Source organism: Nelumbo lutea, chromosome 5 (genome assembly GCF_056320005.1).
Source record: "Nelumbo lutea isolate HS-2025 chromosome 5, American lotus-T2T, whole genome shotgun sequence".
In the NCBI taxonomy this organism is placed as follows: Eukaryota; Viridiplantae; Streptophyta; class Magnoliopsida; order Proteales; family Nelumbonaceae; genus Nelumbo; species Nelumbo lutea.
The window spans coordinates 14,636,765-14,739,946 of NC_142688.1; the positions used below are offsets into that span (position 1 = coordinate 14,636,765).

At 39.6% G+C, this 103,182-nt stretch overlaps 6 protein-coding genes and 1 long non-coding RNA gene across 9 annotated transcripts; 2 read left to right on the forward strand and 5 right to left on the reverse strand.

The window, feature by feature from the left end:
• The first annotated feature begins 14,497 nt into the window (after positions 1-14,497).
• On the forward strand, positions 14,498-17,954 carry LOC148850515 (uncharacterized). The gene is made up of 2 exons (XM_088943807.1): positions 14,498-17,246; positions 17,391-17,954. The coding sequence occupies exons 1-2, from the start codon at positions 14,666-14,668 to the stop codon at positions 17,750-17,752; spliced, it is 2,943 nt and encodes a 980-aa protein (XP_088799933.1). The 5' UTR covers positions 14,498-14,665; the 3' UTR covers positions 17,753-17,954.
• A 1,448-nt stretch (positions 17,955-19,402) lies between these two features.
• On the reverse strand, positions 19,403-32,913 carry LOC148850516 (14-3-3 protein 7-like). Its single transcript, XM_088943809.1, has 7 exons — positions 32,478-32,913; positions 26,209-26,515; positions 25,609-25,696; positions 25,409-25,518; positions 25,000-25,148; positions 20,231-20,268; positions 19,403-19,634 (listed from the first exon to the last, which is right to left on the reverse strand). The coding sequence occupies exons 1-7, from the start codon at positions 32,542-32,544 to the stop codon at positions 19,629-19,631; spliced, it is 765 nt and encodes a 254-aa protein (XP_088799935.1). The 5' UTR covers positions 32,545-32,913; the 3' UTR covers positions 19,403-19,628.
• A 1,782-nt stretch (positions 32,914-34,695) lies between these two features.
• On the reverse strand, positions 34,696-39,956 carry LOC148850517 (metacaspase-1-like). Its single transcript, XM_088943808.1, has 5 exons — positions 39,329-39,956; positions 36,965-37,295; positions 36,679-36,799; positions 35,938-36,138; positions 34,696-34,870 (listed from the first exon to the last, which is right to left on the reverse strand). The coding sequence occupies exons 1-5, from the start codon at positions 39,765-39,767 to the stop codon at positions 34,811-34,813; spliced, it is 1,152 nt and encodes a 383-aa protein (XP_088799934.1). The 5' UTR covers positions 39,768-39,956; the 3' UTR covers positions 34,696-34,810.
• Positions 39,957-43,180: 3,224 nt separating this feature from the next.
• LOC148850518 (uncharacterized) lies at positions 43,181-44,874 on the reverse strand. Its single transcript, XR_016099512.1, has 2 exons — positions 43,509-44,874; positions 43,181-43,407 (listed from the first exon to the last, which is right to left on the reverse strand). It is a non-coding gene; the product is annotated as an uncharacterized LOC148850518 (long non-coding RNA).
• Positions 44,875-46,447: 1,573 nt separating this feature from the next.
• Positions 46,448-53,281, reverse strand: LOC148850519 (5'-adenylylsulfate reductase-like 4). Its single transcript, XM_088944976.1, has 4 exons — positions 52,633-53,281; positions 48,017-48,204; positions 47,766-47,890; positions 46,448-47,166 (listed from the first exon to the last, which is right to left on the reverse strand). The coding sequence occupies exons 1-4, from the start codon at positions 52,837-52,839 to the stop codon at positions 46,712-46,714; spliced, it is 975 nt and encodes a 324-aa protein (XP_088801102.1). The 5' UTR covers positions 52,840-53,281; the 3' UTR covers positions 46,448-46,711.
• Positions 53,282-63,073: 9,792 nt separating this feature from the next.
• On the reverse strand, positions 63,074-71,756 carry LOC148850520 (uncharacterized). Its single transcript, XM_088947889.1, has 4 exons — positions 70,536-71,756; positions 68,728-68,869; positions 66,182-68,653; positions 63,074-63,679 (listed from the first exon to the last, which is right to left on the reverse strand). Exons 1-4 carry the CDS (start codon positions 71,447-71,449, stop codon positions 63,290-63,292), a joined length of 3,918 nt encoding a protein of 1,305 aa, XP_088804015.1. The 5' UTR covers positions 71,450-71,756; the 3' UTR covers positions 63,074-63,289.
• Positions 71,757-97,601: 25,845 nt separating this feature from the next.
• On the forward strand, positions 97,602-101,170 carry LOC148850521 (uncharacterized). 3 transcript variants are annotated; one of them, XM_088946890.1, is made up of 5 exons: positions 97,602-98,058; positions 98,272-98,736; positions 98,832-100,104; positions 100,211-100,357; positions 100,456-101,170. In XM_088946890.1, the coding sequence occupies exons 2-5, from the start codon at positions 98,680-98,682 to the stop codon at positions 100,968-100,970; spliced, it is 1,992 nt and encodes a 663-aa protein (XP_088803016.1). In that variant the 5' UTR covers positions 97,602-98,058; positions 98,272-98,679; the 3' UTR covers positions 100,971-101,170. The 3 variants fall into 3 exon arrangements, with proteins under 3 accessions (XP_088803016.1, XP_088803017.1, XP_088803018.1); XM_088946891.1 differs by having other exon boundaries at positions 97,874-98,012; XM_088946892.1 differs by lacking the exon at positions 97,602-98,058 and adding an exon at positions 98,062-98,181.
• Positions 101,171-103,182: the final 2,012 nt, after the last annotated feature.

Consider the following 103,182-nt stretch of genomic DNA (forward strand, 5'->3'; position numbering starts at 1 on the left):
GACCTCTACAATCAATGATCAACGAGTGAATGCACCATCGTGGATAAAAAGATTATAAGGGTGCAAATAAGTTGGATCAAATCTGAATTCGATCCGATAAGAATTGGATTCAGATATCTCATTAAGATTGTTTTTACTACAATTCAAATCGAATCGGATATATCCTCTACCAAATATAATTCGATCCATTTATAGCCCTAAATGATTCCACCAATGAATCTTTTAATTTAATTATGCAACCGTACTTTAATAATGTGGAAGATTCCACACTAGACCTCCGATCAGGTATGGGACTCCGACTTAGTTGACATGATGATTGGCATAGATATTATGAGTAGAACTGTAGATGAATAGATTGGTACATGTAGTTTGTATTGAAATTTTGAGATGCTTGTATAATGTTTGCTTAGCATGATATCTTCCCCTCTGTCACTCTGCTGATAAGAGAGAATCGCTGTCACTAGGGTTAGGGAGGACCATTTTATATTTTCTACATTTGCTGCGACTGTGGTGCCAACATTTCCTTACAACCCTTTCATAAAACACGTACGGATAATTTAAGAAGAGGGAGTTAAAACTTAAAAGTAGATCACGAATGACGTGATGTATTCAAATTTATTTCTATTGGTGAGCTGTTCATGAAAAGGTGTCATAAATCGAGAGGGACGTGCTTCAGATGTGAAGTCGTTACAAAGGAGACCACGGTTGCAGCAGATGTATCCTCCGATTTGTAAATTTATAAACCTTGGAATAAAAAGTGGTTAAAACTTAAACAAAGGACAAGATGAAATTAACAAAGACACACAATAAGCAGGGCGGTTGAGAAAATGTCAAACTGATTTGTCAGTTCTTACATTTTGCTTTGTATATATATTTTTTTAAATGCAATTTGACATTTTTCTCTTTTGCTTTTCATATTTTTTATTTTAGTTTATTTTTTGGGAGAGCAAAAGAGGGGATTTGATAAAGGCATATAGGATCTTGGGCGGGGGGAAATAAAAGGGATCAGCAAGTCGCTACAGTTCGTGATCATTTTTGTATTTGTGGAATCTGAAGCAATTATCTTGGTTGTTGGAAAGTGCTTTTGCCTTGCTCTAAGAAATAAAAAAAGACTACCTAATTTCGTAAGACATCATAAAAAGAGTATATTTTATATATAATGAAATTGAAACTCGTCTTTCTTCCTCAATTTTCCATCTTTTTCTTTTTTTTCTCCTCAAATGCTATCACGGCTTTTATTTGAGGTTCAACAACCCATGGCTCCTGTTGGTATAAAAAATAAATCAAGAGTAAATGGGTCAAATTAAAAGGATCCAATCATTGAAGGGTTAAGAATGGCTTAAAATCAATAAATATAAATCTTATTCACAACTTTTTCAGTGCAAAATCAATGAATATAAATAAATAAAAAAAAAGCAGAACAAGAAGATATTTTTATAATGTAAGGTCAAGAAGGAAACAATAATTTATGAAGATTGGCAATATTTTCTGGAAAAATTAAAGTGTATTAATACATGCATCCAACAAGAGGGACCCATTTGATGTTGTATTTTTGGCAATATTCATCTGCGATTTTTTATTTTTGAGCACAGACAAACAAAAGTGATATTAAATATGACAAATAATGTAGCCGATAAGTCTATGGTCGTGGTCATCACAAAACTGGAATAGAAGTCACTCCTAATCCATCTCAAACGACAACTGAAATTCAACGTATATGGGATAAAGCACCATCCGTTGTGCTTTCAGCGAAATATGTAATTGTTTTCCTTCAAAGCATTTGATGAGATCGAATATGATACCCAAAAATATGACTATGATACCGGAAAGACATGAAATCGAAAAAAAAAAATTATAACCAAATAAATTGAATATCGCTAAAAGTGATAATTAATTAGGATAGATTTTCATCAAAATTTATAGGGGGTTTTGATTGGTTAAACCCTTTTTTTCAATGTTATGTCTTTTTGCATCATAGATTTTAATTTCATGAAAGTGATAAACCGGGGGAGGGGGTGTTCTCATTGGTTCTATTATCATATCCTTCCGACATCATAAAAAATTGCCATACACATGCAGCTAAGTTGCCTAATAAACCTTATCTAGAAGTGTTATTCGAATTAAAAAAAAACGAAAAACAAAGTGTTATTTGAATTGAAGATTTTACAGTTCAGTCTTTCAGGCTGGGCCTATTGACAAAAAATAAAACAACAATTGCACCCTTGACCTTAACAGAAAACCTTATAGATTATTATAGATGATGACAAAAAAAAAAAAAGGAGAGAGACAGAGAGGAGCATTCGACTTAAGTTGATGTTGATGGTGATCTATTTAGACGTGAAGACTGAACAACTAAGGGATCATTCATGGGGCATGATTGGGGTTTAAAAGAATCATTTTACATGTAATGCATGTTTGATGAATAGAAAGGGAATGTCTCACAACAAGGTGAACCATTTTATTACCACTTTTTGGATTGAACTTCAAACACCAGTGGGGGAATCTTGAAATGTAAGTCTTGTGATCAACAAGTATAGTGTTCGGGTGATGGTCGAGTTGGCCAATGATGCCACGTGGCAATTTTACGGTTGCTCTTCTTTTTAGGCCACGTTGATGCCACATGTAATGGAAAAGTATGACTAAGAATGAGCGTCCTGTATGGACAATGAAGCAAAATTTGTCAGGGAAGAGGAAACTTCCCAAAGACATCGGTGGACGCCCTCATCTCGACAACCCTGATATCCCTATCCATCTACAACATGTACGCTCTACTATAAATAAGTATTCTCCTCTCAAGGTAAAGGACTTTTTTAGCGTCACTCTTTGATTACCTCTTTGCACTATCTCTTCAGTCGGACAAGCGCTATTTCAACTTGCTTAGCCCGACCACATCCTTCTCAATCCTATTGACTTGAACGTTAGAGCACATTCCTGGGGAACAACTCCTTGGGCCTCTGACCTTTCCGTGCACTAAAAGAAACCATGCCTAATAACACATCTAACCGCTTTGGAGCTCATTCCCCATTTCAGGGATCCTGCTCACTCCACAGCTCCCCACCTCAAGAGCCCCAACATCAAGTAGCAATTGACCCCACATAGTTCCAAATCATGGAGCAGAAGGTAGATCTTATCCTAACCATGATGGAGACACTAGAGCAACTGCCACACGCCCCCTAAGCCACTCGCCCTACCATGCAGGCACCTACTATATCTGATCCTCGCACTGAGGACCCCTAAAGGCGCCATGCTAATAGGCACAGAGACCAATCCAACCACGAACAGTTGCAACCATCCAAAAAGTTTGACTCCCCATCCCGACCTTGTGCGCTCGATGCCCATAGTAGATCCCATCACTCCGCTCGAGTACCGGCGAAAGAATGGCTTGGCCCAAGTTTGCACCAGTCGTCGAACTCGATAGCCGAATCTAGCTCTGTCCGAGATTGGCCTACAATCCCGAAAGGGGAAAATCTGCGAATGTGATCCCAGCCGACAAAGACCCTGAAGTCAGAGAACTAAGAGAGCAACTAGATGAACTAGAACACAACAAAGCAGATAGAAGCACAACTCCTCCGACAACCCAACCATCAGAGCAACACCACAACCAGTCCGCAAAGGAACCCATCTTCGTCTAGGAGATTGTTGACGAGCTTTCCCCAGCTGGTTGGCGACCCCACAATTTGAGAAATACAATGGAGCCTTAGACCCCAATGATCACATTGAGGTGTTCAAGGCGATCATGATGCTACATGGCTCCTCCGAGGGTCTCATGTGCAAGGCCTTTGTCGCTAGGACATGGTACACCTCCCTTCTACCGTGGTCCATGTCCTCTTGGGGAGCAGTTGGAGATAGTTCCTGGTGTAGTTTACATCCAACCAAAAGAACTAGAAGACGTTAGCAAACCTAACTCTAGACCAGTTAGTAGCTGTGACAACCATCATGAGCAAGTTGTGCTCCTCAATGTTCAGCTTCTCACTGCAAAAGAACCCACCGCCCAACCTGACCGTGATCATGAAACATGCATAGAAGTACATGAGCACCGAGGAAGCCCAAGCGCTACGAAGGAGCGAAGAGAACCAAAATGATTGAAAGTGGAAGGACCATGATGAGCGCAAATCAGACAAAGACAGCAAGAGACAAGACCGCCGACCTGATCCTAGGCTGAGGATCCCATCACCGATGTATAGAAACTTTACTCCCTTGAACGCGCAATGGGCCGAAATATTGATGCAGGTCCACGACCGTAGCTTCGTCAGGTGGCCCAAAAAGATGAAGTCCCAGAACAATAAAAGGAATCGAGACAAGTATTGTGATTTTCATCGAGATCATGACCACGGGACTGGAAGTTGCCACAATCTACGCCACCACTTGGAGGACCTAGTCCGGTATGGATATCTTGACAGGTTCATAGACATCAAAGAGCACAAGCCAAAGGGAGAAGAGCGCCGCATTGACGCACTACCAACCCGAGCACCCCCAGCCAGAGTTATCATTGTCATCTCAGGCAGGATGGCCTCTGGAAAGAGCAGCTTGGCCTGCAAGGCCATTGCTAGATTGCATCAGGTAAAAGATAGGGAACCAAAGAGACATAACAGGATGCTCCCATCACATTCACCAACGATGATCTCGGGGGAGTTTAGACACCGTAGACAATGCCCTTGTGATAACCGTTGAGATCGCTAACTTTGAGGTCCGATGCATACTGGTGGACATAGAGAGCTCGGTCGACATCCTCTTTGAAGAAGCCTTTAAATACCTCAACATTGGCCATGAAGTTCCCAATACCATACGGAGTAGGCATAGCCCATAGAAACCAAAGAACTACGAGGCAATGTTACTTGACGGCCTGCGGAGGGAGACCACCACCACTGAAGTGCTACCACAAAAAAACATGGACCTGAGAGATGAGCTGTGAACATAGCGCGGCTAGTCCATGGAAGACCTCATCCAGGTAACCCTCTTTGACAATAACCCCGATAAGATGGTCCAAGTAGGACCTCTCTTAAAAGGCCACCTTTTAGATGCCATTGTGCACTCCTTAGAGACAACGTTGATGTGTTCGTCTGGTTAGTAGCAGACATGCTGGGGATCAACCCCAAGGTCATCACCCACCGATTAAATACCGACCCGCACTACCGACTTGTGAGGCAGAAGAAGAGGAATTTTTCCTAAAAAATGTGGCAAGTGATCAGTGAAGAAGTACAAAAACTGCTCGACACCGGCTTCATCCAAGAAGTGACATACCCTTATTAGCTGATGAATGTGGTGATGGTAAAAAAGGCCAATAGAAAGTGGAGGATTTGCATAAATTTCATTGACCTGAACAAGGCCTGCCTGAAAGACAGTTTCCCCCTATCGATGATCGACCAACTCGTCAACACAATGGTAGGGCACAAACTCCTAAGTTTCATAGACACCTTCTCAGATTATAATTGGATCCAGATGCATCCAAATGACCATGAGAATACCACCTTTATCACTGACCAATGACTATACTACTACAAGGTGATGCCATTTGGCCTAAAGAATGCTAACGCCACTTATCAGAGGCTGGTGAATCACATCTTCAAGGAACAACTCGGTCGAAACGTGGAAGCCTATGTGGATGACATGCTAGTGAAGAGCAAGAAATCCGAACAACACTTGGCCAATCTAAAGGAAGTCTTTGGCACCCTCAGGAAATACTAGATGAAGCTAAACCCGATGAAATGTGCCTTTGGCATTGGCTCCAGCAAGTTCCTAGGCTTTATGGTCACATAGAGGGGAACTGAGGCAAATCTAGAAAAGATCCAAGCCATCCTAGACCGCAGTCACCACGAACATACAAAGAAGTACAACACCTCTCTGGATGGGTAGTTGCATTGAGCAGATTCATGTCAAAATATGTGGACCGGTGCCTGATGTTCTTCAAAGCACTAAAAAAGGTAAAGGACTTCTAGTGGATCGAGGAGTGCGAATGGTCCTTCCAAGAATTGAAGCGCTACCTAAGCTCGCCACCCCTATTCACGAAACCAAGCCTAGGAGATCAACTCCTGCTCTACCTGTCCACCAGTGACAAAGTGGTCAGCTTGGTCCTAGTAAAGGAGGAAGGCCAGATCCAAAGGCCGACCTACTACACCAGTAAGGTCCTCATGGGCATAGAGACACAATACTCAAGAGAAGGTAGCCCTGGCCCTCGTCACCTCGATGAGGAAGACCAGGCCATACTTTCAAGCACATAGCATCCAAGTACTCACCAACCAACCTCAAGTACGTCCTGCATAGGCCGGAAACATCTGGATGCCTAATTAAATGGACCGTAGAATTGAGCGAGTTCGACATTAACTACGCACCTCGGCTCGCCATCAAAGCCCAAGCCCTAGCTGACTTCCTGACCGAGTGCATATTATCAGCACAAAATCCAGCCAAGGTCCCACTAGCCTAGACTCTCCATGTAGATGAGTCGTTCAACCGGCAAGGCAGTGACATTGGGTTCATCCTCCTCGGCCCAAACGACACCACCCTGAAGCATGCCCTAAGGTTCGAGTTCAAGATGTCTAACAATGAAGTGGAGTATGAATCCCTGATAGCTAGACTTCAACTCACCCTAGACATCAGAGTGAGGCATGTCGAAGCCTTCAACGACTCCCAATTGGTGGTCAATCAGGTCATTGGTCAGTTCAAAGCAAGAGAGATCACCATGGCAAGTTACCTGTAGAAAGTGCAACGACTCATCAGACAACTCAAGCGCTTCACCATATAGCAAATCCTTAGAGTCGAGAACAACTAGGCCGACGCACTATCAAAGCTTGCCAGCTCACCTTCTACCAAACTTAGCACCATAGTCAGAATGGACACTAGCACAACCCAACATTTCAGAAGCAGCCCTGATAATTCTCCTAGTCCAACAAGAGCTATTGTGGATGGATCCCATCATGTAGTACCTCTAGGACACACCCTCTCAGTAGATTGAACTGAAGAGAGAAGGCTCGCCCATAGGTCGGCCCGATAGTTTCTCATTGGGGGCTAGATCTACCGCTGGTCACACACTCTCCCCTACCTGAGGTGTCTCCCTCCAACAGAGGATGACTAAGTCCTCAGGGAGATACACAAGGGTATTTGCAGAGACCACCCCGACGCACGAACCCTGGCGTACAAGGCACTCCGGCAGGGCTACTTCTGGTCCATCATGAAGCAAGATGCAACCCAGCTCGTCTGAAGATGTGACTGCTGCCAGTGGCACTCAAATCTCCACCATCAGCCAGCGACTCCCCTCACTTCCATTCCTAGTTCGTGGCCTTTTGCCCAATAGGGAATGGACATCCTTAGAGCATTCCCCACCGCCCACCATAACTGGATAGAAGAAGTATATCCTCGTCGTAGTGGATTACTTCACAAAATGGGTAGAGGTTGAGCCCTTGATGCGCATCACTACACAGAGCACCCAAGGCTTTGTATGGAGAAATATCATCTTCCGTTTCGGCATTCCTTGAATCCCCATCACCGATAAGGGCTCCTAGTTCATCGATAGGAAATTTGAAGCCTTCTGTGCAGAACTCAAGATAGATCACCGGACCACGGCCATTCATCGATCGCATAGCAATGGACAAACCGAGGTGACCAACCTAACCTTGCTCCATGGTCTAAAGACTAGACTCAACAAGGCCAAGGGCAGGTGGGTCAAGGAACTACCAAGCATCCTCTAGGCCTACAGAACTACACTGCACACACCTACCAGAGAAATCTCATTCAACCTATCATTCAGAGCCAAGATGATGATCCCTGTGGAGATCAGGTCCCTACTCTTCAGACCGAGCTCTACAATGATGAAACTAACATTGAGGATCTCCGTGCAGAGCTCGACCTAGTAGAAAAAACCCGCAATCAAGCACACATTAGGACGGTAGCACAACAACAAAGGATGGCCAAGTACTATAACTCCAAAGTTCAGACAAGGGAATTCAAGATAGGAGACCTCATCCTCCATAAAGTCATAGTGCATGAGCTAGGGGAAGGAAAGCTCGGACCCAACTCGGAGGGACCATATAGAGTGACTAGAGTCCTCGGCCCGAGCACCTATAAACTAGAAGATCTCGGCAAGAAGCCAGTGTTGAGGAGCTAGAACACTAGGAATCTACAGATGTACTACCAATAATTAAAGACAAGCACCAACTATACACCAAGTTCAAGAAATAAAGTCCCCATTTTTGTGTTTAGTAGACTAGTATGCATTGCACACACTTGCCCAGCCGAACTCTAATAGCTAGGGACTTCGAAACACGTCACCGCACACACTAGCTCACACATACCAGCCATGTTGAGCCAATCTAGCATGACTAATAGACCTGGTCAACCTAAAACGGCCGAGGCCCAAAGCCAAATAGGCCCCACAGGCCACGACAAGAACGACACCCTTGTTGACTATAGAAGAGGGTGGCATCTGAACTCTACGGAATAGCCCAACCCAAAGCCAGGACAGAGCTGGTCGAGCACCACGGCCACCCCCCTAAGGAGCGTAGGCTCCATCAAGCCGAATGCCACCAAGCTCCCCCAACTACGACAAGGACTCATAAACACTCCGACCAAGCAAGACTCGAAGTGGGTCACTCCTAACAAAGATCCCTTAAAACTTGGCCGACGACATGGTCCGCCGAACTCCAAGGTAACAAAAAAAGGGAGAGTGAATAGTGCACAACGAGAAAACTGCTCAACAAAGAGAATCTCCATTAACGAAAAGGCAGTACAATTATAAGCTCGGCATATCGAGTTGCATACAACAACAAAAAACACCAAAAAGAGGGAACGTCACTCTAGGCCCAGAGGATGCTTGGCAATTCCTCGACCCACCTGCCCTTGGATCAAGAGTTCTTTACTTTTTAACAGACTTTGAAATGAGAATCCCATTCCCAATGTGGGAGCCTGGAATGGCCATTCCCCCATGTAGGAGAATCCCATTCTGCCTAGAATGGGAATCAAAATCCCATTCCAACCAAATCAATAATTTGAATTGGAATGGACCATTATAATTCCCATCACCATTATAGACTCTAATCACACTACAGTGCCAGCATGAAAAGGACCTTCTTTTTTTTTAACCCTTACCAACTAGCCAGTTGGCACCTTGCGTTGCATGAGAGGCAATTGACACCATCAAAGTTATAAATTGAGAAGTCCAGCAGTGGGTCTGTTCCCATGTAAATTCCCACCAGACTCTTCAATCACCTGGGGTGTATACTTTCATGTCTCAGTCCTTCGGAGCCAAGCAATCCACATTAGAAATGCGGGCATGAATTGCAATGTGCCAACCAGCTGATTAATAAGGTTGGGGGATCGGCTTACAAAAAATGGATCCAACGCAACAACTCGCATGAATAGATCATATATCGCGCCTTCCATAGGTTCCACGGGAGTGTAATGCACCTGACCAGAGAAATGCTAATTACGGGTAAGGTCGAGTAGGGCATTGGCCTGACTGGCCCAGCCCAGCTTAAGGCCCAGTTCAGTCAACCCCACCTGTTGAAACTAGGATTGGACTTAGACCAAAATATAGCCTTGATATTGAGTTCAAGCTGGATTCGAATCAATCTTGGGTCAATCCAAAGCCTGAGACGAGTATACATGTATTGCACTTCCTCTAATTGAGATGAAAGATATAACTGATCTCAACCTTTGGTAAGGTGTAGATCTAGCATTTGGCTCAGAATCACTTTTCTCTAACATAATTTCGTCCTAGTTTTAACTTTCAGGTTTTGATTATGGGTGATGTGACTATTAATGTTATCGATTCTTGAAGAAAGCATTTTTCAATTGGCCGTAACATTATTATTGTATTTGTAATTTAGGCAATGCGTGAAAGGAGTATAAATACAAATATGTACAATACATTGTACTATATATTTGTAGTTGTACTCTTTCCAAACTCAGCCTTACGGTATAAATACAAATTTGTAGAGTGTAAAATCTTATATTTTGCATTATTTTGTATGTATTTGCATTGTACATATTTGTATTTGTATTTTTTTCAAACTGAGTCTTAGACTCAATTTAGGAGAAGTATAAATACAAATGTGTAGAACGTAAAACTTTGTATTCTGTATTATTTTATATGTATTTGTACTGTATATTTGTATTTGTATTCCTTCCAACCTGAGACTTTGCTCAATTTGAAAGGAGTACAAATATAAATATATAGAGTGCAAAACTATATATTTTGTATATATTTGTACTGTACATATTTGCATTTGTACTTCTCACAAACTGAGCTTTGAAAGTAGTACAAATACAAATATGTATGATATAAGTACATACAAAATATGAGGTTTTGCATTCTACATATTTGTATTTGTACTCTTTCCAAACTAAGCCTTTGAGTAAACTGGCATAAACAATTACCATAAAGTTATTTAGACAGCCCAAAACACATTATCCCAACCCAAACGATCATCGGATAGAGCTTTTTTCATCAGTTGTTCTAAGATGACATTTTTCATACAAATAACACCCAAAGGCCAATTTTATTCAACAGTGAAAACGTGAAATCTCGGGTTGGTCTAAATTAGCATGTTGCATTGTTCGATTTGGGCTTTAGGTTGGCCCCATTCAAATTTTGATAAAATTCCAGTTCGAACCTGCTCAAATTGCACCCTTGAAATTCAATTCAGTGACAATCCGATCCAGTCCAATGTGAGTTCATTATAAATAGACCAGGTCCAATCCAATCCAATGAATGTTTTGGACCAATTTGAACTGATCCAAGTCAATGTCTGGACCATCCAATCTGTTCAAATTCATTTTGATTTAAATTGATTTCAACCCAAACCCGGCCCATTGATACATATATTATTATCTTATATCAATGGACCAGATATTGGCTTAATCCAACCCAATCTAATATAAATTTGTTATGGATGGACCAGTACCAATCCAATCTAATAAATATTTTGGACCAGATTGGTCCAATCCAATATATCTTGTTGGTCCGTCTAATCCATTTAAATTGATTTTGGACTGGACAGGGTCCAATCCAAAACCGGTCCATCGACACCTTTAGTCTAACTGATAACTTTCTATGCTTTAATTGATATGTATGCTAAATGGGGGCAACTTGGATTGTTTGAGAGTTCAAATTGGCTTCCCCGCAGAGGACACCCGATATGCATCCACAGCATATTCCAACCGTACACCGGGAACATCTCCCCATGGCAAGTACCGGAAATGTTTTCAAAACACACTAAAATTTGCTGTGCGACACGTGGGGTGCGCTGTGTGGGGAACCAATGGGAATTTATCATACAGGGCTTGGGTGATCCACACCTTCCAAAGCCCACATTCTGCATATATATCAATAATTCCTTTCCAATATGGATTGGGCAAGGATTTGGTTTAATGTGCCTGACTCAAAGCACAACTGCCTAAAAATTGAGGGTTTGTGTTTTTCTACTTTAACAAAAGATGAATCTTATCCAAATGCGACTTTGATTGGCCGAGTTTTGACCATTGTGGTACATCTAGAAAAGAGCATTGGTCCAGACTCAAGCCCAAGGTCAGATAGGGTTGAGCCTGGGCTTAAAGTGGCCCTATGCTATGTTTGGTTTGAAGGAAAAAATAGGGGAAAAAAAAAGGAAATTTAAGTTTGTAAAGGTTTCTTTAATTTTCCTTTTCTTTCCTTACTTTTTCCTTCAAATCAAATATAGCCTAAGAGTTTGGGTTATGCTTGGACTTACCTTGGCCCAGACCAGACGCCTAAGGTCTCGTCCACTTATAGAAATCTATATGTATGGTATATGTTTTATAAACTAGTCAAGCGTCCCCCTGCCCGTCCCCGACCCTACAAAAAAAAAATAAATAAATAAATAAAAGAAAAGAAAAAAAAAAACAAAACACAAGTAATGGCAAGTGGCAAAAATTTCTATTGAATTCTCATATGCAAACACAGAGCCTCCTTCGTCAAGCCGGCCAAGGTCGTCCTTTATTGCTTTTTTTGCAATTTCGTCCAATTAACAAACAACATTATCTTTCTTAGAACACTTGATTGGTGGAATCCGGATCTACTGCCAACAAAACATATTGCAACATGATCTGACATTGTACATCTCACCAAGAGATTGGAACCCACAATAAAAAATGTGATATTTTTAAATGTTAAATAATATATTTAAAAAATATGAAACTATAAAATAAAAAAATGGTAAATTTCTTAAAATACACCTATAGTTTAAGAAATTGGCCAACTCTACCCTTACTATTTACATATTACCTTAAATAACCTTTAAATTTTATGACAATTGTTTAAAATCTCATTAATTTTTCGTCACACTTTATTCACTTGTGACATCATATGATTGGTATATATTTTAAAATTTCAAAAATACCCTTTTATTGTTTTACTCCATCTCAGTCTTTATATCCGACTCCAACTCCCTCTCCATCCCCGTATCTGACTCTATCTCAGTCTCAATCTTAGTCTTTGTCTTTGTTTCTATGATGTTATTTAATTGTATCCGTTTAATCTTTGATAGGGTGGGCAAGACATCTAATGAATCAGTATCCTTGAAAATCAGATTTGACTGAGGTCGAGGAGGATTGGTAAAGGCATGATATCGTGCCGTTCCAAGGAAACCCTTTGGAGAAATCGCCTATAGACTTGTGCAACGTGCAGCCGCTGTTGCAGTAGTAAGGCGTCCACTCATTTTCCTAGCTTCAGTCAGCCATGCAATCAAAGAGCAACCCTGGAGCAGCTCCAGTTTTCCTCTCCTCTCCTTTCCTCTAGTTGTTGTTCGTTACCTATTAATCTTGTTCTCCTTTTTTCTTTCAGATAAGTACGTGGCTTGACTGGCTTCCACCATTACAATCCTTCTTCCCTCATTGTTCTTCCATGGAAGAAAAACCCTCTCCAGACATTACAAAAACAATAAAAAGTTGTGGAATAATAGGTCAAAATCGATTTTTTTTTAATCTGGGTTTTGTCATTGAGAATGAAAAAAAAAAAAAAACGCATATAACCTGAATCAAATCTTTGTTGCAAACAGAATCACTGTTTAGTCTAGTCACAAAGCAGTTGGGTTTTATTTTGAAAATTTGAAGAATATTCAAGGGATATTTTGTTTTTTACTGTTAGTATTTTATGGTAATATTAATTATCATAAAACTTAAAGATAATTTAAGACAATAGATAAACAATAAGGATAGAATTAGTCAATTTCCTAAATCATAAGGATGATTTAAAAAATTTAATTCACTGGAATAGTCAAACACATCAGTTAGCTCTTAAAAAATGGAAGGAAATGGAAGGATTCTTTCCGTTCAATATTTTTGGTTTCAACTTCAACCCCCTAGAGTCAAGGTGCCTTTCCCCTTCATGCAAGAAAAGTAATTTATTAGATATCCAATCACATGGGGTTGAATTGCGGTGGAGCAAAATGAAAAAAAAATAATAATAATAATATAATGAGCTGATAGCAATTTGAATTGGGATCTGCACTCCTCACATTATATCATGAATTTAGAAATATATCTCATAAATAATAACATACAATGTAAGGATTAAATCCGAATTATATTCTAAGTAATTCAACAAAGGACCCATTCAGAGGGATTGTGAATATCTTTAAAAACATACAAGAACAAAAATGTTTCGAATGCATGATTTTTGTGAGGATGAAATCGGAGTTGGGGTCAAACACGCGGGAAGACATGTAAATGACAAGTAGAACAATAATAATTAGTAAATACCAATCGGACAAAGAGAAGGTGAAGACAGGTGAGGTGAGGTGAGGTAAGGGACTAAGAGATGCAACAACGATCCCCTTTGAGCTTTGAATGAAACATCCAAATCAGCTTGACGGACTAATTCATCCACCCCTGATACTAACGGATGTTTAATTATTGTATAGTCCAAATCGTACTGGGTTGATATGGATTTATATTAGAAACTGCTTGTGGCCTAGTGGGGTAAGTTAACGCTGTATATATATGAGACTAGCCACGCTCGTATCTAATTAAACGTGTTACGACTTATGCGTTTGGATTGTCCCCATTCATCGATCATCTACGGATCTAATTAATGTCCCTGAGCGCAGCTGGCTCTCCTCTCCTCTCCTCTCGGTTGTCTCTATTATGTCTGCATCTTCCGGGTATTATTGTAATAATTTAGGATCACTGTGAACAGGTAAGAATAAGAATCCTTTCCTGATCACTTTTGACGGATTCAAAAAACAAGGACAACTTGAAAGAGATATATTGTTATTGAATTGAATAAAGACTGAAAAGATGACGTGCTTGACCTCCCATTGGCCATTGCGAATGCGTTACCAACTATTTTACACGTCTCCCTTCTCTCCTTCCAAGCTCCAATCTTATAGGGATTAGTGTTCAAAAATTTTCAGGAATTTGCTATTTAGAAACTTACTGGTTCCTGGGTGTGCCTGCCGCCTGTGTTACTTTCCTTCTCCTTTTGTGGGCCTTGTTTGGTTGCCCAGAAATTTGTCACAAAAAAGAAAAAAAGACAACAATGGGAAAAGAAGGGATTGATTGTCCATATTTCCACTTTCCACCACACATAATAGAATTACAATTTCCACCAGGCACCAACCAAACACCATCCAATGTCACACGTTTAACAAATTAAATAAGGGTATATATATTATCTTCAAATGCTAATGACAATAGCAGAAGCAGCAAAAGCAAAATCATGGCCGACTCTGATAAATATGTTTCCCTTGTATTGTTAGTTTTTGCCTGGTTTCTGTTACGTTCATGCAGTGCTCAAGAACCACCAAGCTCAGAAGCCGATGCTCTCCTTAGATGGAAAGCCAGTCTTCAGAGCCAAACAGTGCTACAATCATGGACGACCACTGCAACACGACCCAATGCTACCACATCTCCAAATCCATGCAACTGGACTGGAATAGCTTGCAACAAGGCCGGAAATGTAACTGAGATAAACCTATCCAAGGCAGCTTTACAAGGTAAGCTTGACAACTTTGATTTCTCTTCCTTTCCAAATCTTCTCCGTCTTGATCTCAGTGAGAACCAACTCAGCGGTACCATCCCAACCCACATTGGTAAACTTACCAGACTCACCTACCTTGATCTCTCTGTCAATCAGCTTTCTGGTGTTCTTCCTCTGTCGCTGGCCAATCTCAGTAACCTCTCCGAGCTCTACCTTTCCAATAACGCCCTAACCGGTGAGCTACACCCACATCTGTTCTCTAACTGGACAAGACTAACCAACCTTGATCTCCAATACAATAATCTCACTGGGAGAATACCCAGGGAGATTACCCTCCTCACAAGTCTCAGAGAGCTAGTCCTCATGAGTAATCAGATATCTGGTTCAATCCCATCAGAAATAGGAGATGTCGAGAACTTGGAGAAACTGCTTTTACGAGGGAACAACCTTATAGGCACTATCCCTCCGTCTTTGGGCAATTTGACCAAGCTAACCCACTTGTTCCTTGATCTGAATCATCTCTCTGGATCAATCCCTCCCACCATAGGCACTTGGAGAAGTTTAACTGATTTGCGCCTTTGCAGAAATCGATTATCTGGGGTAGTACCTCAAGAAATAGGAAACCTTTCCTTGTTGACTGTTTTCCACATGAATTACGACAACTTCTCTGGCCACTTACCACAACAACTCTGCAAAAATGGTTTGCTTGTGAATTTCACTGCAGCAGGCAACAATTTCACAGGCCCCATACCAGAGGGCTTGAGAAACTGCCCAACCTTGTATAGATTCCGGCTCGAAGGAAACCAACTCACAGGAAGTATAGACCGCGACCTAGGAGTGTATCCAAACCTTGATTATATTGATCTGAGCAACAATAAGTTGAATGGGGAGCTCTCACCGAGTTGGGGAAGGTGCCGGAACCTGACTGCAGTAAAACTTGCCGGAAACAATATTCAGGGTACTATACCGGTTGAGTTTGGCCAGTTAACTAAACTGGGAGTACTTGACCTCTCCTCAAACCAACTTGTTGGAGAGATACCGAAGCAAGTGGTACGACTGTCTTCTCTGATTAGGCTAAGCTTGAAAGATAACCATCTTTCTGGCCAGATACCATTTGAAACTGGAGAACTATCCAATCTAAATTTTTTGGACATGTCGATGAACATGTTAAGTGGACCAATCCCAGAGCAAATAGGAGACTGCTCCAGATTGCAGCATTTGAGCTTGAGCAAGAACCTTTTTAATGGAGCCATCCCATATACGATAGGGAATCTTGTAGAGCTGCAGGAGATACTGGATCTCAGTGAAAATTCGCTTACTGGAGAGATACCATCACAGTTCAAAAAGCTGACCAAGTTAATGAACTTGAATCTCTCCCACAATATGCTCACAGGTGTCATTCCCTTTTCATTGAGTGAGATGGCCAGCTTGACGTCGATCGACTTATCCTACAATGATTTGGAGGGTCCTCTGCCAAACAGTAGAGCCTTTCAACAATCTCCACCAGCAGCATTTGCTAACAACAGAGGTTTATGTTGTGAATCCTGTGGCTTGCAAGCATGCAACCTATCTTCTACAGAAGAAGGTGACAGAAGAACCAACTTCAAATTCGTAATTGTTATTGTTGCCTCCTGCTCCGTGGCACTGTTTTTTCTAGTTCTATTCATCGGGTCTGGTTTTTGCCAGAAAATTTCAAAAAGTGAGAAGACAGGAGCATTTGCTGCAGGAAATGGACATATATTTTCTGTATGGAATTACGATGGGAGGATAATGTACGAAGACATCATTCGAGCCACAGAGGGCTTCGACAACAAGTATTGTATAGGGATTGGAAGATCAGGAAAAGTGTATAAAGCACAGCTCTCTAATGACCATGTACTGGCCATAAAGAAACTTTCTTCTGAAGAGTCGGAGCTTGAAAATGTGAAAAGTTTCAGGAATGAAATGCAGGTGTTGACAGAAACACGACATCGAAACATTGTGAAGCTTTATGGGTTTTGTTGTCACTTAGACCACACATTTCTGGTTTATGAGTACATGGAAAATGGAAGCTTATCAAATATCCTAAGCAGTGACAATAGCGCAAAGAAGCTAGATTGGATTAAGAGGATTAAAATTGTTGCAGGTGTTGCCCAGGCTTTATCTTACATGCATCATGACTGCAAGCCACCGATAGTTCATCGAGACATTTCAAGCAAAAATGTTCTTTTGAACACACAGCTTGAGGCTTGTGTTTCTGATTTTGGCACTGCGAAGTTTTTGAAGCCCGACTCCTCCAATTGGACCACAGTTGCAGGAACATACGGATACATTGCCCCAGGTAGAGACATTAATTGTTTATTAACACCCAGCATTATATATGAATCGACACATTTTGCTTTGATCATCAGAACTTTTGGGTTCAACAACAGAGCTTCTTTTGTTGATATCTGAATGCTTATATATATCTTTTTTCTTGCCACAGAGCTTGCTTACACGATGGTCGTAACTGAGAAATGTGATGTGTATAGCTTTGGAGTTCTGGTGCTGGAAGTGATAATGGGAAAGCACCCAGGAGAACTCATTTCTTCTTTATCATCAAGTGATGAAGATATAGTGCTGAAGCATGTGATGGATCCACGTCTCTCACCTCCCACAATTCCACAGGTTTCAAAAGCACTTGCATCCATCATGATGTTAGCTCTGGCATGCTTGAATGCTGATCCACAATCTCGACTCACCATGCGACACACGGCTCAGGAACTACTTGGTCATGACCTGAGTTTTACCAAGCTCTCCGGCTCAACTGATGTTGGGTCACCTTCACATGGCTCTCGATATCTCTGATGATGTTGATTATCATTTCCACGATATGAACAAATTGCTGTGTAGAGCTTATTATGTCGTAGATCTCTGATCAATTAATGGGCATGCTTGAAAAATGTCCATTGCAAAACGAGGTTATTACAATTTTAGAATAGGATTGATCTTACAAGAGGAGAGAAGATTCCTAACACAACCAGATATTAGAAAATAATTGTCTTGAGCTCTTACTGTTATTATAGATCTATAAATTCCATATCTTAAACACATTCCATACATTTGTTCATGGGATCGGTTGGTCGCTAAGCATCCCTTCATTTGAGGAGAGTCAGGACCTGCTGGTTATTTATGAGCAGAGCAGGGTTCAATGTTGGATCCCCAATGGGAGTGCACCATCCATGCAAATACAGGCTCTAGACTCCTACGAGGACACTCTTAAGAGGAGATGAAGTTCACCCCCTTTTTTCATCCACACGTACCAATTTGTCCACAATTCCTCTAACATGATTAACTTTGCCCGCAATGATGGGTGGGCTAAATGGCATGGAACAAACGAACCAATGTCAAGAAATAAAGAAAAATGAATTGGGAGGGAAGATGCGTGGGAGGAGACAGTAGAGATGGTTAAAAATGAGAAGCAATGGGTCTAATTGCTAACAAATTTGAAATGGCGTTAATGAAAAATCACAGCTGGATGGTGAATAGTAAAGTGTTTGAGGGTATCAATCGGAATGACATACAGAGAGGTTGGACAGCCCTTCTGTCAACCTCTCCTTTTCACCCGCAGCCTCTCTTGAAAATCACCCCAACACCCAACACAAGGAATGTGTTTGGTATAGCTTCCTTTTATTCACTCAAAGTTTGTATTTGATTTATTTGCAAAACAAAAAAAAAACAATAATGAAACTGTTTATCGACAATTGGGCACTACTAAGCGCCATTAGACACCACATCAGCAAAACAGTGAATAAATGCATACTTATTGGGGAAAGAATTAAAATGAAACTTCCCCGAATGATAGGCATGCACATAAATCAAGGCCTGCTTTTGCAAGTCTCTATGCCTATAGATCAACATGATGGGCTAAATGCTAAAGTGGCACCTATGTGGAAGGGTTTATTAAATAAATGCCCACGATTGCAAACACCCTCAAGATTGTGAGCTCATTCTGAATTTTGATGGCAGCTTTAAGAGGTCTGCAGAGAACAGCCCAAATGCTGAAATAAGAGGTTTGATCCAAAGAGTGAATGGAGATGTGACTTGGGCCTTTAGTAGCCCTTCAAAGGTGGCTGATGCATCTGAAGCAGAGGCTAGGGCCCTCCTAAAAAGCCTCAGAATTGCCAAATCTCATCAGTTCTGTTTCCTTGCAGTCAAAGGAGATTCGATGAATGTTATAAGCTGGGCTTCAGGACAGACTTTGGACCTGTGAAAACTGTCTCATTTGCTGTTAGAAATCAGGGAGCTGGCCTCTTACTTACAATGCAGCTTCAAATGAATTTCTAGAGAATTAAACCATGTGGCTAATAACCTAGCTAAATCTGGGCTGGGAAGGGATTTTGTATAGTGATCATACTTTGGGCTTTGCCTTTTTTTTTTTTTTTTTGACAAGGCTTTGTACATCCCTCCCCCTTTTTTGATCTTAATGAAATGAATCACCCAAACACAAAAACAAAATTTAATTATAAGATTCCAACCTCCCCCTTATATAATAACCTCTTTAGATAAATCAAAATAAAGTAAACTGTATATAAATATCCAGTGTTTAACAAAAAGTAATGCACGCTAGCATCAATGCTATATCAGTAAATACAAGCCAACAACCACCACTAGTCTCGGTGCTACAATGGGTACTTCCCCGATGAAATCAGTCAAACAAGGATCACTCGCACCTATCATGCGACTATTTCTGCAAAATTCATGCACATATATATATAATTAAGAAAAAAATATATAAAGGGAAAATCTATAGGAAAAAAGAGAGTATAGAAGTATAGAAGGAAACCAGTGGCAGAAGGCCACATGGATAGACCAGCTGTACACTCAATAAATGTCGTACATGGTGTGGACTGTTGCACTGACCATTCGATGGGGATGGCCAAATGCATGTACCAACAATGAAAAAGTTATTTACTGTAAAGAATCAAATCTATGGACTTTGGCCTGACCAATTGCACAAGAATATCTTTTAACAGTCCAATGTGATCATTCTAGCCCTAGGTTGGAAATATCAAGTGGTGGGCCAATCCTCTGCATTTGCACAATGCATCAAAATCTTGGCAAGGACCATTTTTTCCCCATTCCTTAATTGGCGGCTTTTACCAATACCATGTCAAATTTGTTTCTAAGGTTAGCTAGCTGTTCTTCATAGTAAAAGTCTAAAAGAAGTCAAGGTGTAAGATCGCAAAATACCCAGTTAAGGTCCCAAAAGTATCGTGAAAACCCAAACATTAAAGAAAATGAAGTAGAATTATCAACCAACCCTCATCACAGACGATTCCTTACCTCTGCTGCTTCAGGTTCAACACTTTTGGACTGCTCCCCTGCAAATTCAAATTGACAGCAGCATTTGCATAACAAAGGCATATTAGTCACTGAATGGGTGAGACATAGAAGTGGCAGAACAGTCACAAATTCATCATATGAACTTGAAAGGTAGTAACTACAGAAAGGAAATTAAATAGTTGGAAAGGAACAATTCTCACAACACCAGCTTTCTATTTGAAAGAACCAGTAGATAGAGAAACAATTTCTGGTAGCCTAATATTTGTAAGGCAGTTGTAATAAATTTGCAGAAAATATCTTAAAAATAATTCACCAGGTTCAACTGTTCAAGTGACCTTTTTCTACGCTTTTTTCTTGTTTTAAAACTTTTCCTGTCAACATGGATAGTACTAGATTCACAGGTAAGTTATCATTAAAGCATAATTTTCTCAGGCACAGCACTGTCTTACTTCCACCCAAGGATCTCCAGTGTGTACTGTAATGGTTCTATGAAACTGGAAAAGAATTTCCTCTTGTGTAACTTCTGATTACATTTATAATTTGTTCAATTCTGTTCATTATAGTGTCTGGGGACCTCTCCAGATGATTCGAAGCAGATTAGTGTATTATGCATGTCTCTATAAATTATAATCCAAGTAAACAGTTGAGAGAGGACCTCTGACAAAAGTTGGATGCAAATTAAAGCTTTATTTTTCAATTCCCCTTCAATTTCTTTTAGGTTATTTTTGTTATCCTCTCTCTCTCTCTCTCTCTCTCCATTGACTAAAGAGGGTCATTTTTCACTTCTGCTTTGTTTTATTTTTCTTTCATTTTCTCAGTACCTTTTAACTCTTTCTAATACTATACATGAGATTGGGAATCCCCATATATGAAAACAAGGAAAAGTAGGCCAAAATGGTTTGGGTATACACAGAGAAGACTACCGGCAGTACTACGAAATGAAGGAGCTAGAATCACTGAGGGCAGACCAAAAAGGTAGGGATGGCAATTTTACCCACAAACCGGGTCCCCGATCCAACCCGCCCCGAACGGGGTGGATTTTCCCCAGTCACAAATGCATGCAGGTCGGGTTCGGGGAATTTTTTTTGCCCCGGACCGGAGACAGGGCGGGGATGGGGTCTGCCTATAAATCCCCAAACCCACCCTGACCCCGGTTGTAATTTACAACTATACCCTTATATATAATATATATATATATATATAGTGTATTAAACTATTAGGGTACGTTCAGTTTCAGTGTTTGTGTTTCACTGTTCAACTTCTTCGCTCGCAGAAGGCAGAAGCCGCAGAACCGCAGTTCGCAGTCGCACAACCACCGACCACCGGGCGACGCCGCCACCGTAGTAATTTACAACTATACACTTATATATATAATATATATAGTGTATTAAACTATTAGGGTACGTTCAGTTTCAGTGTTTGTGTTTCACTGTTCAACTTCTTCGCTCGCAGAAGGCAGAAGCCGCAGAACTGCAGTTCGCAGTCGCACAACCACCGACCACCGATCGCTGTAGCACAGAGTTGTGGCTCAGTCTGCAAGCGACCATTGTTTTCAGTTCAGTGACTTCAGTCTTCGATTGCAAACTGAGAAACTGAGAAGTATCGTTCATCTGCCAAACGCCGGGCGCCGCTGCCACCGTAGAACCGCTGACTGCTGGGCGCCGACCACCCTAGCACAGAACAAAGCAGTTTTTATTTTGAAAACAGCTCTCACTGGTAGTTTTCCTTCATGACTTCTGTTGCTTCTTCTGTTGAAAAGTTTCCCTCTAAATGTGAATCTATTAAGAAGTGTAGAACTCCTCTTTGCAGGGATGGAGTAGTTGCTTGTTTGGTCATTGTTTCAGAAACAAGTGTTTATATGCTGAGGGTTCAATTGGGTTTCTTTTTTCTCTTTTTATGTTTGTCTTTCGTGGTCTTTCTCTTCTCTTAGGGGAGAGAATGGAAGTCTGTGTCTGTGTTGAATCTATTCATCTATTCGACCATTCAGTAATATCACCAAAGGCCGAGGAAGGATGGAGTCGACGGACAAACAAAGAAGACTGAGAGAAGTGCAGTTTAGGGTCTTCAGACTTCACAGAGGTAGAGAGAGAGAGGGAGAGAGAGAGAGAGAGAGAGAGATGAGAGAGTGATGAATACAGTAAAAGTGCAGTAAAACTGGTTGCGGGGTGCGTACATGTCGGGGATTCCCCATCCCCGACTCAGACTTCACAGAGGTAGAGAGAGAGAGGGAGAGAGAAAGAGAGAGAGAGAGAGAGAGAGAGGAGAGTGAGTGAGAGAGTGATGAATACAGTAAAAGTGCAGTAAAACTGGTTGCAGGGTGCGTACATGTCGGGGATTCCCCATCCCTGATGGGGCCGGGGATGGGGGTTGAATCTTCACCCCGATACCAGGGATGGGGCAGGGACGGGTGCGGGGAAGGGGAGTGTGTGCCCCGCCCCATACCTGCCCCGTTGCCATTCCTACAAAAAGGACATGGGTTGTAGTGAGAAATGATTTAAGGGCCTGCAATTTAACAATGGATATGGTAGTAAATAGGACAGAAAGGATTCATGTAGCCAAACCCATATAATTGGGACAAGGCTTTGGATGACAATGATGATGATGATGATATGGAGATTCAGAATGTTCTATCCAACCCAAGATATTCACTGATTTTTGGTGATTTCAAGCCCAAGTCGCATCTCTTATAACTTGGTCGGCAGTCAATCCAACTAGGAATCAGATGATTTCCGATCCAGATCACAAGTCTTTAAAAACTACATTTTGGGTAAATCATCAACCACCAGCATAAACATGACAGATGCATTTATTAATCCAGATGATATCAAACTCAACTTTGATGGTTGCAGTCTCAGGAACCCAGGAGCCTCAGGAATTGGGCGTGTAGTTAGGGATCATAAATGGGAACATTCTACTCAGTTGTTTGGGTCTTATTGAGGTTCGGAACTCACTAAGGGCTGAATGAAAACGTTGATCCAAGGTCTGTAATTGATGAAGTTGAAAGAAATGAAAGATGTGGAGATTGAAGGCTACTGTCAAACTATAATTCAGTGGATGAGAAAACAGGATAAGATTCCCTGTAAGTTCAGACTTGGGTATTTATCACTACATATGCTGCAGCCTGCAGGGGCATTAGTGTCTTTTTGTTCTTTTTATTGTACTGTCGCCCTACTATAAATACTAATGGAGATGCCACAAGCCTATCTTTTTGGCCCTCATTCTCTCTTCTCCCTCTTCTCTTCCCTCTTCTCTCCCTCTTCTCTATTTCTTCTTTATTGCTGTCATCGTTAATATGGTGTCAGAACATGTTTTGACGGCTTGAGAACAGATTGATACTCTATTTCTCCCTTTTCCCTTGCTCTTTTGGACCAAAAAACAAGTGAAAGAAATTAGTTTGATCTGAGACACTTGTAGGAGTCTTTGCTCTGTTCTTTCTCTTGGTTGTGTGTCAAGAAAATCCAGAAACTAGGTGATCGAATGCTATGAAGGAGATTAGAAACCCTTTTGTGGATCATATGATCCTGTTGTAATGAGGAAGGTGTCCTCAGTAGGTCTGGTATGACCTGTTTGTGTAGTGACAGTTGTGGACTGGTACTGTGAAGCAATCATGGGGCTTGATTTGGTAGTGTTGTGCTTGTCCAGATCAGTTATTGGAAGGTGTGTGATTGTTTCCCTTGAGAATCTAGTACTTCGACTCCTTGGGAAGGACCGGAAGGTGCTGTTTAGGGGTACAGCATTATTCCTCTGAGAAATCTACTTTGAACTGAAGTGGTGGGGTTGCTTAGGCCTTAGGGTCCTGTTACAATGGTTTCTGATGACAGTTTTGCTTTGGGTGCAAATTCTGGACAAGGAAGATTGAATAGTGCTTAGATAATATGAATTTCCCCATGACTATTACACCTCTTGTTAGAAGAAATTATTTGCATGGTCCAAGGAAATGTTGTACATCATGGCTAGGGGCAAAATTAATTACATCAATGAAACAGAAAAAAAAACCAAAGACTGTCACTGTGTAACATGACAAATGGAATCAGGAGAATTTCTTTATGTGGGCAGATACAGCCCGTGATATTTGGGAACAGGAGAAGCCCACATACTCTGAATAGAGGCACTATGCTAGGATCTATCAGTTGCAAGTAGAGTCCTCTACATGCAAGCAGGGAGAACGTAGTCCATCTGCTTACCATTCTCCTCTCTCTTCCATTTGGAAGGAACTTGACCACTATCAGAGCATTGAATGGGAGAGTGATAAGGATGCTAAAGCCTATAAGCCCCTAATCTCTCAATAGAGTGTGTTTGCATTTTTTACTTGGGATGAATCCAGTGTATGAACCTATCAAAGTCCAGATCTTGCATAGTAGGCACCTTCCTTCTATCAATGAAGTGTACGTTTTGATACAATCTGAGGAAAGCATGAGTGCAATGAATACTTCTAATGGGGAGCAAATAGCTTTGGCTGCAAGGGGTGTTATGAATACTACTACTGTCACTATTCAGTCATTTCACCTAAGTAACACTTCTAGTCGATTATGCTTACAGGAGATTCTTTTCCTCCTTGACTTCTTCTCTATGTCTCTATCCTAGAATTGTCATCTCAATGTACAATCAAAACCATTATTAAAATACTGAAGTAAAATACCCTTTCAAATATGAAAAAAGCACAGAGGTAAAAGAACTCAAAACCTTACAGTTGCTCTTGTTCCTAGAACTGTGGATATAGCTGATTCAACACAAAATGAAACAAAAGATGAGTAATTCTATTCATTCACCTCCTTCCTCTGGCAAGTCTGAAGTCCATAATGTGAGGTTATCCCTAAGGAGCTGCATTATAAGGGTGCTATCCTTGTAGGATTCCTCACTGAGGTTATCAAGTTCTGCAATTGCCTCATCAAATGCTTGTTTTGCCAGATAGCATGCCCTGTATTACAATAGAAGCAGTGTCAATATATATAAAAAATTGGAAACTTTAAAGCATAAAAAAAAATATGATGAGTTCCATGATTGGACTTTGAAGGACGATCTTGTGAACTAATGAAATATTTGTTAGCAAAGAAAATTAGAGAATGAGAATGCTGAAAAGTAAAAGAAATCAAATGCAAAGCCAAGACATTGCACAACTGAATAAGAACCAAACATCAAGAAGACAAGAACAATAAAATTAGATGGAAGGCAATGTACCTCTCAGAGGAATTCAATATCTCATAGTAAAAGACAGAGAAGTTCAAGGCCAGGCCAAGCCTAATTGGATGAGTTGGTGGCAGATCTGTTGCAGCAATATTAGTGGCAGCCTGCATCATTGCAAGGAACAGAATTACCAAAGAAATTAATATGAATGTGTTGGAGATAAAGCCCGCAAAACAGTGACAAGCTGACCAGACCTGGTAAGCCTTGAGTGACTGATCTGCAGCCTCCTTACGATCAACCCCAGTTTTAAATTCAGCTAGGTACCGGTAGTAGTCTCCCTTCCTGGCAATGAAAAAGTTGATAGATCATATCAATATAGGAACAAAATGTGAAAACCAAGTAAAGTTCAAAATAAGAAAATCTCTGAAAGGAAAATTCATCCTTACAAGTTCCTATCAAAGGAATAGTATTAGACCCGCTGGGTCTGGGTGATATCCACATAAGACTATCTCACCCATGTGAAGCATCATCACAGACCATCAAAAAAGGTACAGAATAGTTTCACTGAAAATATATCTGGACTGAAATGTTGTATGCTTTAAATTAGGGCAATCATTTTTTACCCCAAAATTCTCATTGGTAGGTAGGACCTGAACAAAAGGAAGTCTTGTCTCAATGTATTACATGCACAACACTGATGTATGATGCTTTATTATTTTACTATTCCCCATTCTGTCACAAAACCAACTAATCCTCATTTCAAGTTGTTTCATCATGTATAACCTATTGTATATGCCAATGATGCAATACTAAGCCAAAATCTCGAAAGAAAAATAAAAAGTAAAAAATCTTACATCTTATCGTAGAAGACAATCGATTCTCCTGCAAAGGAGGATCGGAGGAGATGGTCATCAATGATGGTCAAGATGTCATTAGAGATCCTTGAAAGCTCATCTTCAACCTTGTGCCTGTAATCCCTTATCCTCTTCACATTCTGCTCATTCCCCCTAGACTCCTCCTTCTGTTCAATGGAAGACAATATCCTCCATGATGCCCTCCTTGCCCCAATCACATTCTTATACCCAACAGAAACCAGATTCCTCTCCTCTACTGTCAGTTCCACATCCAACCTAGCAACCTGCTTCATTGATTCAACCATCTCTGCAATGAAAGGGATAAAGAGAGAGAAGGCATTGGCATCAAAAATAATTACAGAGTCCCTATTAAATACAATCAGGAAGTACACAGAACCAAATGATAGATCCCTATCATATTTGTTATTCTAGTCATTCTATTCAAGAATAAAATTAAAAATTGAGGAAGATCAGGAATTCCCGTTCTAGACACAAATGAGAAAAAAAAAAAGCTGACCATCATCATTTGTTACATATAAAGTTATGAGAAAAAAAGATAAGACATGGAAAACTGATAATGAAAATTTTCCAATTGCACTCTTGCAAACAGTGAAACCATAAGGACCATAACAAGATTGTAATTCTTCAAAACCACAGATGTGGCATATATCCCTGCACTTTCTTTTCATGTGTGCTAATTATAATAACAGAAAAGAAATTAAGCATTTACTACTTTTTGTTGCCATGCATGTTTACAAAACATGAATTATGTCATTTATAAATGGTGTTTTGGTGAGTAACATGATTTATATAAGAATATAAGATTGACACTTTTGCCAAATCAACAACTTAGTATAATAGTGGAAGAAAATTTCACCGATGAAGCAACTCCAGTGGCTTCTCATTGGTTATCCTTTTGTTGTCCCACCATACAGAATAATGGAATAGTGGAGAAATGCACACGTGCTGAGAGAGAGAAACAGTCTCTCCCTCCAGGTTAGTCTGATAGGCTTGTTCATATTGTGGAGTGTGGATGTCCTATTGGCAGGACTAGTCATCCAGGTTAGCTCCTCTTCCTTTACACCTTGTTCTCTTATTCTCTCTTGATTATCTAATAAAATTCTGATATATTAGTGATCAAATATATAATGGTATAAGCACAAAACATGCATGCACATATGAAATTGTACAAGAATGTTGAGATCTTCAATGGATGACCCAATTTCAAAGTTCTTTTCTGACAAAATCCTCACTTGAATCAGAGTGGTCTTGATCCATGGGGTCTAGTGTTCAGTAGGCAATACTCACATAAATAGCTAATTCCATTCCCTTCATGCTTATATAGCTTAAATGGTGTTCAGATGAAATATTCCTGCTTTGCCACCAGCTTCTAAAGGTCGTTTATTTTGCTCGACACTATATATAGTAGTGGAACATAGTCCACTAATGAAATTTTGGTGCTTTGTCACCAACTCTAACTTGGGAGTTGGGATTTATTCATCATCTGCCTTCTCTAGCTGATCTCTGTGATATTTGCATCTATGGTAAAATTCCTGCCTCATATAGAAGTCAACAATCTATCAGAAAATTGGTTTTAATTTTTAAAGGAATTATTCAACCTGTGTTCCTAAGCTGTTCAGTTAAACTTCAAAATCTAAAATGAGGAGTAATCACACATGATGTTCTTCTCAGATCTTTCAGATCCAGGTATTCCTTTCTCTAAAAACTGATTGCTGGTCCCAGTGGATTCCCCCAAAACTGAATGTAGATCTAAACTCAAACAGGTTAGTTCTAAAAATGAAGCGAGCAGAGGAGGCCCAAGAAGAAACTAATATGGATATCCTAATCTGGCAATTGGCAGTAAGCTCATGCTGGCCCCTGTTTTCATTTTGAGCTTATAACCATCTTTCATAGGCCCTATACAATGACTGTTAATTGTTGATTCAGATTGACAACATAGACAAATTTGACAGAATGATGAAAAGGGTGCCATGATGGGCTAGAGGTTGTACCTGTAGCAATAGTGCCAGCATTTGTGGTGCTAAATCCTATGAAGTAGCATCATATTGACCAGAACTAAATCATTATTTATCCTGGTTTTCCTTGATCATTAATAAATCAAAGGAGGCTCTTTAGGTAACTATATAGAGAACTAACATTGTTTTGTTAGGTTTTGTGGGCCAAGTGATTTTGGTCCTTGTTTTGTGTCCATCTTTCGTTTTGTGGGCCTCTACATGTCTCTGTGGGCTCCCATTGTGCTGTATATATATATAACTTTTAAGAGTTGTAGATTCACTAAGACCATGTAACGGGGTGTTTTTTTAGGGCAAGGCCATGTAATGTTTGTACTTTGTACCCCAAGAATTTGTTTAGACATAAGCAAATTTCGAGAATGGAATATTCACCAAGGTGGAGGAAGTCAAACTAAGGTGCTTATTCATCAGCTAGATGATCAATTTATAAGCTGTTTATGTCTAGCTTCTTTAAGATCAAATATAGAGTTATCACAATAGAAGTTATTTATATAGTGAGTTCAACCATACTATCTGCTCGGATAACATGGAGTAAGTATACAAACATCTGTAATCGATTTATTTTATTTTTCTTATGTTTGATTTTATTTCATCTTTTCCCCAAGTGGCCAAGGTTGAAGAATTCAAAATTAATCGATTTATTTTATTTTTCTTATGTTTGATTTTATTTCATCTTTTCCCCAAGTGGCCAAGGTTGAAGAATTCAAAATTTCCTATAGATTAAGCAAAAAAAGCCTGGCATATTCAAACACATAAACAGATATACTTAGTATTAGGAAAATTTACTGGTGTACAATTGCCCAAGCAGTGTTATGGTGTATTTGGGAAGAAAGAAACAACCGCCTCTTTGAAAACAAAACCGGATCCATTGAAGATTTACTCTCTCACATTACTTTTCAGGGCAATCTTTGGGTCTCCATTTCAGCAGAATTCACAGGCTTATATCTGAATGATTTACAAAGAAATTTGGGGGAAATCCTCTTCTCTTCACCAAGACATTCTAACAGGGCAAACACTATTCCCGCAAGACTGTTATCAGAGATAACTTTAAACTTTGATGGCAGTGCTTTGGGAAACTCCGGAGTTGCTGGAATTGGTGGAGTTTTTAGAGTGAGGAGAGCATCATGTGGGCATGTAGTGGCCCAATCAGAGTGGCTGATTCTTCAAAAGCAGAAATCATGGTTGCACTCACAGTTCTTCAAATTGCTAAAGAGAAGGGCTGGTCTGCTCTAACCATTAAAGGAGACTCAGCAAATACAATAAGATTGTTAGGGGAGAAAGAGGGAGGCCCTTGGAGACTAAATCATTACTTGGCTGAAGCCAGAGATACTCTGAACACCATGACTGTAAACTTAATCTGGATTCCCAGAGAATTAAATACTATTGCTGATGGTTTAGTTAAATCAGGTACCCTTAGGGAAGTCATGTACAGTGAAAGAAATCTGCCCCTGTAATTTACTCTTGTTGGTTCAGCTGTATCATGTATATTTCCTCATGTACCTGCCTTCTTTTCTAATATAATCAGTTAACTTTTTTCTCAAAAAAATATACTTAATAGTAATGCCTTAGACGATCATATGGGAAAAAAATTGGTGGAAAGGTTCGAAAAAAGACTGGTGTCATGGAAAAAGAACTACCTCTCTCTTGGTGGGAAAATTACTCTTATTAAGGCCACGCTTGCTAATTTACCTATCTTTTTCCTATCGGTGTTTAAAATCCCAGTAAAGGTTGCTAATAGATTGGAGAAGTTAATGAGAGATTTCCTGTGGGAACCGGGAGAGAAAAAGAGGGATCATAGAGTGAGCTGGGAGATAGTTTGTAGGAGTAAGACTAGTGGTGGTTTGGGGCTTGAAAATATTAGGAGAAGGAATATGACTTTGTTGGGAAAGTGGTTGTGGAGACTCCCCTTGGAGAAGGAGAAGCTTTGGGCTAGAATAGTGGCAAGTATTCATGGGTTGGAGCATAATGGATGGGGCGCTGGAATCAGAGCTAGGACCACAAGCAATTCTCCTTGGAAAGCCATTCATGCCCTGCTACCAGTTTTCTGCCCTAATATCATGTATGATTTGAATTTCGATAACTCCATAAAATTTTGGGAACAAACCTGGGTGGGGAGTGCCCCTCTAAAGGATCAGTTTCCTTTTTTGTTTGCTCTTTCTGATTTGAAAAATGAGTCAATCTCGTCTTTTACCACCCCGTCCTCTTCCATTTCTGGGATTGGGTGGAACTTGGGTCTAAGAAAGGATTTGAGAGACTCAGACTTGACACTATTTTGAGCCTTATTGCAATTCTTGATAACGTTGTCTTAGACCCCACTAGGGCGGATTCTAGAATTTGGACACCTTCCCAATGGCATTTTTTCTTGTGCTTCTTTCTTCAAAGTCTTAAGTCAGTCCACCAGTCCTACCTTCCTTGCTTTTCCTGTTGATGAGGTTTGGTGCGAGAAATACCTCATAGGGTTGGTAGTTTTTGTTGGAAAGCCTATCTGGAAAGAATCAACACTGGTGATTTACTCCAAAAGAAGAGACTCAATACTTGTTTGTCACCTCAGTGGTGTGTCCTTTGTAAAGCGGATGGGAAGACTGGTTTTCACCTACTGGTGTCTTGCCATTTTGCAAGATTAATTTGGGAATGGGCTTTGTCCCTTTTTGGTTGCAATTGGAACCCCCCATCAGACTTGCAAGGCCTTTTTTCCCCTTCTTTTTTCAAGTGGCAGATAAAAAGGGGAAGGACAATGTGGAGAGGACTAAGGGCTGCAGTGTGTTGGACACTTTGAGAGGAAAGAAACTCCAGGATATTCTCAGAAGCTCAGAGAGGAGCAGCAGATCTGAGGGCTATCATTCAAATTAGGGCGGTACAGTGGCTGAAATCTTTGGAGCTTTTCATAGATTACACAGTGGATGACTTGTTGAGGAAGTGGGGTGAAATTGCAAGTTACACACAAACTAAGTCAGTAATGTGTGTGGCTTGGACCCCTCCATCTAGTGGTTTCGTGAAACTAAACTTTGATGGGTATAGCAGGGGAAATCCGGGACAATCAGGGATTGGGGGTGTTTTTAGGGATGAAAATGGGGTCATTTCTGCCATGTTCTCAGGCCCAATTGGAGTGGGTGACTCCCTTAGAGCTGAGATCTTTGTAGTTATGGAAGGAGTCCAAAAAGCTAAAGAGTTGGACATCAGGAAACTCTTAATTGAAGGGGATTCAGAGGTGGTGATAGGGTGGCTGCTTAAAAATCACATTGGTTTATGGAAATACAATAATGAGATGAGGAAATTCAAGTGGCTGGTGCGGGAGATGGAAGTTAAGATACGTTGGGTTAAAAGATCGGCTAATTCCCCAACTGACGGTTTAGCTAAACAAGGGGTAGAAAGGGACTCACTTTTTTGGGCCAAGCTGTAAATGTAGTGTGTTTTCTTTCTTTCTTTTCTTTTTCTTTTTTTTCCTCTTCTTGAGGTTCTTTGTTGCTCTTGGAAGATAAGCGTGTTTGTCTTCCTTTTGTAAATCTTCTATTGATGAATTAATGAAAGTGTTATTGATAAAAAAAAATCATACTGGAAAATTAAAAAGCAAATGATATTAATTCAGCTCCCTGCCACTGCCAGAAAAACCAATGTTAAATTAAAATAAAAGGCACCCGTTATCGTGGTTCAACAGAGCGGAGCAAAACCAATCAAATAAAACTAAAAACTTAAAACAGAGCATACCCACGCCATACTTACAGCAACAAATATAATAGAACCAAACTCATGAGCGTTATTCTTAAATTAGTAAAAAAAAATGAAAACATGAGAAAGATAGAGAGGCGGAGAGCAACTTAGACGTCATCACTATTATTATTATTATTAAATTATCTTCATAAAAAAGAGAATAAAACAAAAACACATGTTAGCAATATTATTCTCAATCTGTCAAACAATAACCCCAAACTAGAACTAGCCCAGTTGATAGTTTTAAACTAAATAAATAAATCGTATATCTTATTCTTTTAAACTAAAAAAAAAAAATACAGTCAGCGAACAAATAGCAAGAAACTTCATATGTGTAATTCTGTATTCCATTACCTCCATATTAAAAAAAAAAAAAAAGAAGAATAAAAAACTATACAAGTATAAACAACAAAAACTGGGGATATTTAAGAAACAATAATAAAGAAATCCAACGCCCATGCTACCATTACAGAAGATGATGATGATGAAGAAGAAGAAGAAGAAGAAGAAGAAGGGTTAAAGATATACCATCATATCTCTCGGCTTGTTCTGCAAGCCTCGCCATGTAGACATGCCTTTCTCTCTCCCTCTCCATTTTCGCGCCTCTCTCTCTCTCTCTGCAAACTGCTTCCAATCCAAGTACACTATTGACTTGTACATGCAAATGACTGAAGCTGCCGTTAAATATGTATTGAGATGGAGAGAACTTTGGAATGTCTGATCCGTTTGATCGTCTTATGAAAGAATGTAAGCCGTAGATTATGGTTCAAGCAGAAATTGTCCCTTGGATTCTATTCTGGGGTCTGGGCAGATTGGGGGGTGAGGTGTGGCCGGCTCTTCTGGAATGATTGGAATTTCTGTGAATCTCTGTAAGAAACAGACTGGCCAACAACCAACCCTGGCTTTTTCGGTTTTTCCTCCTTCACTGTCCCCGTTTCTACACAGAACGACTACCGGAGTATCCGGGTCCCACGGAAGCTACATGGAAAGTTTCTATTTTTTTTTTCAACACAAATTTAAAATTCCAAAAATGTTTTTGCTCTATCCAAAATTCAAAAATTAATTAAGAATATTTTTGTATATTTAAACCCGCAGTAAAATACAGACCGGATCAGCTATCCACAAAGCCACTACCCATACGACAAATATGAGCAGATCTTAGCACATTAAATTATAAGAGGAGTGTTTAAAATTAATGAGTTCAAGGAGAACTTTTGATTAATCAAAACTCTTTTAATATCATATCTTTCTTTCAGGTAGTATAATTTTTTTCAAAAGTAAAAAGATGAAAAGATATTTAGGCTTTGAACTCTTTTATTTATTAGATTTAAATATTAAAATATTTGGACAAGTAATGCTATAAAAATACTTTGATTCAACTTTTGTTTTTAACTTTTATGGCCTTAAATCTAAGGCAAGTATATATATATATATATATTATTCGGGCAGTGTTTTGATAGAAAACCTAGGTCCAAGCTTACAATTTTGCAATTCAAGATGGGCTAGAAATTTCAACATACATATCAAGCATTTTATAAGAAGTAGCCAATTCTAAAGGTCTTTGGCTGATTAATTGCAATGGAGATTTAGATTGACTCCCGCCTTCACCGGAGGTTTGGGAGTTATGGGTATTGGGGGACAGGTTACCCCCATACATTTTGAATCTCCTTCAATCTGTATCTTCTGTTTGTTGTTTCCCTTTTGCCAATAGGACACAATCCCTACAATGTTTATCCACACTTTGTTTGCTCAATCAAATTTGATGAAAAAAAAAAAAAAAAAGAAGCAGTGTTTAGAAAATCGGACCAGATTGACCGGTTGACCTAGGACCCTGACCGCTTTGATTACACTCTAATAATCAAATTTGTTCAAAACCCAGTGAATACTGGTGAACAGCCTGCATTTTTTTTCTTGTTTTTTTTAATACCTATAGAGAGTCTACATTTACAAGTGTTTCATCGATCACGCCTCCATATTCACAAGGACTCCAAAGTGACAATCTGTCAACCTCAGCTATTGGATCATTGATTTCAATGGTAGCTCGATCGTATGTTATGTCCAAAAGGTTTTCCGCTGTTTGTTAAATCAAATGTCGCTAACTGCAACTTCAATTAATATTTAAGAACTCAAAAATGAAATCACCTCTTTGAATTCCTTTTATTCGCTTTGCATCACTTTCAGTCAATATACATCGCCATTAGTTGCAGTAAATGAATTTGCACTGTTGCAAAATTATGATAGAACAAATTATTTAGATGCAAATTCTGATTTATCTTTGTTTTAAATTTTAATTTACTTTATTTGATTGCAGTAATAAGACTTTGAAACAGAATGAACTAAAACCTAAAACAAAATTAAGCTAAAATTTGCATTTTTTTCCAGTTGCACTCTCATGTATTTGTACTAGTGCAAATAAGATTATACTGCAACCAAACACAGCCTAATGATTAAATTATCGGAATGATATATTTCGAGCATATCGTATTGGCTCCGAAGATCACTGAGACATGAAATAATAGGAGTTTGGGGGTTTTGAATGTTTTAGATCGTAGAAGGCATCATCAGTAGTCTGTGTTTCAATAATCAAGTCAGAAAAAAAAAAAAAAAGTATAAGCATCAAGCAATCAATACGCATAACAATTTTTTTGGTATCGTGCGTGTAGAACCTTGAAACAGCTAAATTTTCAGCAACAGATTAACAGCAAGTTAGAAACAACACAAGGAGAAGAAAAAGAAGAAGAGGAAAAAGAGGAAGAAGGGTTTTTTTTTTTTATGATAAAACGAGACAAAATACAGCCTTGTTTAACAAAATTAACTTAATTACTAATTAATGAGAAATATTTCTCCATCCACTTATGCAACTATAAGAAAAATTGCTTCCTATAAATGTCAAATATCTCTGAAGATGACAACTGAGCTTCCTGCACAACTCATGAGAAAAAAAAAAAAAGAAAAAAAGTTAAAAAAGAAATGCACCTGCAAGGAAATGCTAAAAAATGCCTCAAAATACATCAAATAACATGATAATTAATTATGACCAAAACTTTGTACAGCCAAATTAAAGATCCAATCTCACGGAAAGAACAGATTGACAAACTCTTGGAGTTAAGGGTGTCAATGGACCAGTTTTGGATTGGACCCATCCAAATCAAAATCAATTTGTACGAATTGAATGGACCAACAAGGCATATTGAATTGGACCAGTTTAGACTTAATGGTCCAAAGTATTTATCAGATTAGATTGGACCTGGTCTGCTGGTAATGAATTTATATCGGATTGGCCTGGTTGGATTGAGCCAATATCTGATCCCTCATTGATAGAAGATAAGAACGCAGGTGTCAATGCACTAGGTTTGGGTTAGAACCAATCTAAATTAAAACAAATTTGAACAGATTGGACAATCCAAGCATTGAATTGGACCGGTCCAAAATATTCATTAGATTGGATTGGACCTGGTCCATTTGTAATGGATTGGATCAAATTGGACCAAATCTAGTGCAATTGACACCCCTACTTGGAGTTGTGTTTTGTCATGATCGTAGTGGAAATGATTTGGGTGCAAATTTAGATTTATTTTTTATTTCAAATTTTACCTTACTTTGTTTGATTGCATTAAAAATTAAGTAAAATATGATATAACTATATGCATTCGGTCTGATTAAAATTTTTATATGTATAATACGTACATGTATATAATATAACAATGTATATAAGTAGATATTTTACATAATTATATAAAATTTATAATTAATAAATTAAACATTTTATATTTATATAAATTTATTATATATGCTTTTAAAAAAATAATTTTTAAAATTTTGTTCATTATAATGACAAAAAAGCGGATTTTGTTAAATCCCAATCCAATCCAACTCCAATATAATTAGATTTGAAGTTTTAATTAAGATGATCGGATTTGAATGTGGATGCCTGGACGGATCCAACCTAGTCAATTGCAGCCTTAGTTAAGTCCAGTTTAAATCATACCTGTCGTAAACCAGCACGAAATACTTTGCGAATAAGAGATGCAATGGGGCCATTGGTTAGGGAAAACCCAGTAGTCCTAGACTCTCGAATCAAACAGCGCATCAGGTTGAGTAGGCGACCATAACTCAAACCCGGTTCACTTTCCACAGCATGGATGAAGCAATATGTCAAGGCACCCGTCATTGTGTTGCCCGCAAGTGCCTGCAGCACGAAAGATGATCAGGACAATATCGATCATTTAATAAATAATTAGTAATGTTATAATTAGGGGTGGATTCGAGCCAAATAATATCAAGTTCGAGCTCAGACTATTCCATAAGGCTCGAGTTCGAGCTTAGTTTGAGTAAAAAATTCATAAACTCGAGTTTGGCTTAGTTTGAACTTGATTTAAAAAATATATATTTTATAAAAATAAAAAAATTATATATATATATAAATATTTTTATTTATAATAAATTAATAATTATATTATTTTTATTATATATATATTATTTTCTATAATTTTATTATATATTATTATTATAATATATATTAAATATCAAATATATATATATATATTTATCAAAACGGTTTGTGAGTCTCATGAGCCGAGCTCGACTCATTTAATAATCGAGTCAATGAATTGGGCTCAAATTCAAGTTCAAACTCGGTTGAAACGAAGCCAATCTCGAACAACTCGTAAAAAGCTCCCCTATATGCATCTAAGTAGAGAGAGATCAGAGAGATAGAATTACTACGTACTGAGGTATCAGCAGAGGTTTGATGATCATCACAAGCGCTAAAACAAAGGGCTAGCCCACCAGCTGTACCTTTGTAAGTGCCTGAAGGAGGGGTTTGATTCTCCCAAATATATTGCCCTTCCCTGTGTAATATATATAATATTACAAAACAAGAGAGTGAGGAGAAAATAATAATAATAATAATAATAATAATAAAGTTATTAGATCATCTCATTCTAATCAATCTACTTAGTGCCTAGCTTGAATGAGTGAATAGAAAAAAGGACACTAACTAGCTAGTGACTGACCGGTTCATTCTGCATACGAATGATAAATCAAGAACCGTTCCGCTATGGCAAGCATCAACTATGGCATGAAGTGTGGCCCCTTTTGGGAGAGGCCTAACGATGGTAACATTGATCTCATCGTCAAGTATCATCCCTTCTGTCTCATAATCAAGGGGGCAAAGGGTCTCATCATACCCATCGACCTCTTCTCCATTTAAATTTGGTTGTTGTGAGCCATGGCCTGAGTAGTGGAACACCAAAGAGTCCTCTGACCGGCAACCTTGAATGAGCCATTGCAATGCCATTCTGATATTTTGTTTAGTTGGAATCCTTAACGGGTCATTCTCATCTTCTGCATTTTGGTTTTATTGTTACACCAAATCAGAAATCCAAGATTATATTACAGTCTCTTCAACTTAATTTCCTACCAAAACTAATTGGGATGCGTTTAATTACTTTATTTTTTTTATCTTAATTAATTTATAAATCTGATCAAATGCTGATCTTACTAGCTAGTCTAGATCAATAGTTTACATATCCAACCTTCAATAAAAACATTAATATTACATTTTCTTGTGAGTGAAACCTGTTTTTTTCCCCTAATTCCTTGTTAATAAAACTTGAGATGCATGCCTATTAGTGTATTATAAAATGATACTTTTTTGGGTCATCTACCAAACAATTGATCATAGATATATAGCTCATTAATTCTTTATATAAAATATTTATCACAGTAAGATTTTATTTAATATGCCTTATGGGAGGAAAGCAAACTTAATGAAGTTCCCATGGAAAGTGAAGGGATGATGCAGAAGTACAAGATTTTCAACTTCAAGTCTAGAAGAGCAAATTCAAGCGACAATTTCAGTTACATTGCTTTAGAATTACCTATAGCTACCTCATAGATGGCATGAGGTAGGTGATGCTAATGGCATTAGTTGACACTAGTGCCATCTCTGTTACAGTGTATATTAACTTATAGTGGTTTAAGAAGTAGTAGCTAGAATTTCCATGATATACATAGGAAATAATTTGTTGTATCTAATTTCTGGTAATTTATTTCAATTCTTATAAATAAAATAGGAATATAAACTACAAGAATGCTCTCTCTCTCTCTCTCTCTCTCTATATATATATATATATATAATGGATAAGACTATGATAAGCCTAAAAAAGAAAGAAAAGTTTAGGAAATGCCATGGAAATTGCTGCTATATATTTTGTTTTCATTCTACTTGCATGCCTTTGGTCTAATAAAATAAATTTGTAATTAATATATAGTAATTTCTACCTCTGTATAGAAGAGAGAGAGAGAGAGAGAGAGAGAGAGAGAATATGAGAAGTTCTCAACCCTATATATGTAAAGAGAAGAAGGATGAGAACTTTCCTGGTCCCACGACTAATTGCAAATTTTGGTCAGTTGCTAGTTCCTTAACCATTGAAACATGCTTAGGGACACTTGAGGCATGCGTTGGATGGATTAGATGCTGGGGATTGGGAAGTAGCAATTAAAAAAAGGGCCCTCTCAGGACTTTCTTAGCATTACTTTATCTATTATTCCATCTACTTTGACTCTGATCGATGTTCACTATTTTTTCTTTTTTTTTTTATTCTCCTTAGAGGATTAAATTAATTATACATATCTTAATTTTTTTCTTGGGGTGGAGGCCGGGAATCAGTTTCAACCCTCCTCCAGTACTTGCACTCTTGCCATTTACAGCAAGATTAGCCCAATGGAATTTTAAAAGCTGCTTAAAATAATTATGTCCATTATTTTTTCTCTGTCAAATAGTAGCTAGGGATTGTTGGATGAAGAAGAGGTGGCAAGCCAGATATGTTTGAGCACCCTTAAGCTACTAGCTAGGCAATGATTCCCCTTTTAAAATTCCTAGCTATCAGGTCAACCTCTTTGCCAGATGGTAGCAGCCATCATCCATTACAACTGTAGGATTATTTCTCTGTAATTCGTCAATAGTTTTTTTAGATGAGTCATCTATCCTGTGGCAGGTGTGAATTTCTCTTCACTTTCGACAAATTTGGGCGTTGAAGCTAAACTGTAGGTTAAATGTTACCACTGATGAGAAGCTAATTTCAAAATATATACCAATTAGCCTGATCGATCAAACTCAGCCGAGCTAACTATAAAAACCTCGGCTAAATAGGCATGAAGAGACGTATGTAGGAAAGAAAGCTAGCTCAGTTGGCTCATCAGTTTGTTGGCATCTCTATGTTCTTCGCAAGTGTGATTCATTGACCCAACTCAGAAGTGATGGCATATTAATTTATAGTAATTAATTAAAACTATTATAAGGTAGGAAACAAAACAAAACAGAAAAAAAAAGAACTAATTGATATATATATAATAAGGATATGAATAAGTGGTACCTGTGAGGACAAGGATGGAGTCGTTTGGGAAACCGAGTTTCTCAGTGAGAAAATACCTCATGCACTTAACATCATTAATGGTGCCCTTGAGTTCGTATCTCCGATACCTATAGCTCACACCACAGAGAAGCGCCCTCTTCCTCCCATGCACCGGAAGGTGCGTGAGGGGTCTAGAAGGATGTGGATAATAACTAAAACTAGGCACTGATGGCCCGCTGTAGCTATTGAATGAAGCAGCAGCAGCTATGGAGTTGATATTGCTTAGGAAGCCCCTGACCCAGTTGGCCGCCTGGCGGACTGGATCCTGCGATTGAGAGAGTGAATTGCTGGGTCGAACCCGAGTCACTGTTCGGCACACTGCACAACGGATGTTTAGCACCCCCAGTGGCACGGCTAGTTCCATTCCACACCCACTGCACCTCTCTCTTCTACATGCCATTTTCTTTTCTTCTTCTTGTATCGAGCTGACTGATTTACGCTCTCTGTATGCCTGTTGTTGTTTGTGTTTAATTATATTCTTTGTGTATATATGAAACAAAAAGAGAAGCTAGGATCGATGAAGTTGGATTTAGAGCTAAACTAACTAGATTTTTTTCTGCTGATTGCGGGCAACGTTCGGTAATTAAGTAGTCTATATCTCGCTGGGTTCCTCTTTATTCTTTTGTTGTATGAGGCAGCTGGACGGAAGTGGAGAACCAGATTCTTAGTTTCTTTTTACTTGTTTATTTCTACGACGATGACCATTTGGCCTAGATAGCCTTCTTTGGTTCTAGCTAGCTAGTTGAGCAGTCGATTAGATTTGTAGCGTTCAGATTCTCTACAGCGTTTGAAGCCTAATTTAATTGGGCTATACGTACATGGAGGAGTTGGCATTGCATCTGCGATCTGCCGCAGAATATTATATGTTTGCACCGCTAATATATAGAAGAGAGGTCCAATGATTAAGAAAGCATAACACCCGGAGTTTTGGATTTGGGGATCGATCGTATCCGTGTTTCATTGGGCTAGCTGTGGCAAGAATCAAAGCGATGGTGATCGCAGCAGATGTATATCTATGATACGTAAAACCAAGCTGTAGTAAACTGGATACAGATGACCAACAGTTATGAATGATTGTGTGTTTTACTTCTTCCTATTAAATCCGGACTCGTGCCGGTGAAAATTTGCACTGGCGTAAATGCCATCTTCAGACTTCATCATCTAAGCCTTATCGCATACATGAATCCCTTTGGCCATTTAATGGGAAATTTTATTTTTAAAGTACCCTTATCGTTTAGGAAACTCCACCCTTACTATTTATATATATAGTTAAATTTTATGACAATTGACATTGATGTTCAACACTAACAAAAAAAAAAAATGAAATATCTAATTTAACCTTTATTATTCCTCAAATTTTCAAAAATAAAACCCATCTAAAAATTGAAGGAAGATGAGGAAATGGCACAAGTACACACCACTGGCCCATCCACAATGATCATAGTACAAACATTTTTCTGCCTCTGCACCCTCACCCTTCTTATCCTATAACCTTGCACAGAGCAGGAAAGGGACTCCTCCTCCTATCCTTTGCTATCTTGCTCTATTGCACAGATGGAAAGATGAACTTAATTTTGACTTTTTTGTTTTTCAGTTTAAATGAACAATAAGAGAGAATGGAAATTAGGATGCGCCCCTCTATAGATAATGATCAGAGAGGACGGTGTGTATGGGTGGGCAATTGTCTCATCAACCACGAGGGGGTGCATCTTCAGTCTCGTCTTGGTGCACCTTTGCCTTTGGTTATGGGCTTGGACTATGGCTGGGTGTTCTCACTTCTAACATGGATTTCCTCCAACCAATCTGTATTCTGTGTTCTATGACACACTCCCCTTATTCTAAGCGGCAGTGCTGAAGTAGAATTTTAAGCCAATCAGTGGTATTGGTGGACGTTATCAGTCTCTCTCTTTCTCGAACCGTAGCTGTGAGAGAGAAAATGGTTTGATCCTCTCCATTCTTCAATCTTCAACCATTGGGGATCCATTGGTGTTCAACCTGTGTGATCCACCAACATTGGACTGAATTTCTGATATTTGACATTATAACCATAAAAAGGTATTTTAGGAATTTTGAAAAATATATCAATCATGTGATGTCACATATAAATGGAGTGTGATGGAAAGTTAAGGACAAGAAAATTTTATACAATTGTCAGAAAACATAAAAATACTTTAAAATAATATGTAAATAATAAGGATAGAATTAATCAATTTTCTAAACATAAGATACTTTAAGAAAATTTCCCTTTTGTTTAATGTCATAAATCAATTCTTGCTATTTTCACACATATCCTTTATTGTTTTTGCCCACCCTCAAATCCTTTTAGTCCCAAACTTGTAAAATATCAATTCTCCTCACTAATGTAAATTCTGGTTTACTTTTTATGCTTCCAATTTGATTTTAGGGTTCCACTATGACACGAGAAAGATATGTTACTGAAGAAACCTTATAACTAATCAACCTGCATCGAAAAGGCGGTAACCATTCAGGTGGGGGTTTGATTAATTGGTCAAAGGGTTTGAGGGCTCTTCCTTTATTATACCTCTCCACCATAAATTTTTCCTTGATTTTATCTTATTTGTTTATTATTTATGAAAAGTAAAGAAGGAAGTAAAATGAAGTGGCTACCACTTCATATAAAAGAGAGTGGAAGTGGGAGTCTGAGAGAGAATTATTTATTTGAGAGTGGGGTAGGAAAAAAGATTATATATGTGACCTCCACTAATTAAAAGAGGAAGGAGGTGGAAGGTGGTGCACATAAGTTTTTTTGTTGCAAATTTTGTGCTACAGGTGAATGCAAATGAGACCAAAAAAAAAAATTTAATTGTATCAGTATTCTTACACATCATAGATACACTACAAATAAACATATACAAAACTTAATCAGGTTCAAAATTTGCATCTGTTTCAAATTTAATTACATTCAACAGCTACCATATGCACTCACAATTTTGAGCTTTTTTGAGGATCCATACAATAATTTGTTATGTTTGTGCCTTGAATTCTTTGTGGCGACCCATTTCATGAATCTGCTCCGAATTAATTTGAGAAAAATCCGAAGGCAAAATTTTATAACGATTTGTGGTGGAAGCATACCGAATCCATACTCATCTTATAGGTCTGAATCGAATACAAAAGGTTATGTATTTCGGGGGGTTTCTCTCTTGTACACAAAGTCTTAGTCTTGTGAGAGAAAGAGTAAGACATTGGGTGTATTTAGGGCTTAAGTTTTTTTCTATGAGGACACATCTCTCAATTCTGTATTTCTTCTCCATTACCAACTTCATAGTAGATTTCTGTTCCTCCTTCACCCATGGGCATAGGCTGTAAACCGAACTATGTAAATCTATCTATTCCTTGCACTTGTTTCTCTTTATCTCTACTTTTACTTTTGTTTGGGTGCTATTGAAATCTATTTTCTTGAGTGTTTCCGCAACATAATTGATCACATTGGGAAAGATCTCTACTTAAATTCATTCTTAATCGAACTATATCTATAAAATGACCCATACAATTAATATCAAAATCAACTGTATTTCAAAATTCTAAGCTTTTCTCATTAGATCGAGGTCATCGTCATCTAAGCCTTTGTTCCAATTATACGGAGTCCATGGGCTTAGGGCTACATTCATGGTTCATACGGTCATACCCCCCTCTCTCAACTTCGATCTCCCAAACTAATTTAATCTCTATACCCGCTCGACTCGACTACCAGAAAAAGAAAAATGCATACTCAGTTGGATTCACCTAAATGCGCACTTCATTCGCCTTTTTGCTTGTTAAGTGAATTATATAGGCATCCATTCAAGAAGCTTTCTTTTAGAAATTTGCACTCTTTTCTAAAGTTGGATCTTTCTTACACTCTTACTCATCTTTCCACATCAAATAACTACAACTTTTTTTTTGGTTTGTTAAAATGAAAAAAAAAAAGAAAAAGGCAAATTAGGAAAAGAAAAAGAAGGGAACAGATGCTTTCTGTAACTTTCACGCCACTGCAAGCAAGCTCAAGGGAATTAACCAACTCATCACCCAAGTCATACCTGAAAATTTTATTTAAAAAAAAATCTCATACGGAACTAAATTAACCAATAATATTTAGTGCAATATATTAAACGATGATAATTAAAAATGAAAAACGTACTGTTTAATTTGAGGAGTGACGCCGAGTTCCAAAGTTGCAGCTGGTTGTAGCAGTCAGTGGTGGTGTTAACGCCGTTCTTACACACACAGACGAAGTTATTACGCGGAGGGGCATACCCGCAAACCCCATCGGTGTTCTGGCAGGCCTCACAGCTGGTGGCGTAGTTGTTATTATCGAAGGCCACTTGGTTACTATACGTCAATGCCACCCCGTATTCCCACCGGCTGGGGTCCGTCGGGAAGTCCCCCAGCGACACGACCGACGCATAGGTGGCGCATTTCAAGGCATGGAGGTCGAGGTCACCCTTGGTGTTAAGATTGGCGGGTGAGTAGACGCAGCAAGTGTTGGTAGGTGAGAAGAGAGACAAACCCAGAGAGAGCAAAGCGGGGCAGGTGTGCATGGAGGCACAGAGGTGAGCGTTGGTGGAGTCGCAGATGGGTATGCCTTTGACGGTGAGGGATGAAGTTGGAGGTGGACAGGACAAGAGGATAAAGACGGAGGGGCCGAGCTGGAAGGGGCTGGGCCAGTCGAGGCCCAAGTTTGGGGAGGAATGCATGGAGGAGCAGGTGGACATTCGAGGTGGGGTGATGATTATGGTGGAGGTGGCGTAGGATATGGATGTGATTGGGTAAGATCCTGTGTGGGTTGTGAAGAGGAGCTGGTCTCCGCCTGGTGAGCAGGATATGTGGGGGTAAAACCGAGGGGAGCCGCAGCCATAGCCTGTCCCAAGAGGGTAATTCACCGGAAGGGAACCACATTTGTTCTGGCAGGAAGGCTGTAAGGCTAAAACGCCCGGCCGGGAGCTGAAGAGTAGTAGTGTGATGATGATCAGCAGATACAGAAGATGAAGAAGAAGATGGATTGTGTTTGTGGGAAAAACACGATGACCTTCTTCCATGCCTCTCTCTCTCTCTCTCTCTCTCTCTCTCTCTCTCGCTGTGGATGTTGATCACTTATTCATTTGGGATTAATTGGCAAATGGTGGGACCAACCTGAATATATTCCATGCACATGCAGTGGACATAGACCATCGGGTTTTCTGTAGGCCCAACTGGCCCCATATAGGACGTGCACTGACTGAAGCCGATCTCGAGTGTTACTGCACTAGTCTGATAATAACTAAGCTTGAGTCACTGGTTTTGGTTATGGTCGGCAACCAGCTAGGGTTGAGTTGTAGGAAAAGAAGATGCCCTTTGGATGATCAGGTTTGGCTCGGCTTCCCTGATCTTTTCCACTGGCGCCCATCAAAAAGAAAAACAAGATCCTTTTCATTAGCGTCACAGGTGTGGCCCAACTAAAAATTAAAGTTAAAAAAAAGAACCTGTACAATGCTTTCTCAGAGATGGCATTCTTACAATATGAACTTATGATGCATAGTTTTCCGAGGGAGTAAAGTATTCCTCTCTCATGGATGTGTTTGTGTGTATGTTTCAACTACTCTACCTTTACACACGTCATCATCATTCTCCTCTCAAAATCTCACTCCTTTTGATTGTTTTTTTTGGAAGGTAAAGAAAATATATGTACCAACTCCTTTTGGGTCGGCCATACAAATCTTCCTGTGCCACTTTACAGTATCATAAGCCAGCTTTTCCATTAGATTGTAAATTGTGAGATCATTCCTTACAACTTCAGGCCATGCCTTCCTTGGTCTTCCACTTGTTGCTAGTGGAATATGAAAACCACTTCACTGGAAAATTTTCACCTCCTATTACCTGTTATCTCAGTTTAATTATATATTTAGAACAATCTGATAATCTGAGCAATTCCATCACTGTAACAATGCGTTTGACTAGAATATCCTGTCTGGATCACCCAACACTGAATTATCATCGCAGATATGTATGCAGTCAAAGCCTATTTGCTGTTTTGTGGTTGTCTGGACTCTGGATTCTGGGAACTCTAAAAGCATTGAAGAAAATATGTGGCATTACTCGAGGCGCTTGGGTTATGTGAAACTGATTTTTTCTTGATAGCAATTCGGTTCTTGGAAGTTGGAACTATCAATCAAGCACTGGAGACTCATCCAGTAAAGGTTAGAGAGTTTTCTTTCCTAAAAGTGGAAGTAATTTCAGTTTGCAAGAAATTCATTTCATGGGCTGTAATTTCTATCTCAGCCTTTCCGAGCTTTGTTAGATAATCAATTTGGATAAATTTAATGGCCCATAAGGCAATACTTGGTTCTATCTTCTATGAGATTGCAAACAGAATTAGAACTTTAGAAGACTGTTTCTGAGAAAGCGGGAAGACATATCACAAGTAAGCTGCAGAAAGCTAGAAACATGAATTCACAATTTGCACTTTTCACATTTGAGTTCTGTCATTTGTGTTGAGGAAAAATCTCTGTTACCAGACAAACATTACACCGGAAGATCTTTGAGCAATCAAAAATCCACCGTGAAGTTTGATTACCATACCTTTTCATTGGTTGCAAGTTTTTCCGGTATCAAAGTCGAATTATGTTAAGTTTCTTCTAGCGTAAGACGGTGCCTCCTCATAGGAGGCAAAAGTCAACAATGTTTCACTAAAAAATTAAAAATAGCAGAACATTAGTAGGCAAAGAAGAAGAGAAATTGCATGGACCCCTGCCAATAAGGTCTTTAAAACAAAAGGAGGTTCAATCAGATAATTACAAGAACTTTGAGAGTTCTGCTGGTTTGTTATGCCATGATTGCATTTGCTTTCAAATGACTAACATGGTGATCTAATTCGACAAAAGTATGTAACTTTTGCACTTATTCCGTTGGTTCAGAATAAATTTTAACTAGCCTAGCAATTGCATATAGTAGGTCTCACAATGGATATAGCATCGAATTGAACGAAATAGCAGAACAGGATTCATGCCAACCCCATATGGTTGGGACAAGGCTCAGATATTCATATGATTTGGTAATTGGCTATCGGCTAATTGGGTAGCTAAGCTAAGAGGACGGATGATGTAAAGCATAAAAACAATCTAGACCAACCTATTCATAAGCATAATTTTCATGATATCATGATATAAACAGATGTGAGGAAAGGTCACTACAATGGTCAAATGGAAGAACCTTCATCTTCAACAAAGATGTACGGCTGAACACCCAACCCCAATTCAAGCCCCTTGATCTTCATCTTCAAACCAGATGAGCTTCACAACCACTGCAGACGAGCAGAGAAATACAAAAGTAGGAATGTCAACTATGCCATGGACAAGTAAGGCACGCTCAACACCTTTCATTTCCCGAATATGTCCTGCTAGAGCTTGCATCACCAATGGAAACAGAGGCCAATGACTTGGATGCCCATGCCCTGGCACTCATTGCTCCTTCCTGCAAATTGCTCCTCTTACAAGGCACCTTCAGCACATTGAATACTTGAATTGCTTGATTGAGGCACGTCAAGGGATACTTCCATAAGCTCACCAAGCTTGCATTTTGAATGTGCCTTCTCCAAGCACACCGAACACATGCCAGCAGTGTTGGGAGAAAGAAGTGAAGCAACCTCAGAAGTACAAATGTGGTAGCCAATGCCAAATATGTCTCCTGCCTAAGCAAATTTTCCGGGGATCTTGCCCATGAGAATGGGCAGTTTTCCTTTTCAGAGTCCTCCAGATGTGCAAGATTTGATGGGTTTCCCATTTTCTCCAAGGACATTCTATCCAGTGATGCCGGCTTAATGCCTAGATCCAAGCGCATGCAAAAAGAGAAAAAAAAAAAAAAAACCTTGAGAAAAAAGTTTTAGTTGTAACAATTTCTCAACAAGATCACCTACAGGTACTGATCAAATCATACATATAAGATCAAATAGAGAACAGTACATGCAATGCAAAGCAGTGAATATCCTTAAGAATCTTAACCTAAGTCATTGACAAAAGCACCTGTGGATGTCTTGGTCACTTTTCCACAAGATGAGAAGTCAACATAGTGGCCCCAGATAACCTATTAATGAAAATAAATGGAAGTGGCCCAAGACTAGTGTACAGTAAAAGTAATATCACAGACAGAGGCTCTACTCTAAATGAATAATTATAATCACTTACGTCTGATCATTAAATTTCAAAGAACTAGATGAAATAAATTACTATATCAATCTCTAGAATACAAAGCTTATTTGCAATAACTGGTTCATGTAAAGAGAGTGACTTTTAAAATAACTGCAACTTTTTTTATATTTGCTAACCTTGTTGATGAATTTAAAAATATAAGAGCAAACTATATGCATACATAGATATCACATCACGAAAACCAGTAAACAAAAAGAGCCAAGGGTTGGTCTAACCTGTAACATCAATGTAGAAAGCAACAAGAGAATTGATAGTCCGGGAACCATGATACCGCACCCGCATGGTGGAATTCAGGAGGAAGAGGGTCGGGAATCCATGAACTCCATACCTTGAGAGTATGCTGCAACGATATTTTTAATGATCAATATGAATATTTCTGCAAGTAAAACACTAAAATCCATAGATGATAGAGAGAGAGAGAGAGAGAGAGAGAGAGAGAGAGAGAGAGAGACTCTTTCTGACAAACCTAGGCCTGATTGAAGATTCTTCAACAGCAAAATGGGGAATGGAAGGATACATGGAAGACAGAATTGTGAAGGTAGGTCTGCAAGCTCTAGAAAATGGGCACCAAGATGCATAGAAGAACAAAGATACATATTCATTACTGTTCTTGTGAACCAGATTCAGCGCTCTCTGTAATGAAACCTCATCCCCCTTCACAAGAGAAAATGAACATTACAGTTAGAAAACTGCCAAGTTAATGTGGCAGATAAATTAAGACATATTCCTAAATATTCCCAAAATGAGGAGTTCTCATCACCTTTCCTTGTAGATGAACACAACCAGACATGTAAACATGCAAGAAACATAATAAGAGGAATTTAACAAAATGCAGTGCACTCTATAACTACAATTTTACAAATAACTTTTTTGATAAATTATAATTTTACAAATAATTCCACTAACCTGCTCATTATTTTGGAAGATTTTTTGGTTGCAAGGTTTAAATTTTTAAATTTTGGGCATTATGTATGTTATAATTATAATTGAATATCTCAGAAAGTGCCTGCATAGGGAAAAGGTAGCACACTGAATTGGGACAAGTTCCCTTTATAGATAAAGGGAAAAGGTAGCACACTGGAATGCTAGAATCTTCCAAAATTACCAAAAAAAAATCAACCTATTTCTCCCATTTGGAGGCACGAAGTGTCGATCCAAATCAACTAAATGGGGGACGTTCTGGAGACTGGATTGTGCTCGCTCCCCCATTCTACATGAGTTCTAAACCCACCATGTATGAGAAATTTAACCAAGTAATAGCTAATTAGCATTCCAACATTTGATCTTGAATTTTATATATAGGGGTCCAACCATGATGACTAATGCCAGAAAGACATGATACTAAAAAACCTTATAACCAATCAACCAGAATCACGAAAGTGATAACTAATCAGGTGAGTTATCATCAGCATTCACAGGAGGTTCTGATTGGTCAAAGCCTTTCCCATATCATGTCTTTCCAGCATCATAGATTTTTCCTATATATTTTGGATAAGTAGCGAGAGATTTTGTAATGAAATTCACTAAACATATTCAGGAGGAAAACCTATGTTGTTTGTTGATGGCATTGCTTTAATTGATGAAACTAATGAAGAATTAAGTGCAAAATTAGGTTTATGGACAAAAACCTTAATATAATAGTTTTTACGATAAATAGGACTAAAACAAAATATATGATATGTAATTTTAATTATAATAGGAATGCTAATAAGGGTATAATCTTGAATTGGTGAGCAAGAGATACTCAAATGTGACCTTTTCCGGTAACAAGGGAGAGATTGAGGATGATGCCACACATAGAATTAGAGTAAATTGAGCAAAAGAGAGGGGTGCATCTGGGATCTTATGTGATGGGTGAATACCATAGTTGTTAAGGTGCTTAGGCAATTCTAGGCAGTAGTCAGGCGCCTAGTCACCTAGTTGCCTTGGCAATAAAATTTTCATAAATAGAAAACTAAGTTTTCTAGTTTTATATACAATTCAGCATGCATATTAATTGGAAAAGTAGCAATTTTCTCTATTAGTAATATTAAATTTCCTCTAAAAACATGGAAAATCAACATGTTTAGGACAATATTATTTCAATAGTTTCAAAAATGATATTAACATAATAAATATTTAAGCAATTCATATCAAATTAGCAACTAAAGAAGGTCATAGTTTCATATGATAAAATTTAAGATAGAGGGTAAGTAAAAGAGAAAAAGTACAGGGGCGGAGCTGCTGTTTATTTTATATAAGAGAGAGGGAGAGAGTAGGAGAAAAAAAAAAAGTTATTTATAATTTCTCTCTCTCTCTCTCTCTCTCTCTCTCTCTCTCTCTCTCTCTCTCTCTCTCTCTCTCTCTCTCTCTCTTTCTTTTTTTTTTCTCTTCTCAAAAGCTTTGGATCTTTTAAATTTCAATGGCAAAACTTCAAAAATCAAAACAAAGTATAAATGGTGCATATAGTATATAATAGAATGTAGTAACATACATATTAATAAGATGCAACAATACCAATAGTATTTTAATAAGACACCCACCTTGTCATTCTAATTGCCTAGGCGGGTGCCCTATTGCCTAGATAGGCATCTAGCCACCTAGATAGGTGCCGAATTGCTATAAACAAGGTGTTTAGGCAATTGCCCAGACAAGGGCACCTAGTTGCTTGGTTGACACCTAGGCAAGCACCTAGGCGATGCCTTGACAACTATGGTGAATGCCACTTAAAGGAAAACTCTAAACAGTTGTAAAGCCAGATATGTTGTATGGAGCAAAGTGTTGGGCAGTCAACAAACAACATGTCCAAAAAATCAGTAAGGCAGAAACATGTATGCTAAGATGGATGAGTGGGAAAATTAGAAAGGATAGGGATAGAAATGAAGCCATTCATTGAAACCTAGGAGTAGCTCCAATAGGTGACAAAATGAGAGAAGGAAGACTAAGATGGTTTGATCATGTGCATAGAAGACATTTGCTAGCACCCATAAGAAGAATTGACCAATTGCAAGTTGAAGGGGCTAGAAGAGGTAGGGCTAGACCAAAAAGGACATGGGTCAAAAAAGTAAGAAATGATTTAAGCACTAATAATTTAACAATGCACGTGGCATTAAATTGGACAGAATGGTGAAACAGGATTCATGTAGCCAACCCCATATAGTTGAGATAAGGCTTGGATGATGATGTCGAATCCTCTAGAACTCTAACTAAGACATAGAAGATTCCCAGGTCATTCAGTTTCAGACTTCTGACTAAAACAATCATATAGCAGACCCTACAGATAAATATGATAAATTAGTATACCATAGCTAAATCAAGAAAGTAACACTGCCAATGTGAGCTTTGTCTTACACCAGTGGTCCCAAACTTAGATAAAGGACAAGGGTTGTGTCAGGTTGGCAGCCAGTATAAAACCTTTTGCCAAACTCTTACGGTCATGGATCCTAAATTGTCTTTTCTGTGCTCATGCTAGGGCATTCCATGTACATGCTATGCCTTAACCCAAGTGCAGTGAGAAATGATCAAAAATGGATATGACATTAAACAGAATAGAATGGCAAATCCAGATTCATGTAGCCAACCCCATATGGTTAAGGCAAGGCTTAGATGATGATGGTGACCTAAATCATGAAAGTAAATGATGAAATTTTGAAACAATTCCCTTTTTTTGTGGATCTGCAAAACAATTCCTTGAGAAAGACTATATGGTCATTCTTTATGTAAATGACCAATCATTTTTTTATGGAACTTGACATTATTCAAGAAAAAAGAATAAAAGAAAATGTGGAGATAGTCTGTCCCTCCCATATAAATTGCCTCCTCATCAAAATGAACTCCACCACCATCCTATACATAAACTGTTAATGTCCTAAACTGTTCTTATCCTAAATACTCTTTTTTTTTATGGAACTCCGCCACCATTTTTTTATGGAACTTGACATTATTCAAGAAAAAAGAATAAAAGAAAATGTGGAGATAGTTTGTCCCTCCCATATAAATTGCCTCCTCATCACAATGAATTCCTTGGATTTGGCTGTCATATACATAAACTGTTCTTGTCCTAAATACTCATAGTTTGCCATTTTCCTTGCCTTCAAACAAGGTTAGGCCCAAGTCCCCTATCCTCTGAAGCTTTGTTTATTTCAATGCACAAGGTCAATAGAATCTTTCATTCTGAAATATTTCAGTAATATTTCTGCCCCTTTTATAGTTTACAATAGGAATAGGTGTAGCATGGTAATTGGTGAATGGAGGTTTAGTACAAAGGAGAAAATCTAACACTTTCAAGATTAATACATCATCTAGGCCTTGTCCCAACTATATGGGGTCGGTTATATAAGTCATGTTTCACCATTCTATTCTGCTCAGTGCCACATCCATCCTTAAATTAAATTATAGGCACTTAAAACATTTCTTATTAGTTCCACCCAAGTCCTTTTCCATGTGCCTCCTAGCTCTTCTAGCCCCCCTTCAACTTGCAACGGATCACTTTTCCTAACAGGTGCTGCAGGTGGTCTTCTATACATGTAAAACTACAGTAAAACCATGGTTGTCAAGGCATCACCTAGGCAGGCGCCAAGGCAACTAGGCACCCTTCAATACATGTAACAGTATTTTTTTATGTGAATCATTCAGCTTCAGTATTTTCCAAATAGTTTGTTTATAATTAATAGTAGATGAGATTAAATCATTCCTATCGCTCTCTAAGATGAAATTGTTTGCAAAATCCAGGTATCCTGGCCGGATTCAACAATGGCCCTAATATAACCATATCTTTAGTTACCCACATATCACAGATACCATTTTCCAAATCATCGCATTCAAGAAATGTTGGTCCAGTTCTCAGCCAGAAAAGGGATTTATAAGCAAGAAAACCGAATTTTGCTTTCTGTTCCAAATCCTAACTTTCAGAACCAGAAAAATCACAACCAACGACAGCAAAAAGAGAAAAATCAGGGAATTGTAAAGTTTCAATCAACCGCAGAAGTTTTGCATTTCTTTTCAGAATGAAATATTTCCATGACCAAAAGACCTTGTAAACCACGAGCAATTCTGGAAATGACTACTAAGAACATAAAAAAAGAAAATAAATTTCGTAAATACCTCCGTAACACCGACTAGATCTCCATCAGAATCGCCATTCGACAGCCAATTGGAATGTTCACATAAATCTGGAGAGCGCAAGATCGAATCCGCCACGGACGGCACGGGACAGACCTCAGACGACGAAACTCTAACGGGCTCAGAGCAGGTTAGCCTCCCGAATAGCAGTAAAAGGACGAACCCTGTATGCCAAACCCTCGTCGCCATGGATTGTGGAGGCACCAACAAATTGGGGAATTGAGGGAGGAGAGCGAAAGAAACTCTAAAGGAATGTTAGAAGAAGAGGAGGATGGAGAAAAGGAAGTGAAAAGCGAAGAAGGGTAAGAGGAGAGGGGAGATAGAGAGGACAGCGCATTTTAGCGTTAAAGCCGGGGGTGTTCATTATTATGAGGGTTGATGAGGACGAGGGAGATGAGGGAGGATCATGGCTGCATGCTGCTGGCTAATTTTACTGTAGATATACATACGGCACCTGGGAGGGAAATTTTGGTGGGAGAGAATAGAGAGAGAGGCTGCATCTGCACCAGAACCAGAAGAAGAAGAAAATGGCTGAAACGGTGGATTCGGTTCCAGACTTCAGAGGCTGTGATCCTGCATCCTGCCTCCCTGTGGCTGATTGACGATAAGTTGGAACGGTGGGGCGTACGGTAGCCTTCTCTTTAATACTGTACGGGCTACCATACTTGGCTGTAGACCTGTTCATGGGCCGGGTGGTCCGACGGGCCGGCCCGGCCCCCGGACGGGTTTGAACACGCAAAAGAGCCCGCGGGGTTAACCCCGGGCTAAAAACCCGGCCTGCAATAAATTCGAGCCGGGCTCAGGATTTGTCAAAATAGCCCGGCCCGACCTATAGATTAAAGTTAGAAAGCCCTAGTTGAACCCCTTTTCTCTTTCACCTCTTTCTAGTTGAACCTCTCTTCTCTTCAGACTTCACATCCTCCTCAGTCCTCAGTTCTCACACTCTAAGGCAGCCACACAACCGACAAGGCGGCGAACATCCATCGTTCCTCCTCTCTCTCTCTCTCTCTCTGACACGAACAGATCACCGTTAAAATCACAGCTTACAATCATCACGAACTTGGGCTCAGGCGTCCGACTTTTTATCAAGGTTGGGCTCGGGCCCAAGTTGTAGGCCCATTGGTCAAACCGGGCTCAGGCTCGGGCTCGGGCCTAACAAATTTTCATTCATGAAGAGTAAAAGTCCAGCCTGGCCCATAAACATGTCTACTTGGCTGTTAGATGAATGTCACCATGCGAATTTTTAAAGTTTGGCTGTGTTTGATTTGAAGGAAAAGGAAGGAAAAGATTAAAAAAAAAATAACCCATGAATTTAACGGTCAAGATACATTGCCCTGTACTTTGGGCCTAATAAATTCTGAGCTACGCTAATTTGTACTTCTCCCTATAAATTTTCCTGTTTTTCCCTTCCTTTCTATACCTTTTCCTTCAAACCAAACATTGCCTAAAAGGTTTGAGCCTCATTCTCTTAGGTACATGTTGCTTATATTCAGGAGGACGAAGGTAGGGATATGCTACCAATAGAAAAAAATGAGAGCACTACCAACCCTATCCCAATATGCTACTGCCCCTTACATTGGAAGCATCTCTACATCTCTACTCTGAGAGATGTTCCTCATGTACGGCTGTAATGGTTGGTCGTTGGTTGGGACGTAATTGGCACCAACTCCATATTACCATGGAGTTTACATAATGGGGCGCCCCATAATGCCTCACAAGCCGCAATACATCCCGACCTTGTATTGGAAATATATCGGGGGGCTGTTCATATAATTTTTATGAACCGATCAAATCGAATCAACTCGACTCAAAATAATGGTTTAGAAAAGAGCTGGTTGGTTTCGATTTGATAAATACTAAAAACCGACAAATTGGTTCAGTTGTGGATATAATTTTATGTAAACCGAGAACTACTTATTGTCACCTCAACTAACACATCTTACATCTCCCATCAAAACGAAAATCCAAAAAAATCACAATTAAAAAAGCGATGGAGTTCCAAATCTCAATTAAATAAATTATTTAGGCTATGTGGTTGCAACGCAAATTTATGACTAGCGGAGTGCCCCCTACGAATACAACACATTTAATAATTTTGTTCATATACACAAATTTGATGTTAACTATTTGAATAAATGAAGCAAATTAATTTAGTGTTATTTAATTAGTTAATTTAATTTAATTAGTTAATTATGGTAATTCAATTAATTATTATTTCAGTTCATATAGTTAAATACTTAAATTACATTTTTACTACTCAAATTTTAAAACAAATAATTTTACAATTATAAATAATAATTTTAAAATAATTAATAAAATCTTAAAAATACATTTAATTAAGACATTTTAACAAGTGTATACTATTAGAGGGGTTGGGAGAATTGGGGGAGGGATGGGAGGGAGTGGTTGAATTCTTAAAGTGAGAGAGTGAGAGAAAAGGAAATGTTTTAAAATATTAGTTTGCTTTCATTCCATAGATTTCAATTGAGATGTTAAAGATGTGTAGATGAAAAAGGCCTAACTTGGTCCTAAGTTTTGTCTTTACACTTGGTCTGAGCCTGGCCCTATAAATTTTTAGCCCAAGATTTGGCACAATACTGTAGCTCATCCCAAGCTCACATTAAACACATAAAATTCCCAATTCAATGTATATAATTTTAGACCCGACTCCAAATTAATTTGTGACTAAGTGGAACCGACTCCAACACGATAAGAATTGGGACAATATATCATGAACTGAAAACCGAACTGACCAAATTGGTTTGGGCCCATCAGGTTCAACCCAACCCATTGACTAGGGATGTAAATGGATTGGATCGGATTCAAATAAGGAAAGTATATCCGAATCCGAATCCAGCACTATTAATTATAGATCTAATCCGAAGATCCGATTGAATATGATAAAACATGGGTCTAATTTTGAATCCGATGAGGAAGTCGGATTTTTGAATCTAATCCAATCTGATTTAATTTTATTAAAATTAATAAATTATTAAAATATAATTACAATATAACAATTTAAATAATGAAAAACAACAACTACAAGTATCTTTTTAATTATTTTCATCATATATACATCCTTTTTATAAAAAATAATTAATATAACAAATTTACAAAAATACAATATAAATAATACATTTATAATTCGTGACTAGGTGGAACAGGCTTCAACCCAATAAGAATAACAACAATATATTAGGAACAGAATCCGAATTGACCCAATTGGTTTGGATCCATCAAGTCCAACCCGAACCATTAACAGCCCTAGAGAGAGAAAGAGAGGTAATAAATATAAAATATATAGAGAATAATAACAATTGTGGCAATATTGTAATTACATATTGATGGCACTCTCATAATTATATGAAAACTTAATAACATATGCATAAGTAAAAAGAGACAATGATTCAATGGCACTTTATTTTAAATTTTATTGTATTTTATTTGATTGCATATAAATGAAGTAAAATAAGACGTAACGTTGAATAAGGTAAAATCCAAAACAATATTAAACCAAAATTTGTATTCTTTTCATAGGATCCATAGTACTGTATCATCATCGTTACAAACGGTCAAAACAATTTCTTGGGAAGAAACACACATCCATCTCCTTTATTTGATTAACCAATTAAACCGAGCGATGTGTAGTTGTTCATTAATCAAACCGATAATAACAATTCGATTGGCAAACCGAACCAAACCAACCCATATATAATTTTACCCGATCTTAAGCATTGGAAAATATTTTTAATACAAGGTCGTGATGTACTGTAGGGCATTGTGGGGGCGCTGATGTAAATTCCTTGGGAGGGTTGAAAAATGAAAATGGATTTTTCACTATGTTTTTCATTGTTTTTAGAATCTTCAGTTTTCCTTCCTTGCAAGGGCAACGAATGGAATGTCAAAATAATGCAGACGACTTGGAAGAATATACTTGTTTTTTATAAATAGAAAAAAAAAAAAAAGGCTGCACAACACGTGTAGCCCTCCTCCAACAATCACTAAAACACAAAATAAATAAATAAATAAATAAAGACCTATTTCAAACCAAACACTCTCTATACACTGAACCATAATCAATATTAGCTAGCCAGTCCACTGCCAATGGTTTAAACCACATAATATGTATTAAGTATTGACAAACAGCTTATATACTAACCAAGTGGCCAGCTCCTAACACCAGTCCACTTTTTTTTTTGTCAATTGATTTTGAGAGCTTTCATTGCATAACTACAATGATAAAAAAAAAACAAATTGATTTCTTATTAATGCCATTAAATGTTAGGACATACAACAAGGCATAGCTGTTGGCTGTTAGGTGACCTACCAAGAAAATTGGATAGTGAAATACATTCTCATTGGATTCTAGCAAGTTCTGCCCCATTAATCTAACATACATAAACTAATGGCCCCGCATGCGATGTATAGGAAAAGTATTATAATGTTAGGACTTATAGGACTTAAAATTTATTGTTCTATGGGGGGTAGGGATGCAATTTTTCCCATCCCCACCGAGTATTTGGCCTTCTCGACCAAGTGAAGATGGGGATGGAGATTGTTATAGCGGGGACAGGGTGGATATGAGATTAATAGTAATACTCAATCAAGGATGGGAACGGGAACGGGGACGAGGAGTGAAGTCCACAATTATATATTATATTAAATGTATAATATTATTTATGTTATTTATATTATATATATATATATATATATATATATATATCAAAATATATTTAAAATATTATTTATATTTTAAATTTTCTTTTATTTTAAATAAATACCTTTCAAAAAATAAAATTTTAATTAAAAATTTTGGGGATTTAGGTCCCCATCGGGGAACCTGTCTCCATCGAGGACTGAGTATCCAGACTAAATTTTTCCCAATAGGGATTAATTTAAAATTCAAGGTCGAGGGCGGGGAGTATGATCCTTGCCCTGAACCCACCCATTGTCATTCCTACCCATCAGGTCATCCTCCAAACCCATAAATATAGTTCCAATAATTATGAAAATTATTAAAACTTTCCAATTATTTATTTGAATAATTGAAAGTTTTATAATTTAACTTTCACTAAATTAAATTACCAAAATTAGTAATGATGGAGCACGAACTGGATGCTCCCTTCTGGAGGATGACCTGGAGCTTCGTTGTATGACGAGCTGGTTGTTCTGCAAAACAGTGAGCTCAGAGAACTCGGGGTGGCTAACCTGACGAGGTTGCTCCGATGATTAAGTTAGTATTCTTGCAATAGACTACAAGTTGAAAATGAGCTAGAGTGCTAGTGTGCAAATGATATTATGCGTACCTAGGCACCAGAGGGGTTGTTGCCTTTATATACAGAGTTGTCGTGAACCTCACGGAATAGTTCCAAGATCTTCGGCCTGGAAAGATGAGGTCCACTTCCGTTTTATCCAGAGGGTATTGTGCCAGCTTATGATCCTTATCGTTACCGCCCAATCTGGATGGAGAGAGGATAAGGCTTGCCATCGTACGACGTGATCCCACAAAGTTCAGAGTTCGTTGGGAAGCTTTTGGAATTTATTACGTGTCACTTCAGTTCTTGGGCCCCGAACTGGATCAGGTGCCGAAGTGCCTTTACGCCAAGGTGACTTTATGCCAAGGTGGTTTTGTGCCAAGTTGACCGAACACCCGAGCTTTGAAAACTGTTGACTATGCTCCTTTTGCTAAGTTATCATCCTTCAGGTAGATCGCATCCACGTGACCTTTACTTACTAGGTTGTACCAAATCACCCCTCATCAAGTAACTTTTAGTAATTAAAATTTCAAAATCACTAATCATTGCCCAAAAATTGTAGTAAATACCAAAATTACTAAAAAATCAAAAAATAAGTTTATGTTTATTGAAATTAATTTTCCACTAAAAAATTACTAATGATTATTATTATTATCTAATAATATCACTAAGCACTAATAAATTGACCAAAATTACTAAAAAATATCAATAACTAATTATTGCTAAAAATTATTGAAAATGTAAAAAAAAAAATTGTATTTATTTTAATAAAAATTATCAATAGTTTTTAATCATTAAAATTGTATTTATTGATATTTTATTTAATTATTCATTTATTAGTAATTATTAGTTTAAATAATTAATTTAAAAAATCTGAAATTAAACTACCAAAATTAGTAATTTTCAGCATCTAACTTTTAGTAATTAAAATTTCCAAAGTACCAAAACTACAGAAATTTATAATTTAGGTGTTGATATCTGATGAATAATATTCAATAATATCAATAATTATTGAAAATATCAATAATATTTCACAAATTAATTTAGCTAATTAATTTAACCTTTTTGATTTTTAGATTGTTTATTGGGCATGTAAGATAGATTAAGATGTGTTTTAGGAGGAATTTTAGGTGGGAGAGATAGTTTAGGAGAAATTTTAGGAGGGGGGTTGGCTAAGTGATTGGGAACATGAGAGAGAGGGAGTTGGAGTGGGACTTTAGTGAAGAGGCATGTGTATTAAGGAGAAATGAGGGCTATTGATGTGTGTGTGTGTGTGTGTGTAAAAGTGTGAATGAGGTATAGATTCTATATTTTTTTACTAAAATATCCTTTATTTTGAACTTGGTCTCCCTATATTTATGAGGGCAAAAAACATAATTTGAACTACTACTCTTATTAAATTCATTATACTCCTCATCATTAACTCCTATATTTAACATATCAAGTTTCATTTTCTTTCATTAAATCTTATATTTAAGGACTTTGTGGACTTTTTTACTAAAACACCCTATTTATGAATTTAATACTTCATTAATAATGTAAATAGAATTAAAAACTAAACTAACTTAAAAAGAATATTGTTTTTACATCTAATTAATGGTCAATGGTCCATAGGGAGGCAAATTAGGTGGGCTTAACTCGAGCTCAAATCAACATAACTTGTAATTTTAGACAAGCTAATTTCGATTTTCAATCCTCGACTTGGGCCTAGGCCTGGGTTCAAAAGTTTGGTCTTTTTTATTTTTTCAGGTTGGGCCCAAGCCTATCCTTTGGGTAACTAAAGTCAAGCCCAGGCCATGTAAAATTAGGCACGTCTCTAATATTATCTATTTATCCCATGATGGCATCAAACAACATGCTAATATAAAAGTATTTTTATTCATTGGGCCCAAGTGGTTGTAGCATTGCAAATAGTGTTGCAAGTAGGGGTACAACATACGCGGGCCCAATCCAAGCCCAAACCAACTCAGCCCACAATTTTACATGGTTTGGGCTTGGATTTTTTGTCTTCAAGCTAGGCCTAAGCTCAAAAGATCAAGTTTTTTCTATATAAATCAGCCTCAATAGTAATTACATGGGTAATTTGGTCATTTTTGTGTCTTTTGTTAATAGATTATAAGGGGGTCTACTTGCAACTATGTTAGAAAGTTCATGGAAGGTGATTGCAATTACCAAACTTCAAGGGACGTTTCAGCAATGGTTAAAAACTTCAAGAGAGGTTTCAGCAATTTACCTATTTTTTAATAAACCATACATGCATGCATATGTATATGTGTGCATATGAAATTCTAGTATAGGCTGATTGACTAACTCGTGCTTGGGCCCAACTCGAGGGCATCAAATATTAGTGCAGGCTAGGCTCAAGAAAATATTAATGCGCCTAGCAATGTTCAAAATATCGATACGCCCAATACGCTGGTAGGGGCGTATCGGGCGTTTTGATACTTGTTTTTTACTTTTTTTTTTCAAAACTGGTTTAGGGGAACCGGTCTAGGACCCCTCCATCCCCTGAACCGGTCAAACCCCCGATACACCCATTGTCTAGGCATATCGGGAGGGTCCCGGAAGGATACATATCAACCAATATGGGCCGATATGTAACAATACTTTGAACCTTAGCGCCTAGGCACCCCACCTAGGTCCTAAGTGCAACCCTTTCAAAAGGCACACTAGCTTACTCCTCAGCCCCGATATGTGCCATTTTAAAATTTCATGCATTTTACCTAAGTAAGTGATACCCATGTTTGAGGCGGGTAAGTATCTTTCCCACCTGGAGGGAAGATTACCAATGCTTAGATGTAGCAAAACTCTCTTTTAATAATGACTTTTTATGGCTAAAATGGTCATTGTATTATTTACCTAGAAAATAAAAGAACATTGATAGTACACTTACCCAAGTAAATGTTTCTTGGGGAACACTTACCTGGGTAAGTACATTTACCCAGGTAAATAGCTTCTCTAAAAATGAATAGGGCCCAATTTAATCAAGATAGGTGTGTTATGTTGCCATTGCCATACTACTGAATGAAAATCTGAACCCATGATCCACTAAAACCTCTCTAAAGTTTCTGGCCATTGTTGAAATCTCCCTTTAAGTTTGGTAATTGCAATTACTTCTTCTAAACTTTCTGACAGTTGAAACTTGAAAGTAGAGCCCATCTATTAGAATCCTCTAATAACACGAGGATTTTACTCAGAAAAATAACAGGAGGCATGAAAATGTCCAAAATACCTAGACAATTACTACTGAGGCTAGTTTTTACCAAAAAAAAATGAAACTTTTGATCATAAAAAAGGGAAAATCTATGATGAGGAAAAGACATGGTATCGAAAGAATTCTAACCAATCAAAACCCACCCATGAATTTTGATAAAACCTGATTGGCTACCACATTCATGATTCCAATTGATTGATCAAAAGTTTTTTGGATATCATATCCTTTTGGTATCGTAGTGGAATATAAGAGAGTTTACGGCTGTAACTTTACTATTTGAGCAATTAAGATGAACACATTTGAAAAATAAATCAATTTCAGAAAAAAAAAAGATTGGAAGAATTTGGGTAACAATTGATATGAAGATAAAATTTAGAAAATAAACATTTTAGTAAAAATTAACTACATGGATATTTTGAACATTTCCATGCCTCTTGTTAGAGATTCTAACAGAAGAGGCCTACTTGCAACTGCAACTGTGTTAAAAGGTTCAGAAGAGGTGATTGCAACTATCAAACTTCTGAGGAGGTTTCAAAAATGGCCAAAAAATTCAAGGGAGTTTTTAAAAATTTACCCTTTTTAAGCTTAATGATCCAATTTTCAATTAAATTATTGTTGTTTAGGCTCAGTTTGGAAGGAGTACAAATACAAATATGTACAGTGCACTTCCAAACTAAGCCTCAGCAAAAATATGCATAAAATAATAAATTCAAATTTGTGATTATGTTTTGAAAATAAATATGTTTCCTTGAACAGAAAAGGAGAAACCACATGCATTTTGCCTTTTTCAAATTTTCAGATTTATATGACATCAAGTAACACAGCTTCCCCAAATAGCCAAATCCTTTTTATGAAGGGAATTATCAGCGGGGTTCAAGGTAGCGAATCCGGAGTGTTGCGAGGACCAATTCTGTGAAGACGAAATCCGATCTCCAAAGCATCAATATCACAAAAAAAAAGTACCGGGATACAATAGTCGGTGATTTATGAATAAAAATAACACCAAATTTAAGATAAAAATGATAATAATTAAGATTAAGATGCAAACACATAGGCTATGTTTGGTTTGTATAGGTTTTCCTATCTTTTCCATCAAACCAAATACAGCCATAAGTAACACAACTTGTGTGACACAAGGCCCAAGACAAATAGACAATGTGGCCATAATTTGACTAAAAATAAAGATGACTCCAATCTTTTGATATGTGTTGTTATGGATCTATAGATATGACAAATCATTCATAGATCCATTGTTCAGTTCCTACCAAAAGCATGACAAATTAATTCTAGCAATTTTTTCGTTTTCACATCTTGATAGCACTATGTATAGATCAATTTGTACGAGCAAAAACAAATTAGCTTGAACAAGAGATGAGCGATTCCATGCAATTCAAGCACCAAAACATGTAAATCCACTAAAAACACGAGTAAATCCATGAAAAGATACATTTACCTTGTTGGTGGATTCTAGCACCCAACCCCACTTTGATATAAAATTAAAAAAAAAAAAATCAATTCCAAGTTTTTTTTTTTTTTCTAAAAAGTGGTAGAACCTGGGAGCTCGGATCTCCTGAGAGCACAGCATCCAGCCACACAAGTTTTTGCTTTCAGGAGATCCCGTCAGATACTGGGCTGTATTTCTGTAAACAATTCCCACAACTCTCGGACAAAGTAAACGAGGTTTAGTCTGCAGTTGCATTTTTTCCGTTTGGCTGTGATTCTATCGATATGGACCGATAATCACCAATACACATTGATACACAGATATGTATCGTATCAATACTTTTTGATAGGCTTTGATACGGGATAATGGCTTCAAAACGGAAGCCATTCATCCTGCTGTAATATGTGCCAGTATTGAAAAAGAGAAAAAAAAAAAAAAAAAAGAAAACATGTAATTGTAAAACGTTGATCAGTGGGTTAAGTTGTTTTCTCTCTATAAATTTTAAGCCTATAAAAAACTTGAACTCAAATAGTTCCATTAGTTTCTAAATCCTGTATTACTACAACCCTTAGTAATAGAGGTAAACTGCAAATTGATAAAAACATCAAATGGATGTCAAGATTCAATCTGCAGAACTTTCATTGAATGATGAAATTACCATGGAGGCACAGAAATTACCTCACATCTGAGAAGACATTGAAAGAAATATTAAAAGAATGACCCTCTTCATAGCCGGTCAGGATTTACAGATGACTCATTATCCAGCACATTGATCTGGCCTGCAATCTTGGCCTTGCAAGTTGGACAAATAAAACCAACTGAATCTGATTGTGTTTCAGAGGTGACTGCCCCATGGTTGAACTCTAATCTGCACCATACACACAAGGCTGTAAGCTGATTACTAGCAACATTTGGTAAGACAGCTTCCCACTCAAATTGAATGGGGACATCAATCTCTGCATCATATGTCAGGTTCATTGATTCTTCCGGCAGAGAACTTGATTCTTGCTCATTAATATAAGTGAATTTTTGGGGCTCTATTTCCTCAAATCTCAGCTCCTCAAAACCTGAGACATTGTCAAGCTTCTGGCTGACACTGCAGAATCCATCCCTTCCCTGTATGAAATAAGAAATTGGAGAAGCTCGTATTATGTTCAGGTAAGTTAAATTTGTAAAACACACAATTATCAAAAAATAAATTGTAAAGCAGACAAACTACTTCACTTGAAGGTCTCACTTTTTTTTTTTTTTGAATTTCCTCATTCAAAGAATTTGCTACAATAGAATGGAAATAAAATCCAAAAAGAAAACTTTGTTCAGAAGACACCACCAGTACACTTCATATCTTTATGAGGGGGGGGGGGGCGGCGGCTAGCTACTGCTCACCCAGAATCACATCCTTAGGAAGTGTAAAAGTTACTTCCGTCCTAGCCTCCCCTTGGAAAGATATGCATGGTATTATTCCAGGAATTCTTAACTCTATCATGTATGTTTTCTGCTCTGGAAACAAAAACCTATTTTGGGAAGACCTATGGGTAGGCAATTCTTAGACCTGACAATTGGGTTGGCTGGGTCGGGTTTGGGTTGGGTCGAGACACTTCATGTTGATTTTGGGTTGGGTCAGGAAATGCTAGACCCTAACCCTAACTGTTTGGGTTAGGGTTGACCCACGAGTTAATTTGGCTTATCCTTAAAAATAATTGGAAATTTAAAAATAAAGAAAAAATAGAAAAAATGCCAAAATTAAAGGAACTAATCTTAAAATTCTACAAATAAAATAAAATATTTGGAACATTCAACAATTCAAAGAGTAAACGATAAAGTGTAAAGACTAAATAGTAAAGATTAAAGAGTGGAAACTTCTAACAATACATAAATAGTCCCAATTAGACCTGACAATTGGGTTGGCGGTTTAACCCATGACCCAACCCAACCTAGTTTTTTCAGGTCGGGTCGGATCATTCTCACATTCATGTAGCTAAATATGAGACTCTAACCCTACTTTTTTGGGTTGGGTTGGGTCAACTTTTTGCTAGGTCTAGTGATTCTACTCCTAGGGGCCTTTTTCCTTCTTTGTTTTCAATCTCACATCTCACATTATAAAATGGAACCTATTTTGAAATTCATTTCAAATTTTTGAGAAGGTTTGCTTAGACCCCTCTAAGCCTGATGGGTGTGTTTGGGCTCCCCAACCTATGGGTGGGTGCTTACTCACAAGTTGATTCACTCTTTCCAAAGGCAATGGTAAAATTTGTTTTTAATCTCCTATTCATTTGTTACTTGTATTTGGGAACAAATTTTCTCTTTATTTGTGTGCAAGTAGGCTCCACCCATGAATATGGCAAGGTTGTTTGACTTAGAACTTTTACATGGCCAAAGAAAAGAGGAAGAATCATGTGAAGGTGCACCAAGAACAACAGTTATTTGGATAGTATAGGAAGAAAGAAATGCAAGAACTTTTCATGGAGAAGGAAAGAAGCAAGGAATCTGTAAGGAAATGTATCATGGTTAAGGTGATACACTATGTAAGATCATTGGAAATTTTCTCACCTTTTTAACATAATGATATTTGGAGAAAATGGGGGGAAGAGGCTACAACCTCCTCAAAAAAGAAGATAGTGCAAACTTTACAAAGGCTAGGACACCACTGGAGGATAGCTTTATTAAGTTAAATTTTGATGGGATTAGCTTTGGAAATCCAGGTCCCTCTAGAGTGGGAGGAGTATTTAAGGATAAAGATAGTCATATTGTAGCTACGTTTTTTGGCCCAAGTGGGCTTTGGGGTTTCCACAAGGGTTGAACTCCATGCTATACACCAAGGAGTACAACGAGCAAGATACAGGAATTTGGACAAGCAAATTATTGAAGGTGACTCCAAGGTGGTGGTATGTTGGCTAATGAATAGTGAGAAAGAAGTATTGGCATACAAAGATGAACTAAAGAAGATTAAATGGCAAGCAAGGAACATGCACATAAAAGTACAATGGGTGCAAAGATCAACAAATAGGTTGGCTGACACACATACACTAGCCAAATAGGGGGTTGAGAGGGATTGATTGAATTGGGCTCAATTGAAATTTGATGCATAGTTGGAGAGGTAATAGATATGAACGGATGAACCTCTCCAAGGAATGCCTGACTCGTATGCATACATTTTAGTCATACTTAATAGAATCTGAAGTTACTTACGAAAAGTAAGTGCAAAAATAATAAATACTTTTCTTTGGTAATTAATAATTACAAATTTGACCCGGTCCTCTGTCTATACATGTTACCAGATTTTCCTTGAAAAACTTCATAATATTTATCATATCTTTTGAGGATCCACAATAAAAAGGTCAACTTCAAGCCACCTTTTCAGATTTTCAGTAGCATGACAGGCAGATACATCAATCTTTACTCTTGCATTTTCTTTTGAGGCTACAGTTCCCCACCCCCATTTCTCTGACAAAAACCCACAAACATTAAATAGTAAATAGGAAACATAGGAGAACAAAAAGATAACAAAACAATCCAGATAAATCCCAACCACATTCTCAAATATCATGACAAACTCATGGTTTTCACTAACAACTTGTATACTTATAAAAGGTGCCCATTCCATGCAATACCCCATACCTTATCTGAGATCATATCAGAGGTGGAAAAGCAATCAGATGATTGCATTAATGGCAGTGAAGGCTCCCTCATCCCACTCTGTATTGCATTATCAGATGATTGCATTAATGGCAGTGAAGGTTTCTTCATCCCACTCTGTATTGCATTATCAGATGATTGCATTAATGGCAGTGAAGGTTTCTTCATCCCACTCTGTATTGCATTATCAGATGATTGCATTAATGGCAGCAAAGGTTCTAACCCCCCAATTTGACTTGTGTTCTCTTTGCCATTGACCACAGTAGCCTCTTTTACAACATTTTTATCTTGTCCAGCCCGAGTGCCACAAAGCTCACTTCCCATCCCCTCAAAGGTGGGAAAACAATCAGATGACTGCATTAATGGCAGCGAAGGTTGTATCATCCTGCTTTGCATTGAATTTTCTTCATCAATGCCATCAATAGTCTCTTTTGCAACATATTTACTAGATCCATCCTGACTGCCACCAAGCTCACTTCCTATCTCATCAATGACGGGGAAGCAATCAGATGACCGTATTGATAGCAGTGAAGGTTCTGTCCCCCCGCTCTGCATTGTATTTTCTTCATCAGTATTCTCAGTTGCTTCTGTTACATCTTTACCCAGTACAGTCTTATTGCCATCATTTTCAATTTCCATCCCATCAAGGGTGGGAAAGCAATTAGATAACTGCTTTAACAACAGAGAAGGTTCCATCATCCCATTCTGCATTGCATTTTCTTCACGAGTATCCCCAGTAGCTTCTTTGGCAACGTCCTTACCTGGTTCAGCCTGGCTGCCAGCATGCCCATTTCCCATCTCAACAATGGTTGGAAAACAGTTAGACAACTGCAGTGAATGTTCTATCATCTCACTCTGCATAGCATTGTCTTCATTACTGTTCCTAGTTACTTCTGTTACATCTTTACTTAGTCCAGTCTTATCGTCATCATGTTCAATTTCCATCCCATCAAGGGTGGGAAAGCAATTAGGTAACTGCTTTAACATTGGAGAAGATTCTGACATACCATTCTGCATTGCATTTTCTTCATGAGCATCCCCAGTAGCTTCTGTAACATCTTCTTTACCTGGTCCAGCCTGGCTGCCAGCATGCTCGTTTCCCATCTCAGCAATGGTTGGAAAACAATCAGATAACTGCAGTAAATGTTCTATTACCCCACTCTGCATAGCATTTTCTTCAACAGTTCCCCTCCTAGCCACTGTTACAACAACTTTACCCGATCCAGCCAGGCCAGCATCAAGGCCACCTGCCATATCATTACTTCCAAATTTTTCCATTTTGTCAAGTTTGGGTTCCTCAGCAGCACTTATGAGAGCCTCACTCATAATACTTTTAAGGCTGCAAGGTTGCTTGTTCATACATGGAGTAGGCAAATAGCTTTCAGAACACTTCTCTTGCTCAATGGAAGATTTGATTTCAACAGCAGTGTCTGCAAAACCATCTTTTCCACAAGAAGTTAAAAGACTATCATTTTCCCCATTACTAGACAATGGAGTCCCAGAATTATTTTCAATCCTGCGAGCTTGACAATTAGCAGATAGAGTACATGAAGAGCTTCCAGAAGCCATTTCTTTCTCAATGGCAGGCTTGTTAATTTCAACAATGGTGCTTGCAAACCCATCTTTTCCACAAATTTCAGTATCATTTTCCTCATTAGTTGGCAACACAGTTCCAGAATCCAAACAAGACTTAAGTTCAACAGATATGTTGCCAGCATTGTTGATCATCCCTAATTTATAACCAGTCATTCTCAGATCACCGTCCAGCTTATTGCAAGATTCACTGACCAGAGTCTTATTAATGCTGTTAGTATTCACAACTTGTTTATCATGCAAGGAACTTATACCTGGTTCAAGTTTGGATCCAGCAGGAGTTCCGAGAATTGAAGTGGTGCCCAGTTTACTATGAACAGAGCCAACATTCAGTTCTTTATTAGGCTTAGCAGTTGGAGTTTCCAGAATAGAAACCTTGTCAATTTCAACCAATGCACCCATCTTAGAGACAGCTGAAGAAATTGCTCCCAAGGATGGAAAATCAATGCTCTTCTGTAAAGTTATCTCACCTGGTGATGCCTCAAGGCTCCTGACATAGTTCCTCATGTGGACACCAACATGACCATTGTACCGATGCCTTTCTTGGAAAATTTTATGGCAGAATTGGCATTCATACTTTCCATCTTTAATTATCACCCCATCAGCAATTGATGAACCCGGCCTGCACCTCTTTGCACCCCTCTGGTGAAATGACAGTAAGTGCTGCAAATATGTATCCTTTTCATTGAAAGTCATACTGCATTTTTGACATTCTAAAAGGTCACGTACTTGGACCTCTGAAAGATTCTCAGCCCTCAATAAAGTGACTTGCTTGTCATGGTCATCAGCAGCAACAGATGATGCTGAATAGGAAATGATGTTTTCCCTTGTGTTGCCATCCTTATGGGTAAGACCTGCATTCTGTTGTATAACCCATAAATCTAATGGAATAAATATATAATGCACCAAATAAATTTTATAAACATAGGATTTACACTTCCAGAGGTTAATTTGTGTGCCATGTGAGAATTTTCATGACTGTGGCCACAGATGAGCTCGCTTGCATTTTGAGGTCCAAAAATAGAGAGTAGATACGAGGAGACTTCTTTGCAGGACACAAATTGTTGGCCATTAGGGCTGGATCACAACAAATTAGTGATCAAGGATATGTAAGTAAAGGACCAAACAACCCATAAAGTAGAATGCAGAAATGACAACAAAATACCAATATAACTAGAGCTATAGAATAAGACTATAGTAGGAAATTCCTATCTATGAATAGGATATGGGCATTTTAGACACACTACCGGTCTATTGACCTAATAAAAGTGATCTCAAAGGATCAGAAATTAACATATTGGGCAATCAAAAATACAAGAAGCTTTATTTTTAAATGGCTAATAAATAACTTGTGGCTGATAAAGATGTACAAATTAGCTGACTACATGCCATAAAACCTCATGTGATTGCTCAAGTATCTTAAAGAATGTTTATGGTTAATATTTTTTTTATGATGTGTTCACCCCTCCCCCCCAATTCCACTTTTCAACAGGCAAGGTACAGAGTTGCAAACAAATTTTAAAATATCAGTATTGGTATGCATATGGATGAACTAATTAAGATTGAATGCACAGATTATACACTAATTTTCAGTTGAGTTATCTTCAAATGGAAATTTTAAGATACGGGAAGACAATCAAATGCATAAACTAATGAAATGAAGGCAACAATGCAATACCTAGGAATTTTGAGATGTCAAGGCAAGTCAATGCCTAGACGATGACTAGGAGCTGCCTAGATGACCAGAGGTACGAATGTATATTAAGGCTATATGTTTGGTTAATTTAACACATGACAACAAGGAAGCTAAATGGGGAGAAAGCGACTACTAAAGCCTCTATTTTCACAAAGGCAAAGTTATTACTAATTTTCTTTCCTATCACTCATGTCATCATGTCCCAATTTCCCCAGTCCCAATTAAAATTGAATTCTGGAAGACTGTCAACTTTTTTTTGATAAGTGACAATCAGATTTACTAATTACTAGCAAATACATACACCTGTTAGAGAGGGAAAAACATCAAAGACTATGATAAATGAATAAAAGAGAGATGGGAAAGCACAAAGATAATGATAAATGTTTGGTTGATCAACAATATCTGTTTTCACCGTGAAATGATAAACGAATAAATAAATAAAATCACAAAAACAAAGATAATTAAGTTAAATAACAGAAAAATCTATCATGTGTCTTAACCGTGTAGAGAAAAGCATCAAAAGATTTAAATAATATTTATGAGCCAACAGTTGAGTTGAAGACTGAATGTCAAAAACCATTACTTAATCTAATCATCAAAAAATAAAAAATAAAGAAATTACTTAATTTGAATGAGACAACTCAACTCAACACATATAATCCTACAAATTCTAGATTTGTTTTATTTAAATCATTCAAGGGCTTTGCAGTCCCTCGTATTGGATTAATATCATTAATAAATTCTTTGTCAAAAACATGGCTTACACCCCTGAACTCCTGAATTCACAGATATCATGAATTTATTGCAAATTAATGCATGCGAATTTTAGGAAAGTTACATGAATAAGTATACGCAGGCACAGGATTGTGCACCACAAGTAGATTATTAATCATTCAAAACCAAAATGTAACTAGATTACCCTTTAATCATAAGTTAAAACAAGTAGGACTACAGGTGCACGAGATACTAGTAAACATAGCAAGAAATGTAAAATAAAGAAAAGGCAAAGGTAAAAAGGAAGAAGGATAGGATTAGCAGTAATAGGACCTTATGTATCTCCGGCAATTTAACCAGACGCGGCCTTCTTTCCTCTTCAGGCTGAGTAGAAGTTTCCAACCTCTGGGCAACTCATCTCCAAAATCACTGGCATCAACGATCTTCCTTTTCTTCCTCCTGCTACCCCACTGCCCATTCAACCTTCTCAAAAACCCTAACAATTCCGCTTCCGTCTGCAAACCAGCAGTTCTCCTCCTCAACTCGAGACCGAATGGATCATCAACTTTAGCCAACGCAGCGGCATCAACTACAACACCATTTCGATTCACAATCTCCATAGACCGGCTATCTGCATTGGATCCACTATCGTAAACAACAATAGTGTTGGTCATACCATTGCCATCTCCCGGTATCTTGTACTTGGATTCGTGCTTTGGTTTCCTCCCCCTCTTCCTCTTCCTTTCGCCTTCGGAAACAGAAACAGGAAATTGTTGCATAGGAACTCCATTTTCCACCTTCAAGGACTCGGGGAGCGGCTCTCCGTCGTCATCGACAAGAGGGATTAAGTCAGTTATGGGGTTGTCCCTGGCGAACAACTCTCGCAGAACAGAAATAATCCGTTTGTTCTCATTCCGTTCGGGGTCATCGACGGGGTTCTGCGGAGGCTTGGGAACGGGAAGAAGGCCAGCACATCGCCTGCGACGACCAATGCTTGTGTCTTCAGGTTTGCTAGGGGCAAGGCGGAGACGAGAGTACGTCTGCTTTCGACTTCCGGCGCTCTCGTTGAAAACAGAACGGTCGATTTTAGGGATTACGACATCGTCGCAGCGGCGAAGGTCGAATGCATCGTTGGCACAAAGAGATAACGAGTTGAGATCCGACTGAGATAAGAAGCGAAGATCGACAAGCGGGATGGATTCGAGTTGCAGGCGTTTAGTAGAGGAATCGACTGTGACACTCGCCATGAAGCGGGAGGAGGATGATCCGAGGAGGTGGAGGATTTTTTCCTTTTCTTTATTAGGAGCGAAACGAAACGAGTAGAGGATCTGGGATGAAGACGACGGAAATGTTTGAAATTTCAAGTATTTTTTCACTCCAAGCCTTATGCTTCACTTCACACCGTTCGATTAGACCGGCGAATGACGATATTAGATATTTAGATTATCGATTGATGCCAACGGAGCACACCCAACGTCGCTCTGAGTTGTAGAGCCGGACGGTTTTATACGAATTGGCTTAGCAGTTAGCGAATCAATATTCATATCCATATTTTATTATTTTTCTTTCAAAACAGTGTGATGTGCTCGTGTGCATCTGAATTTCGGTTTCGGATAAAACTACGATGGCGGAAAGGGATGATATTGGAAGAGTTTTTGGGTATGATAGTGATGAGTGCGGATTTGGCCCTCCAATTGTGACACATGATACTTCGAAATAATTAGGTGATATTCGGAATCATTTAAACAATAATTTGCCTTAGCGAATTTAATGGTGTCTCACCTGATGGCTTGGCCCTGGTGCGAGCTGGCAGCCTGGCACAGGCGCGAGCTGGTAGCCTGGTATAGGCGCGAGCTGGCAGCCTGGCACAGGCGCGAGCTGCCCTCGTGTGAGCTGGTAGCTTTGCCCATGCGCAACCAGGCAACCTGGCACAGGGCGCCGACCTGGTGACCTGGCACAAGCGTTGACCTGGTGACTTGCAAGACGTGCTCGTCGACGAATTCGGCATGCTTATCCAAACACTCCCACGATCCTTGGAATTTGGCCCACGTGCCGAATGATTCAAAGGGCGGTCAACGTGCATGGCGGTTACCTCAGGGAATCTTGGACCACTTAGACAACTTCTAAGAAATCTCAGATATGGTGCGTGAAACCCACGCCAAACAATGTCTATATAAAGGCACCAACCCCAATGACATGAGGGGCAAATAAGCATATTCTAGCTCTCATACTTTATGATTTTTAGCTTGTAGTTTGTTATGAGAGTATTGACTTAAGCATCGGAGCGACCTCGGTGGGTAGCCACCCCGGGTCCTCTGACATTGATTCCTTGCAGGTCTCTAAAGAACGACGAAGCTCAACAATCAATCCAGCTTGACACCAGGCAGCTCGACCCACTGGTCAGCTCGCCACCTAATAGGCAGCTCGACCCTCTGGTCAGCTCGTTACCTGACCTGCCTAGCTTGGCCTAGTCAGCACGTCACTAACCTGCCTAGCTCGGCCCAGTCAGTTCAGCACCAAACCTGCCCAGCTTGACCCAGTTAACTCAGCACCTAATCTGCCCCCAGCTCGGCCTAGTCATCTTGGCACCCAAGTCCTCATCCAGCAAAAGTTCACTTCGGCCCCTGAGTCATCGGCCACTTGGAAGCAAACCAAATGACGAGGTACTTAGCACAAAAAAATTGATACATCACCAAAAATTGATTCATCAATTGGCGTCGCCTATGGGAAACGTTACAAAAAGCTAAGTTCTCATCCTCCAAAGGGCAGAGTCCTCTTCTTCCAGAAAGCTAAGTTCTCACATTTTAGAAACTAAAGCTCTCACTTTCTAGTTTCCATTTTTTTATGAACTCAAAGACTATGCAGGAAGTTGATGGCCAACAGACTAAGCAGCTCTACCAACTTTATTTCAACTCGGATAAAGCCTCATCAGTCCTCTTAGCGAAGTACCCTCTACAAAGATGAGCTCTCGTAGCTTCCGCGGGAGTAGGTGGCCAACAGACTGCATGGAACCACGGGAGCTCTTCTTAGCGAGGTTCCCTCTAACAAGGCTGATGCAATTCAACCGTAGCTCTAAGGCGCGACCTAGTGGCCTGGCACAAGCGCCGACCCGGCGACCTGACCCAGGCATGAACTGGCAAAGACTTCGGCACCACATAAGACCCAGTCGCCTCTTCGGCATGGGCAAAATCAAAGATCAAGGAGAGTGGACTACGAGTCGCTCCGAAAGCCTAAGGGCCTAAGGTACCGAGCTGATAAAAGACCTCAGCACCACATAAGTCTCAGTCGCCTCCTCAGCATGGGCATACAAGTCCTAGTCGCCTCTTCGGCATGGGCACATAAGACCCAGTCGCCTCTTCAGCATGGGCAAAATCAAGGGTAAGGAGAGTGGACTGCAACTCGCTCCCAGAGCCTAAGGATTGAAAGATTGGTAGGATCCATCTTATGGACACCAAAAAGATTGCGGAATGGGTGGGCGAATTTCAAAAATTTTCTTGCCTTCTCCTAACTGGGAATCGTATTCCCTAAATTTAGAATACAATATTCAAAGATCCTACTTGAACCATAATCGAATCAGATCTAAACCAAAAGAAAAATGGGGATTATACCTGATCCGGAGAAACAATATCTACCAAAGTTGGTGTTCATGCCCAAAGAGGACATCAAGATCTGCTCCTGCTGAAGATGACACAGTTGTAGGTGGAACGGAACCAGCATAGTGCCTCCTACACACTGGATCCTTCTCAAGAACCCTCTAGAAACTCTGAGCACCAAATCTTTTACAGTCTTTTCTGCAAGACTGATGTCAAGAATTGATTTCTTGATTTCTTTCTTCTACAAAGATAAAATCTTGCAAGAAGGAATGGCAGCGGCTGGAGGAGAACTCCTAGGACGAAGATGGTTGAATTACTTCTCTTCTCTCTAGAGTGTGTATGAGATCTAATTTCAGTTCGCATGATGCTTTCTTGCTTAAACCCTTGGTTCGAAAATCTTTTTTTTCTCTTAGGGTTTCTCCTCCTTTCTTCTTGATTAAGAAACCTCCTAAATTAGGAGTTATCCCAATCCAAATCAGTATTTGAATAGGGGATTATCTTAATCCTATCTCCATATTAAGTTAGCTTACTCCTGAACTTATCAGGAGGTTACCAGATTCAAATCTGATTTTAATTTGGTCTCCCAGAGTGGATAAAGTTAAAGGCCCAATCCTTTTGCTAACATTAATCTCAGATCCACCCCATAGATGGGTGATCATATCAACCCAGCTCGAAATGGGTTTTTGGCCCATTAAGTGTTCAGTGCTTAACTAGTTTCCATTCTGTTGCCCAGTTGGGCTTCTTTATATGGCGTGGGACCCAAGCATTGATCTACACACCAGCCACTTGGGTTCGGCCCAGCCTTTATTACAAGGCCCAGCAGAATTCACTGAAAAGCTCTGTGAACCCCTGAGCCCATCACATGGACCCTATGGGCCCAACACTTACATTAAGTGGTCCCCGGGCCAAGCCATCTTATAAAAACCCAGGGACTGTGGGCAGGTGCAAGATTATCCCATCAGGTACTATCCTAAATCGTCTTACACTTAACCTCTCAGCCCTTAATGATCAAGCATTGCCCGACAAGAGAGGACCTCTCCCTCGGCTGCATGAAATAGTGTCGCACTCTCCACTCACATGGATCCCGGGAATTAAAACCATTTGCAAAGATTTTGAAACCATACAATATATATATATATATATATATATATATATTAATTTTGCAAAACAAAATTCCAACAATTGAAATCAACTGCCGACAATTTGGTTTCCATTAAAGATAGTGCATTCCCGATCATTACCTTTGCCCAACAAAGGGGCAGATCCTGTCACTATGATCACCCACTCAGATAAATTCTCAAACTGTCCCAACATACCCAGGTTTTGATCCCCGCTAAAGATCTCACTGATTGGCATATCAAAGAAAGTCCGATCCAACACCTAGTGAAGTGTCATAATCGAGTCTAGGGGTCAGGTGTAACTTTCCAGTTTTGCCCATCTGTCTCCAAGGTCCAAGGCAATACTGGAAATCTGGCCCGGTTCAAAGATTTGAGTAATCCCATACTGCATGTGCCTTGGGTCTTACCCTAATGGCCGAGATAGGCCATCCCAACACTTGGTGGCACACCAGTATTAGCCTTGGCAGGATAAATCTCCCTAGACTTATCTAACGACTGTGAACATTTTAAACTTACATGAGTCTCTATAAGTGTCCAATTTTAGGGTCTTACACAGAATTATACCAAACAACATGAATCAAACATGCATTTTATTTATTTACACTAAATAACAAAAGAACATCAAGTCGGATTGAACCTAAGGGCATACAAAACTGTCTAACAGCTCGCACTTGCACTTAGGTCCAATCTGGTACAAGCTGGAGTCCCATACTTTCCACGTGTTTCTCAAACACCTTCTGTGTCAGTGGCTTAGTCAATAGGTCTGCCACATTATCCGTTGATGCTACCTTCTGAATTAGGATGTCCCCTCTACCAACGATCTCTCGTAGTACGTGGTACTTCCTCTCGATGTGCTTTGACTTCGAGTGGGCCCGAAGCTCTTTAGCCTGGGCGATCGCTCAATTGTTGTCACACAACAGCGGGATGGGTGATGTGCTGGACGGAATCACTCTCAATTCGTGTATGAATTTCTTCATCCACACGGCTTCCTCGGCAGCTTCACTTGCGGCAATGTACTCGGCCTTGGTTGTGGAATCTGCAATGGACCTCTGTTTGTTGCTTTTCCAGCACACAGCACACAATCCTATCGTGAAAACATACCCAGATGTAGACTTTCTATCATCTGGATCCGACTGGAAATCGGCATTAGTATACCCTAAAACTTGTAGTGAATTACCATCGAATACTAGACAAAACTCTTTTGTCCTTCGAAGGTATTTGAGTATGTTCTTCACAGCAATCCAATGCTCCTGCCTTGGGTTGGCCTGGAATCTGCTTACCACACTCACCGCCTGAGCAATGCCCGGGCGAATGCACAACATGGCATACATGATGCTCCCTACGGCTGAGACATAGGGAGCCTCTCTCATGCCCTCAATCTCCTCAGAAGTCTCGGGAGACATCTTCTTGGAGAGAGTGACTCCATGCCTGAAAGGAACGTTTCCTTTCTTGGAGTTCTCCATGCTGTATCTTTTGACAATTTTGTCAGTGTAAGCAGCCTGCGATAATCCAATTATCCACTTTGATCTATCTCTATAGAGTCAAAGACCCAATATGTATGAAGCTTCTCCAAGATCTTTCATGGAGAACTGCTATGATAGTCATACCTTGACCGAAGCCAACATTCCTACATCATTCCCAATGAGTAGTATATCGTCCACGTACAACACCAAAAAGGTGATCTTATCCCCACTGGACTTCCTGTAAACACAGGGTTCATCCGGATTCTGCTCAAAGTCAAATGTTTTGACGGCAGAATCAAAATGGATGTTCCAACTTCTAGAAGCCTGCTTAAGTCCATATATGCATCTATTAAGTTTACATACCATGTGTTCCTGACCAACAGCTATGAAGCCTTGCGGCTGCTACATGTAAATATCTTCACTAAGATATCCATTCAGGAATACAGTTTTGACATCCATCTGCCAAATCTCGTAGTCATGGTATGCTGCTACAGCTAGCAGGATCCTAATGGATTTAAGCATGGCCACGGGCGAAAAGGTTTCCTCATAATCGATACCTTCTTTCTGAGTATACCCTTTCGCCACCAAATGAACTTTGTAGGTCTCAATCCTGCCATCAGGGCCCTTCTTCCTCTTGTAGATTCATTTGCAACCAATTGCTTTAACCCCGAAGGGCGGATCTACTAGAGTCCAGACCCCATTGGTCTCCATCGAGTCCATCTCAGCTTACATGGCTTCCACCCACTTTTGGGAATCTATGTCTAACATAGCTTCCGCGTAAGTTATGAGATCCTCCTCACTAGTCAGGGCTTCCACCAGGTAACTATCCTGGTCATAACCATATCGGACTGGTGGCCTGGATACCCGAGTGGATCTTCTAGGTTGGTCACTACCTGGAACTTGTGGGACATCTTCCACTACTCCTGAGCTCTCATCATCAAGAACTATTTCTTGATGATGGGTGTCTCGGATGTATTCGATTTCTAAGAATTGGGTGTTTCGACTATAGAACACTTTCTGCTCACTTGGGTCATAGAATAGATAACCCATTGAATCTTTTGGGTAGCCTATAAATAGGCAACGACTGGTTTTGGATTCCAACTTGTCCGCACTTGTTCTTTTAACATGTGCAGGACAACCCCAAATTTTCAAGTGTCTTACACTTGGCTTCCTTTCGGTCCATAGTTTATATGGAGTCTTCGGAACCGATTTGGTTGAAACCCGATTCAGTACGTAGATAGCAGTCTCTAATGCATATCCCCAAAAGGATGTGGGTAATTCTTAACGTACGAGAAGCAACCGGACCATGTCCAACAATGTCCTATTCCTTATCTCTGAAACACCGTTGAGTTGAGGTGTGGCAGAATGAGCTAATTGTGACACTATCCCGTTGTCCTTCAAGTAGTCCCTGAATTCGTCAAAGAGATACTCGCCACCTCGATCCGATCGAAAGGCCTTAATTTCTCTCCCTAACTGTTTCTCGACTTCTTGTCTGAACTCTTTGAACTTTTCAAAGGATTCAGACTTGTGTCTCATTAGGTACACGTAACCATATCGTGAAAAATAATTTGTAAAAGTGATGAAATACACGTGTTGATTTCGTGTCCTAACACTCAGGGGACCACATACATCAGTATGTATTAGGTCAAGTGTGCCTGCAGATCTTTCAGGCTTATCATCAAATGGCCACTTAGTCATCTTACCTTGAAGGCAAGGCTCACAAGTAGGAACATTTTCTACAGTTAGAAAATCCAAAGGACCATCATTTACCAGCCTTGTGATTCGGTCAACACCGATATGGCAAAGTCGGTAATGCCAGAGGCACGTGGGATTTACTGTATCACGATTCCTTTTCTTGGGATTTTTGACCGACGTAGTTTCGGTTAAGTTAGTTTTCAGAGAAGGATGTAGAACATAGAGATCGTTCTCCAGTTCCCCGCATGCGATGAATTTGTTATTCCGTTTAACAGTAATCATATTACTAAAATAAATAGTATATCCATCAGCACACGGTTTAGAAACAGAAATTAAATTTCTTCTCAAGTTCTGTACATAAAGACAATCTTTAAGTACAATGACAGTATATGTCCTTGGTTAGTTCGATCTGATCGAACTGCCTCAGTATTGAGTTGTCCAGTGAGGCAATGACAAAGCAGCGGGCTAGGGAGTTCTTATCCTCCCAATCTTGGTAGTCCCTCCTACGTGCCTTAGAAGCCCTATCACCTGGACGCTCTAGGGTAGGATTTTTCACCACCTTATCTAACTTTTCGGAAGTTAGGACCAGCATAAGATTTCTGTACCAGTCGGCATAGTTTGGGCCCTTAAGCTTGTTATCGTCTAGAAGCTTTGCGAATTGACCGTTTGCCATTTTCTGATAAAACAGCAAAGACGTTAGTCCACAACCTTAGTTTGATTCATGTTACCTACATAGATATGGTTTCAGCTATTTCAGCTGGACGTTACTCCACAACCTTTTCCATTTTCTGATAAGATTTCTCAATGACGGAGATGACGAAATGTCTCTGGAAATGTGGGAAATCACATGGGGTGCGTGAAGCCAACTGTTTCAGCTGCATAACCCCACCACCTTTCTGTGACGGATCATATCCACTCATCGAATGAATTTCCCTTTTGGCCTCTGTCAGACAAGGTTCAGAGCCGTTTTCAGGTAAACCTTTCTGTCCAATGAGTGCTCACCCATCATATTCAGGTTACGCCAAGGTACCGTGAGAGAATTCCCATTTTCTAGTGAAGCCCCACCCACATCGGTCTATGACGCCCCTATCATCTTATGAAACACTCTGACAAATCCAACAGCAAATGGATAGCCCAATTTTATGGTGTGTTTTCTCATTACTGAATGACCCATCATCGTGCTAATGACGGAAGGCCTTTAGAGAGTCCATCACATGGATCTCCCTATCATATGCACTCATATTTGCTGGAGGGAACAAAATTATGCCCTAATTCTAATTTTAGGTCAAACCAAAGTGGCTCCCACCGACTTTCATGAAGTTAGATTTCTGGTGGGCCTTAATCGGCTAGGGGTTCCGTACGCATCCCTTTTTCAGGGTTGTGGGGCCCACCAAGCAAAGAAGGGTCATCCAATGACCTTTGGGGACACCATGGCAATGATGTGCACTCAGCCATGGTGTGCACAAGAGCCACTAACGAGTCTTCAGGGGCCAAGTGCTTATGGCCCATGGACACAGCACATCAAACATCCAAACATCACATGTAAAGGAATAATTGATCCAATCAATTAACTACTGTAAAGCCCATTGATTAGCCCATTTAAAATCCATAACATTAACAATTAATGTCGACTAGGTATATGGGCTGAATCGTAGTTAGCAGTTCGGCCCATACAACTTTTCTCACAACAGTGGGCTTTTGTAGTTTTAACCATTTAAAACTGGGCTTTATAGGTGGGCCGAATTAAATCCTGCAATTGAACATCAGATTTGGAACAACAAGTGTGAGAAAAATGGATTGAAAAATAGTCCCTTTCAAACCCTAGATTCGGTCCAAACAGTTTTGGTCCAATCTAGTCCGAAATGGTCCAAAACTGATTTTCAAATCAAGAATTAATTCATGAATGATCTGAAATTAATAATTTTGATTTTCAACAATCATAAATAAAATATGGACTATTCGTACCACCTACAAAATAGAGGTTAATCACTAAGGTTGCAGTTTCACAAACTACATATCGCATAAAGCAATTTCTCCATCTGCAAATCTCCAGTGCCGCCTTCTTCTTCATTCTTCTTTAATCAAGAAAATAAAAGAAACAGAAATCCTATTTCTATTAATTAATTACATTCTTGATCAAATCCTATACATTCAGTCTAGAAAAAAAATTATTTATAGACCGAATTAAATAAAATAAAGAAAAAGGGTGTGCAGGCCATCTGTGCCAAATATGCACTGCGATCTCCAGGTTTGAATAGTCCATTAAATCAAAATAAATAAAGAACAGTTCTAAATAAATTTTGGATTTAACAAAAATTAATTTCAGATCAATCGCCTTTAACAAGAATCGATTTCTTGAAAAAATCTGCGCAAATCCTGGCAGAACATCTTTTGTCCATCTGTGCAAGTTCATATATGATTTTCTATTGGTTCAAGATTCGAACATGTGGCTCTGATACCACTCAAAGACAGCCCAATCCGACACCTAGTGATGTGTCATAATCGAGTCTAGGGGTCAGGTGTAACTTTCTAGTTTTTCCCATCTGTCTCCAAGGTCCAGGGCACTACTGGAAATCTGGTCTGGTTCAAGGATTCGAGTAATCTCATACTGCATGTGCCTTGGGTCTTACCCTGGTGGCCGAGACAGGCCATCCCAACACTTGGTGGCACACTAGTATCAGCCTTGGCAGGATAAATCTCCCTAGACTTATCTAACGACTGTGAACATTTAAAACTAACACGAGTCTCTATAAGTGTCCAGTTTTAGGGTCTTACACAGAATTATACCAAACAACATGAATCAAACATGCATTTTATTTATTTACACTAAATAACAAAAGTACATTAAATTGGACTAAAGCTAAGGGCATACAAAACTGTCTAACAAGGAATTGAATCAACGCTTATGAGCTCATCGAATTAGTCATTTTAGGCCAAAAGGAGCAATCTACTCCCTTCACTGAGTTACTTTCAGCTCGGGAGTGGGGGGCAAATGATGAGGGCGAATTTGGCCCTCCAATGATATTGTGACACATGGCACCTCGAAACAACTAGGTGACACCCGAAACCACTTAGGCAATAACTTGCCTTAGCCAAGTTGATGGTGTCTCACTTGGCGGCTTGGCCTTGGCGCGAGTTGGTAGCCTGGCACGGGCGCGACCTGGCGGCCTAGCCCAAGCACGACCTGGCAGCCTAGCACAAGCGCCGACTTGGCGACCTAGCACAAGCGTCGATCTGGCGACCTAACACATGCGCCGACCTGGCGACTTGCAAGACGTGCTCGCCGAAAAATTCGACATGCTTATCCAAACACTCCCACGATCCTTGGAAGTTGGCCCACGTGTCGAACGGTCCGTAGGGTGGTCAACGTGCATGGCGGTTACCTCAGAGAATCTCAGACCACTTAGACGACTTCTCATAAATCTTGAATATGGTGCGTGAAGCCCACACCAAACAATGTCTATATAAAGGCACCAACCCCAATGACATGAGGGGGCAAGTAAGCATATTCTAGCTCTCATACTTTGTGATTTTTAGCTCGCAATCTGCTATGAGAGTATTGACTTAAGCATCGAAGCAACCTCGCCGGGTTAGCCACCCCGGGTTCTCTGACATTGATTCCTTGCAGGTCTCTAAAGAACAACGAAGCTCAATAATCAATGCAGCTCACCACCAGGCAGCTCGGCCCACTGATCAGCTCGTCACCTAATAGGCAGTCGGCCCTCTGGTCAGCTCGTCACCTAATAGGCAGCTTGACACTCTGGTCAGCTCGTTACCTGACCTACCTAGCTCGGCCCAGTCATCTCGTCACCTAACCTACCTAGCTCGGCCTAGTCAGTTCAGCACCTAACCTACCCAATTCGGCCTAGTTAACTCGACACCTAATCTGCCCTCAACTCGGCCTGGTCAGCTTGGCACCCAAGTCCTCATCCAGCAAAAGTTCACTTTGGCCCCTGAGTCATCGACTACTTGAAAACAGACCAAATAACAAGGTACTTAGCACAAAAAATTAATACATCACAAAAAATTAATTTTTCTTATAGCAAGTAGAAAAAGTGAATAGGAAAAAAAGGCAATGGAGTTTTATTTTTAGAGTTTCACCCTAATATTTCAGCATATTTGCAGTCTTGCACACGTTGAAGCCATATGTGTAAACTGTTTAAACTATTTTAATATTTTTGAACAGTAACATCATTGTAGTTGAATGCAAAGGCCAAGACCAAATTTCCTCCGACAAAAGTCCCTTCCAATACATTCCATGTTTATTCTGTGTCGGCACATGCATCTTGGGGATCTACTACAAAAACTAGAACCCACCATGCATGTGATGTGCGGACACAGGTAATATTGAAACTGGTTGGAAGAGATTTAGGAGAGGAGATCCAACTCTGCAAAGTCACCCGTGGCAGTGGCTAGTGTGTGGATCCTATTAGCTGGATTGGTCGTCTTCTTCTTTGTTTTTCTTTTTCTTTTATTCTTCTTGTTTTTATAAGGACATACTGGATGGGAATTGGGATTTGCTCCTCTCACAAACACACCTCACAGCAAATCGCACCAGGTATCGAAACATCTCCCATGATGAATAATAACAAATAAGTACGTGAGATGTTTCTCATGTGCGGCTGAGACTTGTTGTGAGGAGGGACTACACTGTAGATCTCGACTCATTCCCAAACATTTTCTAAATTATTCTATTTAATACTTGTATACATAAATTAAGGAAAACGGAAAAGGGAAACAACAAACCAGAGATCGATTAATTTTGCTCTATACAAAGATAAGACAATGCATGGCCGGAGTGAACGAGCAATCGTTTTCATCATGGACAAGTATGCACATGGTTCTCACCTTTGCAGTGGGCCAAATAGACAAATGCTGGCGTTAGGTTCACGATTGTCATCAGGTATCAACTGGGCTGCTTCATGGACTGAGAACTAAGGATGGTCCCAGATAAGGTTCACTGGAATCAGAGAAGAAATTCATACCAGATTGCCAATGCATGTTCGAGTGAACTCATCCAGCTCTTAATTGACTGTGTTCTAAATCCGACCCCAGAATGCGTCACTCCACATGAGACAATCCTCACTGTCTCTGGTGATGAAATAATTGAAAGATTTAGAAAGAGAAAATGAATGAAAACCCTCTTTGCCGGTCCACATGAGACAATTTATCTACAAACTATATAGTAATTTCAGTTTTCAGAAGTCCCGAATCTTAATTAACCAGATATTCCACTGCAGAAAATTAAGGCCCAATTTGATTTGCAGGAATAGGAGTCTAGAATTGGAATTGGAATGATGTATTTCAATTCCAACTGTTTGGTTGAGAGGAATCAAAATTCCATTCTCATTCCTGCCAGAATGGCATTCTCTTCCTTGGGAATGAAATCTCATTCCTGTTGGTTCCAATTCTCAACTCCATTCTAGTTTGAACTAAACAGATTATGAAAATAGATTATTCCGATTTTGATTCCAAAAGATTTCGATTCTGATTCCGATTTTAATTTCAACTACTAACCAAATAATACCCTAAATTACTCATCTCTCACAAATATAACAAGTACTTATACCGAGTTTTGTTTTATTTGTAGAACTCTAACTCCAAAACTTGTCAATTACAACCGGCCAAAACAATGGGCTCCCAAAAGGATGGCAGGTGATGAGACCATACATTAAGTGGTAATTAAATACTTGTGTATATTTGATAAAAAAATTAGTAGTAAATACTTTTTTTTTTTTAAAAGAAACACTTAAACAAAAAGTGACTAGGGAAATGCTTTTATTCAACACTTATTAGAGAAGTGCATATTCGAATAAAATAGGACGACTCAGTCCCTATATTTTTTTAATCCCCATTGTACCCCCACAAGGGTTTTCTTCCTTCTTCCTTCCATTCGAACACAAGAGATGTAGGGGCAGCACACGAAACACCTTAGGAACTGGCGATGACCGACGGTGCAAGGAAAATGGTCTGCGATTAGGTTGTTTTACTATTGTCCACGATTTTATGCATTTTTATTTTGACTTGAGCTAGTTTTGTGGAATTTTTTAATGCCTAAAACTCCTTCTCTTTTTGTGTTCTCAGATCTGTTTTAGGCATGATTAACGGTGACAGCCCATCGTCCAGATGCCAGCAAACAAAGGTTAGTTCACCCAGACAAACCCCTCCATGTTTGATGTTGTATTTTGTTTTGTTTTTTTATGAATATTTGGCTGAATCAATTTTTTCAGATTTTCATAGATGAGAAATCCAAAATATTTATGTTGGGTTTTTCGTGCATTGTCTATCCTATGTATAAGTAGGATTTTTTGTTGAAGATCATGCAAAAAAATGCTGAAATATGTGGTTATAGAATTTTTTTCTTGATTTTTTGTATGAATAATTAGTTAAATGTTTGCATTTTTTCTTGCTTTTTGATTGCGTTTATCTTGATTTTTATATGAATATTTGTGATGTTTTTTTATTTTGTTGTGATTAATAATTAGTTAAATGTCTGCATTTTTTCTTGATTAGTAATTGCATTCTTGATTTTTTATATGAATATTTGTGATGTTTTTTATATTTTATTGTGATGAATAATTAGTTAAATGTTTGCAATTTTTTCTTAATTTGTGATTACATTTTTTCTTTATTGTTATGTGAATATTTGTGATGTTTTTATATGTTATTTTGATTACAAATTAATTAAATGTTTGCATTTTTTATTTGTTGAATTTAATGGTGATGATTTTTTACTTTATTTGAATAATCCAAATTTTCATTTATTTCTTTATTGTTAATATGTATAATAAATTTTATCCTATTTTATTTTTTAAATTCTCATTGCATATTGGTGATTTTTTTTATATTTTTTGAGTAATCAGAATTTTCATTAATTACTTTATTATTAATATGCATCCTATTTTATTTTTTTAAAATTCTCATTGCATATTGGTGATATTTTTATATTTTTTTGAACAATCCAAAATTTCATTTATTGCCTTATTATTAATATGTGTAAAAAATTTTATCCTATTTTATTTTTTTAAATTCTCATGTATATCGTGAAAACTGCTCATTAAAAGTACTTTTTGGAATTATCTTGTGAAAAATACTCCTTGAAAGTACTTCTTATAAGTATTTTGTGAAATTGTTCAATGAAAGTACTTTCTGGAAGTATTTCAGGAAAACTGCTCCTTGGAAGTACTTTCTAGAAGCATTTTATGGAAACTAATCATTAAAAGTACTTTCTGAAAGTATTTTGTGAAAATTGTTCCTCGAAAATACTTTCTGGAAGTATTTTATGAAAACTGCTCCTTAAAAGTATTTCTTGGAAGTATTTCATGAAAATTATTCCTTGAAAATACTTCCTAGAAGTATTTCGTGCAAACTATTCCTTGAAAATACTTCCAAAAAGTATTTCATGAAAACTGCTCCTTGAAAGTACTTCCTAGAAATATTTCTTGAAAATTGTTCCTTGAAATTACTTCGTAGAAGTATTTTGTGAAAATTGCTCCTTAAAAGTACTTCCTAGAAGTATTTTGTGAAAACCGCTTCTTGAAAGTACTTATTAGAAGTATTTTGTGAAAATTGCTCATTGAAAGTACTTTCTGGAAGCATTTTGTGGAAACTTCTTAAAAGTACTTTTTGGTAGTACTATTTAATATTTGTTATTATTATTATTATTATTATTATTATTATTATGGTCCACATGGACTGTCATGTGTCACGAGGTGGTGATGTGGTTATTTCTCATTGAAATATGTGAAAAGCGTTGTATATATGTATGAATCGAATAAAGGCTAAAATTGTCATTTATGCTAACATAAGCACGTATGGGGAAAGTAACTCACCAAACATAGCCTCAATCCTATTTCTTAATTACATTCTTGACCTTGATACGATGTTTTGAAGAGAAAGAAAGAGGGAGAGCGAGCAAGAGAGAGAGAGAGAGAATCTTGGTATGGACTTCATTCATTGGTTATGGAGCTAGTCTTCTTGTAAATGACATATGTGATGAAGAAAGATTTGGCCCGACCTCTTGACCACCCAACACGTGGTAGAAGCAACAACTCGACATGACAGTACGTTCGAGGCACGAGCTCCGAGAGGAGGAACCAGTAGTCCGAGCTCCCTAAAAGGAGCCCAAACTCCCCCTCTGACCCTGAGCCTTACGAGGAGTGCAAGGGGCAAAAACCCAAACTGCCCGCCCCAAGGCAGTTCTGGCCACACCTCTACCTGAACTCAAGACTTCACCTCGCACACCACTCCAGCACTTCGGCTCTAGGCCGCCGAATTGAATAACCGTATCTGACACCAAAGGAGTCCGTATCCTGAGGCAACACACCTGACTGACTTAGGATCTGACGCTTGACAGCCGCACTTCAACGGCCACCTGCCACAGCCACCTCCAGTCACAGAGACGGCTCTGACAAAGAGAGCAGTGGCGGTTGTCTTCCCCAGCAATGATGATGACACCCGAACAGGTAGAAGTGTAGAGGTAATGATGCCCGACCTGACATGAGCTTGGGAGTGAGTGCGTGAAGTGGTTATAAAAGGCTCTCTTCCCCCCAAGAAGGAGGTATGTGAACTTTGTGCCATCTGGTTTATTATCTTGCCTTTGAGAAGATACTAACTTGAGCTTCGGAGCACTCTCACCGGGTCCCTCCCCGGAGATACTCACTCTCTTCCCCATTTCAGGTACCTACTGCTCCAGCCAGAGGTAAGATCATTGACAGCTAGGACTGGCTAGATTGCACACCATCAATTGGCGTCATCTGTGGGAACACACTACAAAAATCTAAGTTCTCATCCTACAAAAGCTAAGTTCTCATCCTACAAAAGCTAAGTTCTCATCTTACCAAAGCTAAGTCCTCACTTTTTAGAAATTGAAGTTATAGCTTTATAGTTTACAGAAGAAACGATCACAATCCCAACTTCAGTTGCGGACTCAACTCGGACGCTACAGATCGGTGCTTCCGTCCAGGAACCTCTACGATCCGAACTGGTAAGTTTCTTACTTCAAAATTTAGATATTTTTGCATGGTCCATGGCCGATATGCCCGGTATTAACCCCAGCCTTATAACTCACAAACTTAATACTAATCCTATAGTCAGACCCATTAGACAAAAGAAACGCAACTTAGCCCCAGAACGCTAGAGGGCGGTCGACGAGGAGGTCAAAAATCTCTTTACAACAGACTTCATAAGGGAAGTTCACTACCCGAGCTGGGTAGCCAACGCAGTGCTGGTAAAAAAAGCAAACGGCAAGTGGTGCATGTGCATCGACTACACCGAAAAGTAAAAGAGGTTCAGAGGCTAAATGGCCGCATAGCCGCTCTGAGCCGCTTCATGTCAAATTCGGCAGACTGCTGCCTGTCTTTCTTTAAAGCAATTAAAGGCAAAGGGTTCGAATGGACCCGAGACTGCTAGCTCATGTTCGACGAGCTTAAGAACTACCTCTCTAGTGTGCTGGTCTTAACCAGGCCCGAGGAGGGCGAGGTCTTGGAATTGTACCTCTCGGCAAGCGACGAGGTGGTCAGTTCGGTACTAAGAAAAGAAGTATATCGGATCTAACGACCCATCTATTATGTTAGTAAAATTTTGCAGGGAGCAGAGACGAGATACCCGCAGATAGAAAAGCTAGCATACGCACCGATAATTGCAGCTCGGAAACTCCGCCCATATTTCTAGGCTCACACTGGCATCGTCTTGACTGACAAACCTCTGAGGCAAGTCTTACTCAAGCCCGAGGTTTCCGGTCGGCTGACGAAGTGGGCCATCGAGCTCAGCGAGTATGACCTCCAGTATAAGCCACGAACTGCTATTAAGGCCCAAGCCTTGGCAGATTTCATCGCCGAGTGCACGTTCAGCCTCCAAGTCCCTAGGCCGGTTGAGACCGAGATCCTCAGTTTGGGTGAGCCCGGGGCTCCCAGGCCAATAGAGTTCGAACCCCATGAAATAGCAGCCAGGGTGGCATCTCTCCTAGCTAGGCCAAACGCGAACTGGGATGATGAGCCCTAGATCCTTCACATAGATGGCTCCTCGAACCAACTGGGCAGCCGGGCCGGAATAGTCCTGCGCGTCCCGGGTGGCACAAAATTGGAATACGCGCTACGCTTTGAGTTCACAGCATCCATCAACGAGGCAGAGTATGAGGCATTGATAGCCGGGCTGGCCCTAGCGCAAAAGGTAAGAGCGAAACACATAGTTATCTGCAGCGATTCCAAGCTTGTGGTCAACCAGGTTACGGGCAAATACGAAGCACGCGAGCTAACTATGATCGCCTACTTGGCAAAGGTAAAGGAGGCTCTGCTCAACTTCCAGTCACACTTCATCAATGAAATCCCAAGGTCAGAGAACACTGAGGCCGATGCCCTGTCCTGGTTAGCCAGCACCAGTCACAACATGAGAACTGTGTACATAGAGGACTTACCTCGGCTTAGCATTCTTGGTGGGGCAGAGGAGGTCGCTCCTGTCCTTGAAGTAGAGCCAAGTTGGATCGACTCACTCGTAAGCTTCTTGCTAGATGGGAACCTCCCTGCGGACTGCAATGCAGCCAGAAGGGTGCAGCGCCAGGCAGCCAAATATGTCATAATAGACGAACGGTTGTACCGACGGTCCTACACGCTCCCCTACCTGCGTTGCTTGCGACCTACCGAAGCTGAGCTCATACTCCGCGACACATATGAAGGTCTGTGCGGCGGACACTTGGGAGGCAGGGCCCTCGCCCAGAAGGCACTTCGGCAAGGGTACTATTGACCAACGATGAAGGCAGAGGCCATCGAGCTCGTCAGAAAATGCGACAAGTCTCAGAAGCATGCCAATATCCACCATCAGCCTGCCGCTGACCTCAAGTACCTCACCAGTCCATGGCCCTTTGCACAATGGGGCATTGACCTCCTAGGGCCATTCCCGCCAGCAACAGGTGGAAGGAAGTTCCTAGTGGTGGCGGTAGATTACTTCACAAAGTGGGTAGAAGCTGAACCTCTCGCAACAATTACAGCTTGAAACATACAAAACTTCTTTTGGAAGAACATAGTATGTCGCTTGGAGTTACCTCGAGTACTGATCTTCGACAATGGCAAGCAGTTTGAGGACATCAAGTTTCAGGAATGGTGCCAAGATATGGGGATTCGGCAGAACTTCACATCGGTCGTGCACCCACAGGCAAATGGTCAAACAGAAGTGATGACCTCTGCGGACTGAAAGCACAACTAGACCGAGCTAAAGGGTTGTGGGCGGACGAGCTACCAAGTGTTCTATGGGCCCACCGAACTACGGAAAAAACTATCACGGGAGAGACCCCATTTAACCTCACCTACGACACTAAAGCGATAATCCCAGCAGAGATCGAAATACCTACACTACAACTAGAAGCATACGATGATCAAACAAACGGAGACGAGCTACGTACCAACCTTGCGTACATCCGAACTATAGCTTACCTGCAAAGAGTAGCTTGGTACTACAATGCCAGAGAAAAAAAATGGAACTTCCATGTCGGTAACCTGATTCTCCGTAAGATCATGGCACCCGAGCCCGGCGTGGGCAAACTTGAACCGAATTGGGAAGGGACCTACCCAGTAAAGAGGGCGCTCGGGGGAGCATACGAGCTCGAAACATTAGAAGGCAAACAATTACCTCGAGCATGGAACGTCGTTAACTTAGGACGATACTACCTATAAATTAGAATGACGAGCTAACAAGGACCTCGACACCATAAGACTTAGTCACCTATTCATGGACACACAAAGGCAAAACGATAACGAGCTAACAAGGACCTCGGCATCTCATTATCAAAAGCATATGGTCAGTTCGTCAATATAGTCAGTTCGGGAAAAAGAGGGTGACAACAACTTAGTCAAAAGAATGTTTCATTACAAAACACTCTGTTTACATTTCAAAAAATAATAATAATAATACTATGTTTACATCCCAAACAGTCCGACAATCTCAGTCCTCACCCTCGGAAGGCACGTCGACGATACCCGAGGGTCCTGCCTCATCCTCGAAATCCGTTTCACCATCAACTGCGTTGGCCATCTCCTGAGTAATACGTGAAGTAGTTATGGCGCTGATGTCGAGCTCGGGGTATGTATTCCTGATCATCCACCGGATCAGTTTAAAACCCCTTCTGTACGAGCCCACCATCAGGTCGCCAAAGCGTGGCGAGGCGATATAGTCTTCAACAGCCTTCTTCTTGGCATCCTCGATGCCCTGAGAAAAGATTACTGTCTTCTCCCTAATATCCTCTTGAAAGTATTCAACCTGATTCTACAAGTCTAGCCTCAGGTCCGCCATATGCTTCACCACCACTCTCATGGCCTCGGTGTCTCTCTGAGACCTCGCCAACCTGGCCTGTGCAGCACGAGAAGCTGCTTCGACAGCGCGGAAAGCTTCTTCAACAGCTCGTGCCTGCCTCGAGCCCCTCTCCGCTTGGGCCGCTAAGGCATGGATGGAGGAGTTCACCTACCAAAAGGAAAAAGAACGAGAATGAGCAACAACGAGAAAGGTAATGACAAGGAGCCCAACAAGAAGTCGTTGACTTACCACCATGGCATGAGAGGCAGCACGCCCGACTATATGGTTCAAAGGAAGCTCGGTCCAAACCATGACCTCGTCGGGGTAAATGGCCTCCCTACTTTTTTGAAAGCGTGGTTCGACGACAACATGCTCCTGAACTCGCCTTAGCCTCCTGAGCCTGAAGGCCCAACTCGCATATAAGCAATCTTTGTGTAAGGAGCCCCGTATAAGCGGTCTCAATATAAGGAGCCCCCGCATAAGCAGCCTCAGTGTAAGGGGCCCCTGTTGCTTATTGTACTTGAGGGGCCATATTGGGCTCCCTGGGCGGATCCGCTGGCGGGTAACCTGGCACCTCGGGCTCCGCATCTTGGGGCAGTTTGGCACGAGTCCATTTGGAAACTCGCTTCCTCCTCTTCATGGCATGAAACGGGTTCCCACCATGAGTCTTCTCTGCGTCCATCACACCTACACAAAGAGGTCGGCATCAGAAAAACAAAAGAACGGAAAGCAAAACAAAAGGCAAGCCTCTGAGCAAGGAACCTACCCGAACATAGGCCGGCCTGGATGAGCTTGGCCTTCGTCAGATAATGGTGGCATTTTAGCCCAAGTCGGGCCCATTCCTGAAGGCCCTTCGCTGTCTCCCTATCTAACGTAACACCGGCATCGGGGGTAGCCATCCCCCACCCGGTTTGGAACAGCCACCCAATTGCACTTCGCACCCCGAAGTGGTCTCGTTTCCATGCCGGGACCTTGTTGGGAAGATCGTGTAAAAGCTTGAAACATGGGCGAGGAGATAGGTAGTACGCCCGCTACGCCCGGGAAGGGGACCCACTTGCTTCTTAAGCATTAGAATGGAGGAAAAGATCTCAAGGTCGAAAGGCAAAATCTGTTTGCAGAAGAGGGAGATAGTCCCAACCAAATTTTGGATAGAATTCTGGTGGAACTGACCAACGGTAACGCCGAAGTGGTTCATAACCTCGACGATGAGGGGGTGGAAAGGTAGGCGCAACCCAGCAGCGAGCTGCTCCCGAAATATCATGATCTCGTCAGGACCGTGTTCCCAAGAGAAGTCACCCGAGGGTATAAAGTAGGTATACTCCCTAGGTAGGTTAAACTGGGTGATAAGGGAGTAAAGCCCCTCAGGCATCATGGTTGAGGGCCCAAACTTGTCCAACGTCCGACCTCGACGGGAGGAGGATGCCAAACTACCTGAGGTGAATCGGCCTACGGGTTTGAACTCATCCTCGAGCTCTACCTCGGGTTCACTAAGGTTGTCGGGGGTTGTAGCTCGGTTTGTAGAACCTGCATCTGACCCCCTCGAAGAACTGTCTGAGCTATCTGAGCTAGACATCGGGAAGAAAAGAATACCAGGAAGAAAGCACCGACTCACCCGAAAAAATGCAAACGGACTACGGAAGGTTGACGCGAGCTAAAAGACTTGGACGCGAGCTCAAGAAGCAAACGCAGGAGAATGGCAATGGAGAGTGACTGGGGGTCCCCCACCATTTATACCCACGGTGACCGAAAACTGACGGTTCTAATCGAGGCAAATCCAATGGCCCACGATCAAGCTGACCGCACGCCTCCTAAGACTGAGACGTGACTGGTCGCACGTCCTTTGAAACTGAAGCAGTGTCGGCGCACGTCTCCCCCCATTAAAGGCAGCAGCGACGCATTTTTCAAATTTGAAATAATGCTCGTTGTCACGTCTCTCAGCCGCGTGTTTTTAAATTTTGAAATAAACGCGCGTTGTCATGTCTCCCAGCGTTAAAAGACGGACTGGCGCATCCCCTAACTTTTTTGGCTCTCAAGAAACCCGAAGATCTTCTAACGAACGCACACTTCACACTATCAGTAAACTGGTTCGAAGTACGGGCCAAATCCACCTGCCACCTTGCAAACTCCTTGCGCTAGGGCAAGCCCCTTAGCGCGAGGAGTGGGGGGCAATTGATGAAGGAAGAGTTGACCCGACCTCTTGACCACCCAACACGTGGCAGAAGCAACAGCTCGACACTACAGTACACTCAAGGCACGAGCTCTGAGAGGAGGAACCAATAGTCCGAGATCCCCAAAAGGAGCCTGAACTCCCCCTTTGACCCTGAGCCTTACGAGGAGCGCAAGGGGCAAAAACCCGAACGGGCCCGCCTCAGGGCAGTTCGGGCCACACCTCTACCCGAACTCAAGACTTTACCTCGCACACCACTCCAGCATTTCGGCTCCAGGCCGCCCAACTAAACAACCGTACCTGACACCAAAGGAGTTCGTATCCTGAGGCGGTGCACCTGATTGACATAGGATCTGACGCTTGACAACCGCACTTCAATAGCCACCTTCCACCGCCACCTCCAGTCACAGAGATGGCTCCGACAAAGAGAGCAGTTGCGGTTGTATGCCCCAGCAATGGTGATGACACCCGAGAATGAGGTATGTGAACTTTGCGCCATCTGGTTTATTATCTTGCCTTTGAGAAGAAACTAACTTGAGCTTCGGAGCACTCTCATCGGGTCCCTCCCTGGAGATACTCGCTCTCTTCCCCATTTCAAGTACCTTCTGCTCCAGCCAGAGGCAAGATCATTGACAGTTAGGACCGGCCAGATTGCGCACCATCAATATGTGCTAAAAATTTTGGTGTTTGACAACATGATAAGCAGGACTAATTGACAATACAAAGGACAGGTGTTTGGGTGATATTAAAGTTGCAAAAAATCCTCTAGATCTTAATTAGACTAGATAGAATCTTGATATGATCGATGCTAATGTCACAATTTTGCACCACCCATCCTAAACGTGTGACACATGTTGAACAAACTTCTTGATGTGTTGAGACAACTGGTATAATTAGTAGTAGATCTGGACTCGACAAAATCATATAAATATTCACATGGGTCACAGTGCATTTCACCTCATTCTATGGTGTCAGCACCCAACTTTTGCTCGGTCCCTTCACCCTACCTCTTCGTACCCTCCTTTTAGACCCTAAAACTTGGAATCACAACCACATCAAATTGAGGCTTTACAAAGCCAAAATTTCCTCTTTTGACACAATCCATTGGACAAATGAAAACGTCAAGATCAACATCGATGTCTAATCAAATATAGCATACAAACTAAGGAAACTATAAATTAGTCATATATCAATCATTCATCATGCCAACTTCCTTTCTAATGGCCCTTATCCAACAAAACCATTCATCACTAGGATACAATCTCATTACAAGTCTATAACAATCCATCTCAAAAGTGTCAAGATTTCTTCCAAACAACCATTCACAAGTAGAATAGAAAACCTAGATTACACATTTCTTTCTTAGATCAGAATCATCCACTTGACTACTCACCTTAATCTGTGCCTACCCACCAAATTTCATTACAAAATTCTCTCGCTTGACCCGCCATCAAACCTATATCCTATTTTAGCAAATCTCATTGAGTAGACCTTATCATCCATCATCCCAACTTCATTTGGTAAAGCCAACCTCACCACTATATTTGCAAACCCAAAAGACCCCAACACGTAAGATTTCAAGACCAAACTCCTCCATTTGACCGTTAAAAAAGTGAGATTCCATTTCAGACCGTCTTGTTAACTAATAAACCATTTATGAAAACCAAATCTATCAATCTTGACCCAAACCAACTCTATGAATCTACACCTCTCATCAAAGATCCATCACTTACATCAGATTCAGGACGCCCAAAAATGCCTACCCACCATGTTTCTTCTCAAAATTCCCACTTTTGATCCTTTATCAAACAAATGTTATATTTCAACAAATTTCATTGATTCGAACTTGTCAACCATAGATCTCCATCATCCCGACCCCATTTGGCCAATTAGACTTTGCCACTATGTTTAAATACCCAAAAAAACCCCAACATGTCTTATTTCGCCACTTGATTCACCCGTTTAACCATTAAAACAGGAAAATATCATTTTGATGCGTTAAATTGAATCGCCACCTCATTTGTCCCAATCTGAAACCTCAAAAGTGTGATGGCTGATGTCAAATCCATTCTTGACTTGTTCAAACACTTGGAACAGTGAACTTGAGCCTAATAAACCCAAAAAACCTGAAAACCCAAAGATTACCCCACTTAAAATTAAGAAAAGACAAAACCACTTTTAAAAGTACACCAAATTTACATTTTCTGCCACTGACAGCCCCAAATACGAGACTGTCATGACGAACACGCCCCAAGCTCCCATTGGTCGCACAAAACCCATGAAAATTACCCCTAAATCGAAGAAAACCTTCCACCAAAGAAGAAGGCTTGACTAGACACCATTTTCTTTGAAAAATCTTTGCCTATTTATGTAAAAAATCTTTGTTGAATCCCAAGCACCGTAGCTGAACGAGTTTCAGACCTCTTCTTCTCCCTTTCACTAGTACAAACCCCACTCAAGCTTTGAAAAATGAAGAAAACCTAAGGGGGCTTTCAAGAAAACTTTGCATGTGGATGAAGAGAGATCTTAGAAGCACTCCCAACATCTACAAAACTTCCATCTTGAAAAACCCCAGGTATCTGAACCTTAAACTTCAAAACCACCATCTATATTTCAAATATGAAATTTTCTAGAAATCCCCTAGCATTCATCCATATCAAACCTCTATTAAGCCCATTCAACTACTCTTTTGACCAATTTGATTGTTGGAATATTGCTGTCAAGGTTACATATGAGAGGTAAGCCTCTCACCCTATCTGTAGCTCAAGTTTGTGCTTTCTTTGTTGCTTGAAGTTGTACGGGTCATATAAATACTATATATAATATATTTTACAACTTTTAATGTACGTAAATATGGTGGATAGATGGTAACTTTCTTAATTTTTAAAATGAATGACTTGGGTTCAAGCCTTTTAACTTACATTTTCTTTAAAATGAGTGCATAATAATCTAATATGTATTATAAATAATCATTAATTAGCATAAGTAAAGAGGTAGATTAGTGGTAATTAAGTAATTTGTGAAAATAAGAGGTCTTGAGTTTAAGTCTTGTTAACAACATTTTAAAATTTCGCTTATGTATGGACTTGGGCGGTTTTATGAAACCAAGACCGATTCATTGGTTTTTCGGTTCAACCAGATGGTTAGCTAGTTTTCAACGGGTTTTGAGCAAGTCTGGTTATTAGGGTATGATCGAACCAATCAAGGCCCCAGGTCACAATTCAATTGGTTCAATCGACCGGTTCAATCCGATTTTCTAAACATTGTTATTGACTTCTTCTAGGCTGATAATAGAGGTAAAGAGGTGAGGGTCTTAGGAAAGTCAATACCTATGACCTGATAACATTACCTTAAAATCGGTCTTAGGAGAAGTTGAGAACATATTTCTCTAGATTTCAAAAATTCCAACAACTATTTTTGTTGTTTTTTGTGTGAAATAGAGCCTAGACAACTCCCATATTGGGCTGCTACAGTAGCTTGGAGAGAGGGGTGCGTAACATCTTCCCTCTCCCAATCATTAGGATCCAAAATCTCTCAATTAGGTGCCTTTCTTGGCGAAAACGGATTCACTATAAAGCAAGTAAATTGATTTTTCAATCTAAAAATAAAGGCCCATTTCCTCTAAAAAATGAGTGGCGACTCCATATGCTATGAATTTCATATAGGCCAACATAATTTCATTGGATTTAATTAATTATAATGAGAGTGATGAAGATTGAAGTTTAAAACCATGGTTTTCAAAACCAGACTAGACTGGAAAAATCGGGGACCGGTTCCGATTTTCCCCCAAACCGAATTTTCTCCAAAAACCATTGATTTTGGTTAATAAATTGTTGACCCAGGCAGTTATTCATTCAAATAGTTTTAACCTTTTTTTTTTTATCAAAATGGGCCAATTGTTCAGTTCGAATGATCGAACCATTTGACTTTAAAACTAGACCCTAACCGGTTCGTTCTCCGGGTCAATTTTAAAAACCTTGCTTTAAACCATTCAATGTCTTGTACCATCTCAAAAAACACTTTAACCTAAAAGGTTAATCTGTTAAATGGAGTCTTTTATTCTACAACAATTATCAAAGGAAAATCACCTTCCCTGTAATTTTCATTTGTTCTCTTTCGGTTAATACTTGAGATCCAGAAACAAGCACCGAAGTCATACACTTTATGGTGTAGTGTTCAATTGTGTAAAGTAGCGCCGCATTGCTCTGAATTCCATGGGCCACACGGGCAATCCTTAGGCTAGAATCTTTCATTGTAAATAATATCTCCATCTTATCATGTGCTTGACACAAGTTGAGATGGCAGATAGTGACCGACCAGCCGATACCTTTTTTTTGACACTTATAAAGGCATGTTCATTCATAAATGCTTATCAATCAAACAAATGGTGAGATGAAAAGAGATAACTACGAACATGTGAAGAAAAGCATTCTAGAAAACATGGGAAGAAAAAACGACTTAATAAATCTCTGCAATTACACAAATTTAAGTAACGCCTATAAATGTCTACAACAGAGATAAAGCCGCGAACAAGAATGTTTTCCTATCAAATAAGTTCTAATCGCGAAAACTCGGTTGATAGCTTCTTTCGACTCGTTGGAATATAAACCTGGGATCAAATTCCGCTGTCACTAGCATTGGGGGGTTGGGGCTACTCCCATTGTACAATCCCATGAAACAAAAAGAAAAAAAAAAATTCTAACCGGTGTCAATCGGCAAAAGTGCAAGTAATGATAATGGTAAACGGAAAGAAACGGATAGAATATAGAGAGACGTGTATGGCTAAGCCGGCGCTTTGGAGACGATATACGAGACCGTACATAACATTTACATATGGGTTGAAAAGTGAGTGCAGTGGACAACTTTGGATTTTGGCTGACACGCGCCGGAGTGCGTACTGACACCCCAGCCCCATATAAGCCATATGCTCAGAATCTGAAACAGCAGCTCCACGTGATTTCCAGTCCAATATCTGATCAGCGTAACATGTTTGTACTGTTAGTACGTATGTGTTGGTATTGCCGAGTGTGAGTCACTGTCCTTTCAAGTTTCAAATATTATTGTTTCCATGCGCAACTGGCACGAATTGCGATCTTACCACTGCCAATCCAATAAAACACGTTAAGGGCTCGTTCGGCGCGTCTTTATGCGCGGTCTTTAAATCGGTCTTTTTTATTTTTGATACGCGGAAGATTTAACCGTCAAAATATGGGACGTCGAAAAAACGCGAAAAATCCATTTTGAGTTGATTTTGAGAAACTTGAAATAAAGTTTTTCGCTTTTTTTCATATTTTATTTTTGATACGCGGAAGATTTAACCGTCAAAATATATATTTCATGTTTTCAGCGGTGAGCGGTGACCACCGAACCGAACAGATCTCCTACGGCCTTCTTTGTCAACCATTTAACTTCTTACGAGATAATAAATCAGATTCTTCTATTTTCTTTTTCTTTCTCCCTTCTAATTACCTTCTGCAGAACTTCGACCCAAGGTGCCTCTCGAACAACGAATACCCACTTCCTTCTTTTGCTTCTAACGTCTGTATTCTTTTCCTTTTGATTTTCTCACTACATCATTTCTTTTTTCTTTGTCCTAGTTCTTTCTTTGTTGCTTTGTTTACACCCATCTGACGTTGGAATTCTGAAACCTCCATTATCTCTGTATGGGTGTCTGTTTGTGAGCATGCGTGTAATTTATGGCTTTTTATGCTGCTATATATGTTAATAAGCTTTAGTTGTTCATGGATGCAGGAGAGATTTCTTCTTGAGAACAGACTCAAGAGAGCTTCCGTGGAGAAGCTGTTGTCTTTTATCACTCTGGCCGACATTCCAATCATATCTTCTCGGACCTTAAGGGAACTGGGTTCTCTACTGGGAGGACTTCTCCTCGTTGCCTTCGTCGCTTCACCTTTGATTTCCAATTTTTCTCGCTCTCTAGTTTGGCGCCTCCCAGTTGATTATGGCTAACCTTTGAAACTATCATTTCCCTAATGTCATTGCTGCTGCTCTTTTGCTAGCCTACATGAGTTTCCTTTTCAGCCTTCAAACATTTGAATATCAACAGAGGAAAAAGGCGAAAATTTTTTCTGTTTCTCTTGTAATCTCTCTGTAGAAATCTTCTTCTCTTCTTTTCCCTTTAAGTAAATCCCCACTATCAATATGACAATGTTCAACTGTTTCTATGTATTGGGCGGTGGAAAGAAGAAGAAATACATGGTGAGAAAGCATTTCTGAATTCTGAATTCTGTGTGTGTGTGTGTATGTTTTCCTTAATTCGACTGTAACAGACTGTTTTTCTTGTCTGCCATCAGGGAAAGGAGGGAAATTCAGACCTTATCCATTACAATGACGGACTTGAAACTGTCCAAGTAAAGCTGGAACATCCCGTAAAAAATTGTGATGTGAACGAATTGAATTTGACGTCTTTCAGTGTCTCGGTACCGTTTGGAATCCAGAAAAAATCCACCTTCGAAGTGAAGGTGGTTAGTGAGGAAAATCCTGTTGAAGCTGAAGCAACTGAAGCGGCGTATGAAGGGGAAGATGAGGACGATGATACCCCGTCTATCAAGAAGGATTACTTCTCTGATTTTCATCTCCAAGCTCAAGCGTCCAAAAGAAGAGAGCACATGGACCTACCAATGAATCGAGAGATGGACTCTTCCTATTCAGTCGATAACGAGATGATTAATCAGTCTGAGAGCAAATCAGAGAAAGATGCTGAAACGGGGACCGAGACAATACAAAATGGTCATGTTAGTGATCCAGGCATTACGAATACAAAGTTCTGGGCTTCCCCCGAGCTTAAGCGCTCCTGTTCCAACCTTGAAAGGAGGGACATTCTGAGGACAGCTGATCAGTCGTCTCCTTTGAGGTGTCAGCCTTTTGATGACTTGAACAATTTAACAGAGAAGGAAAAGGAGATCGTTCCAGAAATTCAGGGCAGTCCAGTATCAGTTATCACTCCTTGCTGTGCCGACAGAGTGATATTGAAGAAACATTCTTCAAGTCGAGTTCTGTCTTCAAGGAGTAGGAGGCTATGGTGGAAGTTGTTCCTCTGGAGCCACAGAAACCTTCACAGAGTTATCACAGAGTCAGGCAAGACAGAATCTCCAGAATCAATCACCAAACAATTCAGGAATAATGGCAGCATCAACAACACTGCTAGCAACAACAAGAACCGGGGTTCATTTCATGAGGGTGTTTCTGGTTCGTCGCTGCAGAACCAATGGGTTGCATTCTGTACAGAATCATCCTCTTTGACAAGAGTTGATGATTGGGTGAACAGTCTTGAGATCCAAACTTCTTTCCCAGTTACAGGTGAAGACACTGGTGATGAATGTATTGTCTTTCCACCTTCTCCTGAACATGGAAACTTACCAGCAAGAAGCACAACTCACATGAGTCAGCGCCTTGAGAACCTTAATTATGGTATTTCAGAAGAAATTCTGTATGCCAACAATATTATCCAATCGCTAAATTCTTCCTCCACTGTAGCCCATACTGTTGGCATGGGCTTGAAGGTCTTACCCACCATTTCAGGATTCTCCAGTCTCAGAACTGTCAACTTATCAGGCAACTTCATAGGTAAGACAACACGTCCAAAGCTTTTGTTAGAAATGAATCGTGGTTGCTCTTAACCAGTGATTATAGAAACTAACATGTTAGGTTTTGTTTTGGCCTCTGCTTACAGTCCACATTGCTCCAGGGTCGCTGCCCAAGGGCCTTCATACCCTCAACTTGTCCAGAAACAAAATTGTTGCTATTGAGGGACTCAGAGAGCTGAATCGATTAAGGGCAGTTGATCTCAGTTACAACAGGATCTCCCGAATAGGCCATGGTAAAATTTGCTTGTGAACCTCATCTATTCTGTTGGTTCTCTACGATTGCATAAAGGATACCATAACTGATACGTGTTGCTTGACCGTTCCTTGTTAGGGTTGTCCAATTGCTCACTCATCAAAGAGCTCTATCTGGCGGGAAACAAGATTAGTGATGTTGAGGGGCTGCACAGGCTAACGAAGCTAACAGTCCTGGACCTAAGCTTCAATAAAATCACGACGACCAAAGCACTTGGCCAGCTAGTGGCAAATTACCACACCCTTCTGGCTCTAAATCTGTTGGGGAATCCGATTGAGAGCAACATTGGCGAAGACCAGCTGCGGAAAGCAGTCTCTGGACTCCTTCCACAACTAACTTATCTCAACAAGCAGCCCATCAAGCCACATAGGGGCCGGGAGGCAGCCATGGACGGTGTCTCAAAAGCTGCACTTGGAAACAATGGACGGGCTCGAAGGAAGGCACCGAAGCGGGTGAACCAAGGTAGATCTTCTTCCACTGGGCATAAGAGCAACATAGGTGGTGGCAATCAGAAAAGTAGGCACGGCACAAAAAGCAGAAGTCACCACAACTCAACCACCAGGAGGTCATTGTTGATTGCTTCTTCTCGTTAGGAATTTCCCCTCTTCTTAGGAGTTAGGAAGCCTGAAACCATGAATTATAAATGGAGTGATTTTTTTTTCTTTTTGTTTCCTTATTGGATGATTAGTTCGTCGAAAATAGTACTTATCGCATTTTTGCCTCAAATGTTATGAGATGTAGTCAAACGATTTCGAATGTGAGGAATCTGAGCAAATTTATTGATGAGATGCCAGTCAATCGGCTTCAGATGGAATCATTGTCATGCATGACTCGGGATAGTGCAGGGTTCACTTTTGAGTTTTGACCTACCAAACTTGGCGCTATAGCAACTCTCCTTGGACTAAGAGAGTTTCTTCTGCACAAGAGTTACTTCAGACTTTAGAGCGAGCATTTTCAAATGAGAATGAACTTGACGAGTTAAAGAGTCTTATGTACATTGGAATGAATCCTTCGAAACTAGGAACTATATTAGCTTATTTAATTGATGATTGATGAACAAATTAGGGCTCACATGAGTTATTCAGTCAGGCTTTTGATTGGATCATCACATACAAACTGTCTTTTGAACAGTAGATTTCTTTCTTAAAGTTGAAACTTGAAAGTGTTGATAGCTCATTCAGAAAAAAGGCTTCCTTGTGTTTTTACTTTTTCACTGGCCCTTTTTTCCCAGTTCCTGGCGAATATGCAGAGCATAGATAGAAAACTGTTACAAGAAACGTCAACAGGACAAGTAAATTCAAATTCCATAACTCAATATATTCCAGAGGAACACCGAGATCTGGCTTCAATTAAATTTATCATTACAAGGTTTTGCTTGTGAAGTTCATTCCACATACCTCTTCCTTGAGTGACACATGGTGACTGGTGCCTTTCCAGGCTCTAATTCTCTATGGCATTCTCCACACGGTTGCTAAGACAATCAGTCTTTCAGAAAACCATTGCAAGGCATGATAACTTAAAGCCAAGAATTACTGATTAGAAATTGAGGGCGGGCTTGGTGCAATGATTGGGTTGCTCCATTGCGACCTGACCAAGGTTCAAATCTTGAAAACAGCAGGGGTGCTCACAGTTTGGTTAACAGAACTGTGGGCTATTTTTTCAAATTGAACCGGTGGTACCGGTAACCAAACTTCGGTAAACCACCACCGGTTTGGTTCATAGGTTTTTTGGATTTTCAATTTTCATAGTATTATATAAAATAGATATAATATTATATATATATATATATATATATATATATATATATATATATATATATATCAGTTATGTTAACCGAAATTTTTGGTTCAGTTTTTCTGTTTTTCTTGCTCATCCCTACTTTTCTGTATGATAGGGGGTAAGGCAGTATACATTTGTCTCTCTCCCCAGACCATGCATTGGCGGGAGCGGGGAGCCTTGCACTGGGCTGCCCTTTCTAATTACTGATTAGATATTCCTTTTATGATCTGTAAAAGAGTTACAGAGGTAACCGAGATCTAGCTATCATTAGATAAACAAGAAAATAACCAGAGATTTAAATAAACACAATAAATTGCTTGAAGGTTGTCTACCTGTCTTAAATGCTGCCCAAAATGGGTATCAGAGTTTTACTGTGATCAGATATCTCTTATGGTTTGGTTTCTTAGGAAACTACAGTGGTCATTTTATTGTGGAGTTTCATTATTGGAACGGTGGACTCACGTTTGACCATATGTGCTCATAATGAATGACTTGCAAGAAACCAACAGAAATAGGTAATGACTCACCAGGTGGTGCAGTGATTTTTCATTGAAATGTATAATATAATATGTGAAAAGCATTGTTCATATGTACGAGTGGAATGAAGGCTAAAATTGTCATTTATGCTAACATAAGCACATGTGGGGAAAGTAACTCATCAAACATCCCCACTCCAACAAATGCTTATTTTAACAACCACTTAATCACCAAACATAGCTTCAATCCTATTTCTTAATTACATTCTTGACCTTGAAACAATGGTTTGAAGAGAGAAAGAGAGAGTGAGCAAGAGAGAGAAAGAATCTTGGCATGGACTTTATTCATTGGTTATGGAGCTGGTCTTCTTATAGATGACACGTGCTAAAAATTTTGGGTTTTTCCGATACACCTTGCGTTTCCGATACTTTAAACCTTGGGTAATACCAGAACATCAAATTATGCATGGATTAATAGACTAAATCAGTATATGGATTATTTTGAGATGTCCATGAAATACAATCAAGCATCTAATGGCAAAAAAGCATT

Excerpts from the sequence above, each read along its gene's own strand:
- LOC148850520 (XM_088947889.1), bottom strand. The coding sequence starts at position 71,449 with ATGGCGAGTGTCACAGTCGATTCCTCTACTAAACGCCTGCAACTCGAA. Across the intron at positions 68,654-68,727 it reads ACAAATTAACCTCTGGAAGT|AATGCAGGTCTTACCCATAA; the intron begins GTAAATCCTATG and ends GTTATACAACAG. Across the intron at positions 63,680-66,181 it reads CTGATATGATCTCAGATAAG|GGAAGGGATGGATTCTGCAG; the intron begins GTATGGGGTATT and ends TATTTCATACAG.
- LOC148850517 (XM_088943808.1), bottom strand. The coding sequence starts at position 39,767 with ATGGCATGTAGAAGAGAGAGGTGCAGTGGGTGTGGAATGGAACTAGCC. Across the intron at positions 36,139-36,678 it reads AAACCTCTGCTGATACCTCA|GCACTTGCGGGCAACACAAT; the intron begins GTACGTAGTAAT and ends TTCGTGCTGCAG. Across the intron at positions 34,871-35,937 it reads TTCGTGCTGGTTTACGACAG|GAAGCTCAGTTGTCATCTTC; the intron begins GTATGATTTAAA and ends TGAGTTGTGCAG.
- LOC148850521 (XM_088946890.1), top strand. The coding sequence starts at position 98,680 with ATGACAATGTTCAACTGTTTCTATGTATTGGGCGGTGGAAAGAAGAAG. Across the intron at positions 100,105-100,210 it reads CTTATCAGGCAACTTCATAG|TCCACATTGCTCCAGGGTCG; the intron begins GTAAGACAACAC and ends CTCTGCTTACAG. Across the intron at positions 100,358-100,455 it reads GATCTCCCGAATAGGCCATG|GGTTGTCCAATTGCTCACTC; the intron begins GTAAAATTTGCT and ends GTTCCTTGTTAG.
- LOC148850516 (XM_088943809.1), bottom strand. The coding sequence starts at position 32,544 with ATGGAGAGGGAGAGAGAAAGGCATGTCTACATGGCGAGGCTTGCAGAA. Across the intron at positions 25,697-26,208 it reads ATTGTCTTCTACGATAAGAT|GAAGGGAGACTACTACCGGT; the intron begins GTAAGATTTTTT and ends TTTCATTGCCAG. Across the intron at positions 20,269-24,999 it reads AGACTTGCCAGAGGAAGGAG|GGGAGCAGTCCAAAAGTGTT; the intron begins GTGAATGAATAG and ends TTGAATTTGCAG.
- LOC148850515 (XM_088943807.1), top strand. The coding sequence starts at position 14,666 with ATGGCCGACTCTGATAAATATGTTTCCCTTGTATTGTTAGTTTTTGCC. Across the intron at positions 17,247-17,390 it reads ATACGGATACATTGCCCCAG|AGCTTGCTTACACGATGGTC; the intron begins GTAGAGACATTA and ends TTCTTGCCACAG.
- LOC148850519 (XM_088944976.1), bottom strand. The coding sequence starts at position 52,839 with ATGGCGACGAGGGTTTGGCATACAGGGTTCGTCCTTTTACTGCTATTC. Across the intron at positions 48,205-52,632 it reads ATCTAGTCGGTGTTACGGAG|GGGGATGAGGTTTCATTACA; the intron begins GTATTTACGAAA and ends TCTCTTGTGAAG. Across the intron at positions 47,167-47,765 it reads TTTCTACATTGATGTTACAG|GCATTAAGCCGGCATCACTG; the intron begins GTTAGACCAACC and ends GCTTGGATCTAG.